This window comes from Gopherus evgoodei, chromosome 1 (assembly GCF_007399415.2).
Source record: "Gopherus evgoodei ecotype Sinaloan lineage chromosome 1, rGopEvg1_v1.p, whole genome shotgun sequence".
Taxonomy (NCBI): Eukaryota; Metazoa; Chordata; order Testudines; family Testudinidae; genus Gopherus; species Gopherus evgoodei.
Window position 1 is genome coordinate 216,290,300 of NC_044322.1, and position 109,492 is coordinate 216,399,791.

General features: G+C 49.0%; 3 protein-coding genes across 5 annotated transcripts; all 3 read left to right on the top strand.

Annotated features, from left to right (window-relative positions):
• The first annotated feature begins 325 nt into the window (after nucleotides 1-325).
• On the top strand, nucleotides 326-16,615 carry LRRC23 (leucine rich repeat containing 23). The gene is given in 9 exon segments (XM_030535981.1): nucleotides 326-469; nucleotides 694-807; nucleotides 997-1,113; nucleotides 3,651-3,821; nucleotides 3,824-3,908; nucleotides 4,025-4,155; nucleotides 14,906-15,042; nucleotides 15,704-15,926; nucleotides 16,251-16,615. Coding segments are annotated over 9 exon segments (1,089 nt in total). The 5' UTR covers nucleotides 326-397; the 3' UTR covers nucleotides 16,290-16,615.
• Nucleotides 16,616-16,824: 209 nt separating this feature from the next.
• On the top strand, nucleotides 16,825-29,126 carry ENO2 (enolase 2). The gene is made up of 13 exons (XM_030535973.1): nucleotides 16,825-16,931; nucleotides 18,106-18,211; nucleotides 21,835-21,936; nucleotides 23,307-23,402; nucleotides 23,681-23,739; nucleotides 24,567-24,636; nucleotides 25,086-25,219; nucleotides 25,408-25,630; nucleotides 26,330-26,527; nucleotides 26,644-26,845; nucleotides 27,364-27,472; nucleotides 27,668-27,726; nucleotides 28,109-29,126. The coding sequence occupies exons 3-13, from the start codon at nucleotides 21,852-21,854 to the stop codon at nucleotides 28,176-28,178; spliced, it is 1,305 nt and encodes a 434-aa protein (XP_030391833.1). The 5' UTR covers nucleotides 16,825-16,931; nucleotides 18,106-18,211; nucleotides 21,835-21,851; the 3' UTR covers nucleotides 28,179-29,126.
• Nucleotides 29,127-39,019: 9,893 nt separating this feature from the next.
• On the top strand, nucleotides 39,020-106,124 carry ATN1 (atrophin 1). Of its 3 annotated transcripts, XM_030536003.1 has the most exons (11): nucleotides 39,020-39,376; nucleotides 40,696-40,800; nucleotides 91,992-92,204; nucleotides 92,430-92,567; nucleotides 92,881-92,994; nucleotides 95,202-97,087; nucleotides 100,815-101,037; nucleotides 101,170-101,887; nucleotides 103,635-103,811; nucleotides 104,159-104,339; nucleotides 104,992-106,124. In XM_030536003.1, the coding sequence occupies exons 3-11, from the start codon at nucleotides 92,127-92,129 to the stop codon at nucleotides 105,023-105,025; spliced, it is 3,549 nt and encodes a 1,182-aa protein (XP_030391863.1). In that variant the 5' UTR covers nucleotides 39,020-39,376; nucleotides 40,696-40,800; nucleotides 91,992-92,126; the 3' UTR covers nucleotides 105,026-106,124. The 3 variants fall into 3 exon arrangements, with proteins under 3 accessions (XP_030391863.1, XP_030391853.1, XP_030391870.1); XM_030535993.1 differs by lacking the exons at nucleotides 39,020-39,376; nucleotides 40,696-40,800 and adding an exon at nucleotides 54,776-54,947; XM_030536010.1 differs by lacking the exons at nucleotides 39,020-39,376; nucleotides 40,696-40,800 and adding an exon at nucleotides 54,776-54,947 and having other exon boundaries at nucleotides 103,668-103,811.
• Nucleotides 106,125-109,492: the final 3,368 nt, after the last annotated feature.

The following is a 109,492-nucleotide window of genomic DNA, read 5'->3' on the forward strand; positions in this document are numbered from 1 at the left end:
ATCCCACCCCTTCATGCAAAATCACGCACCACCTCCTCCCAGCGAGCGGCAGCCAAACCCCTCCCCGCTCCTCCGAATTTCCCGGGAACTCTCGCCCACCGGGACTTGTCAATCACCCACTGTTGCCATGGCAGCAGATCCTGGCAAGAGTTCCCACCTACCGCCTGGGTTTCCATAGCAGCAGTAAACAAACCCTCCCTCTCCCTGCAGGTCCCAGGCTCCTGGAGCTGCTCACAGTGCGGGGGTCAGTTCCCCCCCCACCCCGAAGTGGGGGGCAGGTTTGGGTGCCCCGGTGCCAGTCTGGATGCAGGTCCAGGGCACCCATTGGTGCCAGCATTGGTGGATGGGATATGAGGCTTCTCCCATCTAGTCACCAGGCCCCCTCTGGCCCCAGCTGATGCCCCACCTGGTGGAGATTTCTCAGGACCCTTTGCATGCAGCGAGGTCATGGGTTCTCAGCAGGACTGAGGTCTGCACCAGTGTGACTAGGAGCCTCTGCACAGACTGAACTCCTTTCTCCCCTCAAAGGGGGCCCCTAGCGCAGGCCAAGGCACAGCAGCTGAGGGCATGGGTTTAGGTAGGGCAAAGCTCTCTTCACTGCTGGCAGGCCAGGGTTACACACAAACCCCCAAGGGCTGCTGGTCAGGGCTCTCTGGCTAGAATTAAATTCTCTTCTAATATGGCTTTTTCTAGTCTCTGAAGATGTCGGATGAGGAGTTTGAAGAGGAGTACAGTGCCAACGAACAAGAAAAGGAGGGAGAGGAGGGGGAGGAAGAGAAGGATCCAACAGAGGAGGAGGAGGAGGAGGTAAGGAAGCCTGACATGGAGAGAAGGACCCTGAGCGTGAGGGGAGGGAATCTGTAGGGGGACATGGCTGGGGTTAGGGGTGGGCTGAGAGACTGACCCTGCCATATTTTTGTGTGATGTTATCTCTAAGTCTCTCTTTCTCTGACTGTTTGTTTCTGTCTCTCTCCATTCCTTCTCTCCCTACTCCAGAGCTTGTCTCCCCACCTTCTTACAGAGGAGATCATGAAGGGAGGCCTCTCCCTCTTGTGTAAAACAGGCAATGGCTTGGCTCATGCCTATGTGAAACTAGAGGCAAAGGAAAAGTGAGTGTGGCAACATGCACAATCAAATCCTCCTCCTCCCTCCCACCCCCCAGTAGCAGGGCAGAAGCCAGCACCCTTTTCTGCAACACCCTTTCTAGGTGGATGGGAGAAGGTTGGGGAAAAAATTCTGGAATTATAATTAATGGGGAAATGGATTGCAGTGCCCAGTAGTGTGTCTTCTTTCTATCTGGGTTGCCATGGTTGGTGGGATATCCCACTCAATATTCTGGACAGATCATATTATGAGTTACCTCTGACTGTACCCTGGGATGATGGGAAGGGATATGGGCTTTGGGGCTGTCACTTGTTAGTGTCCCTCCTCCCTTCCTGTGTCTGCTTCTCCCCCAATATCTACATAGGCCTCTTCCTGCTCTCCCAAGTCAAAGCTGGCACCAGGAGATGACTGGCCAACTGGAGTTCAGCTTGTTCAGCCAGCAAAGCATTTCTACGGCCCTTTCTCTCTGGTTAGACTCACAGGTTGCAGTTGGCAGGACATCATGCCCTGGTGGAGACTTCACCACGGTTAGCCAGCCCTAAGTTACCTCTGAGATACCCCATTCCAGATCACTCTGATCGGTAGGGTCAGGTAGATGCCCAGATACACTGATGAGAACACCAATATCAACGTCCAGCTAGATACAATGACTGGGTAGATATGACAGATGGATAGTTAGATGGACACTCTAGGAAATGCTCTCAGCAGCTCTCCTCTTGTGAGCAGTAGGGAGGCTTAGATGACATCCCCCAGAGCTATGCTGTCATGGTATAATTCCCCACTCTGAACCTTGCGTCCAAAAGATTGGGTACCAGCATTAATTCCTCTAAGCTCAATTACCAGCTTAGTACTTGTAGCGCTGCCACCAACCAGGAATTCCAGTGCCTGGTACAACTCTGGTCCCCACAAAACCTATGCCGGGGACCCCCAAGACCCAGACCCTCTGGATCTTAACACAAGGAAAGTAAACCCTTTCCCTCACCGTTGCCTTTCCCAGGCTTCCCCTCCCTGGGTTACCCTGGAAGATCACTGTGATTCAAACTCCTTGAATCTTAAAACAGAGAGGAAATACACCTTCCCCCCTCCTTCTCTCTCCCCTCCCAGAGCTCTCCATGAGGAGACAGTAATCCTAACACAGAGAGAAATTAGCATCTCTCTCCCCATTCCCTCTTTTTCTCCGACACCAATTCCCTGGTGAATCCAGACCCAGTCCCCTGGGGTCTCACCGAATAAAAAAACAATACGGGTTCTTGAACAAGAAAAGCTTTTAATTAAAGAAAGAAAAAAACAGTAAAACTTATCTTTGTAAATTTAAGATGGAATATGTTACAGGGTCTTTCGCTATAGACACTGGGAACACCCTTCCAGCCTAAGTATACAAGTACAAATTAAAATCCTTTCAGCAAAATATAAAATTTGAACTCCCCCCAGCAAATACACATTTGCAAATAAAGAAAACAAAATAACCTAACTGCTTTATCTACCTAGTATTCACTAGTCTGAAACTTATAAGAGCCTGTATCGGAGGAGAACCTGGTTGCACGTCTGGTCCCTCTGACCCCCGACTGTGAACAACAACCCAAACACTAAACAGCACACACAAAAACTTCCCTCCCTCAAGATTTGAAAAGTATCCTGTCCCCTGATTGGTCCTCTGGTCAGGTGACAGCCAGGCTCACTGGACTTGTTAACCCTTTACAGGCAAAAGAGATATAAAGTTACTTCTGTTCTATTAACACTACTTATCGTTTATGACATATGCCCTTGCACTGATTCCTGCGGCTGTTCAAGTGACTTCACCACCCCCAAACTCAGCAGCCAACTGAATTATCTTCTTCCTCACCCCCTAGTTGCCAGTAATCCGTGGACCCTAAGTGTCATGGGGAGAACATTATTGGGAGACTTTGGAACTCACATCCCTGTGAACTAAGCCCCATGCTGGCCATATCCACCAGGTACTAGAGAGACCTTCCTGTCTTTCATTAATCAGGAGCAGCCCTTGCTGTTTTGCTGGCCAGGGTGGAAAATGTTTTCTGCCCCCTATGCCTGAGCAGCTCAGGAGAGGTTGGGGACCCTGGAAGTTGGTAGCCAGGTCAACTTCCCTGCTCGTCTGCCCCTAGAACGGCGCTGTCACTAATTATGCATTCCAGCCTCCTAGTCCTGCAGCCTTGTCCTTCCCCGTCTCCCTCTTTTCCCCACCCAGCCCTCAATGCTAAGACCACTATCTAATGGACTTATCTCTTCACAGCCTCTCTGGGTTTCTTCCCCTCAGTTCTGCCTGCTCCTGACAGCTCCTTCTCCATTCATGGGAGGGGTCTCCACCTAGGGGTCCCTCAAGACTCTGTTTCAACCCTCTGCTCACTCCACCATCTGCCTTCTCCCTCTTCTTAGTCCGAGAAGTTCTCCCGACCAGAATGTAGGTAGGCTGCAGAGGAGGGGATGGCTTCCCAACAGAGAGGACGGGCAGATATGGAGACCAGCTCTGGGAGGGGAGGGATGGGAAGAAGGAAAGCTGGATGTTTGTTCACATCCTCATCTTGTAGCAGGGACCGACAGATATCAGCCTTCTCCAGAACTACATTCACTTGCGTTATGTGGACTTGTCAGAGAACAAGCTGCGAGATCTGTCTCCTCTGGGCAGCCTCACTCACCTTCTGTGGCTGAAGGTGGATGGGAACTCGGCTGAATCAGCACCAGTTCCCTCCAGAGCTGCCTTACCTGCCACATTGCCAGCTTCGCCACAAACCGCATCAGGGCCACGGAGGGTATACCCATCCCACGCCTGGGCAGCCTCAATCTTAAAGGTGAGGTGGGTGTGTACCCAGGCTCTCACCACCAAAGAATGTGCTCCTTGCTGTGTGCTGGGAAGGGGAACGCTGGAGGGAATTAACCCTTTTGCTACTTCTTCTCTGTCACTCAGGGAATGAAATCCAGATGATATCGGGTCTGGATCCAGGGAAGCTGACAAACCTGCACACGGTGGAGCTGCGAGGAAACAAGCTAGAAACCACCACAGGGCTGCACCTGCCCAAGCTCAAGAACCTTTACCTGGTAAGAGCACCTCACCTCAGGGGCATTATGCCACAGAGAGTGGTGTAGAGACTCCACTGGGGCATCCATGCGCCAGTGTGGTGGTAGGCAGCGCTGTGCAGCCTTGTCAGCCTGTGAGACTAACATGTTTCAAAAAGGTCAGGGGATCACAATCAATTATTTGGGGCAGATTCTGTAATCTAGTGTGTTCCCAACATGCTCAGTCAGTGGCTCTCAGCTTCTCCTTTTAACCAATCCCCTTTGCTGCCATGGGGAGTGGTGTAAGGGAGAATAGCATCTTGTGCCAGGTGCTCTCCGAGGCTCAGGTGGGGCAGCAAACTCCTATCCTGCACTCTCTGGGGCTCCCACAGCAGGCAATGGAACAACCCGTACTCTCTCTCTCTCTGCCGAGCAGCAGGCAGCCTGCAGGGAAGCTGCTGAGCAACTGCAGCAGAGAAAGAACTGCAGGCACTCAGAGACCTCGCAGCTAGACCTGCTTCTGCAGCTGCAGGGGATGTGACTTCCTTTAGCTCCTCTGTGACCCTCACTCCTGTCCCTGTTTTTCATTAGTTGTACCCCCAGAACCACTTGAGTTCTGGGTCCGGCAGCTCCTTCCTTTAGGTTGGGGGAAGGGAGGGACCTTTAGATGTGGGGGCCTTGTGCCCATCCACTCTTAGATTTTCATAGACTTTAAGGTCAGAAGGGACCACTATGATCATTCTGTGGCACAATGCAGGCCACGGAATCTCACCCACCCACTCCTATAACAAACCCCTAACCTATGGTCTGAGTTACTGAAGTCCCCCAATTGTGGTTGAAGACCTCAAGCGCAGAGAATCCTACAGCAAGTGACCTGTGCCCCATGCTGCAGAGGAAGGCGAAAAACCACCAGGGCCTCTGCCAATCTGCCCTGGAGGAAAATTCCTTCCCGACCCCAACTATGGCGAACAGTTAAACCCTGAGCATGTGGGCAAGACTCACCAGCCAGCACTCAGGAAAGAATTCTCTGTAGTAACTCAGATCCCACCCCACCTAACATCCTCATCACAGACCACTGGGCTACTTACCTGTGATAATCAAAGATCAATTGCCAAATTCATTGCCGAAATTAGGCTATCCCATCATACCATCCCCCTCCATACACTTATCAAGCTTAGTCTTGAAGCCAGATATGTCTTTTACCCCCACTACTCCCATTGGAAGGCTGTAAGGTATGTTACCCACTCTGGATACCTGCACTCCCCATCCTTCCCCCCCCCCCCTTTGTTGTCTCTGGAATCATTTGAGCTTTGGGTCCAGTAGTTCCTCCCCTTAAGCTGAGGGAGGGCCTTTATATGTGGGCAGGTTTGCACCCACCCATCCCCCTGATCTTCAATAGGTGCAGGATATGAAGTGTGAGGCATTTAGGGAGATGATGCTGTCTTCCTTCTCCCTGACAGTGACAGGGCTGATTCCAACCCCCAGTTTTGAAAGTGTTGTGCAGGTTTTCTTTGAGACTGAGGACTGATAGGTCAGAGAAGGAACTTGTCAGCACTTGAAAGGATTGCATCATGGAACAGCTAGAGCTAGAGCAGCCAGGAGGAGAAACTATTCTTAACTTAGTTCTAAGTAATATTCAGTGACAGGAGCTAGCCACTAAGTAATAGTGACTACAGTATAATTAGGTTCAACATCCAAGGGGCAGGTAGGGCAACAAAAAGTGATACAGTGAGTGACCCTAAGCTTTGAAAAGGGAGATTTCAGTAAAATAAGATTAGTTAAAGACCCGCAGTTGAAAGTAAACAAAGTAAAGTCCTTAGATTTGACAAGGATACTACCTGAAAAAACAATGGATGGAGGAGGCGATGGCGTAGGACGGAGGGTTTTAAGTTTATTAGGAACTGGGAAGCTTTTAGGAAAGGAGGACCCCATATAGGAAGAATGGGCTCTATCTAAACCAAAAGGGAACCAGATTGCTGGCATGTAAAATTAAAAAGCTTGAGAGGATTTTGTAAACTAATGACTAGAGAAAGCCGATGGAAGCAGAGGAGCAAACAGTTTGGGCAGAGACCTCTCTTAGAGAGGAGTTTATTAAAGGTGACTCAATATCCTAGTAAAGAGGATAGGAAGAAGTTGGTGAAGTGCAGGTAGGAGCTAGTGAGGAACAAACACACACAAAAGAGTTCCATTTAAATAGAACACAACAGGCAAGCAGCTGAATACTGACAAAATGTACAAGTGCTTATTACCCTTTGAGGGGGCTAGAGTTCACTTCATTACCCTTCTCCAGTGCCTAAAAAAACCCCAACTCCCACAGAAGAGTAGCTAGAGACCCAGAGTTCAGTCTTTCAGGGTTTTCAGCAAGGATTGCACAGGGTCATCCTCCCCACATTCAAGTCCCAAAAGGAACTAAAGAAATGAATTTAATTAAATAACCTTTTTATCATAAGCTTTTATAATCTAATTTTTACAACATGACACAGCTATTTTATAATCCACAGACATTACTTTCACATTTACTAACACGCGACACGCCATAACTAAAGAAACAATATTAAAATCTGAACAGGTCACGTCCCAGCAAGAATACTCAGTGAGAAGAAACCGGAAAGTTCCAACGCTTAGGTGTTTGTTCACCTAAGTCTCAGTTAGATGTCTTTGGTCACCAACATCTAGACAGTCTGCTGAGTCTATAACAGGGGTGGGCAAGCTACATTTTAAGCAGGCCCTCGAGCCTCACCACCTGGCTTGGTCCCCGCTCTGGCCAGGGCACCTGGGTCAGGAGCACAAGCAGGTGGCTCCCAGAAGCATAGCATTGCCCTCATGGAGTCTGACTCCAGCAACAGGAACCTATTGAAGCAGACCCAAAACTACCACACCCAATTCCAGAAGCTTCTGGAGTGCTTAATCTGCATCGAGCAACTGATCCAGACACAGCTCACCTCCTACCTCCCCTCATTGGGTTCCTAAAGAGGCATCTCCCTATTAGACACATGGGTTAACACTTCTACACAGATGCTGGAAGTTTAATACCTAAAATAGGTGAACTAGAGTACCTGGCATTAAATGAGGACATTGATATAATAGGCATTACAGAAACATGGTGTGTCATAACAGATAAGTAAGAGTTAATAGAACAAAACTGCTTCATATCTCTTTTTGCGTGGAAAGAGTTAACAAGAACCAGTGAGGCCTGGCTGTCATCCTGACCCAAGGACCAATCAGAGGACAGGATACTTTCAAATCTTGAGGGAGGAAAGTTTTTGTGCCTGTGCTGTTAGTTTTGGTTATCTTCACTCTGGGGGCCTCCGAGGGACCCGACGTGCAACCAGGTTTCTCTCCAACTCTAGGCTCTTAAAGTTCAGACTGTGTAGGTACTAGGTAGATAAGCGAGTTTAGGCTTATGGTTGTTTTTCCCTTATTGCAACTGTGTATTTGGCTGGAAGAAGTTCAAATTGTATTGTTGCTGAACGGATTTTCATTTGTACTTGTATACTTAGGCTGGGGGGGTTGTTCTCAATGTCTATAGTGAAAGACCCCTGTTCCTATTCCATTTTTTAAAAATTTACAAAGCTACTTTTTACTGTTTTTTCTTTCTTTAATTAAAGCTTTTTCTTCTGTTTACGAAACTGATGTTTTTTTATTCTGGTGAGACCCCAGGGGACTGGGTTGGATTCACCAGGGACATTGGTGGGGAGGAAAGGAGGGCAAGGGGGAGAGAGAGGCTGATTTCTCTCTGTGCCAGGATTCCTTCTCTCAGGAAGAGTCTGGGAGGGGAAAAGAGAAGGAAGGAGGAAGGTGAATTGTCCTCTCGTTTTTGTGATTCAAGGAGTTTGAATCACCCAGTGATCTTCCAGGGTAACCAGGGAGGGGAAGCCTCGGCGAGGCCAACGGTGAGGGAAAGGGTTTACTTTCCTTGTGTTAAGATCCAGAGGGTCTGGGTCTTGGGGGTCCCCGGGCAAGGTTTTGTGGGGACCAGAGTGTACCAGGCACTGGAATTCCTGGTTGGCAGCAGCGCTACAGGTTCTAAGCTGGCAATTAAGCTTAGAGGAATTCATGCTGGTACCCCATCTCTTGGACGCTAAGGTTCAGAGTGGGGAATTATATCATGACATGGTGGAATGAAGATAATCAATGGGACACAGTAATATCAGGGTACAAAATACACAAGAACAACAGAATAGGTTATGCTGGTCGGGGAGTGGGGCTATATGTACAGTAAAAATCTTATATGAATCCAACTGTACTATAAAATCTCTGTGGATAGAAATTCCATGCTTGAACAAGAGTATAACAGTACAAATATACTACCGCCCACCTGACCAGGATGATGAAGGTGATTATGAAATGCTCAGAGACACTAGAGAAGCTACAAAGGCAGAAAACAATAATCATGGGGGTTTTCAACTATCTCCATATTGAGTAGGTGCATGTCACCTCAGGATGCAGAAACACCATTAATATCTGCTTCTTGGGAGCAGCTAGTCCTGGAACCTACAAAGGGAGAGGCAATTCTTGATTTAGTCCTAAGTGGAGCACAGGATCTGGTCCAAGAGGTGAATATAGCTGAATCACTTCATAATAGCGACCATAATGTAATTAAACTTCACATCGTTGTAGGGGGGAAATGCCAAAGAAAGCTAACACAGCAGCATTTAATTTCAGAAAGAGGGACTACACAAAAATGCAGAAGCTAGTTAAACAGATATTAAAAGGTACAGTCACAAGGATGAAATGTCTGCAAACTGCATGGAAATGATTTTAAAACACTATAATAGAAGCTCAAACTAAATGTATACCCCAAATAAAAACAAACAGAGAACAAAAAAAATTCCACCATGACCCAACAGCAGAGTCAAAGAGGTGGTTGGAGGCAAAAAGGCATTCTTTAAAAACTGGAAATAAAATCCTATTGAGGAAAATAGAAAAGAGCACAGCCCCTAGCAAATCAAGCATAAAAGTATAATAAAGCAGCCCAAGAAATAATTTGAAAAGCAACTAGTTAAAGAGACAAAAACTAACAGCAATTTTTTTTTAAGTACATCAGAAGCAGCAAGTTTGCCAAACAGTCAGCGGGGCCACTGGGTGATCAAGGTGCTAAAGGAGCACTCAGGGAAGACAAGGCTGTTACAAAGAATCTAAATTAATTCTTTGCATTGGATTTCACTGTTGAGGATGTGGGGGAGAGCCCCACACCCCAGCCATTCTTTTTAGGAGATAAATCTGAGGAATAGTCCCAGACTGAGGTGTCAGTAGAGGAGGTTTTGGAATAAATTGATAAATTAAACAGTAATATGTCCCCAGGCCCAGATGATTACACGCAAGAGTGCTGAAGGAGCTCAAGAATGAAGTGGCTGAGTTACTACCAATAATGTACTATTTCTAATTAAAATCAGACACTGCTCCAGAAGACTGGAAGGTAGCAAATGTTGTATCTAAAATATTCAAGGGGTGATCCAGGGAATTACATCCCAGTGAGCCTTATTTCTGTGCAGGGCCGCCCAGAGGATTCCGGGGGCCTGGGGCCGTCAGCGGCAGGCGGCTCCGGTGGACCTCCCGCAGGCGTGCCTGCGGAGGGTCCGCTGGTCCTGCAGCTCCAGTGGAGCATACGCAGGCGTGCCTGCGGGAGGTCTACCGGAGCCGCGGGACTGGCAAGCGGCAGGGCGCCTCCTGCGCTGCGAAATGTCTAGAGCTGGCCCTGTTTGGTGGCGGGGGGCCCTGTTTGGTGGCTCGGGGCACTTCAGCAGTGGGTCCCGGAACGGAAGGGCCCCCCGCCGCCGAATTACCGCCAAAGACGGGGTTGCACTTCAGCGGCAAGTCCCGCTTCGGTGGTAATTCACTGGTGGGGGGTGCTTCCGCCCTCGAGCGGAAGGACCCCCCGCCGGCAAAGACCGGGAGCGGAAGAAGCTCCAGGGCCCGGCCCCGCAAGAGTTTTCCGGGCCCCCTGGAGCAAGTGAAGGATCCCGCTCCAGGGGCCCCAAAAAACTCGTGGGGGCCCCTGCGGAGCCCGGGGCCGGGGGCAAATTGCGCCTATTGCCCCCCCCCCCGGACGGCCCTGTTTCTGTGCCTGGCAAATTGGTTGAAATTATAATTAAAAGGAGAATAATAGAACACCTGGAAGATCATGAGCTGATAGGGTCTAACCAGATGTATTCTGCAAATGAAAATCATGTCTCACTAATCTCGAAGCGGAACTCACATTGACTTCAGTTGCAGATATGAGCACTCAGCACTTCTGCTGATCAGCCCCCAGCTCTCAAATCAGACTCCTGAAAATGAGGAACATACAGTTAGTGACCACCTGTGAAAAGTCTGGTTGAAGTGATTTGCCCAGCATCACACAGGAACTGGGTGGCAGAGACAGGGCTAAAATCCAATTCTCCAGTGCAGCCTTAACCATAAGATTCTCCTTTCTCTTCCTGCAACCATGTGCTTCCTTCAGTACATGCCTTCCAATTTCTACAACAAACAAGGTAGGGGTCCTACAGAAAACAGCCTCCTTTCCTCTGATTTACTCCCTGAGCACCAGCCATCCTGTGCACTGAATGAAGCAGTGGTTCCGTGGAAAAAATAGTATGTGGTCATGTCATTGAAGATTGTAACATAATGCATATGGATAAGGGCAGCATTGGCTCCAGGCACCAGCGCAGCAAGTGCGTGTCTGGGGCAGCAAGCCATGGGGGGCGCCCTGCCGGTCGCTGTGAGGGTGGCAGTAAGGCTGCTTTTGGCAGCGTGCCTGTGGGAGGTCCGCTGATCCTGCGGGTTCGGTGGTGACTATGCCGAATCCGCGAGACCGGGGACCTCCCGCAGGCACGCCGCCGAAGGCAGCCTGCCTGCCGTGCTTGGGGCAGCAAAAAAGCTAGAGCCGCCCCTGTATAAGGGGAGCCGAATTCAGTTTGCACAGTTTTAATTATGGCATTTCTTAACTTTTGAGTTCAACCTTAATAATGTTCTTTTAATGTGGGGTGTCATCAGTAAAGTTGGAACCTTTGGATTCATTGCATAGACCTCTGCCACTTCCATTAACAGAGTAACCAATAGCAGTATAAGTTGCCATCCTCTATGTCAGGGGTGGGCAACCTCTTTGGTTCGAGGGCCACATCTGGGTATGGAAATTGTATGGTGGGCCATGAATGCTCATGGGGTACAGATGAGGGCTCTGACTGGGGGTACAGACTCTGGCGTGGGGCTGGGGATGAGGGGTTGGGAGTGCAGTACTGTGCTCTCGGCTGGGACTGAGGGATTCAGAGGGCAGGAGGGGGAATCAGGGCTGGGGGAGGGGGTCAGGGATGCAGGCTCTGGGCGTGCTTACCTCAAGCAGCTCCCAGAAGCAGCGGCATGTTCCCCCTCTGGCTCCTACGCAGAGGCGTGGCCAGGCAGCTCCGTGTGCTGCCCCGTCCGTAGGCACTGCCCCTGCAGTTTCCATTGGTCGCGGTTCCCATTATAGTCTTATTATTAGGGCATGGAATTACTTACTATCCGTAGAGATTCTATGGTACAATTTGTTTCATTTAAGATTTTTACTTCATTTGATTCTATGCTTTCTTTCACATACAGTGCCACTCCCCCACCAGCACGACCTGTTCTGTTCTTCCAATATATTTTGTACCCTGGTATTACTGTGTCCCATTGATTATCCTCACTCCCCCAAGTTTCTGTGATGCCTGTTATATCAATATCCTCATTTAAAATGAGGCACTCTAGTTCACCCATCTTATTACTTAGACTCCTAGCACTGGTATATAAGCACTTTAGAAACTTGTCACTTTTTAGCTGTCTGCCATTATATGGTGTAATTGAATGGGACTCTTTTTCATTTGACTGTTTCTCATCAGATCCTACCTGTGTTTTATCATTTCCCATCCTCTCCTCCTTATGAGGACATAAAGAATATCCATTAATAGATCCTCCTCTAAGGGATGTCTCTGTCCAAATCACATGCTCCACCAAACCTGTTGGCTTTCCGCCAGCCCTTAATCCTCCAGTTCAGACACTCTGGTATCCAAAGCCCATACCCAGTCTCTGAGGATGAGGAGCTCCTTGCACCGAAGGCACACATACACCACCTGCCTATAGGGCAGGTAATCATACATGCTGCATTGGGTGCAATAAACTGGGTAACTCCCAATCTGTTGCTGGACTTCTGCCTGCATTGTCTTTTTACTCCTGCAGCTCATTCCTTTGTTGTTTTGTTTTTATCGGGGGGGGGGGTGTTTAGCTTTAAGTTTAAAGAATGTTAAGTGTATCTAGCCCCCTGGCTCACACTCTCTTGCAAAACTCCCCTGTTAGCCGCTTCTGTTCACTAGCTCCTCTGGTCGCTTAGGAGCAGGCTTTTTAAAGCCCTAGTCTTCCTGAGCAGTCCCATTCCCTGGTTAAGGGTTGATGGGTACTAAAGGGTTTAGGGATCAAAGCCTCATTAAGAAGCTCTCAGCCTTGCCTAGCAGGCCGCTAGGCTCAGCAGACACATGGTCAACACACGGTCCCCCAAACAAACAGACCACACGATATATTTCAGGCAAGCAGCAAACACACCACAAACACACACACTACAGACAACAAACTTACCCCAAAGGTCATGTAATCGCTCCTCCTTCACCTGGAGAACCCTCTCGCAAAACTCCCCTGTTAGCTGCTCCTGCTCACTAGCTGAATAAGGAAGTATCATTTACTCATTAACGTAACATAAGAACCCGGGTCACACAATGAAATTAATAGGCTGTAGGTTTAAAACAAACAAAAGGAAGTACTTCTTCACACAATGGAGAGCTAATCTATGGAACTCATTGCCAAGGGATGTTGGGAAGGCCAAAACTATAATGGGGTTAAAAAAATAATTAGATAAGTTCATGGAGGATAGGTCCATCAATGGCTATTAGCCAAGATACTCAGGGATGCAGCCCCATGCTCTGGGTGTCCTTGGCCTCTGACTGCCAGAAGCTGGGCAAGATGGATCACTCAATGATTGCCTGTTCTGTTCATTTCCTCTGGAGCACCTGGCATTGGCCACTGTTGAAAGACAGGATACTGGGCTAGATGGACCATTGGTCTCACCCACTGTGGCCGTTCTTATGTTTTCACATTTCTCAGTGGGTTTCACAGATGTTTGTTGACAGCAGACAAATGGTGAGGAATCTTGGGTTCCATCCAGGCTCTGGAAGGGAGTGTGCTCTAGTGGGTACAGATTCTTCTGTCCGTTTCCCCACAAGCTTCACCCTATTTTTCCCCCTCTTCTCCAAACTGTCCCTATAACTGTAATAATGACTGGCCTAGACAAAATAAATCAGAAACTTCTGTTCTCCCTGTCACCTAACACAAGAACAATGAGACATTCAATGGCATTGAAAGGTGGCAAATTAAAAACCAATACAAGGAAATATTTTTTCACACGACATGTGATTAGACCATGGCATTTATTGACAGAGGTAGTTGTTGAAGCCAAGCACTTAGCAAGATTCAAAGAGGGACTGGACATTTATATGGATAACAAAAATATCCAGTTATAACAGTGAAGCCTACAAAAAATTGGAAGGAACATAACACTTCCCTGTTTCAGGGTTTAAACCATCCCTGGGGGCAGATTATCTCACATTTGGCTCTTGTCTGTTTCTGGCCACTGTCAAAGGCAAAGATGGCAGACTAGATGGCCCACTGGGCTGATCCAGCCTGGCAAGCTCTGTGACCCTGCAAACACATTTTCAATTCATAATCAAACACATAGAGTGATAATTCAGAACCCAAGGCCACAGATTGGGTACTGCTGTGATGGGGGCACTGTGCTGGTAGTGCTGTGGGTGAACCGTAGGGCTCACTCTGTTCTCTAATCAGTAATGATCTCAATGCCCCAGTGTAATTCTAGGGGCCACTGTGCTGCAGGGAGTGGTGTGGGTTACTCAGTAGGGGACATTCTTCCCTTGGAGTCAGTCCTGGCCCCATTGCCTCAGCATAATGCTGCTGGAGGTTAAGTCTTTCACAAAACATTTTGCTTGGGTCCTTGTAGGCATCAAAGATCCCTTATCCCTTTGCCCAAGTCAGGGTGTTAAGCCTCATACTCAAATCCCAACTCAGATTATTTTAGTCTCAATCATAGAATCATAGAATATCAGGGTTGGAAGGGACCTCAGGAGGTCATCTAGTCCAACCCCCTGTTCAAAGCAGGACCAACCCCAACTAAATCATCCCAGCCAGGGCTTTGTCAAGCTGGGCCTTAAAAACCTCCTAAGGAAGGAGATTCCACCACTTCCCTAGGTAACCCATTCCAGGGCTTCACCACCCTCCTAGTGAAATAGTGTTTCCTAATATCCAGCCTAGACCTCCCCCACTGCAACTTGAGACCATTGTTCCTTGTTCTGTCATCTGCCAACACTGAGAACAGCTGAGCTCCATCCTTTTTGGAACCCCCCTTCAGGTAGTTGAAGACTGTTATCAAATCCCCCCTCACTTTTCTCTTCTGCAGACTAAACAAGCCCTGTTCCCTCAGCCTCTTCTCTCAAGTCATGTGCCCCAGCCCCTGCGGGACTCATTATTCCTAAAAATTTTCCTGCAGCTTCTATTGGAAACAGTATTCCACTGGATCTCCTATCCTAAGTCATTGCACAGCACTGTTGGATTGTTAAACAGTTGTTGTGCCCCACCCCAGAGAAGGGTGCACTTTAGAAGAGTACACTGAGGGTGATGAGTATGTGGAAAGTGAAAGGGATTTTAGCACTATAACATTATTCTGATTCTCTCCTCCCTTTCTCCAACTTTCTTTCCTTCTCTCACCCCAATCTCTCCTCTCCCTTCCGGTGCTCAGGCCCAAAACTTCATTACCCACCTTGAGGGCCTGGAGGAACTGGTGCAGCTTACGACCCTGCATCTGCGTGACAACAGGCTTGTGACTCTGGATGGCTTCTCTAAGAGCATGAAGTGTCTGCAGTACCTCAATCTGCGGTGGGTCCTCCCCTGATCAGCTTTGGCTCTGGAGACCCCTCTGGAGAGTGCTGGGAACCCCCAGTGGGCAATGGGACTGCTCTCCTCAAAGCATGTCAACTTTGCTGCTTTGGAGACACCAGTCTTCACCAGCACGTGGAGCTGGGTTGGTCTTCCCTGCCCACTGATTTCTAAGGCCCAGGCTAAGCCACCTTGATGGGCCTCAGTGCTCTGATTCCTCAATCACTTTAGGATGCCTCTCTTTGCCACTGTGTTCCTTCAGAGAGATTGGCCCCTACACGTCCATCTCGGATCTGCCCTGTTGCACCTTGTACCATTTGCTAAAACCCTCTTTGGTCCCTCCGCCCTCCCACCTTCAGTACCCTGTTGATTGCAAATACCCTTTTCTCCTAGGTATTTGCTATACAGGGGAGGCGATGACACTGGCTAATCCAAAGGGCTGTCTGTACACAGAGGAGACACCTAAGGAAATTCAGAGAGGGAAAGGTCTTTCTTTCTTGTCTCTCTCAGTTTGGGGAGCTCCAGGTGCTCAGGGCTGTTTGCTGATGAGGCTCTTTAGTAGGTCATGTCTGTTCAGTCTCTTTATTGTTATTTTTACTAGATATTTTTAATAAATAGTTATTCTCTCTCCCTATTTTCCCACACACACCCCCCTCTGCAGGGGGAACGGGATTCTGAACCTTCAGGAGATGGCAAAGCTGCAGGTTCTGCCCATGCTGCGGGCACTGGTGCTGATGGACAATCCCTGTTCTGATGAAAGTGAATACCGGATGGAGGCTCTGGTGCTGCTTCCCCGTCTTGAGCGTCTCGACAAGGATTTCTTTGAGGAAGATGAGCGGGCAGAGGCCGAGGAGACGCGGCAGCGACGCCGAGATGAGGAGCAGGTTAGAGCAGGGAAAGCGAGGTGGGGGGCTGTGGTGGGAAGAGACTCGGAAAGGAGAAAGACTAGAGATTTTCAGTCTGAGTGTCTTTTCTTTAGATTAAGGGGAAAAAAGAAAGCCTAAAGTAGAGCCCCAGGAGAGAGTACAGTGTGTGAAACATCCTCTGAAGCATGCTGCATCACATCTGCCATACAAAATGGCCCAAGCCATTAGCCTTAGCTAATGAAAGGGTCAGCATTGAGAAAACAGTCAGAAGAATTACAGGGCCACCTACCCCACATCTGGAACCATCCTTGTTAACCTCTCCCTTTTCTCTTTTTCCCTCAGGAAACGGAGGAATCTGCCCAAGGGGAAGTGACTGAGTGACCCTCCAGTTGCCCCTAGAGTCCCTTAGAACTCTGTTGGGCAGGAGTAGGTTGGCCAGGGAGCAGGGACCAGTGTCTACGGCTCCATGTATTTGACCCTTAGAGACCTTTTCTTGGCCCACACTCCCTGTCTCTCCTGGGGAAGTTGGTGTCAGACACCCCTCTGTGCTGCCTAAGGGAATGCAGCTCTATTGCAGTCAGTACAGCACAGGCTCTGCTCCTCGCAGGCCCAAAGAGAAGGAGGGACAGTTAAGGTTTGTGCAGTTTGAATTATGGAGCCTGAAGCTCCTGCAATATTTTCTGCTTTGAATAAAAAGAATTAATGAATCTGGAGTGAGTGAAGTTGATTATCCTGGGCCCTTCTCCTCTCCTCTCCTTTTGTGTCTCTGGCTCACTCTCTCCATCCCCTACGTGCTGTTTGCAAAGCTTCTTCTAAATCCTGACTCATCGCAGCTCTGGGTCACATGCTGCTGTCTCGGCCCTATCAGGGGCGTCTCCATCCTGCTGCTGTTGCCGCGGTTGGCTTAGAGGACACATCATCTCCCCTTGAGGTCCTGCTCCTACATCCTTCCTCAGCTCCATCCTCCTCCTCCTCCTTCCAGCAGCACTTTCTCAGTCTCTTGCTCACACCTGCCTTAGGAAGGTAAGTGTCTCCCTCACATCCAAGATCCCCCTTGTGCATCTCTACACTCCCCATCCTGGGGGGCCCCCAGCACCCCCCGCATTTGGGTCCTTGGAGAAAGGGACCAGGCGGAGAGGCAAATAAACTAGCTAAACTCCCCTCACTTCCTCCTCCTGCTCTCCCCTCCCCCTGCATTCTCCCTTCTCTGCTTCTCTCCATTCCTTCTTATTTTAATGTCATGCAATCCCCCCTGTTGTGCCCTTATCTGTGCTACATCACAGAGCTGCAGGACAACACAGCTGTGCCTCTCTATGGGGTGTTTATTTGGGGAGGGCTCAACCACCAGAGGTAGGCTGTGTTCCCAAGGGCACCCAAGGGAGAAGCTGTCGCTTAGAAGCTTACTTGGGGGCAACTGATTCCTGATGTCTCTGAAAAAGCTTGATGCTAGGAGGGGGACTAATCTGAGGTGCTGGTGAGCATCATTCATGGGAGAGGAAACCAGGAGGGACCAGCTTTGCTGAACCTTGGGATCAGACTAATTTCCTAGTCTAGCAGGGCGTTGGCAGCATCACAGAGCTGCCTCCCAGGGGGAGGAAGGGGAATTGCCTTGTGCGACATCACATAGTTCACAGCCCCACACCCCGCTGGGGGGCAGTGATGGGAAGAGATGGCAGCCAAGCAAGCACTAACTGCAGCAGCCCCAGCACTGCAGCAGTGTGAGCATCCTGGGAGCAGTGCTGTGCCTGGGGGAATTGCAGCAGTGCCAGCTGCCTTACAGCAGTGCTCTACCAGTGCTTTATTGTGGAGGACTGCAGCAGGCTTGAGGACTGGGGAGGAGGATTGGGCAGTCCCTGCCACTGCCTGGCTTCGCAAGCGGGGGATGGAGGGATGCAGCAGTGTTAGCTTCTACAACACCATGCCCTGGCAGTGTGAACTTCCTTGGAGCAGTGCCAACCTGGGGGAACTACAGCAATGCAAGCATCCTGCCAACATTACCCATTCCACCAGCCACCAGTCCCTCTCCCAGGTCTGTGTGATGGCTCCTTGCAGAAGCTATCCAGCCTTCCTCTCCCAAGGGCCTGTGCACCCTTCAGCCTGACATCTGCCCTCTTCTTCTTGAGCTGCTTATGAGGTCCAGGCTGTGGCTCTGTTCCAATCCCTTATCCCAGCTTATCCGTCTCCAACCTCCTTTCAGGACAGCACTGCTGCAGCCTGTGAGTTCCAGTGCGGCTCTTCCTCCATCTGGAGCCTTGGAGGTGGAGAACTGCACAGTGAGAGACAGAAGAAGCAAGGAAGGAAAGGTACAGAGGGAAGAGGATAGAGGAACAGAGAGAGTGATGGGGCCAAGCAGCATGGCTGAGGTCTGGTTCCTTTGCTGTCCTTGAGCCAGCTGCTCTGTGGCCTTTGGCAGGATTGGGTAGAAGAGGAAAATGTACAGTCTGAAATGAAGCTGGCAATGTTGCTGCTGAGGGATTGGGAAATGTTTAGTCCAGTTCATGTGTCCTCATCAGGAAACTCACACGTGTGGGGTCTGCCCTTCCTTGCCCTCTCCCTCCTTTGTGCTGCCTGCTAGGGTACTGCCAGGGCACTGCCATGAGGGAGACGCACACCCGCAGGGCACTGCAGTGGGGGAAGCACCTGTGGGGTCTGACAGACTGCATGAGAAATTCGGCTTGCAGAGCAGCTGCCAGGGCAGCTGATGGGGATGCCAGCCCAGATGGTGGCTGTGAAAGGAGTTGCAAGGGGAAGAACAGCCCTGTGTGGGCTCTGGAGACTCTGTTTCACTGGCTGAGATTTCCCAGCATTGAAGACGTTTTCTGTCACAACATTGTGATTTCCAGACACCAGGAGAATGGGCTTGAGACCAGCTCCTGCCCCCAGTTTGGGCTGCTCCTGCATGCCCCGCTGCTCCCTCCACCACACGCACTGCACACAGTCCCTGATGAGGTTTAAATCTCTGCCCACCCCCATGCCACTGGGCCTTGTACCGGTCATTTGTCCGCTGTGCAAAGGCTTTGCAGGGCTCACCTACTGAGAATTGAGTTTTCCATGGTCTCAGCTTCGGATTCGGTTTAATATCCCCACTCAGAGCTGATTACCCCTGGGGGTGGGGAAGGGGGACTTAACCTGTGTGAGCAAGAGAGGAGGGGAAGGGTGATGAAGGAAACAGGGAGGAAGCAGTAAGGAGAGGCAGAGAAGGGAAGCAATAGGAACTGGGGGGATTCAAGGGGCAATGCTTGCAGAGGGGTGGGGGAGGAGATGGTGCGTTGAATTCTGCCATCCCCTGCCCTAGGGTACCACTCCCTAGAACAGAGGTGGGCAAACTACAGCCCAGGGACCACATCCGGCCCTTCAGACATTTTAATCCGGCCCTCAAGCTCCTGCTGGGGAGCAGGGTTGGGGGCTTGCCCTGCTCCGCGCATGCTGTGGCGTCAAGTGGCTCCCGGAAGCACCAGCATGTCCCCGCTCTGTCTCCTACACGTAGGGGCAGCAAGGGGGCTTCGTACGCTGCCTCTGCCCCAAGAGTCATGCCCGCAGCTCCCATTGGCCGGCAGCCACAACCAATGGGAGATGCAGGGGTGGCGTCTACAGACGGGGCAGCGCGCAGAGCTGCTTGGCTGCGCCTCCACATAGGAGCTGGAGAGGGGACATGCCGCTGCTTCCAGGAGCTGCTTGGGGTAAGTGCCGCCTGGAGCCTGAATCCCTGACCCCTTCCAGCACCCCAACCCCCTGCTCCAGCCCTGATCCCCCTCCTGCCCTCTGAACCCCTCGGTCCCACCCTCCTGCACCCCAGAGCCCGCACTGCCAGCTGCAGCCCTTACTCTCCCACCCGCACCCCTGCCCCAGCCCAGGGCCCCCTCCCACATGCTGAACTCCTCATTTCTGGCCCCACTCCAGAGCCTGCACCCCAACTCCCATTTTTGTGAGCATTCATGGCCCGCCATACAATTTCTACCCCCAGGTGTGGCCCTCAGGCCAAAACGTTTGCCCACCTCTAGAGTTATTGCTAGGCACCTTGTCTGGCAGCCAATAGGTGGGTGGCAGCTGGGTGAGAAGACACATGGGCCTCAGATTGTTGGGAAGGGGAGCTGGGATGGGGGAAGGGCTTCTCTGGACACCCAAAGCCTTCAAAGCTGCTTTGCTCCCAAATCTGGTTAGCTATGACTGAATCTTCAAACCTCCTCACCTCCCAACCCTCGCAATACAAGAGACCTCCATCCTCCCCCTCCCACCACACTCATTAGCATGACTAACATATAGAACTAAAGATTTAAAAGCTGGGACCAGCCCCATACCCCTCTTTCCTCCCCCCGGGCTACAAGACAAGAGCGTTCCTCTTAGTCCATTCCTGGGGCTCCTTAATGCCCACTTTCCCTAATGCTGGGGCTCCAGGCCTTTCCCGCGGGGAGATGGTCCCCTGGGCTCACAGACCCCTCCGTGCTAGGGCCCTGATTCCTGTGTTCCTTTGCCTTGTATCAGTCTCATCCTTTCCTCCCAGAGCAAAGGTGTGCAACCTGTGGACCTTAAGGCTTTGAAACGTGACCCTCAAGGGTGACCATAGGATAGAACAGTGTATAGGAATTTTAATGGCAAAGGTGCTCCCTAAGCTGTGCCCTGTGATTTAAAATTGCAGTGTTTGGCTCAGCCCCACCACTAGAAACCAGGATCCAGAAGGAAGAGAGAGCTGCCTCCCGCTGCTTCCCCTGCAGCCCCATTAGCAGCTCTACTCTGAGCTGGGAGCACACAGCAGCCGTTAGGCTTTCCCTGGCTGCTTGCCTAATGCATTGCAGTGGATGGAAGAGAGGAGCTCTGGTTGCTCCATTGCCTGTTTTCCCTGCCAGGCTATGGGTAACCCTGGGACAGCAGGATAGTGATGGGTGGCTCCCCCCCCCCCCCCCCCGATAGCCAGCCTAGGCAGCCCAGGAGTGGGGAAAAGGAGAAGCTGAGAACTACTGACCAACTACAGGGACTTGATTCTCTGTCCCAGTCTTGGTTAGAGCAGCCGGGGGCTAGCCAGTTCCCAAGAGACCATATACCAGCTGGAGATAGCTCCACATGATCCAGCCATGCCCCTCCCCTGAATCCTGTTGTGCCTCCCCCCCAGTGCCAGGGCCTCTGTGGAGGGAGATATAGGCACCAGCTATGCCAACGCTGCATCCACTGGGGTAGGGCAGTTCCCTTGTGCTGCCTGAGCATGAAAGGAGCAGAACATGGCAGAGATTGGCTGTGGCCGCCTGAACGTTTTGCAGTAATGTGTTCAGACTTCAGGCTGAAAAGGTTGGACAGTGTTGAACTAAACAACCCCCTCCCCTGAGGAATCATGCCTTCAGGCATTTGCCAGCAGTTCGTATGTCCTTCCCTTAGCCATGGCTTCCCGGAGCCAGGTGGGTTTAGCCTACCTGTGCCCAGAACCCAACCCCTGCAGCCCCAGAAGCGTTTCTCTGGCTTGTCTCCAATGTTGCATCTACACTTGGGACAGATTCCCAGCTCAAGTAGACACACATGTGCCAGCTCTGCTCGAGCTAGTGTGCTAAAAATAGCAGTGTGGCCATGGTAGCATGAGCAGTTGCGAGTGATGGCCCGGACTAGCCAGGCCAAGTACAAATGTGCCCAGACCCTGAGGGTATGTACTTAGGTTGGCTAGCCTGTGCTGCTGCTCACCACTGCCCTTGCTACACCACTATTTTTAGTGCATCAGCTTGAGCATGTCTTTATGAACTGGGAATCGCACCCCCAGCTCCAAGGGTACTCAGACATAGCCTGAGATCCCTCCTGCCTGTCACTGTCTTTCTGGGAATGAAGGGCCCAGAGCTGAACCCCATATCCCAGATAGGATGTGAGGCCTCTGCGATGGAGAAACCCAGAACTGAGCCTTTTTCCTTGCTTCTCCTCCCTCCGCTGCCCATCTCCAACTCTTCTGCAGGAAAGATCGGGATCACTATGTCCATTGAAAAGATCCATGCCCGGGAGATCCTGGATTCCCGTGGGAATCCCACCATTGAGGTGGATTTGTACACAGAAAAAGGTATGTGAGACAAGGTGGGAAGAGACTGCGCATGTCTGGACTGTCCAGCACTGGGAGGCAGTGGAATTAGTTCAGTCCTGTGGCAGCCAAATAGGAAATAGCACCCACAATCTGGATAAGCTTTGTTTCTTCAGCAGCCAAGCACCTTCTCCTTGCAACACCTAGGACCTTGACCACTTAATTCCTGCTGGTGAATTTACAACTAAGAGAAGTTGGGTCCCAAAGTTGTAACCTTATCAAATGAGTGAATGTGTGGATGAGTTTGTGCTGATAAGTGTGTAGTGAGTGTGCATGTGTGTCTGTCACTGAGCTCCCAGAGAGGAGAAGGCATCTCCTATACAATTCATGTCCTCTGAGAGAGCTTCTGTTAGCTGGGGCAAGAGAGGCCTGTGGTTTTGGAGCCGAAGGATCAGCGTTTGTGGCTGGATCTCTAGGTGTGATCAGCGTTTGTGGCTGGATCTCTAGGTGTGATTTCTCTAGTGAATGTGTGCATGCTCTGTAGCATGAATATTCATTAGCCTCCAGGAGGTTTACAGTCCAAACAGTGTTGTGCTAGTACATGAGCACCAGAGTAAGATACTCGCTGGAAACTGAAATGAAACCGCTGATTTCTGTGTATACGTGCTGGGTTGTGCATCTGTGTATACAGTAACAGCTATCTGTCCCTGAGTATGTTAGTGCACACATGTGTGCCTCCATGTCTGTACAATGTCACAGAATTGGGTTTCTCTGTCTAGTAGGTATTTATAGAGTCTAGCTGTATCTTCAGGCACGTGCATGATCATGGGCCTTGCATGTTTATAGATTTATAATGTAGATTTATGTGCATACCTGTGCAAATACTCCTGTGTGTTCATATCTGTGCACGTATCCATGTGTATCTGTGTTTGTGTCAGGTTTCTGTCTGCTTCTAGAGCTGAATGTTTCAGTCACTTCTTTATTCAATGAAATATCAAAAAAGGAGAAATTACCAGTCAGCCACCCTTCAAGCTTAGACTCTCCTAGAAGGGGTGGAGACTAAGCTGTTTGAGTATGAGACTGAGGAGCAGGCCCCCTGGGTTCTAGCTCTAGTTCTGAGATGGAGTAGGATATAGTGTGTGCACCACAGGGAGGAACTGGGAGTCAGGACACCTGGGTTGTCTACATGGCTTTGCAACTGTCTCACTGTGTGACCTTGGGTGAGTCCTTTTTCCTCCTTGTGACACAGTTTCCCCACCTAGATTGTGGGGTAATGCCACTATCCAAACAGATCATGGGCTGTAAGTTACATTCAGGAGGACAGGCAAACAAGAGGTGCCTAGGGGCTTAGAAGCTTCCCTTTTTCTTCCTTCTTTGCTCTCTTTTCACACCTATGTTTTGCCTTTTCTCAGGCATGTTCCGTGCTGCAGTTCCTAGCGGTGCTTCCACTGGCATCTACGAAGCTCTGGAGCTGCGAGACAATGACAAGTTCAGATTCCTCGGAAAAGGTGGGGACATTTCAGCTCCTGCTCACCCTCACTGAACGGTCTCAGGCAACTTCGTAGCCCCAGTACTGTGTGTGCGCATGTGTGTCCATCCCTCTGAGGGCCCGATTTTGCACTCAGCACTCCCGGTTTTGTGCTGGTATAATTCCACTGACCTCAGTGGAGTCACACAAATATAAAGCTGGTGTGACTGAGTGGAGAATTAGGCTTTGAATCTCTCTCTGTCTGTCTCTTTCTTTGTCTCACTTGCTGTCTCTGTCTCTGTCTCTTCCCTTCTCTAGGGGTCCTGCAGGCCGTGGATCATATCAACAGCACTATTGCCCCAGCTCTCCTGGGCTCTGTAAGGATTTTCCTTTAATCTCCTTTCTGGGAGGTTTACTTTGGTCTCTTGCTTTCTAATCTCTTCCTGCCTCTGTCTTCTCTCTTCATTTCACCAGCTGGGTTGGCACATTGCTGTTCCCTATGATTCCAGGCCCGTGTGTGTGTGTGTGTGTGTGTGTGTGCGTGCGTGCGTGCGTGCGCGCGCGCAATTGACAGGTCTCTGCTCCACTGGGTGGTTGGGGCTTTATTCCATATGGCCCTCCCCCATACTCCAGTTACAATATGATCTGGCACTTCTCTAGCTGCCCCTCATTGTAAGGCTCTCTCCCTCTTTCACACATACACTTCTTGGAGCACTGCTCATTCCTCATCCAGATCCTCCATTCCTATTCTTATTTGTCTCATCATCCCTTCCCCAGCCAGCCTGGCATTCACAATGCTGTGCCTTTGGATGTTGTTTGTGCAGAATCTTGAATTTCCCATGACATGTTCTGTGGCCTCATCAGGCAGGGGCAGTGCTTTATGGCCATAGGGCAGCCACTGTCCAGGTTTACTCAGGATCATCCCTTTTCTGAGGTAGCTGGCCTGGGAAATCTATAAGGAGGCTCAATACACACTGCCAGCTGGCCAGTTTTATGGGCTCAGGATCTCCCCGAATGTCCTATTTTTTTGTAACTTAGAGGTGGCAAACCTACATGGCCCAGCCACAGAGCCAGTTCCTCACAACCAGAGCAGAGGTATGATGTATACTGGATCCATGTGCTACAGAAGTGCTATATAGTTACACACACAGCCCTCCCTTAGCTTTCCACACCTTCCCTTCTTAGCAGATGTGTCTTCTTGCAGGGCCTCTCTGTTGTGGATCAAGAGAAGATAGATAACCTCATGCTAGAGATGGACGGGACAGAAAATAAATGTAATTCCAATCTCCTTTGGCATGGGAAATAGAAATGTAGAGGTGTGTTGGGTGATACTGCAGGACAGGACTGAGGGGCATTGGCAGAAATGTGAGGGGAGCCCAGGGCTGGAATGGCAGGGGGCTGCAGAGCAGGACTCAAGGGTATTGGCAGAGCTGTGTGGGGAGCCAAACACTGGAATAGCAGGGGGCTGCAGGGCAGGACTGAGGGGCATTGGCAGAGCTGTGACGGGAGTCCAGGGCTGGAATAGCAGGAGGCTGCAGGGCAGGACTGAGGGGCATGGGCAGGGCTGTGTGGGGAGCCCAGCACTGGAATAGCAGGGGTTGCAGGACAGAGGAGCATTGGCAGAGCTGTGTGGGGAGCCCAGGGCTGGAATAGCAGGGGGCTGCATGGCAGGCCTGAGGATGTTTGGAGAATTCATTCCTCCCTGATTTTGGAATGTCCACAGCTAAATTTGGAGCCAATGCAATCCTAGGGGTCTCTCTGGCTGTGTGCAAGGCAGGTGCTGCGGAGAAGGATGTGCCCCTGTATCGACACATCGCTGACCTGGCTGGGAACTCCGACCTCATCCTGCCAGTGCCCGTAAGAACCTTCTATCCTTGGCTTCAAAGTCCACTTGCAAACAGACTTAGAGAACTGGGGAGGCAGGGAGGGGAGACCAGGAACATGGAAACATGGGGACTTCAAGCACTCACTCAGCAGAGGCCCTCTCCAGTACTGGGCTGGGATATTGACATTTTCACCCTCTGCTTCTTTCTGGACTTTTCCAGGCCTTCAATGTGATCAACGGAGGCTCCCACGCAGGGAACAAGCTGGCCATGCAGGAGTTCATGATCCTGCCTGTGGGGGCTGAAAGCTTCCGGGATGCCATGCGCATTGGAGCCGAGGTCTACCACAACCTCAAGAGTGTCATCAAAGAAAAGTATGGGAAGGATGCCACCAATGTGGGTGATGAGGGTGGCTTTGCCCCCAACATCCTGGAGAACAGCGAAGGTGAGAGATATCAAGGGAGCAAAGCCTCCGTGCTGAGGTTCAAGGCAGGCTCGCAATCCCCCACTCCATCAATTCCCCAGGACACCTGATTCCTAGTTCCTCAGGTGCTGGGCCCCCAGCCTGTCCCTGGGTGCAGCACTCCCCAGGCTCACAGATCTCTCAGCCTCAGAAGATAGCTCCTAAGATCCTTTCCCTTGGTTTAATCTCTCTCCATTCTCAGTCCCCCTAAACAACACCTTCTTTCTGGGGCTTACACCCCTCACACGCTAGCAGACAATTCTCATGTCCTTCCTTCTCGGTTGTGGCATTGCTCAGCTGGGCTTTGCTCTTTGAATCAGTCCCCAGAACTTCACCCCTCCAGCTCCCACAGCTTGTCACTCTCTTCCTCGGATTGAGAGGCCCATAGCTGGGCTCAGCATGCCAGGTGGGGTCTCCCCAGAGCCACACAGAGAGGGACTATCTCCTTTCTGCTCTGGAACATGAGACCTTGGGATATTCAGCCCCATGCTCTGTCCCACTGCAAACTCCTGGATAGTCTGCTGTCCCCATCTCCCCAGGCAGGGTCTTACGAGAGAGAGACCATTCCTTCCAGACTGCCTTCAGTTGTCCTGCCCCTCAGGCAGTTGAATATCTGGGGTTTGGAAGGAGTTTTTACAAAACAGATGGCTGAATCTCATTCTGTCTCTCTCCCCATCCCAGCTCTGGAACTCCTCAAGGAAGCCATCGACAAAGCCGGCTACACTGAGAAGATTGTCATTGGCATGGATGTGGCAGCATCTGAGTTCTACCGCGATGGCAAATACGATTTGGACTTCAAATCTCCTGATGACCCCAGCCGCTACATCTCTGCCGATGAGCTGGGAGACCTCTACCAAAGCTTTGTTCGCGATTACCCAGGTGAGCTGCTGTGCTTTGTGAATCTTAGTGCTTATGTCCTGAGGTGTGGCCCCACCACGCTTGTGGATTGGGAAGTGGGGCAGCTTTAACTCACCCATCTTCTCCTGTCTCTGCAGTGGTCTCCATTGAGGATCCTTTTGATCAGGATGACTGGGAGGCCTGGTCCAAGTTCACAGCCAATGTGGGGATTCAGATTGTGGGGGATGACCTGACAGTGACCAACCCCAAGCGCATTGAGCGAGCTGTAGAGGAAAAAGCCTGCAACTGCCTCCTGCTCAAAGTCAACCAGATTGGATCAGTTACTGAAGCCATTCAAGCGTGAGTCCAACCAGCCACCTACTCCCAGCACCAATCTAACTACAGCACCTTTTACACTGATTAGTAAAATCGGGGCAGTTTTTGTGTAGGTAGACCAGGGGTAGGCAACCTATGGCACACGTGCCGAAGGCGGCACACGAGCTGATTTTCATTGGCACTCACACTGCCCGGGTCCTGGCAACTGGTCCAGGGGACTCTGCATTTTAATTTAATTTTAAATGAAGCTTCTTTAACATTTTAAAAATCTTATTTACTTTACATACAACAATAGTTTACTTATATATTATAGACTTAGAGAAAGAGACCTTCTAAAAATGTTAAAATGTATTACTGGCACCCAAAACCTCAAATTACAGTGAATAAATGAAGACTCGGCACACTGCTTCTGAAAGCCTTGGTCCCTATCACCATGGGAAAAGCCCCCAGGACTATCACTGGGCATTGGGAGTGTCAGGGTCCCATCCCCAGCAGGTGGAGGCCCAAGAAGGATGATCCATTTATTTAATTTCTCTCTGCAGCTGTAAGTTGGCCCAGGAGAATGGCTGGGGAGTGATGGTGAGTCACCGATCTGGGGAGACTGAAGACACCTTCATTGCTGACCTGGTTGTGGGCCTGTGTACTGGGCAGGTATGTGTCAGCTAAGCTGAAATCCAGGCCATGGAGAGCTTCAGGGAGGAAGAGGGGAGGTGAAGACTGGCACTGAATTAACATAGAGTATGAATCCTCCTCCTACCTCTCAGAGCACCCTCAGGGTCCCATGCTGGAAGGCTGGGGTGTGTGTGTGGGGGTCTCAAACTGTGCTTTGTGGTGAATATTTTACAGATAAAGACAGGAGCCCCCTGCAGGTCTGAGCGACTGGCCAAGTACAACCAGCTTATGAGGTGAGTGGCCTGGGGCTGAGAATGCAAAGGCGGGAATGTCTCTCTGGCTCCACTGGGGACGGAGGAACTGACAGTGCAGGGAGAGAGAGCGTCTCCAGGACTAAGGATGCCAGCATGGGCATGTCTCCCTGGTACCAAGAAGGATCCCAGACCTGAGTGCAGTACCTTAGGTGCGGTCATCCAAGAGCTGACTTGTCTCTCCCTGCTCCAAGACATGATGCCTCTGTCAATGCAGTCACCACACTTACAGTGGCCTGTTTTCCTGCTCTGCCCCATTCCAAGCTCCTGTATGACTTGCTGTGTAGCACTTGCTCCCCATGCTTAGGAGAGTCCCTCACGTTGAGGCTCTGAGTTGCACCACCTCTCTTTCTTTCTCTGGCAGGATTGAGGAAGAGCTTGGGGATGAAGCTCGCTTCGCTGGACACAACTTTCGTAACCCAAGTGTCCTTTGAACACTGCCCATGGCACACTGCAATTCCCCAGCCAATTCCCAATGCACAGACTCTGAAGCTACCTTTCCTCCACCATTCCTCCCCCCTCCCCCGCCTACACACACACACCTCTCTTGCTTTTTTCCTCTCCACCAGCTGGTCTCCTCTCTCCTCAAATCCCTGAGTGCAGGTCTCCCTAGCTGGAATTACCCAAAGGAAAGATAAGAATGAGGCTTCCCTTTGTCTCCTGCTGAGGGGCATTGTGAGCGTGTCTGATGGTGCACCGTTTGTATTTTCTCTCGGTGTGTGGATATGTTCCAGTCATTCTGTTTGGGTATTAGATTGCATGAGCATATTTGCTAGTGTTTTTTGTTGTGTGTGTGGTGAGCAGATGTATGTCTGAGTTTGTGTGGTATCAGGCTGTGTGCTTTCCCTTTGTGTACTGTGCTGGTTAGTGTGAATCTGTGTGTATAGTTGTGTTTGACTCTGTGTGTTGCCAGTGGCTGTTTGCTGGGTAGGTGTGTCTTTGTGTCAGTGTGTTGTGTGTGTCTCTGCTGATCTCCAAATGTCCTTTTGTCCCAGGTGTGTCTGTGTTGAAGTGTGCTGGAATCTGTGTGGTTGACTTTGAGTGTTGTATTGAGCTGTATTTGTCTGCACTTACCATTGAGTTTCACTGCTATGTGTCACTTGGTTTATGTGTGCATGTTATGACTCTCTGGGTCATTTGTTCCATGAAGTTTTATGGATCAGTGTGTTGTGGTGAGTGGGTGTGGAAAAGCGCACGCACGCACACACACACACACACGCACGCATCCTTGGCTGCTTCCCTGGATCTCATTCTTGCTGTCTCTCCTGCACCCCCTGTTCCTATCCATCACATCTGCTTTGTCCTCAGGACAATCCATCCTCAACTGAGCAAAAGAGACAAAACAAAACTCTAAACTCAATTAAAATCTATTTCACACCTGAGTCCCCTGGCTGAGCCTGAAATTTCTCTCTGTGTGTTACTTCCTGGGAGACCAGGAACATACAGGGGCCATGATAACAGTCTTCAAGTATGTGAAAGGTTGTTCTAAAGAGCAGAGTGATAAACGATTCTTTTCCACTGGAGACAGGACAAGAAACAATGAACTTAAATTGCAGCAAGCAAGATTTAGGTTAGACATTAGGAAAAACTTCCCAACTGTAAGGGTAGTTAAGCACTGGAACAAATTACCTTGAGAGGTTGTGTAATCTCTGTCATTAGAGGTTTTTAACAACAGGTTAAATAAACACCTGTCAGGGATGGTCTAGATAATATTTGGTCCTACTTCAGTGAAGTGGACTGGATTAGATGACCTATCAAGGTCTCTTCCAGTCCTACACTTCTATGATTCTATACTACATGGGGTTCAAGAAAGAGGAGGAAAGAACACCAAAACGAGCAACAAGCAAAGGTTAAGAAGGAAATGGTGAGGTTGAGAGAAGTGGTTCACCCCCCAACACACACACAGATACACACACTACTCCCGTCCAATAGACCCTCCTCATGACACTGTCAGAGGAAATTCACTGCAGGCAGTAGCTCACTGGCTATGCGTTTATATACCAAGAATGCTCTCCAAGCCACCGAATTCTAGAGAGGGAGTCTGAAGAATATCAGAGATAAAAGTCTGTGCTGGGGTGTCAAGTCCCACCCCATACCCTGTGCCATCCAAAATAACTCCCAGGAGGAGAAGTTGTGCAAGAAATTTCAATCACTCTCCTCTGACAAGTTAACATGGGTGGGAGCTATGAGCAGGCCCCAAACTGGTTAGCCGGGTGACACCTACTGGTGATAGGTGGAACTGCAGCTGTTTGGGACATGAAAAGTCAAGGACTGAAAACAGGCGGCCAAGGCCTCTGTGGGGGGAGATGTTTCATCTGTGTCCTAGTTCAAAGTCTGCCCATCTTAGGGTGACCAGATGTCCCGATTTTCCAGGGACAGTCCTGATATTTGGGGCTTTTTCTGAAATAGGCTCCTATTACCCCCCAACCCCTGTCCCGATTTTTCACAGATCACCCTAGCCCATCTTGAGGTGTCTGGCTGATAGCCATACCTTCTGTCCTACTGCACCTGAAGGGCTGGTCAGCATGATGTTTGTATGCTGCCTTGGCTATCTCTAGGGTTTGTTCCAACTCTTCCTGTGTTCCTCGGATTTGATTAATCAGATCTGAGGCTGCAGGAACTGAGTGGGCTGTGGGCAGTGCAAGGTGGAAACAGGAGTGGAAACTATAATTGAAAAAAAACAGACTCATCTTGGTAGAGACTTGGTTTGCATTGTGGTATGCAAATTCCACATGAGGAATCAATGAGGCCCAGTCATTTTGGTGGTAGTTTATGAAGCATCGCACATGTTGTTCTACTGGCGGTTCAATCTTTCTGATTGGCCATCAGCTTGGGGATACACTGCTAGTAGGCAGAACACCTCCCGCCAAAACCGAGATACAAACTGGGATCCCCAAACTAAGGCGAGGTGGTCTGGGAGACGGAACACATGGGTAATGAGGGGACGAACAGCGTCTTCAGTGGTGGGAAGGTGTAATCAGGGAACAAAGTGTATCATCTTCATCAAAAGCAGCAAAGAATCCTGTGGCACCTTATAGACTAACAGACGTTTTGGAGCATGAGCTTTCGTGGGTGAATACCCACTTCCTCAGATGCATGTAATGGAAATATCCAGGGGCAGGTATATATATGTGTGCTAGCAAGCAAGCTAGAGATAACGAGGTCAGTTCAATCAGGGAGGATGAGGCCCTGTTCTAGCAGTTGAGGTGTGAAAACCAAGAGAGGAGAAACTGGTTCTGTAATTGGCAAGCCATTCACAGTCTTTGTTCAATCCTGAGCTGATGGTGTCAAATTTGCAGATGAACTGAAGCTCAGCAGTTTCTCTTTGAAGTCTGGTCCTGAAGTTTTTTTGCTGCAGGATGGCCACCTTAAGGTCTGCTATAGTGTGGCCAGGGAGGTTGAAGTGCTCTCCTACAGGTTTTTGTATATTGCCATTCCTAATGTCTGATTTGTGTCCATTTATCCTTTTCCGTAGAGACTGTCCAGTTTGGCCGATGTACATAGCAGAGGGGCATTGCTGGCATATGATGGCGTATATTACATTGGTGGATGTGCAGGTGAATGACCAGTGATGGTGTGGCTGATCTGGTTAGGTCCTGTGATGGTGTCGCTGGTGTAGATATGTGGGCAGAGTTGGCATCGAGGTTTGTTGCATGGATTGGTTCCTGAGCTAGAGTTATTATGGTGTGGTGTGCAGTTACTGGTGAGAATATGTTTCAGGTTGGCAGGTTGTCTGTGGGCAAGGATTGGCCTGCCACCCAAGGCCTGTGAAAGTGTGGGATCATTGTCCAGGATGGGTTGTAGATCCTTGATGATGCGTTGGAGGGGTTTTAGCTGGGGGCTGTATGTGATGGCCAGTGGAGTCCTGTTGGTTTCTCTCTTGGGTTTGTCTTGCAGTAGGAGGCTTCTGGGTACACGTCTGGCTCTGTTGATCTGTTTCCTTATTTCCTCATGCGGGTATTGTAGTTTTGAGAATGCTTGGTGGAGATTTTGTAGGTGTTGGTCTCTGTCTGAGGGGTTAGAGCAGATGCGGTTGTACCTCAGTGCTTGGCTGTAGACAATGGATCGTGTGATGTGCCCGGGATGGAAGCTGGAGGCATGAAGGTAGGCATAGCGGTCGGTGGGTTTGCGATATAGGGTGGTGTTAATGTGACCATCACTTATTTGCACCGTGGTGTCAAGAAAGTGGACCTCCCGTGTAGATTGGTCCAGGCTGAGGTTGATGGTGGGGTGGAAGCTGTTGAAATCATGGTGGAATTTTTCCAGAGTCTCCTTCCCATGGGTCCAGATGATGAAGATGTCATCAATGTAGCATAGATAGAGAAGGGGTGTGAGTGGACGAGAGCTGAGGAAGCGTTGTTCCAGGTCGGCCATGAAGATATTGGCATATTGTGGGGCCATGCGGGTGCCCATAGCAGTGCCACTGATCTGGAGATATATATTGTCATCAAATTTGAAATAGTTGTGTGTAAGTATAAAGGCACAGAGCTCATTTACTCAGACCCTATGCCACCAGCACTCCCAGCTATCTCTGCGACACCACTGATTTCCTGAGGAAACTACAATGCATTGGTGACCTCCCAGAAAACACCATCCTAGCCACCATGGATGTAGAGGCTCTCTACACAAACATCCCACACACAGATGGAATACAAGCTGTCAGGAACACTATCCCTGATGATGCCACAGCACAACTGGCTGCTGAGCTCTGTGCCTTTATACTTACACACAACTATTTCAAATTTGATGACAATATATATCTCCAGATCAGTGGCACTGCTATGGGCACCCGCATGGCCCCACAATATGCCAATATCTTCATGGCCGACCTGGAACAACGCTTCCTCAGCTCTCGTCCACTCACACCCCTTCTCTATCTATGCTACATTGATGACATCTTCATCATCTGGACCCATGGGAAGGAGACTCTGGAAAAATTCCACCATGATTTCAGCAGCTTCCACCCCACCATCAACCTCAGCCTGGACCAATCTACACGGGAGGTCCACTTTCTTGACACCACGGTGCAAATAAGTGATGGTCACATTAACACCACCCTAATCGCAAACCCACCGACCGCTATGCCTACCTTCATGCCTCCAGCTTCCATCCCGGGCACATCACACGATCCATTGTCTACAGCCAAGCACTGAGGTACAACCGCATCTGCTCTAACCCCTCAGACAGAGACCAACACCTACAAAATCTCCACCAAGCATTCTCAAAACTACAATACCCGCATGAGGAAATAAGGAAACAGATCAACAGAGCCAGACGTGTACCCAGAAGCCTCCTACTGCAAGACAAACCCAAGAGAGAAACCAACAGGACTCCACTGGCCATCACATACAGCCCCCAGCTAAAACCCCTCCAACGCATCATCAAGGATCTACAACCCATCCTGGACAATGATCCCACACTTTCACAGGCCTTGGGTGGCAGGCCAATCCTTGCCCACAGACAACCTGCCAACCTGAAACATATTCTCACCAGTAACTGCACACCACACCATAATAACTCTAGCTCAGGAACCAATCCATGCAACAAACCTCGATGCCAACTCTGCCCACATATCTACACCAGCGACACCATCACAGGACCTAACCAGATCAGCCACACCATCACTGGTTCATTCACCTGCACATCCACCAATGTAATATACGCCATCATATGCCAGCAATGCCCCTCTGCTATGTACATCGGCCAAACTGGACAGTCTCTACGGAAAAGGATAAATGGACACAAATCAGACATTAGGAATGGCAATATACAAAAACCTGTAGGAGAGCACTTCAACCTCCCTGGCCACACTATAGCAGACCTTAAGGTGGCCATCCTGCAGCAAAAAAACTTCAGGACCAGACTTCAAAGAGAAACTGCTGAGCTTCAGTTCATCTGCAAATTTGACACCATCAGCTCAGGATTGAACAAAGACTGTGAATGGCTTGCCAATTACAGAACCAGTTTCTCCTCTCTTGGTTTTCACACCTCAACTGCTAGAACAGGGCCTCATCCTCCCTGATTGAACTGACCTCGTTATCTCTAGCTTGCTTGCTAGCACACATATATATACCTGCCCCTGGATATTTCCATTACATGCATCTGAGGAAGTGGGTATTCACCCACGAAAGCTCATGCTCCAAAACGTCTGTTAGTCTATAAGGTGCCACAGGATTCTTTGCTGCTTTTACAGATCCAGACTAACACGGCTACCCTCTGATACTTGACATCTTCATCAATCAACCCTTTATTGTCAGTATGGTAAGGCAACCCTCAGATTTTGGTATCTTGACAATGAAGTCCATTGTAATATTGGACCAAGGACATAAGGGGTTCTTGGTGAGCATTAACATCCCTAAGGGTTTGGTTCAGGGAACTTTGTTACAGCCACAGGTATCACAAGACCTGGCATATTGGATCACAGTATTGGCAACCAGAACAATCAACTTGCCAGAGAGTGGTCTTTGCCTGGCTGAAGTGTCTGGCAAAGGGGACATCATGACAAATATGTAGGGGGTCCAAATGGGGGCATCCCTCAGGGACTAGATATACCTATAAACAGGGCCGGCGCTACCATTTAGGCGACCTAGGCAATGGCCTAAAGCGCCAGAATTTGGGGGGGGGCGCTATTTTGCCGGGGGGGGCCACACGTGAGTCCGGTGGACCTACCGCAGTCATGCCGGCGGACAGTCCGCTACCGGAAAGGCTCCAGTGGAGCTGCCGCAGTCATTTCGGCAGACGGTGCGCTGGTCTAAAGGCTCCGGCAGACCGACCTCAGTCATGCCTGTGGCAGGTCCACTGGAGCCTTTAGACCAGCGGACCGCCCACTGGCATCACTGCAGCAGCTCCACCGGAGCCTTTCCAGCAGCGGACCATCCGCCGTCATGACTGCAGTAGGTCCACCGAACCTGCGGGGGGGGCGGCGAAATGGCCGTCTGCCTAGGGCGTCAGAAACCCTGGAGCCACTCCTGCCTATAAATAAGGAGGAGTCCATCCCTGTGTATGAAGTTACCCTGAGGTTCAGCACTGGAAGTTAGGAGTGTCTGGGCAAAGGGGTCATCTGGCAGGGAAGAATGTATGGTCACAAATATTTCAGATAGTAGTGATCCCCTGAGGAAGTGATGTAGTTTCCAGATGCGGGGAGACTCTTCACCTTAGGATCAGTGGCATATTCCCCTTTGTGGAACAGAACATCTGCCTTCCTGTTATAGGATTCAGGGCAGTAGGTGATAGTAAAATCAAACCTTGAAAAGAAGAGAGCCAAGCATAGCTGTCATTGGGTTGGGGCTTTAGCAGAGCACGGGTATTCTAAATTATTGTGGTCAGTGAATACCCGAACAGGGTGTCTGGCTCTTTCTAGTTAATGCCTCCAGGTCTCCAAAGCCACTTTGATGGCAAGTAGCTCTTTGAAATGTCATAATTGCGCTTAGCAAAGGAGAGATTGTGGGAATAATACTCATGGGGATGAAATTCTTGACTGAGGCCCTGTGTCTGGGACAGCCCCCGCTCCAGGTGAAGGTGTCGGTTTTCAGAACGAATGGCTGATTTGGTCAGGATGTGCAAGGATGGGCATAGAAGTGAATGTCATCTTCAGATATTTGAAGACTTCTTGGGCTTCTGGTGTCCAAGCGAACTTGGTGGTTTTCACAGCAGAGAGGTTACAGGGGTCAGATTTGGAAGTAGTCACATATAAATCTTCTATATAAAGTTGCAAACCCAATGAAGCACTGAATTTCTTGAATACTTTGCAGCATTGCCCAATCATGAACTGTTTCCACCTTCCAGGGACCCATGTACATTCCTTCAGTGGCCAGAATGCAACCTAAGAATTCCATGGTGGGCTGATCAAAGATGCTTTTCTCCAGTCAAGCATAGAATCCATGTTGGCAGAGTCTTTCTAGGATGTTGTGCACATGCTCATCTTTGGAGTAAATGAGAATGTCGTCTAAGTAGGCAATCACATTGATGGTACAGCATACCCTGTAAGGCATAAAATATCAGGGTCTGAAGGGACCTCAGGAGGTCATCTAGTCCAACCTACTGCTCAAAGCAGGACCAATCCCCAGATAGATTTTTACTCCAGTTCTGTAAATGGCCCCCTCAAGGATTGAGCTCACAACTATGGGTTTAGCAGGCCAGTGCTCAAACCACTGAGCTATTCCTCTCCCCTGGAGGAATTAGATGCTGAAAGGTCATGGGTGCATTAGTAAGTCCTACAAGCATCCCTAAATATTCAATGTGGCCATATCAAGTTAAAAACATAGTTTTCCATTCATTGAATTTTGATTAAGTTGTATGCCACTCTGAGATCTAACTTAGTGAATATCTGGGCTATTCTTACCTGATCCAAGAGGTTTGGAATTAGCAGTACTGGGTATCAATTCTGCACAGTGATTTTATTTAGGACTTGGTAATCTACACACATCAGTAGTTTCTTGACTGCTGGGGCAAGAGTAGAGCAGTGATCCTTCAACTGTCTCAACTAAATCAAGGATAGCCTTAGGTTGTATGGATAGGCCAAGTATTTGAGCCACAGTAGAGTCCATGAAGTTATTTCCTGTCCCAGAGTCAATCAGGGCTTTCTTGGAGATGGGTGGTTGTCCAGAATACCAAAGCTGGAGTTGCAGCTGGAGTTCTAGATGCAGGGACGTTTTCAAAGTGTCAGGCCAGGCACTCAGAATGGTTGCTGGAGGGGGCTGCACGGAGTTTTCCTGGTATTGTCCAGGCTCAACCTGCCTTATCAAGGTTGGGCAGTCATTTCTTGGAGCCGCATAATGCAGGGGCTTGCCAGGACAGACACCATGTGGCTGGTGCCACTGTGGTAGAAGCACAAGTTCTCTCACCATCAGTTTTCTCATTCAAAAAAGTCCAGTTGGGTCCATGCTGAGTCCACCTGCATGGGCTTGGATGAGGGGGCCTTCACAGGGATTGTGGATGATGCCTGGACACAGAGTGAAATTGCTTTCCTCGGCCAAACTGGACAGCCTCTAAGGAAAAGGATAAATGGACACAAATCAGATATTAGGAATGGCAATATACAAAAACCTGTAGGAGAACACTTCAAACTCCCTGGCCACACTATAGCAGACCTTAAGGTGGCCATCCTGCAGCAAAAAAACTTCAGGACCAGACTTCAAAGAGAAACTGCTGAGCTTCAGTTCATCTGCAAATTTGACACCATCAGCTCAGGATTAAACAAAGACTGTGAATGACTTACCAACTACAAAACCAGTTTCTCCTCCCTTGGTTTTCACACCTCAACTGCTAGAACAGGGCCTCATCCTCCCTGATTGAACTAACCTCGTTATCTCTAGCTTGCTTGCAAATATATCTCTACCTGGAAATTTCCACTACATGCATCTGACGGAGTGAGTATTCACCTACGAAAGCTCATGCTCCAAAACATCTGTTAGTCTATAAGGTGCCACAAGACTCTTTGCTGCTTTTACAGATCCAGACTAACACGGCTACCCCTCTGATACTTTCCTCTCAAGTTGCCTTTTGCAATGTCAGGTGGTGATTTGGATGCAAAGCTCAATAAACATGCCTAGATCTGTGAGAGGTTCCAGAGAAGCAAGTTCATCTTTTATTTCCTTGCCGAGACCAAGATAGAATCAGCTCATTCCAAACTGTATCTGCTGCTAGGCTTTGGAAGTGGGCCGCATATGTTGTAGTGGGCCCCAAGACCTAGTGAAGTTTCCATAGAGCCATCTTCATGGTATGAGCCCAGTGAAGATCATGGAAAATTGTCACAAAGGCTCTCAGCAAGATGTCCCAGCTGGCCAGTATGGGATGATCCTCCTCTAGCAGAGGGGACAGCCAGACCAGGGCTTTGCCTATCAAAGCTTGGGTAAAGTTATTGTGGTTTTGGGTCCAGAAGGCTGCATGAGATGTGGGGCTAGGGAAGATGTACCCACTTGCAGTGATTTGTTCCTAGTTTTCTGCCCAAAGTTGGTCCATTGTGGCCTGTAAGATTTAGTTTTCCATCTGCAGGTAGGCAATCTGCTCCTAGTGTCTCAGCACACCCTGGGGCACCTACAATGCTGAGTTGGTGGGTTCCATATCCTTTTGGGGTAGGATAAGCCTAGGAGAAGGCTGAAGTGGTATGAGCAAACTGTGAGGCCTGATGGCCAAGGAAGGCTAGGGGCAGTCCGGAGCAGTGGTCAAGTGCACACAGGTGGTCAGGTAGCCAGATCAATTGATATTAAAGGCAGTCCAAGGCAGTGGTTGTTGTTCACACAGGGGTCACCAGCTGGAAGATCCAATTCAAGGGGAAAGGTCAGTGAGATAGGGAGGTGAGGTGCGTAAGCCTGCAAGGCAAGGTCAGGAGAAGCAACAAGATATAGGCCAGGAATTCCCAAACTTTTTGCTGGCATGATTCCATTTTAATTAACTATTTCCTCCCAGGACCCCTGATAGCATGGAGGATGCTATTCTGAAGAGCAAAACAGCATCCTCTGTAAAGCATGACTTCTCACACCCCATACATGTGAAGTCACAATGCATGAAGGATGCCATATTGCTCTACAAAATGTCATCCTCCACACAGTGTCACCTCGTACATATGATGCATGCAAGGTCACAATGTGAAAAGGATGGTAGAGCAAAATGGTGTCCTCCATGCATCATGACCTCAATGCACGGTACATGCGAGGTCATGCTGTATGGAGCAAAATAGCATCCTCTGCACACTGGGAATCACTGCGACCCCATCAGCTGATGGTACAGCCCCCTTTGGGGCACAAACCCGCAGCTTGAGACCCGCTGGTCTAGGCAGCAACCATCAGGCAACGGCCTGTTGCTCGGACAGTCACAGATTCCTGTTCTTGTTAGGTTCTTTATGTAGGCCAGCTACCTAATAAGAATGTTGTCTGTCCAGCCACTCAGGACCCTGGGGCACGGTTGCTGTGGGGATATAGGCCTTTAACACTAAGGCTGTTGGTCAGAAGCCATAGTTAAGCATGATGCTATGGCAGGAAGGCTAGGGATGCTATATAGGTATCTCATGGTCTGGGTTAAATAGCAGGCTCCTGACATCAGTGTTGCAGCTTTGTCATTGTAATGCTTGCAGTGTAGCCCTAGTATGAGCCAGCTACAGTACAGTACCCTCATTGCCTCAGAAGGTTGAGCACCACCTACTGATATGGGAATGTGCAATCTGACACCATTTGTGAGGCCACATTTGGGGCTAACAAGAAGCATTCTGGGAACTGTAGTTCAGAAATCACCTTGGTTAAAGCTCCATTTTCCTGTCTCCCTCTCCTCTCCTTTTCTCAAAATGTGTATCTCTTCAGCAGGTAGGGGAGAGGAGGTTGAAGAGGAGGATGTTTGACTGCGGATCTCCCATGAGAGGGCAGTAATGTCCAAGGACAGAGCTCAAACAGGAGAATGGCAGAATTGCTAAATTGCCTTATTTAGTCATCTGTCAGTGAGTTTGGCAGGGTGAGCAAGGTACTGAAGTGTGCTAAAGGGCAGTCTTACTGTACAGAAATGAGGGGTATCAACTGAGTGGAGTGTGTGTGTTGAGGGGCTGAAATTGAAGGGGCTGCAGGTCGGACTGAGGTGCATCTGCAAATGAGTTGGGAAGGACTGGAATATCAGAAGACTGCTAGACTGGAGTATATTGGCACAGGTATGTGTGCGTGTCTTTGATAATGATGTTTTATGTGTAGTTTAATATGGCAAACATAGCATTTTGATATATAGTCAAATTATGTTTGCATGAAAACTTGGTGAGGCAGATCAGTATATCAGTAATGCATATGCATATAATTTGTGTCTTTTTCAGGAGAGTTTTGTATTGTGTTTATACTTTTAGATAACTGATGAAAATGGTAATTATTTAGAATCATAGTTAATGTTGTTTATGATTAAATATGGATTTCTTGCATCAGATATGAGTAATATGTTAATTTATTATGGGGGCACTCCACTGTTCATTTCCTTGCTTTAAGTGCCTAGCTTTGTAAATAATGTGATGTTGCTTAGCACCTGAGCTGTTTTTTTCCACAGTTTCTTAGTTTGGGAATTTCCTAGGTTTTGTTTTGTTTTCTTTTCCTGTCATTCGTTTTCATTTTTTTCTTTTGTGTAGGTAAATGAAGATATGTTTGGGAAAAAAACTAAATCCATGCGATGGGATATATCACCAAATTATTGAATTAGTGGACTGGGCCATGTTGGTCCAAGGTAATAACAGCAGGCACTGAATTGTTTGTGGAAAGAATTGTTAGCGAAGATCATGTTCACAAGCAATACATCACCCCAGTATGCCAATGAAGGTTCTGAAAAACACTTGTCAATGGGAACACACTACACACAAGCAATATATCACCTCAGCATCTCTGATTTTTAAATGAAAGGATTTGTCAGTGAGCGCACAGTATGTACAAGAATACATTGCCTCAATATTTTTGCTTTAGTCATTGCTGAAATAATTCCTCATTGGGAGGGGTATCCTAGACTATATACTTCCTCTGTTTTTTTTCTTTTTGCTATCAGCCTCAATGATACAGATTCATTTCTAGTTTACATTTAATAGTAATATCATAAATAATTTATTATTTCTGCCCTTGAAAATTGCCTGTTGCACAAGCCAATATCAATGTTTCTCAGAATATTGTGGTGTACTGTTATTTCAGTCCAGGACTGAGGCATACAAGAGATGGCAGACTTTTCATAACATTTTTAAAAAGGAAGCATTGTAAATTGCTTAATCTCAAAATATATTTGCTCTGTTTAGCAGACATTTTCAGAACAAAATTTAATCTGAAAACTGGAAGCATGAAAAATGGTTTTCTCACTCATAAGTGTGTGTATCTGCTTGTGTGAGAGTGTGGATGGAGGGAGTTGTCTCAAAATCAACCTTATCATAGGGCATAGCTACTGCCTCCCTATAATATCATACTTCTTACTGTTTTTATTATTTTTTTTATTTTTTTCTCACACTTTAAGGGTTGGGCAGCAGTGGAACTGATCTCCTGTAGAACAACATGACCAAAGAAGAGGAGGAGCTCTTATCTTAACCCCCCTACAGCCCTTGGGATATACACAGGAGAGGTACTGACAAGGCCCCAACTATTATGGGCTGGGCAACTTCTATGAGATACTGGATACCATCAGGTATAGGAGTTTGTGGTTTGGTGCTGAAGGCCAAAGACTATAAAAAATAAACTATATGATATTGTAATGGGCCACCATTAAGAGTTGTCAAGGTATTGAAAGGGTGGATAGAGGAGATAACGCGTTAAAGGGGTTTTAAATTTATGAGCCAAATGGCCCAAGCCCCCTGGTCAAAGCATGTAGGCTCTATGGTTGTGTGGAGCTACAGGGTTACCCTAGATATTACTAATATAGCGGCTAAGGGTTGGTTGTAGACAGAGTTCGAGTAAAACAGGAGAAGTGGGTTTGTGTGAACCTGAGGAAGCAGAGACAGAGAGGCAGCCTTTCCTGTTGGGCACCTAGCTGGCTGGTAGGGGGGCTCACTGGGGGATTTTCCAGCAAGGAAACTCCCTGTGTGCTTTATGTTGCTACTGCTCCTCAGGCAAACAAGACTTTGTGTATGTTTCTGTAAATAAACAGATTCGCCAAGGATTACCATCTCCTTGATTTCTCATCCAAATGCCGCCACACCCCCACAAGGCCTTCATTTCAGCCTTCCACTCAGCCAAGAGCAACACTATTATTTCAGAAGTTGTCTATGATCTGATCATATGATCATATAATTAAAGACAGCAATGTAAATGGACATATATGAGGGGGTGCACAGGAACTCTCACATTTCCTGATTTTTCAGTGCTTCTCTGGGCAAGTTTAGCACCCTCTTAGCATAGGTTATTTTTATGTTTATTTTTTCTAGGTTTTCTAGGAAAAAGGAGATAAACTAAATATTCTCAAATCTGGAACATATTGACTAAGCTGCTACCCTGGAAGTATTTTCACATGCATCAAGTGAAGTGTGATCCCTGCTTTATTCAATCCATACCTGACAAAAAGGCACACACTCAATCTATGTGTACAACACAGGATACCTTCCTTTGGAATGCTAGAAAATCATGTGCAGAAAAGTGCTAGAAAATGATAGCATGTTAAATATCATACCCTGTCATAACCTTAGTCCCAGATTTGGACCTTAGCGTCCAAAATATCGGGGTTTAGCATGAAAACCTCCAAGGCTTAGTTACCAGCTTGGACCTGGTACTTGCTGCCCACCACCCAAAAAATTAGAGTGTTTTGGGGCACTCTGGTCCCCCTGAAAAACCTTCCCTGGGGACCCCCAAGACCCAAATCCCTTGAGTCTCAAACCAAAGGGAAATAATCCTTTTTCCCTTCCCCCCTCCAGGTGCTCCTGGAGAGATACACAGACACAAGCTCTGTGAATCCAAACAGAGTGACTCCCCCTCTCTGTTCCCAGTCCTGGAAACAAAAGGAACTTTCCTATTCCCCCAGAGGGAATGCAAAATCAGGCTAGCAAATTTAACACACAACAGATCTCCCCCATGATTCTTTCTCCCACCAATTCCCTGGTGAGTACAGACTCAATTTTCCTGAAATTTCCCAGGTAAAGAAAACTTCAACAGGTCTTAAAAAGAAAGCTTTATATAAAGAGAAAGAAAAATACATACAAATGGTCTCTCTGTATTAAGGTGACACAATACAGGGTTAATTGCTTAAAAGAATATTGAATAAACAGCCTTATTCAAAAAGAATACAATCAAAGCACTCCAGCACTTCTATTCATGCAAATACCAAAGAAAGAAACCATATAACTTACTACTGATCTCTTTGTCCTTACACTTAGAAACAGAAGATTAGAAAACAGAACTACTTCTCCAAAGCTCAGAGAAAGCAGGCAGACAGAAAACAAAGACCTCAGACACAAAATTCCCTCCACCCAAAGTTGAAAAAAATCCGGTTTCCTGATTGGTCCTCTGGTTAGTGCTTCAGGTGAAAGAGACATTAACCCTTACCTATCTGTTATGACATACCCATGACTAGAACACAGAGCTTTTGTTCTATAACAGGGCCTACTCCTCAATACACCTCTGGAGGCATCATTCAGCATCTCTGTGTGTTATTACCCATCTTGAAAAAAATGTAGCTAATAATGCTTTTTCACATACCAGTAGATTTCAAAGCTCTTCACAATGATGAGTTAGTGTCATTACTCCCACTTTACAGTAAGTCCAGCTGAGGGCCTTGTCTGCACTAGAGCATTCAGCATTTGTGCTTCAGTTGGTTGTTTGACACCCACACAAGCCACTTGTGTTACATTGCATCCACAGTAGGACTTTCTAACATCAATTAAAAGAGGCCCCGGTGGGCCAGCTTGTACTCTGCCCTGGTCCCAAGGCCTGCCGGGGATATCAGTTGGTGGCTCCTTCACGGGGCCGTGAGCACGGGCGTGTACTTGGCGCGGTTCACGTCTGTCCCTAGCACCTGCCCTTTCTGTGGTGAGAAGGAGACCTTGGCGCACATTTATTTGGAGTGCGCCAGGTTGCAGCCCCTGTTCCGGCTCCTCCTGAATATTTTCTTGCGTTTTTGGTTGCACTTTTCCTCTCACCTTTTTATCTACACGCTCCCCATCCGTGGCCCCACAAAGTCACGGGATCTCCTTCTCAGCCTCGTCTTGGCCCTGGCCAAACTGGCCATCTACAACACCAGGGAGAGGAGGTTGGCCGACGGGATTTCCTGTGACTGTAGGGCCTATTTCCATTCCTCCGTCTGTTCACGCATCCAGGCAGAGTTCCTCTGGGCGGAGTCCACTGCTCCCTTGACGCCTTTGAGGAGCAGTGGGCGTTGTCCGGGGTTCTCTGCTCGGTGTCCCCATCAGGTTCCCTTCATTTAGCCCTATAACCTCACTCCCGAACCTGTTTTTTCATTAGTTGCCCCCTGTAATTAATTGGTGTCCCAGACCTGTGGATCCTCCCCTTAGGCTGAGGGGAGGCCCTTTAGAAGTGGGCGGGCGATGCCAATAGGACCAATTCAAGGAGGCTGGCTGCAGCCTTAGCCAGCATCCTTAGTCAGCGAACCTCCTTAGTTTGTGAGCTGAGAGTTCCCTCTTTGTTCCCCATCATGTCTCCTCCAGTCATGCTGCCAATGGGTTCCTCCTTCCAAAACTAGACCCCTGGAAAGTCCCTCTCTAGCTCCACAACCCTTCAGCTCCTTGCCATGCCTCCACATAGCAGTCTCCTCTCCTCTGGCCAAAAAATCAGCCTTACTTGGAGAAACTACCACTTCTCCATGATAAGCCACACAAAACTGCAAAGCCAGGGCTAATCACTTATGCAAATGCATCTTTATAGTTATCTGTCGCCAGTGAATCCCACCCCAATTTGTGTGCTTAACCACATATTGTGTCTTGTCATAAACACAGATTGTGAGCTTTCTGGGGCATAGACGTTGTTTTATTTGTTTGTGAAATGGGACTTTGATCCATGATTGCGACCTCTAGGTGGTACCACAATATAAATAATATTATATTAATAATACATTACTTTTTTAAAATACTATGTTAACAGAAAATTAGGATTTCAAAGTCAAGCACTCAGAAGTTAGGATATGCCAGTATTAAGGTTGCATTAAATCCCCTTGTGTGTATACGCTATAATACAGTCTTTAATTACAAAATCATATGCTGTTTTCTGCAGGACTCCTGTCTCATTCAGTGCATGAAATGGATGGTGTTCAGGGAATTAATCAGGGGTTTATAGCGAATGAGGCAGTTGTCTATAGGCTTCCTGCCTCATTTGTGGCAGAAGTTGGAAGTAAATGCAACTGAGATCAATGGGAGCTGTGCTCTGTACATAGGAAGCGGTATACAATGCTAAGTATGCTGAAAAATCAGGACCTATGTGTTCTTCTTCGAGTGATTGCTCATATCCATTCCAGTTAGGTGTGTGCGCCGCGCGTGCACATTCGTCGGAAAACTTTTACCCTAGCAACTCAGTGGGCCGGCAGGTCGCCTCCTAGAGTGGCGCCACCATGGCGCTCGATATATACTCCTGCCGGCCCACCTGCTCCTCAGTTCCTTCTTACCGCCCGTGTCGGTCGTTGGAACAGTGGAGCGCGGCTTAGCTGACCTCCACTTCCCTAGCTACTCGTAGTTCTCGTATATGCAGTTATAACCCTTTTATATATATATATTGTATAGTTATACGTGTTTTCTTTGCTAATATGGTTAGTTTAGTTAGCGGGGTTCAGGAAGTAGCCCCTTCCATGATCCGGTGCCGGAGCCCATGCATGGCTCTCCGGGTTTTAAATGGGCCCGGCCTGCCAGAAGCCGCCGGCCGAAGGGAGATCTACACGACTCCTGTTTGAAGTGCCTCAGGGAATCACACTTGACAGCTAAGTGCCCCATTTGCAAGGCTTTTAAGCCGAGAACAAAAAGGTGCGGGACTTTCACTTATCCCTCCACCTTGGGCGCCGAGCGATGTTCAAGCGGTGGGCAGAAGCGCCTCCTCGGCACCGGACCCCGCTGGTACTACCAAGGCCTTTCGGCACCGATGTCGACTCGGCACCGCCCTTCTTCCGAGGTCGAGAAAGCCTATGATTCCTGCTGGTGCCTAACGGCTCCCCGGCATGCGCCGTAGTTGAGCCCCCTGCTCCTGCTGCTTCCGTGCCACCTGCATCGCAGCCAGAGAGCTCGTCTAAGTTGGATTACCCGGCACCGACACCTGCAGAGGCACCGATGACATCGGCACCGTCGATTCCAGTCCCCCAGGACCACTGAATCCGGTGCCTGGCAGCTCCCCGGCACGCGCCGTGGTAGAGCTTACTGCTCCTGCTGCTTCCGTGCCAACTGCACCGCAGCCAGAGAGCTCGTCTAAGACGGATCGCCCGGCACCGACGACATCGGCAACCGTCGATCCCGGTCCCACGAGGGCCGTAGAATCCGGTGCCTGACGGCTCCCCGGCACGCGCCGTGGTTGAGCTACTGCTCCTGCTGCTTCCGTGCCAGCGGCACCGCAGCCAGAGAGCTCGTCTAAGTCGGATCACCCGGCACCGACACCTGCTACGGCACCGATGACATCGGCACCGTCGATCCCGGTCCCACAAGGGCCGTAGATTCCGGTGCCTGACGGCTCCCCGGCACGCGCCGTGGTTGAGCTACTGCTCCTGCTGCTTCCGTGCCAGCGACACCGCAGCCAGAGGGCTCGTCTAAGTCGGATCGCCCGGCACCGACACCTGCTGCGGCACGACGACTTCTGGCACCGTCGATCCCGGTCCCACAAGGGCCGTAGAATCCGGTGCCTGACGGCTCCCGGCATGCGCCGTGGTTGAGCTACTGCTCCTGCTGCTTCCGTGCCAACGGCACCGCAGCCAGAGAGCTCGTCTAAGTTGGATCGCCCGGCACCGACACCTGCTATGGCACCGACGACGTCGGCAACGTCGATCCCGGTCCCACAAGGGCCGTAGAATCCGGTGCCTGACGGCTCCCCGGCACGCGCCGTGGTTGAGTGACTGCTCCTGCTGCTTCCGTGCCAACGGCACCGCAGCCAGAGGGCTAGTCTAAGTCGGATTGCCCGGCACCGACGCCTCTGAGGCACCGACAACGTCGGCACCGTCGATTCCAGTCCCACAAGGGCTATCGAATCCGGTGCCCGACGGCTCCCCGGCACGCGCCGTGGTTAAGCTTATTGCTCCTGCTGCTTCCGTGCTGACGGCACCGCAGCCAGACAGCTTATCTAACTCGGATCGCCCGGCACCGACGCCTACCGAAGCTCTGACGACCTCGGTACCGTTGATCCCGGTCCCACGAGGGCCGTCGAATCCGGTGCCTGACAGCTCCCCAGTATGCACTGTGGTTGAGCCTGCTGTTCCCTCCACGCCGGAGACGTTACCAACGGCGAGGGCTCTCAGTGCCATGACAGAGTCGATGCTGCCTGACCCCGACACCGCCGGTGCGGGTAATACAGTCTCTTCAGGTGACCATCCTCTGTCAGCACAGCAGAGCGGCACCGTTCATGATCACGGTCCCGCAGACACTCCAAGTCCTGTCGGCACGCCGGACACCACTGGCAGTCCCGGTGCTGTTTTCCTCATCGGTACTGGTCGCACTCGCTGCACCGGTCGGTATCCCGTTCGCCGACCCGCTATCGGCACCGTTCCGACTCCCGGCACCGCGGCAGGTGCCTTGACTCCTGTAGTCTCTCCCCGAGCCTCGAGATCTCGGTCGACCTCCCGGCACCGTTCTGGTTGCGGGTCTGGATCTCGTTCCAGGTACCGATACGCCTCCCGGTGCCGGTCCCCGGTGCCGAGTTGGGCAAGGTCCGAATGAGTCAGAGACTCTGCCTGTGCCTTCTTTTAGTACCTCCATGGCCGTCCGGACACGCATCCGTGTCATCCCATATGCGCAGATTTTATGCTCAGGACCACGATTCTGATATGATGGCCAGCGGGCGCCAGCCCCGAAGCCGAAAGAGGCTTGGCGAATGAACCTGCTTGGCCGCCAGGTGTACTCTGCAGAGGCCCTGCAGCTCTGGGTAGCAAAGCAACAAGCCTTGCTTAGCTGCGATAATTATAGCACCTGGGTGAAGGAGTTTCTCCCTCAAAACTCCCACGAGGAGTTCGCTGCCGTCTTGGAGGACGGGGGAAAAGAAGGTTCCCAGAGCATCCCTCCAGGCCTCGTTGGACGCAGCAGACTCTGCGGCCAGGACTCTGGCCTTGGGTGTCGCCATGAGGTGCATTTCATGGCTTCAGATTTCATACCTCCGGCCGGAGCTGCAATATGCCATTCAGGATTTACCCTTTGCTGGTAAAGGCCTCTTCGCGGCAGAGACAGCCCCAGGCTGCGAAGCCTGATGGACAATAGGGTCCTAATGCGCTCTCTCAGCATGCATACGCCAGCGACCAAACGCAGGCCTTTCTGGCCCCAGCCGCCATACTCTGTACCTAGCCAGAGGCAGAACTCTGGCAAACGGCAAGGCCAAGGTGGTCGCAGACGAACGTCAGGACCCCTAAAGAGCCAAAGTCAAGGTCCCTCGCAATTACCACTGGGACCAAAGACGAACCTTCCAAGGTTCGCCTGAGGGCGGTGTACCAGTCACAGGCCGGGATCCCGCTTTCTCCTGGCGTGGCCTCGGTTACTTTCAGATCGCTGGGTCCTGCGCACGATGGAGCATAGGTACCACCTTTAATTTGCTCCAGCCCTGTCCCCCTTCAGCGGACGAAAGGGGCAAGGGGTTTTACTCCCGTTATGCCCTAGTCCCCCACTCGAACGCAGGTCCCAGACCTTCCTGGTCCTGCACGGACTCAACCGGTATAGGATAAGGTTGAAGTTCTGCATGGTATCCCTGGGAACCATTATTCCATCCTTGCCTCCTGGGGGCTACTATGCCGCCCTGGATATGAAGGACGCGTACTTTCGCAATGCCATCTTCCCTCCGCACAGGAGATGCCTCCGCTTTATATCCAACTGTCAATACTCCTGGTTTACGGCCATAGTCGCCGCCTACCGTCGCTGATGTCGGATATGCGTTTTTCCGTATCTGGACGATTCGCTTATCCGAGGAGACTCTGAGACACAGACCACTCAGCGCGTGGGCATCGTCACGGTCTTATTCACAGGTCAAGGCCTGATGATTACTATAGAGCAATCCACTCTGGTTCCCACACAGAGGTTGGGCTTCCTAGGGGCTATCCTGGTCTCCTACCTAGCCGGAGCCTGCTTATCACAACTGCGGTTTTAGGCGATGGCAACAATCATCTGAGGTCTGAAGGCTTTCCCAACGACCTCAGCTCGTTCTTGTCTCAGTCTCTTGGGTCCATGGTTGCCCGCAAGTTTGTAACCAAACACGCCAAGCTCCGCCTCCGTCCTCTCCAAGTCCGGCCCACCTCGGCGTACCGCCCGGACAGGGAGCCAATGGTCATGGTAGTCACCGTTCCCTCGAACACCTTAGGCTCCCTAGAGTGGTGGCTAACTCCCTCCTTGGTGTGAACAGGGATGCGGTTTCATCCGCCCCAGCCCTCACTGCCCCTGACGACGGACGCATCATCTCTCTGCTCGAGTGCTCATGGTCACCTCTGAGCTTAAGGCCTTTGGTCTTCTAGGGAGCTGGCATTCCTCATCAATGCCCCAAAAATGAGAGTAGTCCGCCTGGCATGCCAGGGGTTCCAGCGGCAGCTGCGAGGCCGTTGTATCTCGGTGTTTACAGCCAACACAACGGCCATGTGCTTCATAAGTATCCAGGGAGGGACATAGTCCTCCCCCCTTTTTTGTCAGGAGGCCATCCATTTCCGGGTCTTTTGCATGGCACACTCGATTGAGCTGGCGACGTCCTTTCTCCCAGGCGTTCGGAACGTCTTAACTCTTTGACTCAGCAGGTCTTTCCTGTCTTACGAGTAATCACTCTGCCCCATGTGAGGCGTCCTGCTTTCCGGAAGTGGAGATGTTTCCTCACACAGACCTGTTCGCTCACCGCGAGAGCAGGAAATGCCAGGTGTTCTGCTCCTTCCAGGGTCTCTCCTCGGAATCGATCTTGGACGCGTTCCTGATGCCGTGGAAAGGCCAACTGCATTATGCCTTCCCACTGTTCCCACTGGTTCATTAGGTCCTGCTCAAACTCCGCAGGGGCAGAGCGCGCATCATCATGATCACTACAGAGTGGTCCAGGCAGCACTGATATACCACGTTGCTCGGCCTGTTAGTAACAGACCCAATTACCCTTCCACCCCACCCAGACCTCATCATTCAGGGCAACGACAGGCTTCGTCACTCGGACCTGCAGCCTCTTCGCCTCACGGTGGCTGCTGCGTACCTGAGTCGGGGGTGACAGGCAGCCTTCCACCTGCTCAACGTACCGGGCCAGGGAGAAGCGTTTCTTCTACAGCTGCAATACGCTCAATCTTGCTCCTGCTGAGGTCTCGATCTCCCTCTATTTGGCCTGCCTCTGGCCTTCAGCGGCAGGACCTGGCGGTATCATCGCTGAGGATACGCTCAGCAGCCATCTCTACCTTCCAGCAGGCTAAGGTGGACGTTCCGTGTACTCACGCTCTATGGGTTCGAGGCCCCTCAAGGGCTTGGAGCGCTTGCACCCTCGGGTGCGCCGCCCAGCCCCAACCTGGGACCTCAACCTAGTCTTGGCCAGACGGGTCTCCGAGCTCAGAGCTCTTACGGTGGTTCCGCCGTACATTAGGTTTCACAAAGACAAGGTGCAGTTATGACCGCACCCGGCTTTCCTCCCTAAGGTGGTTTCGGCCTTTCATGTTACCCACAGCTCAACGCAATGGGCACAACCATTGCACTCCTTGGACATCTGTGGAGTGCTCGCATTATATTGTGCTGACAGAACCATTTCCTAAGGTGCCCCAGCTCTGTCCCGGTAGCGGGCCACAGGGAGGGCTTGCTTGTTTTCCTCTCAGAGGATCTCATCTTGGGTGATGGCGGACATCCCCACTTGTTATGATTTGGCTCATATTTCCCCAAGCCACATCACCGTGCATTCTACCAGGGCTCAGGCTTCATCTGCCGCCTTGCTGGCTCGTGTTTCTACCCACGAGATCTGTCGCGAAGCTCCATTGGTCCTCGGTCCATACCTTTGCTTCGCAGTATGCCCTGGTTCAACAGTCAAGAGAGGCTGTAGCCTCTGGCTCAGCAGTTTTCATTCTGCCACATTTCACTCCGACCCCACCGCCTTTGTAAGGCTTGGGATTCACCTAACTGGAATGGATATGAGCAATCACTCGAAGAAGAAAAGACGGTTACTCACCTTTGTAACTGTTGTTCTTCGAGATGTGTTGCTCATATCCATTCCACACCCGCCCTCCTTCCCCACTGTCAGAGTAGCCGGCAAGAAGGAACTGAGGAGCGGGTGGGCCGGCAGGAGTATATATCGAGCGCCATGGTGGCGCCACTCTAGGGGGCGACCTGCCGGCCCACTGAGTTGCTAGGGTAAAAGTTTTCCGACGAATGTGCACGCGCGGCGCACACACCTAACTGGAATGGATATGAGCAACACATCTTGAGGAACAACAGTTACAAAGGTGAGTAACCGTCTTTTTCAAGTTGGTCACCTAAAATTAGAGTTCAAGCATGAAAATACATCAGTGTACGTTTGGCCTTATTCTTTCTGATCCTGAGTTCTCCTTGTGTAAAATGGGGGAATAGCTCCCTACCTTACAGAGGTGTTGTGAGGAGGAGTTCGTTATTGTTTGTGAAGCACTCAGGTATTCTGGTGACCAGCACCATAGAAATGCCAATGACAAAATTAATAATTCTGTATTTAGTGCAGGATTTGGGTGCTGGGCAGTAAATGAGGCCTGGGGCCACACTTTGAATGATGCAGATAAAAAGAAATATTGACTAGTTACCCATTCAGTGTGCACCATGGATCCTGTGGAAAAAATAGTTTGTGATCATTAATTAAGATCATATCATAATGTATACACACAAGGGTGCTGAATTAAGGTTACAGGCAAACTTAATTCTAGCATTTCTTAACTGTTGAGGTCTTGGCTTTGCAACCTTAATGTTCTTTTAACATATTTTTTTAAATGTAATAAAATACTAGTAACAGGACTGGAATTCTTATGAAGCAGTTCCAGAAATAAAGGCTCCTACATGTGTGCTAAAGCAGCTGTTAGGTGCTGAATATAGGAGCACCCTTAACTTCAAAACTTAAACCAACCAATTAAGGGCATTATGTTTTCTTGATCATGTGCACACTTTCTCTTACACATACATGCACACACACACAATACCTTGTCCTGCTTCCAGCATAGATAAGGACTGAAATCACCAAGTGGCACCAGTGTGAGCAGAATTAAACCTCTACACGTCAAACCAAAATTAATTAGCTACTTAATTAATCACAACTTTTGATCTCTAAATGTAGCTGGTGCATGTATTTTCAATGGCACTGAACTCTGTGGATAGTTTGAAGGGGCAGTAAGCTGCCATTTTTGAGCTAGAGGGACACGAAACATTAGATAAAATTCCAATTTTTTAAAATTCAGGGTAATTTTTTAATTGTAATTTAAAAATCTTTTGTTCAGACTTTACAGAACTTCTTTTTCTTTGCAATCAGAATAAATTTGGCATTGTTTGAGGCCTATGGAATGCTCCAAGCCAAAATGATAGATTATAAAGAGGCTTAAATAAGGCCTATAATAGGTTTATTATGGATGTCACAAATGTGTTTTCACACCTGTTCACTTTGTGGGTTTATAATTTTGGGTTAGCATCTCACATTTTCTAGGGCATTCAGCTATTTGGCCCTGTTGCTGTTCGGCATTTTCATTGCATTCTATGTGTGTCTATCTGTCTCTCTTGCTGTTCATCTCTCTTGCTCCCCCTCATTCTCAGGTGGAAAGACTGCGATTGGGTTACACTCTCATCCATTCTTGCAGGGCTCAGGGCCCTCTCTTGGCCTCCACGCTAGACTCTCCCTTTGTGCCGTTGCTTGGTAACTGGGAAAGGGGGATGGGGCAGGCTACAGGAGGGAAAGATGGGTTGTAGGGGGGAGGGAGTTGTGTGAGCAATTGAAGTGTGTGCAGCTTGTGTAATCCTTCAGGCGGACTCTGCATGCTGATTAGATCCAGACTGGCAAAAGCAAAGGCCAGGCATGGAGCCTTGGCCAGCTCGCACAGACACAGGACTAAGGTATTTGGAAAGAATCCCTACCCAAGGCACACTATGGATGCTTCAAGGAGTGGTATGAGACGCTCAATAGGGGACAAATCCTGCTTCCCCCCTTCCCCACCAGTCAGTACTGATCCCAATACATAGGGCTCTATCAAATTTACAGCCATGAAAAATGTGTCATGGACTGTGAAATCTGGTCTTCCCCTGTGAAATCTGATCTTTTGTGTACTTTTACCATACAGATTTCACAGGAGGAGACCAGTGTTTCTCAAATTAGGACTCCTGACCCAAGAGAGAGTTGCAGGGGGGTCACCAGGTTATTTTAGGGGGCTTGCAGTATTGCCACCCTTACTTCTGCACTGACTTCAGAACTGGGAGGCCAGAGAGTGGCAGCTGTTTGCTGGGCACCCAGCTCTGAAGGCAGTATCCCACCAACACCAGCAGCACAGAAGTAAGGGTGGCAATACCATACCATGCCACCCTTGCTTCTGTGCAGCTGCTGAAGGTGGCTCTGCCATCAGAGCTGGGCTCCTGGTCAGCAGCCACTGCTCTCCAGCTGCCCAGCTCTGAAGGTGGGGTGACCAGATGTTCCAATTTTATAGGGACAGTCCTGATATTTAGGGCTTTTTCTTATATAGGCTCTTATTACCCCCCAGCCCTGTCCCAGTTTTTCACACTTGCTATCTGGTCACCCTATCTGAAGGTAGCACTGCTGCCAGCAGCAGTGAAGAAGGGTAGGAGTACTGCAACCCCCACCCCTCCTACAATAACCTTGCGGACACCCCCCTTCCACACAACTCCTTTTTGGGTCAGGACACCTACAATTACAACACTGAAATTTCAGATTTAAATAGCTGAAATCATGAAATTTATGATTTTTAAAATCCTATGAGCATGAAATTGACCAAAATGGACTGTGAATTCGGTAGGGCCCTACCAATACTTAGTATGCTGCTGGATGATGCTATGCTGCAAAGTGGTGTCCATGAATCAGTAAGGGGTGCTTTCCTTTGCCTCAGTAAGGACAGAAATGGCTCTCCAGTTTACAGGGGGTGGTACGCTACAAGGAGCAATGTGGGTGATTTGGCATGGGGCATTCTGCCCTCAGTAATGACTCCTGGGCCATGGCCTTGTGCTAGGATGTATGCTGGAATGCAGAGAGTGGTGGTGTTTAAAAAAACATGAAGCCCTAATCTTGGCTCTTGGGGTCCTAAGGATCCCGTCACTTTTCTCAGTCATCGGCTTGTTATCCCCATGGTCCTGGCCAAATCTCAATGTAGGTTGTTTCTGCCTCTTTACATTCACTGTACAGTGTCCATCATATATAAGATTCTCCTTATTTTTTAGCGTTAAATAGCTGCAACCTACTGCCCCAGAAGTGGCTGCATTTCCGTCGCAGCTGAATTCTTAGGATTTCTTTGGTGCTTAAGGAATGGGAGATACATTATTAGTAAGTTTTGAGTAAAACTCTTAGGAACTGCAGTCCCATCTATACCTCTCTGGCTTGCTTTACTCCCTTCTAGGCCAGCCCCCTCTCAGAGATACATGGGGGTCTTTGCTCTCAAGCCCCACCCCTTGTCCTGGAGCTACATGGAGGCCTACTCTCTCTCCTGCTTCAGGAACACGGGATTGTTCAGCACTCCAGTTCCTGAGAGATCCAATCCATTTCTTCCCTCACTTTTCTCTCAGATTCGGTTGCTCCTGGGTCTGTCTTGCCAAAAAAAACTCCAGGCTTCTCCCATTCCTTTGTATTGGGGAGTGGGAAGGGAGGAGAAATCGCAGGAAACTGGGGAAAGAAAGGGGAGTGGAGCGAGACAGATTTGGGGAGAGGAGGGAGCCAGGAAAGGAGTGGGACACCATCCATGTCACCTGATTTCAGATGCAGGCTCTCAGGGGAGGGGGTCTGTGGCTCAGAGAGACAAAGATGTTCAGATGATTCCTGATATTATCTTTGCCCCCCCCCAACTTTCTGTGGAGCCTCTGACTGAGTCCCCCTCTCCCTCTAGTACACTGACTGACTGCAGGGGCCACTCTTGGGTCGCTCCCCTCTGCCTCTCCTGGGGGTCTGTTTTGGGGGGAGTTTGGAGAGGGACTCGGGGCGCTCGCAGCCCACAACTAACCTGCGGGACGAGCCCGCGTGGCCAGGGCCTACTGCCGCCCCCTGAGCACGCGCCCCCCGCTGAGGCTCGCCCCCGCTCCAGCTCCCCCCGCGCTCCCTCTTTCCAGCCGTCTCCCTCGCCCCTCTTTCTCCTCCTCCCCCCACCCCCTCCCCGGCGCTGCTCTCACGCGCTCCCCCCGCCCGCTCGCGCCGGGCTCGGAAGAGAAACATTTTGTCTAGCTGGAGGTGACGGCGGGGGCGGCAGCCGGCGGGGGGCGCTTCGGAAATGGGAGGCGGCTAAGGGCGGCCGCCGCCGGAGCGATGGGCGAGCGGCGGGGCGGGCTGGGCGGCGTTTGAACGCGGGGGGCTGCGCTGCTCCAAGGCCCCGCGGCCATCGCTGCTCCAGCGGCCGCCGCCTCAGCAGCCCGGGGCCACGGAGCCAGGAGGCGGACGGAGGAAAGGGGCGTATTTAGGGCCCTTCCCCCCACCCCGCGGCCCCAGTCGACCTGCTCCCGGGAGCTTGCGGTGAGTCCCGCGCCTGCTCGGGCTGCGCCTGCCCCCGCCTGTCATTGTCTCTCTCTCGCGTCCCCCCCTCCCCACGCGTGTCGGCCCCTGGCTTGGGGGGGGCGAGGGGCAAGGCTGGGGGGGCGGCGGGGGGAGGCAGGACCGCTGCTTAACCCCGCCGGTGCCAGCCCAGGCCGTGCCCGTGCGGCGCTGCCTGCTCCGGCGGGGGGCAGGGTCCTGCAGCCCCGGGGGGCTGTGGCAGAGCGCGGCGGTCCCTGCTGGCAGGATCCCCGCTGTCTTGCCCGGCGCGGTTGCGCTCCCTGCGCGCCCCCCCCAGTAGGGGGAGGGGGCGGGGGGGCTGCTTCGGGTCTGGGGGTCTGCCCAGTCTCCTCCCACGCCGCGGGGGGCCAGAGCTCTCACGACGTGACGTCACCCTCCGGGTCCCTTGCTGGAGCCAGCCCCGTCCTCGCCGCCGCCAGGGGAAAGTTGGGCTTGGGGGAGCCGGGATGCGGGGCAGCTGGGTACGGGCTACAGCGGGGTGGGGAGGGTTCTGAACGTGCAACCCGACGCCGTGCAAGAGCAACGCTGGAAAAGCCCCAGGCAAACGTGTTGTATTACTGGGGTGTCTCCACCTTCTCCTGCCCCCCTCAGATCATCCCCGGCTCATCTTGGCAAATTCCTTTCCCAGAATTGGCTCTGAGCTGTTGGTTCCTTTCCAGGTGCAGTTTGGGGAGAGACAGAAATAATTTTTGGTTCTCTTCGGAGTCCTGGTGATTCCCATATGATCTGTTCAGGGGAATAGGCTCAGGAAGAAGGTTTACTCAATCCCCATCTTCCCACTCCACCATGGTGGGGACCCACCACCAGCCCACTACTCTAAAATTCTTCCAAGAAAAACCAGTAGGTTGCTGCCAGGGCACCAGAGTGCAGACAACTGGCCTGCAAGTGGGTTGTCATCAGTCTGGCCTTTGTGGTCCATTCCACTTGGCCATGGTCATCTTGCTTGTTACGTTGGTTATTCAGTTGCTGTTGGTCCTGGAATTGATCACTATGTTTCCCATGGTGTCCTCACTGTTTTATCTGCAGGTGGGCCACCATGTTTGTTTTGTTCTGTGTTCCATTAGTTTGTGGTTGTGTTGGTCGGTGTTGCCCAGTGGGTTTCTGTAGTTTTGAGCATTTGGTCACCATTGCAAAACTATGCATTATCGCTGCATACTGTTGAGTCACATATGGATTGTCTTTTATGATGGCCATTGAGTTGCTGTTGTGTTGGCCAGTTTCTTAATGTTATTTATCATGTTTCTCTTTGTGTTGTGAATGGTTTGGTCTCTGCTGACTGTTGAGCTGCCCATACTATTACTATGAGGTTGTTCATTGCTTTATGACTAATAAAAGCTCTTCTGTCCTGCTCTGGTTATGCAACCTTTTACCCTTATCCAGATATTTCTTCATTATCCCTGGAAGACATATCTGTAATTTAAGCAAGTGGGTGAAGCCATGCTGCAACCCATTATCACAGTTGGGTTGTGGATGGAGATGGTCAAATTATTAACTGAGATTAATTTATTTAAGGAATTTCACTTTCTTCTTGTGAATATTCCTTGCTCAAGTAATTATTTTCATGTTTCTTGTGATTGTATAATGACTCATTTGTGTGAATAAATGTCAACCGTTGGTTATTAGTGACTTGCTTGCTCTGTTCCCTGACTGGATGATCTGGTCTTTCTCAGTAGAAGAACCCCTTTTCCATTTGTGATCTCTGGGAAATTGTTTGTTTGAATTCTTGACTGAGCTTTTCAATAGGGCTGTGAAGGAACATTCAATGCTAAGGCTGTCACCCAAAGCAATAAAACTCACTCAGACATTTGCAAATTAAATATCATGCATCCTAATGATAAAACGTGCTGATCCTCTTCTACTGTAGTAATTCCCCTCCCCTCAGATACTGATAGATGATTCTTATGTCCTTAACTTAGGGATTGTCTACATGGAATTACATTGGAAATTTAGTGGCATAGTTATACTGGAATAACTCCCCATATAGACACTTTTATTCTGGAATATGAGTGTCCACATGTGGGGTTATACCAGCATAACTATATCAGTATAATATGCAGTCCTCAGTATTGCACTGATCACTTTTTCCAGCTCTGTCCCATTGCAAATTTCTGTGTGATTCGTCTTTTTCTCTGGTGTCTTTTTGTTGCTTCTGCTCTCCAGGCATCTACTTTCCATTGAGAATCTGGGTTTCAGATTATTTCCCCTCAATATGTTAGCTGGATTTGTCCAGGTTTTGTTATTTCCTGCCCATGTCTCTAATCTCTCTTTGTCATATGAACTACTCTGTTGTCCTCTGCGGGTTTTGCAACCCCTTTCGGTTTAGTATCATCAGATCCTCAGCTACAAGGTACCCTAGAAATGCAAAATATTTTTCATGTATTTATCACTTCATCTTTGCTGCATTTTCTTAAGGTGGAATTTTACCAGTGAAACAGTAACTTAGTTTTTACCTTTTCAACAGCCAAAAAATAAGTACAAAATATCAACCCTTTATAAAATTCTTAAAGGCTAATAGCCTGAGGGGAAAGTCAAATACTCTGATTATGATTAAAATAGAAAGTGCCTATGAGAAAGTGTTCTTAAACAGCTCCTGGGCCACTTTCCGGTTATCTTCACTGCAGAGTTAACCCACGTGATCTCCTCCCAGTCGGCCTAGCCTGGGTGTGAGCAGATACGTTGCCAAGCTGTATCTTTGTTACTGTGTGCTCAATGGAACTGCATGCATCCATATGTGTTGCTAGGACTTCTGGGGGCACATCCTAGGATTTTTTTGTGCTGCAGTAAGTTGAACTGCTCTATGATTCTTTCCCAGTGAATTGTGGGAGAACTCATCTTCTCTTCTGCGTACAGGAGGAATTATGGGAAGGCACTGGAGGACTGTAGGCTCTCAAGTGATTTAGCCTGCATCCTGAGTCATGGCAAAGTGGATGGATTACCAGCTCAGGTGAAAGTCTCACTTGGGTATTAGCTGTACCCCCAGCTGGGCCAAATAGCTCAGGTTAAAAGCACCACTAATCTTGGGTGAGGAGGGGTTTGTTTGTGGGTAGGAGTGGGCTTAGAGGTAACACCTGAATAAGAGCCTAGGTTAACTCCACAATGAAGACATGTCATTTGAAAGGGGTTTCTTCTGACTACAATAATTTGTTATTGTAGGGTCTTGTGGGTGCAGCTGTTTGTTACTGTCTCTGATGAGAGAATGTTTTTGTGTTTTTTTGTTTTTTGGATGGATTGGAATGGGACCATATTTTCTCCCGGTAAACACAAGGGTAACTACTTTGTCGTCTTTGGGCAGTTTTAGCTAATAATATCCCAGTTGGGTTTTGCTGAGGGAGGGCAGGCAAGTGTTGCCACTCTTCCCCCACGTTCATTGCCCAGGTGATGTCATTTGTCAGAGATCAGTCTAGCTGGGAGATTTCAGGCTACAATGATTCTTTGCCTTACAAGCTGCCTTTGAGAACTGAGATTTCTTCAAGGATACCTCCTGATTTTTTTGTTAGATGGATTTTAAAGCTTGAGTGGAACATTATGACCATATAATATGACCCCTCAGTTGCCGAGCAAAGAGCATAGAACTCACCCAGTGATTCCTTCATGAAGACCATAACTTCTGGTGGAACTAGAGTGTATCTTTTAGATAAATATTCTGTCTTCATTTAAAGATTTCAAGTGATGAAGAATCCACCACACTCCTTAGTAAACTGTTTCAGCGGTTAATTACCCTGACTGTTAAAAATGTGCATCTTATTTCCTATTTGAAGCTTCAGCTTCCAGCAGTTGGATCTAGTCTGCTACGTAAAAGGGCCCTTTGCTTTCAAAAATCTTCTTGCCGTGTAGGTACTTACAGACTGTGATCAAGTCGCTTTTTAACCTTTTTGATAAACTAAATAGATTGAGCTTCTTAAGTCTCTCTCTTTATAAGGCAGGTTTTCCCGACCTAAAATCTTTTTTATAATTATTTTTCTGAATCCTTTCCAGTGTCTCAACATCCCTTTTGAAGTGTGGGCATGAGAACTGAACAAGGATTCCACTAGTGATCTCACCAGTGCTGTAAACAGAATTAATAGCATCTCCCTACTGCTACTCAATATTCTTCTGTTCATACATCCATGGATTTCACTAGCTGTCTTAGCCATAGCATTGCACTGGGAGCTCATGTTCAGTTTGTTATCCACCATGACCCACAAGACCTTTTCAGAGTCAATGCTTCCCAGGATACAGTCTCCCTTCCTGTGAGTGTAACCTGCATTCTTTGTTCCTTGATGTATGACCTTCCATTTGGCTGTATTAAAATTCACGAACCCATTTTACCAAGTAATCCAGATTGCTCTGTATCTGATCTATCTGTCCTTACCATTATTTATTACTCCACCAATCTTTGTATCATCTGCAAATTTATCCAGGATTTTCCATCAGACAGTTCCTCCTTCAGTAATAGTTTTATCCTGAGATAGACCACAGTTGTGCCTTTATATAAGCTTTCAATAAACTGATTCCACACGTACTCACTAGGGAAACATCCTAGTTATTCTTATGACACTGGGTTCATGTGTTAGTGTTTTCACTAGTTAAGGGGCAGGCCATGTTTGTGCCTTGAGCACTTTTGTTACGTGCAGTGGTTTTGCCCACAGGTTGTCAAACAGTGCTTCATGTGGATGATGGTTATTCAAGGTTATATCACAATTTCTAGTCTAGAAGTGCTTCTGTAGGCTACTGTTTCACTTGCCTAGGCTACTGCTGTCCCAAGTGCCTTGAGGGATTATGGTATCCAGAGATTAAATCATAGTTTTTCATTAGGCAACCTGTCTAAAGGTGACAGTTATTCCCAGGTTTAGAACATGATTGTATCCCATGTGGTCTCTTTATGGCTGATGGTTTCATTTAGGGTTAGGACATGGTTATTCAAAAAAACATTGCCCAATAATTTGTGCCCTTTGCACACTATCTTCCACAGAGCTTCCTTTTGCCTGGTGGGCAGCTGTGACCTAATGCTGAGTGAAACCCATTACATAGTGGGTAACTGCATGATGGACAACTGTGACCTGACCAGGTTAACTCATTACCAGGGGATATTTCCTGATGGGCAATCAAGATTTAGGCCAGGATTGCTCTGTTACGTAGTGACGGTGCTTTCTGATGGTGGATGATCATGACTGTGTTCTCCAGAGAAGATATCTGTTGACAAACATCTGTGGCATAGCTGTAACTGGAACCATCACCTTTACAGGCCCTTCCTGAGAGGCTACTATGGCCTAACCTTGATTGCCGAACGAGGGACGTTCATACATTGAGTCTCCAGCTTTTCCTCTGGTGGCCCTTAATGAGTGGGATTTGGGCTCTCAGGAGCTCAGAGGGAAAAGTGTTTTTTTTTTTTGTTTGTTTGTTTTTTTTTTTTCTGTTTAATCTCCTAGTGTTGACAACCAAGTAACAGGCAGGTACAGCTTTGGATGTGCCATACAAGTGAGAGGTACCTGCACCTTCTTCATAAAATCACTAGTGAGATCATTCCAGTTAATGTACGGTATCGTGGAGGGCATCTGTCCCTCTCCAGCTTTAGGTGCTGGTTGGGTGATGACAGGTCTCTGGTTAACAAGGGCTGACAGGCTTCATGTTTCTGGTCATTGAGTCCTGGCTGATTGCCAACTCAGAACTGTCAGCAGAGATTTTGGGGATATCCAACAACCCAAAGTTGATCTTTGCTTTGATACTCGTCTCCCGGGGCTCAGGTACCCATTTAAGCAGGATGAGGCCAACTTCAAACATTGACTGTGCTGTGACTAGGGAGACCATGAAAACTTAGAATCACAGAACTTAGTATAGGAACACTCCATCAGATTTCCCCCAACCCAAAGTCTAGGGACTAGGGCAGGACTGTTCTTCATGTTCCATTTTGTAGGGTTCCTGCTTCTCAATATCCAAGCAATAGGGCTATAGTCTATTCTGGTATGGAGATGGCTCTCACAGCCTTCAGATGCCTCAGTGCTATAGGACAGTTTCTGTGTAGATTTTTCTGTGTAGATTTTCCTTGGCTCATCTCACCCCTTTCCTTCTAGTTCTCTCCACTTATCCCCCCCCCCCACAAATTTCTCTCCCATTGGGGTTTTTGCATCTCAGACACTTGCAGAGAGTTTTTAGGTCCTCCCTCAGTCATGGCTTCAGTGAGGCCAGTGGATTTTACTGTTTGAATCAATCCCCAGTACTTAACCCCTCCAGCCAACTGAGCTTCTCTGTACCTCTTCTCTGAGCTCCCTCTAATTTGTCACTATCTTTCTGGGATGGAGGAGACCAGAACTGAGTACAGTATCCCAAGTGGGGTCTCCCTATAGTACCCTCAGAATTAAGTATATGCAGAAAAAGCAGAAGTGTTCAGTACATATTTCTGTTCTGTATTTGGGAGAAAAAGATGATGTAGTCATATGGTAAGACTCTTTCAATTCCAGGTGTGTCTCTGGAGGATATGAAACAGAAGCTATTAAAGTCAGACATTTTTAAATTTGCAGATCTGGATAACTTGCATCCAAGAGTTTTAAAAGACTTGGCTGAGGGGCTTGCTGCAACATAGATGTTGATTTTTAGTAAGACTTGGAATACTCGGGAAGTTAGAAGACTGGAAGACAGCTAATGTTGTGCCAATATTTAAAAAGGTTAACCAGGATGACCCAGGTAATTTGTAGGCTTGTCAGTCTGACATCAATCCAAGGCAAGATAATGGAGTGGCTGACACAGGACTCAGTTAATAAAGAATTAAAGGATGGCATTAATTATAATACCTGTCAACATGGATTTGTGGAAAATAGATCTGTCAAATTAACTTGGTATCTTTTTTTGATGAGCTTACAAGTTTGATACATGTAATAGTGTTGATGTAATATACTTAGACTTCTGTGAGGAATTGATGTGGTACCATATGACATTTTGATTTAAAAAAACTCAAATTATATAAAATTAACATGACACGCATTAAATGGATTAAAAGCTGGCTAACTGATAGGTCTCAAAATGTAATTGTAAATGTGGAAGCATCATTGAAGAGGTGCATTTCTGGTGGGGCCACACAAGGTCCAGTTCTTGGTCCTATATACTATTGACCTGGAAGAAAACATAAAATTATCACTGGTAAAGTTTGCAGATGACACCACAAAATGGGGGAATGGTAAATATTAAAGAGTACAGGTCACTGATACAGAGTGATTTGGATAGCTTGGTAAGGTTGGCTCAAGCAAACAATATGCATTTTAATATGGCTAGATATATACATCTGGGAACAAAGAATGCAAGCTGTACTTATATGCAGGAGCAGCTCCAGAGCAGTGGAGCTGCAGATTTTGCCTGGAGCCGGAGCACAGCTCCAAAGCCCTGATTATATGATACGGGACTCTGTTCTGGGAAGCAATGGCTTAGTGGTTTGCGGGGAGGGATAGCTCAGTGGTTTGAGCATTGGCCTGCTAAATCCACAGTTGTGAGATCAATACTTGAGGGGGCCATTTAGGGATCTGGGGCAAAAATCTGTCTGGGGATTGGTCCTGCTTTGAGCAGCGGGTTGGACTAGATGACCTCTGAGGTCCCTTCCAACCCTGAGATTCTATGAGAACAAGATTTGGGAGTCATGATTGATAATCAGCTGAATATGAGCTCCCAGTGTGATGCTGTGGCCAAAAGGACTAATGCAATACTTGGATGCATAAATGGGAATCTTGACTAGATGCAGAGAAGTAATTTTACCTTTGTATTTGTCACTGGTGCAATCACTGCTGGAATGCTATGTCCAGGTCTGGTGGCCACAATTCAAAAAGGTGTTGATAAATTGGAGAGGGTTCAGAGAAGAGCTTCAAGAATGAACAAAAGATTAGAAAACATGTGTTAGATTCAAGGAGCTCGAACTGTTTAGCTTGGCAAAGAAATGATTGTGGGGTGACTTGATTACAGTCGGAGTCCCTACACGAGGAACAAATACTTAATCCATCTAACAAAGAAAGTTATTACACGATCTAGTGGCTGGAATTCAGAATGCAAATAAGATGTCCATTTTTAACAGTGAGAATAATTAACCATTGGAACAATTTTCCAAGGGTCATGGTGGATTCTTGATCATTGGGAATTTTTAAATCAAGATTGGATGTTCTTCTAAAAGGTATGTTCTAGGAGTTATTTTGGGGAAAGTTTGAAGGCCTATGTTATACAGGGGACAGACTAAGTGATCACCATGGTCCTTTCTGGCCTTGGAATCTATTAATCCATAAGTAGCCTTCAGTGGTGTTGTGTTTTGTTTTTTGTTGTTTTTTTTTTTTTTTTGAAGGTCAAAAGGGAATGGCCATACTGAATGCTGATATGTTAATGTGGAGGGGAAGGATGTAGCATTGTGGCTTCTCTGCATGTGGACTCGCTTTGACCCATGATTGTTACCAGATCTGCCGGTTACTTAGGGGAATGCTCATTTATTCAGGTTACTCTTGGGAGAGGGTCGGGGTGGGCTGGTCCTGTAATTCTATCTATGTACTGCTTGTGTCACATGCAGGACCGGCGCTAGGGTTTCTCGCGCCCTAGGCGCACAGCCATTTTGCTGCCCCCCGCGCTGATCCCGGGGCTCCGGTGGAGCTACCGCAGTCATGCCTGCGGGAGGTCCACCGGAGCCGCGGGAGCAGCCGACCGTCCGCAGGCATGACTGCGGCAGCTCCACCAAAGGACCTTCCGCAGGCATGCCTGCCTGCCGCTCCCCCGGCAAAATGCTGCCCCCTGATTAATCCTGGCGCCCTAGGCGATTGCCTAGGCTGCCTAAATGGTAGCACCGGCCCTGGCCACATGTGTTTTCATACGGAGCTTTACTTCTCTCTTATGTAAGTCCCCTCCCAATGGAGTTATCCTGCAATACCTAGGTTCCCTATGGCAGGGTTTCTCCAGCCCCGGAACCAGATGAACACACACACATACATTAACAGAGCAAGTCTGAGTGGACCGGGTCAGTCAGCACTTTCAAGCTGACCCCCACTTATATGTCCCTGGACTCAATGGGCTGGATCAAGCAGCACTTTCAATTGCCACCCTTGTGTGTCCCAGATTCGGCACGTCCCTTTCCCCACTCACACATCACAATTATACTGGTAGTAATCTACTTGATGAGCAAACTTTCACCTGAGCTGCAGGGATCTTTAGCTCAGGTGAAAGAAGCGTTGCTGTTGAGTAAATGGGGGAAGCTAGAAACACAAAAGAGTAAGGTTCAGCAAGAGCGAGAGAAGCAACCAGCTTAACCATAAAAGTTATTTGTTGAATAATAGTGATAACCACACCAGGAGAGCCTAAACCAACATAACATACATTATTGAAGGTTAATACCTAAGGTAGAGAGGAAAACAGAGAGAGAGAAAGAGGGGGATCTCACCGCTCCCTGAAGCTTGAACTGGTCGGGGTTCCCAGGTGATGGTGGTGGCTCAGGGTCCTGAGGGCAGGAGACAGGCAGAGCCCCCAGCATGATTAGTCAGGAGGTGGAGTCCCAGTGGAACTGATGGATAGTTTGGATCAAAGGGCTTGGCTACAGCTGTGAGTTACTGCACAATAAAGGAGCCCTGGGCACACTAGCTCACTCCCCGTCCATGCTGGCACGGCACGTAGAGCACTCTGTCTCTGCGGCTACAGAGCTGCTGGTAGTCCGACTCAGCGAGAGGAATATCGTTTGCTGCACCTTGGCTACAATGCACTGGCGTCAGTGCAAATGAGGTGTTGCGTTGGGCCTTGGCTACACTGGAGAGTTGCAGCTCTGGTGGTGGGTTTACAGCGCTGCAACTTACTCACCGTCCACACTTGCAAGGCACATACAGCATTGCATCTCCCTAGCTGCAGCGCTGGCTGTACTCCTGCTCTGCCTGCGGTATAGCAATTGCAGTGCTGGTGATGCAGCGCTGCTCCGCCAGTGTGGCCACCAAAAGCGCTGTAATTGGCCTCCAGAGGTATTCGGAGGTTTCCCAGAATGCCTATTCACCACTCACAACAGCGCTGCAAATGCTGCAAATATGGCCACATTGCAGCGCTGGTAGCTGTCAGTGTGGCCGCACTGCAGCGCTTTCCCTACACAGCTGTACGAAGACAGCTGTAACTCCCAGCGCTGTACAGCTGCAAGTGTAGCCATACCCTTACTTACTGCGCTCTGATTGACCTCCGGATATGTCCCATACTCCCTTAAGTCGAGTGGCCACTCTTGTCATTGTTTTGAACTCCTGTAGGAATGCGGAAATGCCCTTTCAAAGCTCTATTTCTGACAGCTGGCATGCAAGCCATTACTGTGGAATGCTGTGTGTGAGAGAGAGGCGAGGGCGGGAGGGTGGGTCTGCTGCTGTCTGAACTTACAAGACAGCATGCTGACATGCTCTCAGCCCCCCAAAACCCACTCTCTCTCCTCCCACATACACACAACACACTCCCTGTCACACTCCACCCCTCCTCAAATTGAAAAGCATGTTGCAGTCATTTGCATGCTGGGATAGCTGCCCATAATGCACCGCTCCCAATGCCACTGCAAGTGCCGCAGATGTGGCCATGCCAGTGCACAAGCAGCTGTCAGTGTGGACAGACTGCAGCACTTTCCCTACTGTGCTCTCCGAAGGTGGGTTTAATTCATAGAGCTCTACATCTGCAAGTGTAGCCATGCCCTAAGCAACAGAAGACTTGCTTGAACATAGCTGGGGGTTTTTGTAGAGAAACAATAATGGTTCAAGGGAGAACACTAGATTTGTTTATTGGTAAACTGATGACTCCAGGATTTTCTTTAGGCTAGACAATAGGAGCTGATCACTCTTGGTCATGAGTGGTGATTTTTTCCAGGGAGCTCACAAGGCAACTAGGCTGCTTCAGTATTTTGGATATCTATCAAGGATTCATTACTAGAATTGGTTTGATAACTGCTGAGCTGGGTCTGGGCAGGTGTAGGTTCATTAACATCTGGAGCAAAGATTCCCATGATGCAGTGCTTCCCCTCTTTTCTGGTCCCAGAGTTCAGTGCGTTTCTCTGTTCTCCCTTCTGTGTGCTAATCCCTGTCCCATCTTTCATGTAGATGAGGCTAGGGGAGTTGTCTCTGCTCTCCATTCTGTATGCAAATAGAGATGTCTTAATTTTGTCACCCTTTTTAGAAAGGGTCTGGGTGTGTCTCCCAGCACCCTTCACTGCTTTCTGAAAGTCTTTTCTTTGATCGGTCTTGGTTTGAGCAGAGACCAGCAGGGGTTGGGGGGAGTGTCCCTCATGAGTCAGACAGGCCAGACACTGCACCCTGGTTCCCCAAAAACGCAGAGCTGACTGGTATCGGTTTTGGGTTCCTGTATTCCACATATAACACATAGCTGTGGATTTACCAGTAACAAACCATGAAAACAACATCCACATGGTCAACACCAATAAGAGATGCATCACAAATCCATAATCAGGATGGAAGAACAGCCAAGGGTGGGTCGGCATCGAGATCACTCCCACAGAGCCATGCATATGCATCTGATGCCTGGTTGGAACTGGTCCATGACTTCTACAAGACACTCACTCACCTTCCTGAATAAGTGAATTTTAAACAGTGGTCTATAATTGGAAAAAAAAAAGTGGATAAAAGGGGCTACAAAAGAGCACAGCGTTATTAATTGTAATAATATGGCATCACTGCAGCTCTATAAGTAAGGTTTGGTTGAGTGTTGCAATTACAGTATCCTCAGCGGAGCATTTAGGCCCTGAGTCTGTACTGAGAACAGGATTGGTGGAATGCTGCATCCATATGGGGACTTCCATTGTGGTCTGTCCACCACCGGAGGAGGCCTTGCTCTGCGAGCACAAAATGATTCTTCTGATATTTTCAAGTAAATCCGTTAGTTAGTTATAACCATTATAAGATGTGCCCTTAGGAATTATTTTATGGTGAATCCAACCTTCTTCTCGTTCCCTATAGCAAATAGATTTAGTTACAATGTGGAAGTAGAAATTAAAGGCATAGGTTACTGTTAATGTTTATTAATAAGAAGAGATTTGTATTTATCAACACACTTAGTCCTATTTTTTCTACTTCACAGTAATCCATTAGCAAATATTTTGTTCTCAGATATGATTCTCATTGAATTATAGCTGTCATTTAAAAAATTAAGTTTCTGGTCCCGAGTGTGAAGAAAATCTTAAAAAAACAAAAACCATAACCTGAGTGTAATTGATGTGCTATTATCTGCCTGAGTCTGCAAGCAGCCTGAAACATGGGCTCTTAGTTGTCAGATTACCTCTATTCGTCTCAGAGAGGTTGTTAACTTAGAAACCTGATGATGACCTTTAAATAGAAATACTGTTAATTATTTTACAGATGATCATTTAAATAGAAACATCCAGATAACGTGATGAGTGGATTTGATCATTTTGAAAGTTGTATAACATGTGAAGCAGGGCTTGTCTACAGTTAAAATGCTACAGCAGCAGTGCTTCATTATATACACTACCTACCTCAATGGCCTGGATAATACACGTCCATGAGAGGTGGTAGGTAAGTGGCTGGAAGAATTCTTTGGTTGACCTAACGCTGTCTACATAGGGACTTAGGTTGGTTTAACTACATTGCTCAGGGGGTGTGGATTTTTCATCCTGAGCAGCATAGTTATGCCAACCTAATTTTCTAGTGTAGACCAGGCCTTAGTTTTTTTGATGTTTTTTGGATTCTTCTAACAAAGATGTTCCTGTAGACTGACAGTAGATCATTTATTTATAGAGTATTCCAGAATCTAAAATATGGGTTATTTTGTAACTTGTCGGATCTTGCAAAGGCCTTGGGCTTGGTCTACACCAAAAAGTTATATCAGCATAACTACATCTGTCAGGGGTATGAAAAAAACAGCTCAACCAGTGTAGCTGTGCTGACACAGCTTCATCTACATTGGGAGTTATGTCAACGGAAGAGAGCTGTCTTCGTCTGGGAAGGTGGTGTTCCTACATAGATAGGAAAACCCCTTCTGCTGGCATAGGCTGTGTCTACAAGATGAGATTATGCCATCAGATCTGTGACAGTATAGTCTCTGTAGTGTAAACATACCTGTACACACACATTGATGGCATTTCTGTATTTCATCTGGTCTACACTGGGAATTTAAATTAGCATAGCTACGTCTCTCAGGGGTGTAAAAAAGCCACACCACTGAGGGTATGTCTACACTAAGAAATTAGGTTGAATTTACAGAAGTCAATTTTTAGGAAGTGATTTTATACAGTTGATTGTGTGTGTCCCCAGTAAGCTCATTAAGTCGGCAGAGTACGTCCACAGTACCGTGGCAAGTGTCGACTTTTGGAGCATTGCACTGTGGGTAGCTATCCCACTGTTCCCACAGTCTCCGCTGCCCATTAGAATATTTGGTTGAGCTCCTAATGCCTGATGGGGCAAAAACATTGTCGTAGGTGGTTTTGGGTACATGTCTTCAGTCGCCCCTTCCCTCCGTGAAAGCAAAGGCAGACAATCGTTTCGCGCCTTTTTTCCATGCAGAGGGCGCAGTAGGACTGCTAACCGTTGTCATCCAACCACCACTTCCGCTACAACTCTGCTCTCCTGGTGTCATGAATCGACCTTACAGGTCCTCTCGTCGTTCTTTATAAATATCTATTTTCATGGCATCTCGTTGTCATCCACCGCTTCTGCTGCAACTCTGCTCTCCTGCAGATGCCATACTTCGGCCAGCATGGAGCCCGCTCAGCTCACCGCTGCTGTTGTGAGCATTGTAAACATCTCGTGCATTATCCTGCAGTATGTGCAGAACCAGAACCTGCAAAAGCAGGCGAGGAGACTACGACAGTGCAATCACGATAGTGATGAGGACATGGACACAGACTTCTCTCAAAGCACAGGCCCTGGCAATTTGGACATCATGGTGGTAATGAGGCAGGTTCATACCATGGAACGCTGATTCTGGACCCGGGAAACAAGCACAGACTGGTGGGACTACACAGTGTTGCAGGTTTGGGAGGATTCCCAGTGGCTGTGAAACTTTTGCATGCATAAGGGCGCTTTCATGGAATTTTGTGACTTACTTTCTCCTGCCCTGAAGTGCAGGAATACCAAGACGAGAGCAACTTGCAATGCCAGACAGCTACCGGTCAGTCGGGAATCAATTTAGAGTGACTAAATCTACTGTGGGGGCTGCTGTGATCCAAGTAGCCAATGCAATCACTGAGCTGAGATTCTGGGAAATGTGCAGGTTATAGTGGATGGCTTTGCTGCAATGGGATTCCCTAACTGCGGTGGGGCAATAGACGGAACGCATATCTGTCTTGGGACTGGACCACCTTGGCAGCCAGTACATAAACCACAAGGGGTGCTTTTCAATGATGCTGCAAGCACTGGTGGATCACAAGGGACGTTTCACCGGCATCAACGTGGAATGGCTGGGAAAGGTACATGATGCTCATATCTTCAGGAACTCTGGTCTGTTTGAACAGCTGCAGGAAGGGACTTACTTCCCAGACCAGAAAATAACTGTTGGGGATGTTGAAATGCCTATAGTTATCCTTGGGGACCCAGCTTACCCCTTAATGCCATGGCTCATGAAGCCATACACAGGCACCCTGGACAGTAGTAAGGAGTTGTTCAACTATAGGCTGAGCAAGTGCAGAATGGTGGTAGAATGTGCATTTGGATGTTTAAAAGCACGCCGGTGCAGTTTACTGACTCAGTTAGACCTCAGTGAAACCATTATTCCAATTGTTATTGCCGCTTGCTGTGTGCTCCACTATGTCTGTGAGAGTAAGGGGAAGATGTTTATGGCAGGGTGAGGGGTTGCGGCAAATCGCCTGGCCACTGATTATGCGCAGCCAGACACCAGGGTGGTTAGAAGAGTACAGCAGAGTGCGCTGCACATAAGAGAAGCTTTGAAAACCAGTTTCATGACTGGCCAGGCCATGGTATGACTGTTCTGTTTGTTTCTCCTTGATGAAAACCCTCTCCCTTGGTTCATGCTACTTCCTTGTAAGCCAACCGCCCTCCTCCCTTCAATTACCGCTTGCAGAGGCAATAAACTGGAGGGGGCGGAGAAAGGGGACTACGAACTATTCAAGCAGGCCCTGCTGCGTGAGTTTGGGCTGACTCCTGAAATGTACCGGGAGAGGTTCCAGAGTCAATATAAAACCCCTGAGGTCTCATATCTGCAACTAGCCATCCACATGGAGGGATACGCCAGCAAGTGGGCAGACAAGGTCCAGACAAAGGGGTACCTGGTTAAACTGCTGGAACTGGAGCAACTGTATGAGTGGTGCCCATCCAACCTGAGGCTGTGGTTGAGGGACCAAAAGCCAGAGAACCCGTGACATGCAGGGTGGCTGGCTGATGAGTTTGTGAAGAGCCGGCTGGGGGGTGGCAGGGAGAAGTCCCAAAGAAACAGGCCCATCGTGATGCAGAGAGAGTCTCATTCTGGGACCTCCCAAAGGGGGAATAGGGAGAACCCCCTCCCAAGGGAAATGCCCAGTGTCAGGGACAACCGACGGGTTCGAGGGGACCAACGGGACATGAGCTGCGATCACTATGGCCAGAGGGGCCACATACGTTCCCAGTGCCCCAGGCTCAAGGGCAGACTGAGCAGACCGACCCCACACCGGGTTAACTTAGTAGAGGCCTAGCTGGACAAGGGGCAGGCTTCCCAGGCAAGGTGGGCTGGCAGCTTATCAACTGCTCAGAAGTGAGGAGGTCCCCAGGCCAGCTCCTCTGGGGGGCTGGATACCCTGGACTCAAGGTTCTCAGTATACAGGGTGGGTGCGAAGCGAGTGCCTTGTTCCCCTGGAAGTGGATGGGAGGAAAGTCTATGGATATTGGGACATGGGCGCTGAGGTGACGCTGGCCCGGCCGAAGGTGGTGGCCCCAGATCAGGGGATGCCCAACACCTTCCCCAGGACGATCCCCTGCTGGCCAACGAGCTTCGCCGGGAGGATCCCCTGCTGGCCGGGCGTGTCACAGTGCCCTCGGCATTCGCTGGGCTTCTTCCTGCCCTTCCCCTAGGCATAGGGAGAAGGGGTCTCGGGAAGCCCTCACCAGCCGGCTGACCACTCCTAGCTGAGGCAGACACTGATGCCTGTGCTGCATTTGCCAGGCTGCTTCCCTCAGAGACAGGGATCAGTTCATTCAAGTGATCTCCTTCTTCCAGCTGGGAAATGAGCTGGTCTTTGGTGAGCCTCCCACTGCGCAGCCCCCTCTGCTTGCATAGCTCCACCAGGTCACACTTAAGGCACTTGGCATACGTCTTGCTGCTGGCTGCTCACAGGCCTGAGTTCTCACCACTCCCCACGGTTTCCAGGGAGACCTCTAGTTTGCCAGCTGTTATTTAGGTTACCACCTCTCTGCCAGGGTTGAGCCACAGACTCCGCCGCCGCTGGGACCTCTCGCTGCAGTCCCCCGGGGGATCCTGTTACTGCAAAAGTCCTTCTCACTGGTCACACACTCCCAGGGGTTAATCACCCCTGAAATTGCCCCTTCGTTTTACTGCTCCCCAATCACTTTCTGCAGGAAGCACTGTCCACGGAGTGCAGTAGATCCCACCTCTGCCACCAGTTGTCACGGAATATGAGGGAGTCAGGCCCTGCACCTCTCTTCCTGGGACTCACAGTGACTCTCAGCCAGCCAGTAAAACAGAAGGTTTATTGGACAACAAGAATGCAGTCTACAGCAGAGCTTGTAGACACAACCAGGACTCCTCAATCAGGTCCTTCTGGGGGTTCAAAGAGCTTAGTTCCCAGCTTCGGATTCCCTGCTTTTCACCATCCAGCCCAAAACTGAAACTGGCCCAACCCTCTCCCACTGGCCGTCTTCCTTTGTCCAGCTTCCTGGGGAAAGGTGTTGACTCTCCCTCCCCCCTGCCTAGCTCATGTTACAGGCTCGGGTACTGTCCATCATCTAAAGTCATCCCCTGCCCTCCCATTCACTGTGCAGACAGTCCCTACTGCATCACAAATGGGTAGACTCTTACACGGTGAACCAAGCTGTTAACATTACATAGCACATGTGCTTTCGGTACAAGTTTGCATTTTGCCTCTTATATTGAGGGCCTGCCGGTTTGGTATGACAGGTCACACATGGAGGGCCGGGCAACAGAATTCGCCTTGCAGGCAGCCATGGTAAGCCACAGTCTTTCAGCTTCTTCAGCCTTCAAAACGTGGGAATGGTTTCAAACAGCAGCACCCTCCTTTCCCTTACCAAGCACCCATTGGGTTGGCCATTTAAAAGGAGAGGCTGTACTGGCCGCGAATGCATCCCAAGTCTTCAGGGCAAATTAAACATTATACGCTCGCTTTTAAATCATGCATTATATTTACACAGATACACTCACCAGAGGTGCCTTCTCCGCCTTCAAGGTCCGGGAGCCCACCTTTGGAGGGTTGGGAGGGTATTAGCTCCAGGGTGATAAACAGTTCCTGGCTGTCAGGAAGAATAGTTTCTCCGCTTGTGTGCTGTGCGCTATCCTCCTCCTCATCTTCTTCATCCCAAAAATCATCATGTTGCATGAGATTCCCCCTTTGCAGGTGTCCATGGACAGGGTTGGATAGTGGTGCCGCCCCCGCCCCCGAATTGCATGCAGCTCATCATAGAAGCGGCATGTCTGGGACTCTGACCCAGAACAGCCATTTGCCTCTTTGGTTTTTTGGTAGGCTTGCCTGAGCTCCTTAATTTTCTCGCAGCACTGCTCCAGGTCCCTGTTGTAACCTCTGTCCTTCATGCCTGGGAGATTTTTTTTCAAATATTTTAGCATTTCATCTTTTCGAACAGAGTTCTAATAGCATGGATTTGTCTCCCCAAACAGTGATCAGATCCAGTACATCGCGTTCGGTCCATGCTGGTGCTCTTTTGCAATTCTGGGACTGCATGGTCACCTGTGCTGATGAGTGCACCACGCTGGCCAAACAGGAAATGAAATTCAGAAGTTCCCGGGGCTTTTGCTGTGTACCTGGCTAGTGCATCTGAGTTGAAAGTGCTGTCCAGAGCGGTCACAATGGAGCACTCTGGGATAGCTCCCAGAGGCCAATACCGTTGCATTGCGTCCACACGACCCCAAATTCGACCCGGTGATGTCAATTTCAGTGCTAATCCCCCTGTCATGGAGGAGTACAGAAATCGATCTTAAGAGCCTTTGAAGTCAACAAAAATGGCTTTGTCATGTGGACGGGTGCAGGGTTAAATCGATCTAACGCTGCTAAATTCGACCTAAACTCATAGTGTAGACCAGGGCTGAGAGATGTAGCTATGCTGACCTAACCCAGGTGTAGACAGTGTTAGGTCGACAGAAGAATTCTTCCTGTATCCTAACTATTGCCTCTCTTATGGAGATGGATTACCAGTGCCAAATGGGAGAACTCCTCCTGCCAGAATAGATAGTATCTATGCTGAAGTGTTACAGCAGTGCAGCTATGCCGCTGTAGCTGTTTAAGTATAGACATAACCTTTGTCTTTATCTCTTTCAGAATTTTTGTAACGCAATAACTTTTGAACACCACATCCAGTCACTTCCAAAATTTTTGGGTCTGTTCAAGGCATCAGTGGCCAGAACCCTGTTGATTTTAGGGAAAATCTGAAAACCCAAAGGGGAAAAAAGGAGAGGGGCACATGGAGCTCCACCATCTGCTTAGCATAGCTTCTAGCATCTCTGCAATTGTCTACAGATCAAATAGCTGGTTGATAGGGATATTACTGGAGGGGGTTAATCACTGTCTCATTTCTTACCTTCTTCCCAGTAGAATTTAATATATTGAAACCCTGAATGATTTATCTCCCAGACAAACAACAATGGAGGGGTGTGGGGGACATGCTTACAGGCCCTGGCAATGGGAGGAGAATGGGGGACTATTATAGCAGGGAGGGATAAATGGGGCACACAGAACCCCAGGCATGTGGGGTGGATGGGAGGCACTCAGAGCCCCTGATGTGGGGAGATTGGGGGAAAGAGAGAAATGGGGGCATCCACTGAACGCCTGCCAGGGGGAGAACAGAGAACCCTGATGACTCCTGGGGGAATTCTGCAGCACTGCGTGTGCACAGAATTCATGTCCCCCATAGATTTCTTTTCTCCCCTGCAGAAAAATGATTTTCTGAGAGGGAAGCCAAGGTAAGCTGCAAGAGCAGTCATGCACCACTTCCTAGCTGCATAGGTACATTGTTTCAGACAGCTGATGGAGAAGTAAATCACCGCAGGGCTGGGGACACACCAGCCAGTGGCTTCTACCCTGAGCCAGGATCAGCTGCTAGTCCCAGCTGGGCTGGAGGCAGAAGAAGATGGGACTTCCTCTTCCCCTGCAAGGAGTGGCTGGAGCTGTGTCAGACCCACCACCAGAAACCTCCTCCAGCTGCAAGAAGCTCAGTATCCTCCCCTGTTTCCTGCTCCCATTACTCCTCAGCTGTGGGGTGAGAGGTCACTGTACCAGGAACTGCTCCCCCATCCACCCAACCCCCGTGCAGCTGGACCTCCCATACCCAGACACCCCTGCTAAGCCTCACCCCATATGTCCAGAACCTCCCCCAGTCCTCCATACCCAAACTACACCCCACTGAACCTCAACACCTGCATCTGGAACCCCCCTGCACTCAACCACCCCCCACTGAGCTCCCTGCACTCAAACCCCCACCCTGATGAGCACCACACCTCTGCATCACGCTGAGCCCCTACATCCAGACCTCAATGCCACTGACCCCCAATTAGCTGCACCAAGACCCCCCCCTTCACCCAGACCCCCTGCTGAGACCTCCCACACTCAGACCTCTCTGCTGAGCCCCAACCACTTTCACCTGGAAGCCTCTGCAGAGTCTCGTTGCCCCGCACTTAGAACCCCCCCAACGAGCCTCTGTGCATCCAGATCCTGCCCGCACCTAGACCCCCCAACACACACTGAGTTGCCCGTACCAGATTTCCCACACAGAATCCTCTCACTCCACCCTGGATCTTCCTCCCCACCCCCATGAGCCCCTCCACACTTGGATCCTGGTTGCTTGAGCCTGCCTGCCCCATACTTGATACACCTGGTACAGAGGGCCAGGGCCCCAAGATTTTTCTGGGGCAGGCCCAGGCCTTGTGATATGGCAGGGTGGGTGCAGCCTCACCACTGAGTCCGTGTCTCCCTGGTGAGTGGTGGGAAGGCTGCAGGGTGATCTCCCACTTTTATGCAACTAGTGACCTGTGCTCCACACTGCCATGCTGGAGTCTCTGCATTTATTTATTAACAAATAAAACTTAATGTTTTGGCGCATAATTTTTTGTCAGAGAATGCCCACAGGAGTACTTGATATAGGGAAAGGAAGATGTGGGGTGTCCGCAGTACCCTTGGTGTGGAGAGAGATTGGTGGTATCTAGTATGGAGAAATGGAGGACACAGAGAGCCCTTGCCATGGGGAGGAAATAGAGAGCACTGGGGAAGTGAAAAGGGGGTGTATGCAGAGCCACTGGCATCAGGGGGAGTGTGCAGGACCCTGAGAGGAACAGGTGAAGACTTGCAGAGCCGTTGGCTGGATGGGGAGCTGCAGGGAGTCCTTGAAATCGAGGGGTGCAGGAGGGAGGCACTCATGGAGCTGGGAGTGCAGAATGGAGGCATGCAAAGAGCCCCTGGTGTGTGCATTGTAGTTGGCCTACATAAACTACAAAGTTTAACAACATATTACTTTTGGATTTATGAATAGTTGTAACTGTTTCTGTTTATGCTGCAGTGGTGATCCTGTAATATTTCTTTGTCGACTTGTATCTTATAATTAATATTGTATTTGATTATTGATTTTTTTTTGTATCAGTGATTTTCTATTGACAGTGGCTGATAGTGTATTACTGCAGGTTAAGTGATCTGTGAAAAGCCAACAGCAAACACATTCTTCATCCATAGCTCAGCTAGTTGGGCAATTCAGCACTTCAGTAGCTGAGCTGCAAAAAAAATACTTATGCTCTGAGCTTGTCTCCTGGACCTTGAGAAGTCTATAAGAGGGAGGAGAGCGTTTCTGTGCTTTGAAGATCTGCAGGAGAAGAGCTACTAACCTGGCCATTCTGCAGAACCTGGGAAAGCCCCTTGCCAACTGGCTTGAGCTTTGGCCTGCTAAACCCAGGGCTGTGAGTTCAATGCTTGAGGGGGCCATTTAGGGATCGGGGGCAAAAATCTGTCTGGGGATTGGTCTTGTTTTGAGCAGGAGAGTTGGACTAGATGACCTCCTGAGGTCCCTTCCAACCCTGATATCCTATGAAACTGCCCCCCCAACCAGTGCTTCCGCAAGCCCATTATGCTTCCCCCACTGTTGTTCTCCTCTCCCCCCGGCTTCCCATATACCTTCTGCTTTTCCCCCTGCCATTTTCTAATGGTAAATATAAGCACATAACACATCAAATGTATATATACGTTTGATGTGTTATTTTCAAGGGCAAAAATTCTCCTTGATGCATATATCAAAGAACTGACAATCACTCTGCAACACACAACCTGAGCTCTGACCCATTAGTTTGGTATATAACATTGTGTGTATTTGGGTGCATGTGCACACACCTCCCACCCTGTCTTAATAATAAGGTTGCAAAATCAAGCTCTCATAAGTTAGGAAATGCCAGAATTAAGTTTGCTCTTACATAGCACTTTGTACGTTCAAAGCACTGTATACATATTAACACTATTAACATCTTTTGATATTGTTATCCCCATTTTGTGACTTGCAGAAAGAAAAGCAAAGTGACTTGCTCAGAGCCAGACACAGGATTAGAATTTAGGGATCTGGAGAAAAAATCTGTCTGGGGATTGGTCCTGCTTTGAGCAGGGGGTTGGACTAGATGACCTCCTGAGGTCCCTTCCAACCCTGATATTCTGTGAATTGCTTATTGCCTGATTCCCAGCCCTGTGCTCATACCTTCAGACCACGCTGTACTCCTGCTCAAGAGCATGCACAGCTCTCATTGACTTCAGTTGCAGTATGAGCACTCAGCACTTCTGCAAATTAGTCAGATGCCCCAGGTACTACATTTGGGTGGCATTCACCTGCCTTCACCAAAAGACCATCCTTTCTCTTCCTGCAGTTCCCACACCTTGCAACTTCTGTAACAAGTGAGACAAGAATCCTACACATCATTCCCTATACAGCTCTGATTGATTCCCAGATCAGGGAGGGGTTCTGTGGAGGGGGGAAATGTGATTGTATAATTTAAAGACCATATTGTTGCCGCTTTTCAACCTGAGTGACTAGTCAAAGTTTGGGGCCCGATGAGTGTTGGGAGTAGAAGTAGGTGATAGCTGAGTATTTCTTTGTTGTAGTTTTGCTTATTTACCAAGAATGTAGAAAGTGATGTGTCTTTCAGTGCAGAAGGATTCAAGGAGCAGGAAATGGCTTCTTTTGCTCACAGCGCCAAGAACATTCTTGTTAGTTTGCACCCCTGACCCACAAACCTCCTCCCAGGTTTCTTCCAGAGTCAGCCACCATGTTTCAGCTGGTCTTTCAGGCTCTGTGCCTCTCAGGGTATGTATACACTTGAAATGCTGTGCTGCTGTAGTGCTTCAATGTGGACACCACCTATGCTGATGAGGGAGGTTTTCCTGACACTGTAGGTACTCCACCATACTGAAGTAAATTCCTACTGTAGACAAGGCCTCAGTCTTTTCCAGTTTAATGTGTGTTCTCCCCCTCTGTACCCTCACTCATAATACCTGGTTAAACCCTCTAGCCACTGGGTGCTAGTTTCTGGATGGCCTTATTAGACTTTGTTTTAGGTGTGGCCCCCTGTCTCTTATAACTCTCTTAAATGGGGGACTCATTCACGCATCAATTCAACGGAGGTTTTAACTCAACCCATAGTTTCCCAACTTTTGAGCACTTGATCTTTGCAACTCATGTAGCTTTGTTAGCATAGTTTTTTTCTGTTAGTGGTTTCTCACATTTTTAATAACGAAAAAAGGCAAAATCTGTTTCTGTTGCATGCACCTGTTACAGCCCCTGCCTGCCTTGGCAGCAGGGTTTGAATGCTGAACCTTCAATACTGCAGCAGAGACCTCTACCACTTGAGCTAAAAGACTAACTTCGCTACCTCTTCAGAAGAAAAGGCTGTTTTCCTCAATGGACCAGCCCTTATAGGCTGGTCCAGAGAGCCTCTTGTTCCTCCCTCTTCTGGGGCTATGTGACCCACCTAAGGACTAGTTGGCTCTGGGTTCTTTGCACCTGCTACCTCCATCTAGGTGCATAACTTAATAGACAGTCCCCGAGACTTCTAGGACATTACAGATTTATAGTTACAAAGAATCAAGGACAGATTATAAGGCAAACATTGTATTCCTTAGAAAGATAGGGGTATGTGACATTCCCTTGGTGTTATCTGGACCAGTGATCTGCTAGGTCACTCCAATCCTTGAATCTAGGAGCCAGCCTTACCCTGCTCTGCTGTGAGAACCCCCACTCGTGTGCTGTTCATGCACAGCCTCTGGCATGTAAACTGCTCCTTGGATTGTGCAACTGAATGACACTAGCCAATATCTCCAGTCCCAGACACAACCTTAGGAACTTCCATCTTGTAGTGTCCAGTTATGCCTGCTGGAGGCTGCAAGCTTACGTGAGTTTGTCAGTTTAACAAAGAAATTGATGTGCACCAGTCTTGTTATCCCAAGAGAAGTCTGTGACACGCGTCAAACCAAACGCACTGCTTCAGGTAGAATAAACAAACAAATTTATTAACTACAAAGATAGATTTTAAATGATTATAAGTCAAAGCGCAAGAAGTCGGATTTGGTCAGATGAGATAAAAGCAAAACACATTCTAAGCTGATCTTAACACTTTCAGTGCCCTTACAAACATAGATGCTTCTCACCACAGGCTGGCTGGTTGCCCTTCAGCCAGGCTCTCCACTTTGGTCAGCATTTCAGTTGTTTGGTGGTGATGTCTGTAGATCAGGGGTGAGCAAACTTTTTAGACCTCGGGCTACATGTGGGTATGGAAATTGTAGGCTGGGCCATGAATGCTTATGAAATGGAGAGTTGGTGAGTGGGAGGGAGTGAGGGCTCTGGCTAGGGGTGCCAGCTTGGGTGGGGCTGAGGATGAGGGTTAGGGGTGCAGGAGGGTGCTCCAGGCTGGTACCAAGGGGTTCGGAGGGCAGGAGGGGCATCAGGGCTAGGGCAGGGGGTTTGGGCACAGGAGGGGGTTGGGCGCAGACTCCAGACGGCACTTACCTCAAGCAGCTCCCAGAAGCAGTGGCCTGTCCCCCCTCAGGCTCCTACGCAGAGGCACGGCCAGGCAGCTCTGCACACTACCCTGTCTGCAGGTGCCACCCCCGCAGCTCCCATTGGCCGGAAACCACGGCCAGTGGGAGCTACGGGGGCGGCACTTGGGATAGAGACAGTGTGTGGAGCCCCTTGGCTGCCCCTACATGTAGGAGGTGGAGGGGGGACATGCCACTGCTTTCAGGAGCTGTGCGGAGCAGGACAAGCCCCCAACCTCGTTCCCCAGCTGGAGCACCAGAGCGGGACAAGACCTGGACCCAGATCCCTAGCAGGAGCTTGAGGGCCAGATGTGGCCCCTGGGCCGTAGTTTGCCCACCACTGCTGTAGATGGAGGCAGAAGTGAGAGGGAGAGCATGGCAAATATCTCTCCCTTTTATCATGTTCTTTCTTTCCTTTTGGCTTTGCCCCTCCCACTCCTTCAGGGTCAGGTGAGCATTAACTCATCATAGTTCCTGACTGTCCAAGGGAAGGCGGATGACTCACTCGAGTGTCCAACAGATCTTTTGTTGCTGCCTAGGCCAGTGTCTCTGTTCCTGTGAGGCTGGGCTGGGTTTGTCCCCTACATGCCCTGATGACGTGTGAACTGCCCCTCTGCTCCTGGAGAGTTTTGCCTGGGCTTGTTTTAAGCCGTGAGGACACATTTTCAGCCTCATAACTATATACATGAAATTGCAACCTATAACTTTACTATAACAGTGCTCAGTGCATCATGAGCCTTCCGAAGACACCTGACATGACAAACTTGGCATTGGATGCCACACAGTCATATTAAAAGGATGAACATGTGGGTGTAGGGTGTTCCCCCAAGGTACAGAATGTCAGAGGGTAAAATAAAAGAAAGGGGAAAGATAGGGAATTGGGGATACTAACTGAATAACTAACCAATCACATAGCAATAAGTGAGACTCTCATTAACTTCCGTGGAAATTGGATCAGGCCCTAAATGCTCACATACTAAGAAAATATAACAAAAATGCCCACTAGTCTCCCCTCAGCTTTAGGTGGCTGGTTGAGTTGGAGCTGAATGAGAAGCAAGTGGTATACCCAGCTGGGAAACCAACAGATGTCCTGGTTGTGTGGAGTGGGTCTCGGGTGTATGCCTCAGGTCCTGCCCGGCTCCAGTGCTGGGGATAGGATGACCAGATTGCAAGAGTAAAATATCAGGACACATGAGGGAGGAGGGCACACAGCCTTAGGAAGCTGTGTGTGTTTTGGGGGATGTACTGTCTCTGCTGCAGCCTTGGCTGCAAGCCACGGGGCCAGCGGCGGCTCCAGGTACCAGCACTCCAAGCGCGTGCCTGGGGCGGCAAGCCGGGGGGGGCGCCCTGCCAGTCCCTGCGAGGGCGGCAGTCAGGCAGCCTTCCGCAGTGCGCCTGCGGGAGGTCCGGCGGTCCTGCAGATATGGCGGCAATATGGCGGCGGGTACTCCGAAGCCGCGGGACCGGTGGACCTCCCGCAGGCCGAAGGCTGCCTGAGTGCCGTGCTTGGGGCGGCAAAAAGCTAACCATCTCACCTCCTAGCAGGGCTGGTGAGTGCGGCCAGGGGAGGGGACACGGCATGAGGGAGTGAGAGTCTGGGAAGTCTGTGGTGGGGATGCTGGGCAGTGAGGGGTCTAGGGGGCACTGGGCAGTGGGGGAGATCTGTGTGTGTTGGGGCACTAGTCAGTGGAGGGTCTGTGTGGGGCATTGTATAGTTGTGGTGGGGCTATGGGGAAGGGCACTGGGTAATGGGGGAAGGGGAAATCTGTGTGTGTTGGGGAACTAAAGAGTGGGGAGTTGTGTGTGGAGTGCTGGGCAGTTGTGGTGGGGCTGTGAGCAGAGAGGCGCTAGGCCGGGGTCATGGTGTGCAGGGCACCATGCATTTGTGGTGGGAAGGTTGTGCATGTGTATGGGGAGGGCATAGCAGGCCTGTCGGGCACTGGGCACAGCTGTGTGGCATGGCATGGGCCTGCCCTCAAGAAGAAGAGGCATGCTGGCAGCACAGGGCAGATGTAGCTAAGTAAGAGAGACTTGAGTCTGCTGTATTAGGGGACAAAGTCTATCCCCAGCTTGTGTAACCTGTGAGGCCTTTCTCAGTGATAAGAGTAAAGGGTACACAATTATTAATATTAGCAGAAGTGAGACTATAACTCATGGCCTCCTGGTTCCCAGTGGAATGGATCTGCCCCTAAGCAACAGGCTATGTAGATTTGGGAAAGGAGCAGGATTTATTTTGTCTTCATCCTGCCTGGAGGGTCACTGTGTGTGGACTGCTGAAGTGAGACACTGGGCTGGTGTAAATGGAATCTTGAATGGTTTTGTCAGCGAGCCAGAAACCAGCTGTGCAGTGTGAAATACAGACATACAATGGCAATTTTCAGTGTCTTACAACTCAACCAAATTTGGAAAGATTTTCATGAGGCCAGCAAAAGTCAGCTCCCAGGTCCTGCTGCAAAACCATGTAGGGGAGGATAGACAGTCACCAAGAATTTTTGATAATGGGAAGTGTAAGGTACCCGTATGAACATAAGAATGGCCATACTGAGTCAGAATAGAGATCCATCTAGCCCAGTGGCCAATGCCCGGTGCTCCAGAGGGAATGAACAGAAAATCATCTGGTGATCTATCCCTTGTCACCCATTCCCAGCTTCTGGCAAACAGAGGCTACCTATCCTGCCTAAAAGCCATTGATGGACCTATCTTCATCTAGTTCTTTTTTGAACCCTGTTATAGTCTTGGCCTTCACAACATCCTCTGGCAAAGCGTTCCACAGACTGACTGTGCATTGTGTGAAAAAATACTTCCTTTTGTCTGTTTTAAACCTGCTGCCTATTAATTTCATTTGGTGACGCCCTAGTTTCTAAGTCTTATGAGGACTAAATAACACTTCCTTATTTACTTTCTCCACACCAGTCATGATTTTATAGACTTCAATCATATCCCCCCCCTTAGTTGTCTCTCTTCCAAGCTGAAAAGTCTGTCTTATTAATTGCTGCTCGTACGGACGCCATTCTATATCCCTAATAATTTTTGTTGCCCTTTTCTGAACATATTCCAGTTCCAATATATCTTTTTTGAGATGAGGCGACCACATCTGCATGCACTATTCAAGATGTGGGCATGCCATGGATTTATATAGAGTCAATATGTTATTTTCTTTTCTCCATTGGAGGCAGGTGCAGGTATACCCCTACCTCAACGACTGGCTGCTCAGGGGCCACACCGGGGAGCAGATGATGTCTGAAATCTGATTGGTCAGATCCACATTCGAGAGACTGGAGCTCCTCCTCAGCTTGAGCAAGTCAACCTTGGCAACGACCCAAAGAATAGAATTCATTGGGGCGGTGCTGGAATCAGTTCAGGCAAGGGCACTTTTGCCAGAGTCCCAATTCCAAGTCATGATGGAGATCATTCAAGGGCTCAGGCAGTACCCGACCACTACAGTAAGGGAATCTCTGAGTCTCGTCAGCCACATGGCAGCTTGCACTTACATGATCTGGTATGCCAGACTGAAGCTCAGGCCTCTACAGGCATGGCTCACTTTGGCCTATCATCCGGGACGTGACAGACTGAATTCAGTGGTCACGGTGCCAGGGCAGCTGCTTGAGTCCCTTCAGTGGTGGCTCGAACCTGGGACAGTGTGCAAAGGAGTCCCCTTCAACCAGGGCTGGATTAACCTTTTGTGGACCCAGGCGCCAAACATCTTTGTGGGCCCCTATGTAGTCATTGTGGACTGCGAGTGTGGGCCTGGTGTAGTGGTGCCATAGTATACCCGGTACTGAATCTCAGAGACATTTTTTATTTTGATCACACACATCTCCGTGACTATATGCATTGCCATAAACAGCTCCCTCAGCCCCCTGTTTTTCTTATTGAACTGTACTCCCATGAGGATTTACCAGTGTCCACAGTGAGTAGAACTTTCATAGTGATCAAGGAAACTCCCCACAGTTTTATCTCCTTCCTCATTCAGACCTTCTCTAGCCATGTCTCCAGTACCCACCTATGTCACCAGTCACTGCATGTGGTCCTAGTCTGAGCTCAGAGTTCCACAGCCAGCAGATTCCTGATCAGTTCTGACGAATCCCTCCCTCAGCCCCCATCCTGCCATGTGAGCAAGCCACCTGCAAACACCGTTTCCCCAAAGTGAGGACTTAGGCTGATGTCTTCAGATTCCCAAGGGCGTTCTCCCTCTGCTCGCATGCTACATCTACTACCTGATCACTACCACCTCTCCCCATGCTTGTTTCTTTTCTACTTTGGGCATGCTCCCCAACAAGCTGGGGCTATTCTCCCGCTGCAAGCCTGACCTGCTTCCTCTTTCCCTGCTTCCCTTGACATTCCTTTCCTACTGGTGACCTCTGTTCCTTGAAGGTTAATTCCAGTTTCTTTATCAGCTCTAGCGTAATGGCCTCAGTAGTCACAGAGCCACTTGCAGCTTCTCTGGCTGTAGACATGGGGCCAATTGCCAGAGGCCAGCCTTAGACAGCTGCAGCTACTAGCCGCAGGAGGGGTGGCAATGCCAGGGCTGAGCATGCTTGAACCTTGCAACAGCAGCACTAGGGACTCTAAATCCTCAGCCCTAGCCCATGGCAGCTGCAGACTCTGCAGTTAAGCGCTTCCCTCCTCTAGGTCATGGCTTTAAGTACCTGAGATGCCCATCACCTGCAGCAGAGGCCACCAATTCCCACGCACCCCTCAGCTAGCACACAGTCATGCAGAAAGTGCAGCCTGAATGATTTTGGAGGCTGGGGTGCCAGGAGGTTCCCATCCCTGAGCAGCAGCTCTGCAACAAGCTCACATGGCCCCCCTCTCCTATGGGACCAGGACCCTATGAAGAAAGTGGAGTTACCCCATGTATAACCAGTTCTGTCCAAAGCCTGTTGAAGTGAGTGGAAGTCTTTTCATTGTCTTTAATGGGCTGTTCATAGAAGCAAAGGACCCATTCTAGACTCTAGGAGCAAAGTACATTCTATGCTGCACTGGTTTACTATTGTAACAGGAAGGTCTCACATTACCTAGTGAATAAGCAACACCTCCTACAGCACCTAACTTTTTCTGAGAGCTTCCCACCCAATTACTAAATGTAAACCTGCTTCACTTACAAAAGCTGAAAATATCAGGCAGTATGGTCACAAAAGCAAGGCACTTCTGAATTCAGTAGGAATTTTGGATGTGCACAGAACACAGATAGGACTGGTTCCCACATGGTTACAGAACTGCTATAACATGGAACAATTTTCAGCTTGTGTGATTGGAGGATATCTGGATCCATATTATAAGACTGTCCTACATAAATGAGGAAAAGTTGAGGCACCTTTGTGATTCTTTTGTGCCACTCTTTGTTTCTATGGGGAATTTGCCAATGGAATATCACTGTCTTCCTTTTAAACAAACAAAACTTTAAAAAAATGGTAATGGCTGCTGAAAATAGCAGTTCCAGTCCTAGTTAGCGCTGGGGAAATGCTAGCATTTGTTGCTCAATTTTGTCCTACTTTTTCTACAGCAAGTTACAGTGGATCAGTATATTTGATTTGGGAGAAATGATGATTTAGTTGGTGTTGGTCCTGCTTTGCGCAGGGGATTGGACTAGATGATCTCCTGAAGTCTCTTCCAACCCTAATATTCTACAATTCTGTGAGTCTGTAACTCTAAGTAACAGCAGCCTAAATTGAGCTTGAACATGCCTGAATTTTGACAGGTTTCAGAGTAGCAGCCGTGTTAGTCTGTATCTGCAAAAAAACAGGAGTACTTGTGGCACCTTAGAGACTAACAAATTTATTTGAGCATAAGCTTTCGTGGGCTACAGCCCACTTCATCGGATGCATGCAGTGGAAAATACAGTAGGAAGATAGATATATACACAGAAAACATGAAACAATGGGTGTTACCATACACACTCTAACGAGAGTGATCAGTTAAGGTGAGGTATTACCAGCAGGAGAGAGAGAAACTTTTTGTAGTAGTAATCAACATGGTCCATTTGCAGCAGTTGACAAGAAGTTGTGAGGAACAGTAAAGGGACGGGGGGGTGGGGGAGGGAAAATAAACATGGGGAAATAGTTTTACTTGGTGTAATGACCCATCCACTCCCAGTCTTTATTTAAGCCTAATTTAATGGTGTCCATTCTGCAAATTAATTTCAATTCAGCAGTCTCTCGCTGAAGTCTGGTTTTGAAGTTTTTTTGTTGTAATATTGCGACTTTTAGGTCTGTAATCGAGTGACCAGGGAGACTGAAGTGTTCTGCAACTGGTTTTTGAATGTTATAATTCTTGATGTCTGATTTGTGTCCATTTATTCTTTTACATAGAGACTGTCCGGTTTGGCCAATGTACATGGCAGAGGGGCATTGCTGGCACATATCACATTGGTAGATGTGCAGGTGAACGAGCCTCTGATAGTGTGGCTGATGTGATTAGGTCCTATGATGGGGTCCCCTGAATAGATACGTAGACAGAGTTGGATTTTGAGAGTGTTCAGATCTGGAAGGCAGGTGCTAAATTCCCTTTCTGAATATTAGATAAATCTGGAAAGAAAAGCCAATTTCTGCTTCCATAGCTCAGAGGTGGAAATCCTCCCATGTGCCAGGTACTGTATCTAAAGCTGTCCAGGTCCTCTATTAGAGCCTTCCCTCCCTTACTTATTATTTTAACTTCTGGTGGGATCCATGTACCTCCCTCATTAGGCTTCAGATAGAGAGGGGCACTGTCTATTTAGTCCACCCAATTCCTTCTTTGGGGGCTGCCAGGTGAGGTCACACCAGCATCCCTAATCCAGTCTGGGGAAGTCTTCTGAGGGTGCTGTCTGGGCCAAAGCCTTCTACTCCTTGGGCACACTTGTTCTCCATTTACTGCGCCCCCCTTCTAACAGCCAGCTCTCCATTCTCAGCAAGCTGCAGTGCATGGAGTCTTAGCTTCCTCACTCGTTCGCACTTCCTTTCCTGTTGATAGCTGCCAAGAGAATGCTGGGAAATGTAGTTCCTTCCCTGCTCCAGAGCTGGCTCTATAGGCTCAGAGCTGGCTAAGGAACTACAGCTCCCAGGGCCCCTTGGGTTCTCAGCTCCCATGTTGGATCCGTGCTGCTCCGAGGCTCCTTGCTCTCAGGGCTTCCGCTTCTGCAGTGCTGCTAGAGGAGAGGAAGTAAGTGTTATGGGACCCTTCTGAGCTTGGGTCTGGCGCTATGGAGCCATTGGTACTATGGTAAATCTGGTACTGCCTTCAACAGCCCTCAGCCCTCCTTGTCCCTAGTAATGGACGCATCAGCTCTGGGATGGGGAGCGCACTTGGGAGACCTCCAAATACAGGACCTTTGGTCACAGGATGAGCTCTCCCTCCATATCAACATCAAGGAGCTGAGGGCAGTGCGACTAGCATGCCAGACATTACAAGGTCAGTGTGCAGCAGTTCTGACGGACAACGCCACTGCCATGTTTTACATCAACAAGCAGGATGGAGCTCAGTCCTCTCCCCTATGTCGGGAAGCTCTCTGGCTGTGGGAGTTCTGCATAGCCACTCCATTCACCAGGAAGAATCCTATCTACCAGGAGTTGAGAACACACTGGCGGACCACCTCAGAAGGTCCTTCCACAATCACAAGTGGTTTCCCAGGGTTGATCTGTTCGCCTCCTGGTGCAGCAGAAAGTTCCCAATATGCTGCTCCTTCCAGAAACACAGCCCAGGCTCAATCATAGATGCATTCCTGTTACTCTTGGGAGGCCGCCTGCTCTACGGCTTTCCCCCATTCCCTCTTGTGCACAAGGTCCCACTCCAGGTCCACAAGAACAAGGCAGAGATAATTCTGGTAGCACCAGCGTGACCTCGACATCGCTGGTACACCATACTCCTGGAACTGTCAGTGGACAGACCGGTCACATTGCCTCTCCTCCCTGACCTGATCACTCAAGACCACAGTCGCCTTCATCATCCCGACCTGCAGTCCTTCCACCTCACGACTTGGAAGCTTCATGGCTGAACCCCATGGAGCTTCTAAGGGAGGTCCTACTCAGCAGCAGAAAGCCCTCCACTAGAGTCACATATCTGGCAAAGTGGAAAAGATGTACTTGTTGGTATGACCAGCGTAATACACCCTGTCTCTAGGCACCTGTACCTCTCATCTTAGCGTACCTTCTGTGCCTGAAACAGCAAGGCCTGAAAGTGTCCTCCATAAAGGTACACCTCATTGCTATCTCGGCCTTCCACCTGGGAGCATCTGGACTCTCCATCTTCGTCAACCCTACGGTTGGTTGGTTCCTCAAGGGTCTGGAATGGCTGCATTCTCAGATCAGACAGCCTGTCCCTGCATGGGACCTTAGCTTGGTCCTCTCCAGGCTAGTGGGGCCCCCATTTGAACCACTGGTGACTTGCTCCCTTCTCTATCTGTCATGGAAGGTAGCTTTTCTCATTGCCGTTACTTTAGCAAGGAGAGTGTCAGAGTTAAAGGCCCTTACCTCAGACCCACCTCATATGGTTTTCCACAGGGATAAGGTGCAACTCAGACCTCACCCAGCCTTTCTTCCTAAGGTTCTGTCACACTTCCACACTAATCAGGACATTTTCCTGCCTGGTTTTTATCCTAAGCCTCATGCCAGTAGCTGTAAGCAAAGGCTGCACTCCCTGGATGTTCAGCGTGCACTAACTTTTTACATCAAGCTCACTAAGTCATTCAGGAAGTTGAGCCAGTTGTTCATAGTGGTGGCAGATCAGATGAAAGGGCTCCCAGTCTCAGTTCAAAGAATATCTTCCTGGATCACGTCGTGCATCCACACATGCTACAGGCTGGCCAGAATACCAGCCCCGGCTCTTATGACACACTGCATGGGGGTTCAGGTCTCCTCAGCAGCATTCCTGGCCCAGGTCCCAGTATAAGAAATCTGCAGGGCAGCAACTTGGTCCTTAGTACATACATTCACCTCTCATTACGCCATTGTCCAGCATGCCAGAGATAATGCGGCTTTTGGCAGAACGGTGCTCCAATCAGTGATTCCATAACTAGGCTTGGAATTGGAATCGATATGAGCAATCACTCAAAGAAGAAAAAATGGTTACCTTCTCGTAACTATTGTTCTTTGAAATGTGTTGCTCATATCCATTCCAAACCCATCTGCCTTCTCCTCTGTCGGAGTAACCGGCAAAAAGGAACTGAGGAGGCGCCAGGTTGGGAGGGTCATATATTGAGTGCCATGCAGGCACAACTCCAGGGGGCTCCACAGCCGGCCCGCGGGTGCTGCTAGGGAAAAATCTTTCTGATGACTGTGCACGCAGCACGCACATACCTAATTGGAATGGATATGAGCAACGCATCTCAAAGATAAACAGTTACAAGAAGGTAACTATTTTTTCTGTTATCTTTTTTGACTGTTGCTGCACACTGAGTGGATGTTTTCAAAGAGCGATCCACAATAACTCCAAGATCTCTTTCTTGAGTGGTAACAGCTAATTTAGATCCCATCCTTTTGTATGTATAATTGGAATTGTTTTCTAATGTACATTACTTGCATTTATGAAAACTAAATTTCATCTGCCATTTTGTTGTCCAGTCACTCAGTTTTGAGAGATCCTTTTGTCTTCCTGGGACTTAACTATCTTGAGTAGGGGTCCCTGCCATTCTCCCTGTCATTATGAATGTAGATATGAAAGGCTGATCATGTTTCTATTTCATAAAAAGGTCAGAAAGCACCACTGTGATCATCCAGTCTGACCCCTTATATAGCAGGCCATAGAATTTCACACAGTAATTCCTGTATTGAGCCCAATAATTTGTTATTAAATTACATTATATATTTTAGAAAGATGTAGTGATTCCAGGTGATGGAGATTTTATGACAGCTTTCAGTAATCTGTTCCAGTGGCTAATTACTCTCACTTAAAAATGTGCATAATATTTGTGTCTGTTTGAAATTGTGTGTTGTACATTTGATCTATATTTTGTAGCTATTCTAGGAAACATTTTTGATAAGAAAGAAATTTGGAGTGTATTCAGCTTTGTATTCTTTCTCTGACATGAGTGTGGTATGTGGAGATAAGACTCGTTGTCATTATTAAGCTATTAAATAACGTAGTGTTGGAAGGTTGGAGTTAAAATTGTGCATTATAGTTTGATGTGTGACCTGAGGATGATCGTATTGTTGAATTTAAAGTGTGTGTGTTAGAGAGTTTATTGGCATGTTGGTGTCATTTATGTCTTATGATGGCACTGGGCTAATGCTTGGAAACTGCATGTGAATGTTGTCTTTAGCTTAGAATTTCCTTGCTTTTTAGTATGTGCATTATGAGGAAATTCACTTGAGAAATGGCTGGATAACCCTACTCAGAGAGTAGTTATTAATGGTTTCCAACTCTGCTGGAAAGGTATAACAAGTGGGGTTCCACAGGGGTCTATTTTGGGACTGGCTCCGTTCAATATCTTCATCAAAGACTTAGATATTGGCACAGAAAGTATGCTTATTAAGTTTGCAGATGATACCAAACTGGGAGGGATTGCAACTGCTTTGGAGAATAGGGTCATAATTCAAAATGATCTAGACAAATTGGAGAAATGGTCTGAGGTAAACAGGATGAAGTTTAATAAAGACAAATGCAAAGTGTTCCACTTAGGAAGGAACAATCAGTTTCACACATACAGAATGGAAAGAGACTGTCTAGGAAGGAGTATGGCAGAAAGGGAACTAAGGTTATAGTAGACCACAAGCTAAATGTGAGTCAACAATATGATGCTATTGCAAAAAAAGCAAACATGATTCTGGGATGCATTAACAGGTGTGTTGTGAGCAAGACACGAGATGTCATTCTTCTGCTCTACTCTGCGCTGGTTAGGCCTCAACTGGAGTATTGTGTCCAGTTCTTGGCACTGCATTTAAAGAAAGATGTGGAGAAACTGGAGAGAGTCCAGAGAAGAGCAAAAAGAATGATTAAAGGTCTAAAGAACATGACCTATGAAGAAAGGCTGAAAGAATTGGGTTTGTTTAGTTTGGAAAAGAGAAGACTGAAAGGGGACATGATAGCAGTTTTCAGGTACCTAAAAGGGTGTCATCAGGAGGAGGGAGAAAACTTGTTCACCTTAGCCTCTAACGGATAGAACAAGAAGCAATGGGCTTAAACTGCAGCAAGGGAGATTTAGGCTGGACATTAGGAAAAAGTTCCTAACTGTCAGGGTAGATAAACACTGGAATAAAATTGTCTAGGTAGGTTGTGGAATCTCCATCTCTGGAGATATTTAAGAGTAGGTTAGATAAATGTCTATCAGGGATGGTCTAGGCAGTATTTGGTCCTGCCATGAGGGCAGGGGACTGGACTCGATGACCTCTCAAGATCCCTTCCAGTCCTAGAGTCTATGAATCTATGAATAAATTAATTCATATGGAAATTATTGTTATATGGGCCCCAGATGACCTGCAGCATGAGGAGCAGATAAAATATGAATGAAGTTAAAGTCGCAAGTGCCTTTCATCTGAGGGATCTCCAAGCAATCTGAAAGAATCAATTAAATAGATCTCACACTCCCCCCACTCCTCCAAGAAGTAGGTCAGTATCATTGTCCCCATTTTATAGATGGGGAAACTGAGATACAGGAAAGAGAATTTCCCAAGGTAAAAGAGCAAGTCAAAGGCGGGGCTGCGAATGGGATCCAGGAATCCTCACTCCCAGTTCCTTTGCTTTAACCCACTAGACTCAAACTCCCTTGCTAGAGCAAGGAATAGAATAGCGAATCCTGATTTCCCTTGCTACAGCACTCTAGGACCCACTCCCCGCCCAGAGCTGGAATTGACTGTAGGAATCCTGATTCCCAATCTCCCTGTGCTAACCCATTAAACTCCAGCCCATTCCCAAAGCTCTCAGATGACTCCTTGCCCTTAATGCCTTATGCACTAGATCTACTTTTCTCTCTGGGAACTATCCACCCTAGGGATAGAGTCTGTGAGGGGGCGCATGTCCCAGAGCAGAGATGGGATAGTCTTTTTGTGGCTCAGGGGAAACCGCACCTGGAATTATGCACTCAGCCATTGACCCCTCAGTCCCAGAAAGACAGTGACAAGCTGGGAGAGCTCAGAAGAGGCACAGAAAACACTTCAGGGATCAGAATTCTGAGGAAAAAAATCAAAGTTAAATGGGCCAGATTTTGTCTGTGGCTTGCAAAGTCAAGTTAAAGTGCATATGCTTGTGTATATTGGGCACCCCTTCAGATGTACAGCGTGAACAGGACTTGTCAGCATCTCTGTATAATAAGCTTGTTGCAAATGTGGTGCATTCATGGATGTGTGTATTGTTGGGGCTGAGTTTGCATAACATAACCCCCTGCAAAAGCCACTCGGAGACCATTTCTCTGGGTGAGCTATGACTGTTACATAACTGGGCAAGAGTATTAAGGTCAGGACTGCACTGAGACCTGCTGCAAAGAGCTTTTTATAGAGTCAGAAGAATCATAATTGTGAACTTAAATGCTAATGTTTTTAAGCAGTTTCTTTCTTTCTTTTTTTTTAATCGCTCCTTTAAATAAAAAAGTAACCAGGGAAATGAAATATAAAAACAATTTGAGATAATGTAAAAATTCAACACCCCAAATACTGAGGGAACCGATTTCTTCCATCAGATGGGTACCACTCCACTACAATGGGAGTAAGAGATAATAATCTTAAATAATTTTCTGTGGACTTCCAGTGAGCAAGCATTAAAATTATTATCTCTTATTAGTGAAGATCCCCAGGTTTATAAATAAAAGATATGGCAACAGTAGTAATTTTTTGACATTTATATCAGGAGCTGAAATTTTGGTGTGAAGTGGTCTCATACAAACAACTCACTCTCTCTTTTTTCATTTTTCTGTCTTTGTCTCTCTCTCTGTCTTTCAGGGTCCACTAAGAACCCTGTAGTAGCTCTGGAGTGAGCCTGCATCTTCTGGAGGAGCTGATCCTGCCCAAATCCCTGAGGCCATCATCTCAGTCTCCCGGGGAACAGTGGAAGAGGGGGGAAAGGGAAACAAATTTATGTTTTCATTCAACTGGGCCAAGGAGAATGGGGGTCCCACACCCAAAAGAATGAAGACTCGACAGAACAAAGACTCGGTATGTGAAAGGGGAGGAGGTGGTGGGGAACCAAGGACTGGAAAAGAAAGAGAGCTGTGGGTCAGGACTGAGGTGCATCAGCAAAGCTATGTGGTGCACGTAGGACTGGAGCAGTGGAATGATGTGGGTTAGCACTGAGGGCCTCAGCAGAGCTGGAAGTTGGGGCGGGGGTTGCATAGAAGGGGGAGCTGCAGGGCGCTCTCAGTGTGTTTTATCTCGTCTTAGATGTCAATGCGGAGTGGACGGAAGAAGGAGACTCCGGGACCCCGAGAGGAGCTCAGGTCACGGGGCCGAGCCTCCCCAGGTGGCATCAGCACTTCTAGCAGTGATGGCAAAACTGAGAAATCCCGGCAAACCAATAAGGTAGGAAACATTAGTGTGATATTGAGTGGTATCATGAGGTCCACCAAGAACCTGGCAGAGATTGAGTCTTCGACCCTGCCCTCTGCTTATCCCCCAACCTTTTTACCAAGAGTTTATACCCCACCAGCCCTTTTCAGTGTTTGTTTTTGCGAGGTTGTGACCTGGTAGAGAAACCATGACTCCTAAATCCCCAGGGTCCTGTGTCAATCTGTCCATTTTGTGTACAAATCACTTGTATGTCAGCATCTCTCACCCACTATGGGAGCTTCGGGAAGGAGTTCCATGTGTGACCCTTCCCTCCTCTCCCTTGCAGAAAGGACGGGTGGAGGAGTCCTGTACCCCCAAAGGTAACAAGCAGGGCCGGATGGAGGAGATTTCAGAGAGTGAAGGGGAGGACAGCAATGCCCCCAAGAAAACCAAAACTGAGGTGAGTTTCCCTTTGCACTCCACAAACACCTCCATGGTCTGGTGCAGGAAAAAAGCCTCTGGGAGTTCTCCCTCCCTCCCTCCCTCCCTCTTGCGCTGGATCACGATCTAGCCCGCTGCACTGGATCACACCAGTGTGGTGGTTGTGGGCTGACAGGCTTTATCAAGCAAGAAGAGACAATCCTCCCCCATAAATAGGCCTCCTCCCACATTTCAGGGACTTGGCCCAGTCCCAGCACTTCCCTTTTCGGGGGCAGGAGGTGGTTCCCCAGAATCCAGGAGCATGTAGTTCCCCAGGATATCCCTGTCAGGTCTAGCATATCTTCCATCCAACTTGTCCTCTGGGCTTGAGATCGTGCTGGCCACAAATCATCACTCGCTGGATTTAGGTCTGGCTCAGCCTTCTAGTCTGGGACCTCCAAGCAGCCCTGGATGTGATCAGCTCGCTTGCTGCTTTGTCAATTCAGGGACACGGATTGTGTGTCTGGGCTGTCTGGAACTGCCCTACAGTGATTCTAGTGAAGTTCTTATATGAGGGGACTGGTATTAACACACATGAATTCTCTTCCTGTCTCTGGGAGGGCTATAGGGCCTAACAGTTTAGAGCAGAGGACACTGGGAATCAGGACTCCTGGTTTCTATTCTCAGCTCTTCCCCTCACTTAGTGTATGATCTTTGCCAAGTCCTTTCCCTCTCCTTATTACTGTTGGCATTTCAGTGGTCTCCAGAAGCCCCACCCAAGATTGGACCCATTGCTGTAGGCACTGTAGAAACACACAGTAAGAAAAAGCTGTGCTCCAAAGAGCTTACCGCTAACTAGATAAGGCAGATGCAGGATTTTTAAGCTCTTTGGAGCAGGGCCTTCTCGTTACATGTGAGTACAGCACCCAGCACATTGGGGTCCTGATCCATAATGGGCTCCCTACACGTGACTGCAATCCACAGAATACTAATACCATTTTACAGATTGGAAACTGAGGCACAGAGAGGTGAAGTGACTGGACCAGTGTGTCACAGGGAGTCTGTGGCATAGCAAGGGATTGATTCCAGATCTCCCAAGTCCCAGTCTAATACCTTAACTACAAGACCATGCTTTCTGTGTAATAGGGGTATCAGACATCTGGCCTGCATGATGTATTCCTGTGGCCTGCAGGACATGTTCACGTTCTCCAGAATCTCTGCTTTCATTTTTTGGAGAAGTGAGTTTCTTGCCCTTCTGCTTGCAGAAATGACATTTTAAACATGACCCGAGTGTAACTGATTCAGTGTCATCTGCTTGGGTCTGCAGATAGCCTGAAATGAGGACTAAGAGGAGGGAACTCCTCAGTCCCCAGTGGTTCTCTTGCTCTTTACACAACAAACATAATATGAAGGAACCACATAGGCACAGTGGGGTCCAAGGAAATTCAGAGGAGATTCACAGAGACAGGGACAGGTTAGGTGGGGAGAAATAGAGAAAGGGGGATGGGAAGGAAGAGACGTGAGGGGCAGAGATAGCAGTGGCCCAACAGGCTGGGGGTTTCCTTCCTCAGTGCTGAATGTGACGGTAAGGCATTGAACAAATAATAATTAATCACTGAATATTTAATTAGTTCATAAAGGCCATGTTCTCCCCTTGATCTCTGTACAAATCTCCCACTGCTGTGGAGGGGGATAGTCCTGAATTATAGCCCGGACCACAGACCAGAAATTGGCTCTTTCTTCCAAATATGTTTGACACTCCTGCTTTATAACTGTTCTCTATTTGTCAATTACCCTCTCTGTCAAATGGAGCTAATGATACTTACCTACCTCCCCAGGGGTCATGAGACTTAATTCATGAATGTCTGTCAAATAGGTGGAGCTTGGCAAATGGAAAGCGCCAGGATTGTTATAAATACACTGACAAAGGACATCTGCTGTGAATCTGTTCCCTTTTCCTTTTCTGGGAGATGAATAAAGTGGGGCCAGGGGAGGAGATGAATAAAGTGGGGCCAGGGGAGGAGGAGCATCCCACAATCTTCTTTGGTGCCCCTAGAGAGCTCCAGAGAGGAGAGTCACTGGGGACTACATGTAATGGGTGTCAGAAAAGGGTGACCTTCCTTCTCAGCTCCTATAACGAGGGGTTGAGAACTTCAGAAAGGAGAATCTCTGAGGCTCAGAAAGGGTTAACTTTTTTGCTTATGCTCTGAGGGACTGTCTGATATCTCCCTCCTCTCTGCACCTCAGGAGCTACCATGTCCCCAGTCTCCCTCGGATGTTGACAGCCTTGATGGTCACAGCTTCAATGATGAGATGAGCAGTGACCCACGGGACATTGACCAGGATAACCGGAGCACCTCGCCCAGTGTCTACAGCCCAGGCAGCGTGGAGAATGACTCAGACTCGTCCTCTGTGCTGTCCCAAGGGCCATCTAACTCCTACCGTCATCCCTCACTGTTCCCCCAGAGTCCGCCACCTGCCCCTCCAATTGACAGCCTAGCCCGTCCACTCGAGCCAGGTTTCAGCCTAGCAGGCGAGGTTCACCCTCAGGCCCCTGCAGGTGGCTACCACTCTCAACTTGAGACTCAGGCATCGAGGATTTTCCAGGCCCAGGCACCACCAGTGCCTGCCTCCTCTTCCTCTTCCTCTGCTGCACATGCTCCTCTTTATCCCACTGCCAGTGTGGTCCAGGGAGGCCCCAAGGCCACTACTGGAGGGGGGGGCCTCTCAGTGCCGGGAGGGCGTGAACAGAGCCTTGGTGCCAAGCACAACCCACCACCCACTACTCCCATCTCCCTGGCCTCTGTGACAGGGGGACTACCCCCTCAGAAGACTCCCCCAGGCAACCCCCTGGCAGCACCCCCAGCTTCTGCCCCCTCCTTCCCCCATGTCACAGCCAACCTGCCTCCTCCACCAGCCCTGCGCCCACTGAATAATGCATCCACCAACTCCAACTCGCCTGGGATGGTGGGGCAGGCATTGAGTGGGCACCTCCCATCGCCCCACAGCATGGGGCAGGACAAGGCACCTGCCCCACCCCCCTCACGTTACCCCTATGCCCCCCCTCCACCCAGTTCTTCTGCTCAGTACCCTCCACCTCCCCCTGCTCAGGCCCTGCCCAGCTACAGTGCCTCCTATGCCCACTCTTTCCCCCCACCTAGTGGCCTCTCCATCTCCAGCCAGCCCCCCAAGTACACCCAGCCCTCTCTGCCCTCCCAGCCCGTGTGGAGCCAGGGTCCACCACCCTATGGCCGCCCTCTGGGCAACACTAGCTCCCACCCCACTGCCTCCTTCCCTGGCCAGCCCTCCCAGCAGCCACCACAGCAGCACCACCACCATGGCCATGGTGCTGGAGGGGGGGTCTCCCCAGCCACAGCAGCTCCTCCCCAGCCACCTGGAGGTTACCCCCACCCCTTGGAGTCAGGCACTCATCACCCTTCGCATGTTGCCTATGGACTACGTCTCTACCCACCCCACAGCCAGGCCACATACAGCCAGGCTCCTTCAGCCTCCTCTTCCTCCTCCTCCTCTTCCTCCTCCTCATCCTCTTCCCAGGGGACATACCCAGGTGTCTGCGCTCACCCCCAAGGGCAGAGTCCTGCTGCCTACACCTTCCCTCCACCACCTCCACCCTCACCTGCACATGGAGCTGGCCCACCAGTCACTTCTGCCTCTGTCACCCTCTCCACTGTCATCGCCACCATGGCTTCCCCCTCAGCCCCCTACAAGACGGTGTCACCCCCTGCTCCTCCCTCCACGGTGGCCCCCTATGGGAAGCGGGCAGGCTCACCTGCCCCCACATTCCAGCCCCCAGCTCCCTACAAGCCAGGTTCACCCCCTTCTTCCTCCGCTTCATCGTTCCGTGCAGCCACGCCCCCCGGGTACAGAATGACCTCTTCTCCGGCAGCTGGCAGCTACAAGGCCCCTTCACCTGCTCCTACTGCCCCCTCATTGCCTGGCAGCATGGGAGCCCCTGCTCCCCACCTGCCACCACTACCGCTGAGCGCTGCACAGATCAAGCAAGAGCCGTCAGAGGAGTATGAGCCCCCGGAAAGCCCAATGCCTCCAGCTCGGAGTCCTTCACCAGCCCCCAAAGTGGTGGACGTACCAAGTCATGCCAGCCAGTCAGCCAGGTGAGCAGGGGCGAGCGAGACAGAGAGAGAAAAATGAGACAGAGGGAGAAAGAAGGGGAGAGAGGAGGGTGAGGGAAGAGAGGGCGGCTTTCCAGGGCCTGCAGCAATAAGTAACCCCCACTGGAGTTCAAAAGAGTGGCCTATCCAGAGGGTGGGCCTTTGTGCAGGGCATCCAGGAAGGGCTGGGTCACTGTAGCCCCTGGCATAAATTAGAGCAAACCAGTTTGCACACTTGGCATCGTTGCAGCCCGACACCGTGGCTATACCAGGGAATTTTCCCCCAGACTTTTGGTTTATGGTACCTGTAAGCTGCCACAGTGGCATACAGTAGTGGGAGAGGGGATGAGAATCTCGCCCTGTGTGTTTGGGGAGGAGATTGGGCCACAGAGGTAGGGTGCTGGATGCAAGTAAAGGAAAGCTATATGAAAAATAAGGGACAACACTTTATTTTAAGGGACGTTTTAGGAAACACAATTTCCCTTAGCAGCTCAAGTGTACGTTTTTACTGTCCTCATTTATACAATACAAATATCATAAGCTTCAATGAACTGTTTTAAATGGTACTTCTTATCCGTTTTCATACATTTCAATACGTCTTTGTTCTGAAATCAATTCATACAACTCTTTACATGTACAATTGAAATAAAATTTAATTTGAAGCTCAGCCTTAAAATCAATATTTAGCAAGTCTTTTTACACAAGGAAAATATTCTTTCCGCTGCTGCATTTGAGATAGAAATGAACATCACAAATTCCATCAGTTTTAAGAAACTGGGAGAAGGAGCTGGCTACCATGTTTCAAAGTCCCATCCTTTCCCCTGCACACAGTATTCACTTAACCTTCTTTGCTGTAACATACTAGTGCCCATATGTGGCAAGCATTTGCTATTTACTTAGTCATTAATGAACCTTTCCCTTTCCAAAAGTTTTCTAAATTCTTCATCTCATTTTCTTACCTGTGTTATAAGTACAAAAACAGGCCTGGGGTCGAGAAATTTCTGAATATTTAGTATGTTTTAACAACAAAGTCTCAAACATGAAACCACATCCAAGATTTTTTATTTCAGGTGCACAGTTCAATGCAGTCTTAAGGCAATACCAAAAGAGAATTTTTTTTTTGAGCTTTGTGGTTAGTTTTTCTTAAAAGTAGGGCTGTCAAGGAATTAAAGAAATTAATCACAATTAAGCACACGATTAATCGCACTGTTAAACAATAATAGAGTACCATTTATTTAAATATTTTTGGATGTTTTCTACATTTTAAATATATTGATTTCAATTAGAACACAATACAAAGTGTACAGTACTCACTTTATATTATTATATTATTGCAAATATTTGCACAGTAAAAAACAAAGGAAATAGGTGAATTAAAAAATACTAATACAAGCACTGTAGTGCAATCTCTTTATAATGAAAATTGAACTTACAAATGTAGAATTATGTACAAAAAAACCTGCATTCAAAAATAAAACAATGTAAAATTTTAGAGTCTGCAAGTCCACTCAGTCCTACTTCTAGTTCAGCCAGTTGCTGACAAACAAGTTTGTTTACATTTGCAGGTGATAATGCTGCCCACTTCTTGTTTACAATGTCAACTGAAAGTGAGAACAGGTGTTCTCATGGCCCTGTTGTAGCCAGTGGTGCAAGATATTTATGTGCCAGATGCGCTAAAGATTCATATGTCCCTTCATGCTTCAATAACCATTCCAGAGGAAATGCTTCCATGCTGATGATGGGTTCTACTTGATAACAATCCAGAGCACTATTGACTGACGCATGTTCATTTTCATTATCTGAGTCAGATGCCACCAGCAGAAGGCTGATTTTCTTTTTTGGTGGTTTGGGTTCTGTAGTTTCCGCATCAGAGTATTGCTCTTTTAAAACTTCTGAAAGCATGCTCCACACCTCATCCCTCTCAGATTTTGGAAGGCACTTCAGATTCTTAAACCTTGGGTTGAGTGCTGTAGCTGTCTTTAGAAATCTCACATTGGTACCTTCTTTGCGTTTTGTGAAATCTGCAGTGAAAGTGTTCTTAAAATGAACATGCTGAGTCATCATCTGAGACTGTTCTAACATGAAATATATGGCAGAATGTGGGTAAAACAGAGCCGGGGGACATACAGTTCTCCCCCAAGGAGTTCAGTCACAAAAATAATGCTTTAATTAAATTTTTAATAAGAGTCATCAGCATGAAAGCATGTACACAGGAATGGTGGCTGAAGCATGAAGGGGCATACGGATGTTTAGCATAGCTAGCACATAAATACCTTGCAATGCCAACTACAAAAGTGCCATGCAAATGCCTGTTCTCACTTTCTGGTGACATTGTAAATAAGAAGAGGGCACCATTATCTCCTGTAAATGTAAACAAACTTGTTTGTCTTAGCGGTTGGCTGAACAAGAAGTAGAACTGAGTGGACTTGTAGGCTCTGAAGTTTTACATTGTTTTGTTTTTGAGTGCAGTGATGTAACAAACAAAAATCTACATTTGTAAGTTGCACTTTCACAATAAAGAGATTGTATTACAGTACACCTCTACCCCGATATAACGCGACCCGATATAATATGAATTCAGATCAGGGCTGGCTCCAGACCACAGCGCGCCAAGCGCATGCTTGGGGCAGCATGCCGCAGGTGGCGCTCTGCCGGTTGCCGGGACGGCGGCAGGCGGCTCTGGTGGAGCTCCCGCAGGTGTGCCTGCGGAGGGTCCGCTGGTCCTGCGGCTCCGGTGGAGCATCGGCAGGCACGCCTGCGGGAGGTCCACCAGAGCCGCGGGACCACCGGACCCCCCGCAGGGAAGCCTGCGGGAGATCCACCAGAGCCGCGGGAGCAGCGAGCTGCAGAGCGCCCCCCGCGGCGTGCCGTCGTGCTTGGGGCGGCGAAATTGCTAGAGCCGGCCCTGATTCAGATATAACGCGGTAAAGCAGCGCTCTGGGAGGGCAGGGCTGCGCACTCTGGTGGATCAAAGCAAGTTCAATATAACGCGGTTTCACCTATAACACGGTAAGATTTTTTGGCTCCCGAGGACAGCATTACATCGGGGTAGAGGTTTACTTGTATGAGGTGAATTGAAAAATACTGTTTATTTTGTTTATCATATTTACAGTGCAAATATTTGTATTAAAATATTATACACTTTGATTTCAGTTACAACACAGAATACAATATATATGAAAATGTAGAAAAACATCCAAAATATTTAATAAATTTCAATTGATAGTCTATTGTTTAACAGCGCAATTAAAACTGTGATTAATCACATTAATTTTTTAATTGCAATTAATTTGTTTGCAATAATAGCATGAGTTAACTGCGCTTAATCGACGGCCCTACTTAAAAGATTATGTTTCTTCAGGCTGAATTCTACATTGAAAACAGGGTCTAATCAAGACTTACTTTGAAGCTGCTCTGCTAAGGTTGATTCAGCCTGTCTTTACTGATACGACAAATTAATGAAATAAGGAAGTCTAGGGATGGTCCCTTAAAATAAGGGATGAGTAGTCATCCTGCACAGAGGGGACTGCTGGGGCGGGACACAGCAAGGGAAGGGGTATATCAGGTGTGTGGGGCACAGCTGCTTTTCACAGCCCTTACTGGCTCCAAGATCCCTGCACACCCTCCACCTTCCTTGATACATTTCCAGGCTTGTGCCAGTCCTCACTATTCCCCCCAGTCCTCCATCTCTCTCATACTCTGACACTTGTGCCTCTGTTCTTCTCCACAGGTTCAACAAACACCTAGATCGTGGCTTCAACTCCTGCTCCCGTACAGACCTTTACTTCGTGCCCCTGGATGGCTCCAAACTCGCCAAGAAACGGGCAGATCTAGTAGAGAAGGTCCGCAGGGAGGCTGAACAGAAGGCCCGGGAGGAGAAGGAGCGGGAGAGGGAGAAGGAGAGGGAGAAGGAGAGAGAGAGAGAAAAGGAGAGAGAATTGGAGAGAAGTGTGGTAGGTGTTGCAGTGACCCCATTGGGAAGAATGGGGCTGAGCAAGGGGCGATGTTTAGGGATCACAGTGCCCCCTGCTGGGGGAGGCTCTTGTTAGCCTCTGACACTGAAAAGCTTCTCTGCTCTCTTGCAGAAGATGGCTCAGGAGGGCCGGCCAGTAGAGTGCTCGTCTCTCGGCCCTGTCGCTCACCGTCCATCCTTTGAGCAAGGCAGTGCCGTGGCTACCGTCCCACCGTACCTGGGTCCCGACACTCCAGCTTTGCGCACGCTCAGCGAATACGCCCGGCCCCATGTCATGTCCCCCAACAACCGCAATCACCCCTTTTATGTGCCACTGGGTGCTGTTGACCCTGGTCTGCTGGGCTATAATGTGCCAGCCATCTACAGCAGTGATCCAGCCACACGGGAACGGGAGCTGAGGGAACGGGAGGCCCGGGAACGAGACCTGAGGGACCGGGACCTGCGGGAGCGTCTCAAGCCTGGTTTTGAAGTCAAGCCGGCTGAGTTGGAGCAGCTCCATGCCGTGCCTGCTGCTGCCATGGATCCTTTCCCGCGCCACGGAGGGCTGGCTCTGCAAGCAGCCCCTGGCCTGCACCCTGCTTTCCCCTTCCACCCAGGGCTGGGCCACCTGGAGCGGGAGCGGCTGGCACTCGCCACTGGCCCAGCCCTGCGTCCCGATATGTCATATGCTGAGCGACTGGCGGCTGAGCGGCAACATGCAGAGCGGGTAGCTGCCCTGAGCAATGACCCCCTGGCCCGACTGCAGATGCTCAATGTGACGCCCCATCATCACCAGCACTCACACATCCACTCCCATCTCCATCTGCACCAACAGGATGCCATTCATGCAGGTGAGGGGAGTGCGAGGGCTCAGGGTGGGATCCCCAGCCTCCAATGCTCTTTCCCTTTGTAGGTTGTCTCATTTTCATACTGTATCTCTTGTCTACATGAGAAAATGTAGGTGCTTCCAGCTCTGGTTCTAGCTTCTGAGCAAGTCTTAGAATCGCCTCAGCCTGCACATGTTCAGTGCTAGTGTAGAAGGAAGGCACAGCTAGCGACACTGCACGGGCTGTCTTGGCCCTTTAGCGCAGTCCGTCAGTGCTTATGCCCAGCTCAATTACAGCCCCAAGCACTGGTGGGACCAGATGGGAAGCTCTCCATCCACTAGATTCATGTAGTGCTGTACTCAAGTAGTCTCAGCTCCTCCACCTCATTCAGGATAGGCCTAAGAAGCCTTGGCTTGTCTTGGCTCAGCCTAGCCCCCCTAACTCCGTCTTATTAGAGGCACAGAGACCTATTCCAAATGCAGTTTTATTTCATTTGTTTAAGGATTGCTGTTTAATAGCGTAGAACACTCTACACAATTTTTTTTAAGTTTTAAGTTTTTATCCTTTTGGACCAATGTGTTTCAGCTCCTGAAAATGAAAGCACACCAGAGAGAGGCTAGCGGGCACAGACAGCATCACATGGCTGCTCTTATCTTACTGAGTGCTGATGTGGGCAGTGTCTTGGCTGCAGCTCCCAGACTCCTTGATCTGAAAAAGTGAAACCAGGGGCACTAGTAACTATAGATACAGACACACCCCTGTGCCCAAAGAATTCCGAGCTCTCTGCTCACCTCCTGATGTCTCCTACTGCCTAAGTTGGGAGATGAGGTGCTGGGGGTGGGAGTAGGGGAAGTTTGATGGCTGGGCTACACAGAGAGACCTGGAGGGATGTCCTCCCATCATAGTTGAGTCCTGGTCATTTATATCTCAGCATCCTAAAGAGAAACAAGGAAAAGGAATAGTTCAGCAGTAACAGACTCAAGAAAACAAACCTCAGCTACCCAATAGTAGAAAATAATTGTACCAAAGAGAGGAAGCATCCAAATCCCCTTGAGTACTCAAAAGCAGCAGTGCCAGGCATACCAATCTGTTGGGAACCTGGTGACTGTGTAGGCACCTGGATGGTTTGTGTAGATCTGTGCCCCAGCACCGATCCACAGATGGCCCCTTCAAAGCCGTTAGAACCAATCAAAATGATAGCAGGAGCAAACCAGTATCCATTATTCCCCTTTTACTGATGCACCTCCTACCAGCATTCCAGCATTTAACACCACAGAATGATATGTCCATCCAGAAGAAGCAGCTGCCATACTAAATAGTAATATGCTGCTGCAGTACAAAGTACTTGCAAACTGGAGCGCCTGCATGTTGGGCATCCAAAAATAGAGGCACCCAAAATGAATGGACACGTTTTTGAAATGTAGCCCCTGCAGCATATGGGCTTTATGTTGTGCATGCAATATGTGGCCTCACGCCTCTGCTGCACATCTGCCCCAGAGGGCTGTGCCTGGAGCTGGAGGGTACTGGAAGGGCCCAAATGCCACGCTGTGGTGATGGTTGCAGAGGGGGGCATTGCGTGTGGTCTTGCAGAACAATGTTCCATGAGCTAGCGTGGATACAAGGAACAAATACAGAAACAAATGGGACTAAAAGTGATTAGCTGCATCAGCTGACCTTGCAATGGTTCTGCCCCTAGTACAGAACAGTCTGGCTGTGTGTGTCACTCTCTCCCTCCCCCTTTGTTCCTCACTTTCTTCCCCTACTTCCATAGCACAGAGTACCTATGGATATCTTCTCTCCCCAGCCTCAGCCTCTGTTCACCCCCTTATTGACCCATTGGCCTCGGGGTCGCATCTCACTCGGATCCCATACCCAGCTGGTACTATCCCCAACCCACTCCTTCCTCACCCACTACATGAGAATGAGGTGCTGCGCCACCAACTTTTCGGTAAGAACACTGGTGGGAGCTGTGGGGCAGGATTGAAGGGCATCAACACAGCTAGAAGGAGCAGAACTGAGATAACAGTGAGAGACTGAAGTGCATTAATAGCTGTGGGGTGGTGTAGCACCAGGACTGGAAAATCAGGGTACTATTAGGTCAGGACTGAAAGGCAGTGGCAGCACTGTGAGAGGAGAACCCAGGGTTGGAATACTGGACTGGGAGGTGCAATAGGTCTGGACTGAGCAGCATCAATGGAGCTCTACTAGTGAGGCATGAATGAGTCAGGGAGGAGTGGATGATGACAGGGCTGATAAAATGACATGACGTGTTCTTTTTCTTTTCTTTGGTTGAAGCTGCCCCCTACAGGGACTTGCCGGGATCTCTCTCTGCTCCCATGTCCGCAGCTCATCAGCTCCAGGCCATGCATGCACAGTCAGCAGAGCTGCAGCGTCTGGCTCTGGAGCAGCAGCAATGGCTTCACGCCCATCACCCTCTGCATGGAGTGCCACTCCCTACACAGGAGGATTATTACAGGTGTGTAGAAACCACTGCTCGGGGGAGTGGGATATAAAGCCTTTTGCCTGTAGGGCAGTAGTTCAAATCTGGCCCCAGGATGGGGGAACTAATGGGATGAGGGAATGGGATAGGAGGTACTTTGCCTCAAGGTACCAAGTCCAATCAGATTCCAGGTTTGTGGGGACTGGAATATGGAGTCTTTTGCTTCTAGGGTGCACCAGTTCCACTATGGCCCCAGGTTGGTAGCAATTGAAAGTCATTCACATCTGGTGGCTGTTCCATGGCCCTCATGCTAAATGAGTGTGTGAGGTCTCAGCCCTGTTCTTAGGAGGGGCAAATGCCTGCTTCACAAAAGCTGGCAGCACAATTGGCTCTGCTAACTGATCTCCTTGTTGTCAGAGGACTGAAAGGGTCACAGAGCTGGATTCCCCCTCCCCTCTGTGAGGGCTGTCTCCAGGAGGGGGAGACCACATTGGCAGGAGAGCAGTATGGTGTGTTTGGAAGTGACTGGGTTGTACTGCTCTGGGGATTTACCAAGGATTCAGTTACTGAGCCAGCAATTTTATCAGGGACTAAATTGACTTGAATAAATGAATAAATACAATTCACAATATTAAATCCTCTCTCTCTCCATCTTTTCCCTTCATTCTGCTATTGCCTTGTCTCCTAGTCACCTGAAGAAAGAAAGTGACAAACCCCTTTAAATGGACCCCAACCCTCGGAATGACATCATCATGTCTCCCTCTCCAGAGGAGCAACCAACCAACCAACCAACCAAATCCTGGGGGAGGGGAAGCTGTAGAGTGATATATCCTGATCCTACTCAGCACCGTGCAAGACAAGAAGGGGTGGAGAAAACAAGATGGCCACCCTGGGAGCAAAGGCAGGGAGGGGAGAGAAGAGGGGAAGGGAGTAAAACCAACAAAAAGCTTGGAGCACTGGCTGGACTTTGAAAGGGGCACTGAAAGAGACAAAGTTGGTGTTGCAAAGAGCTGGTGGTACAAAGAATCATGGGGATTCAAAATGGCTGCTGCTCCAGCTTCTCTTTTAAAAGTTATTTTGTACAATTTTAAAAAAAAATGGTGGAAAGCATCTTGAGTCTTTTCTCCATAGGGCAGCAGCCCCTTCTGCTTCTTTGAGTGAGCAGACATGGCCAAGAGGCAGACACTCAAACCCTGGTGGAATTGCTTTTCCTTCTGCCCTGCCTCCCCACCCCAGTTTAATGTAAGATATGGCTTAGAAGTGGAAGGCATCATGGGACTTTCCAAAAATGGGCAATGCTGCTTCCCACACTCCAAACCCTTTCAGGAGTGAAGGTGGCAAAGAGATGCAAGTACCACTTGAATTCTTCAGAATGGACACTGTGACTTTCCCACACTACTCTTGAGGGACTGGGCCTGGCCATGAGGTGCAAAGCACTATGGGACTGTTTTCAAGAAGGTGGCTGTATTTTCTCCCACTTTAAGGGAACAGACATTGCCGGAAGGTGCAAAGCACCATGGGATTGTTTTTGAGATGGTAATTGCCCCTCTCCCTCCCAGCCCACTTGGGAGGGTTGATGTGGTCAAGAGACACAGGATATCCTGGGACTGTTTTCAAGATGGTGGCTGCCCCTTTCCCTTCACCCATTCCAATTGATGTACTTTTAACTCATGCACATCCCATTAGACGTGGCGGTTTTGTGTAGCAATTTGTGACTCTCCAATCTGTGTGTGTGCGTGTGTCTGATCTCACGGTTGTATATCTCGATCTGTCCCCATATATATATTTACTTCAAACATTAAAAAAAGCTATGGAAAAATACCCAAAGTCCCCCACGTTCCCAGCCCTCAACATGCATTCTAATAATTTATATATATAAATATATATATGAAGCTCTTAAAAAAGAAAAGCAACCAAACAAAAAACCCTTCCAGAAACTGACTTTCTTGTGTTCATTTCAAAGGAGTTGGGAGTAAGGGGATGTGACAAACAGCACGCTGCATTGCAGTGTATGAAAATGGAGCATGGTCCCCAGATGCAGTGTCCCTAGCTCCAGGATGGGGTGTAGGGAGATGGGGTGTGGCCAAGTCATGAAGGGTGATACCTCTGAGATAGAGCCCCCAATGGGGGGGCAAGTTGGGGGTATAGAAAGATTTGACGTGCAAAATATGAAGGGCAGCTTCTCTGAGAACACAGCACCTCTGACTGCCAGCTGAGGTGTTGAGATAAGGGTCCTGTGCATGATATGAAAAAAAGGTGACACTTTTAGCAGCACCTAGTGCTAGGTTGTGTGGAGGAGATGGAGATGGCGAGTGAACAAAGGCCAACACTCCATCAGTCAAGTACCCCTAGTATTAGAGAACTGTAGAAATCTGAGGCATAGCCAGAATATGCAGGACAATACCTCCAGTAGCACTGCACCTCCCAGTGGCAAAACAGAGTGTGAGGGACAAGAGGCAAGGCCAGGGCATGGTGAACAACGCTGCCCCTAATAGCAGAAGGCCCCCTTTATGCCAATCTGCTAGGAGATGGAGCAATATATGAAGAGTGGCACCTCCTGGAGCATAGTAGCCCGTAACACCAAGTTGGGGGAGGGGAGAAAGTGCATGTCCAGGGTATGAAGGGTAGAATAGTGCCCCCTAACATGAGGTTGGGGTACTGGCAGATGCAGTGTGTCGGGGGTATAAGCAGTACAGTAGAACCTCAGACTTGCGAAAACCTTAAGAGTGGAGTTTGTTCGTAACTGAAATGTTCATAACTCTGAACAAAACATGATTCTTTCAAAAATTTACAACTGAGCATTAACTAATTACAGCTTTGAAACTTTACTATGCAGAAGAAAAATGCTGCTTTTAACAATCTAACTATAAATGAAAAGCACAGAAACAGTTTCCTTCTTTGTCAAAGTTTTTTTTTTAACTTTCCCTTTATTTTTAGTAGCGTATTTTTAACACAGTACTGTACTTGCTTTTTGGGGGAGGGGCTGACTGCTAGTGCGTGATTGCATATTTCTGATTCCAAATAAGGTGTGTGATTGACTGGTCAGTTTGTAATTCTGAGGTTCTACTGTACTTCCTGTAGTCCAGTACCCCCTAATGCCAACCTGGGTTATGGGGGAGATGGGCATGTCCAGGAGCTGAGGGGCATCACCACCACACCTCATTGCTGTGAGTGTGCAGAGCAGTGGTGCAAATAGAAATCATTTCTTGCCAGTACTGCACTCATAGCAGGGACACAAGAGAGGGCACATGACCCTTCATGTGATTCCTCCCCAGCCCGGGGCCCTCATGCTCTCCCCATCCTCTCTGACACCCCCCTTACCCATCTAAAATGATGCTTTGGGCCCCTGGTGCCACCTGTACTTCCAGGTGTCATTGAGGATCCAGCAGCACTCCAAATTGAAAACTTCTTAAAACTTCTTCAATGAAAGAAGGATAGGAAGGACAATCACCCCACTTTCCCTTAACACACTAACAGTGCCTCCCTTATGTCCAAAGTAAGCTTCCCCCAAACTAAGCTTCTGCCAGCTTTCAGAATTGTATCTAAGTATTGCTCTCCCCCAGGCACTAGGAAAGCATCTGGGTTTGATGGAAAAGAGGCATAGAACTGTGTGCGCCATGTACATCTTGATAGAACTATAGCCCAAATTGTTTTATTATTTTTCTCAGCATGGCGTACAGGAGGGGCAATCAAAATCAGCCTGGCAGACAGGGCCGTCCCTAGCCATTTTGGTGCCCTACGCAGGCCTCCATGGGGGTGGGGGGGTAGGAGCAGCCTTGGCGGGCAGGGGGGAACCACTCCCCAGCATGAGCCGGCGGAGGGGAGCGGGTTGGGGCTGGGTCACTCCACTTCCCGCCGCCCCGTGTGTGCAGGGCAGGCCCAACCCTGCACTCACAAGGCGGTGGGAAGTGGAGAAACCTGGCCCCAGCCTGCTCCACTCTGCTCCCCTGGCTCCCAGCCTTGGGGCTTGGGGGGTAGGGGGGAACCACCCCCCAGCACTTACCGGCAGCATGGCTGGAAGCCAGTGGTGTGGAGTGGGCTGGGGCCAGGTCGCTCCACTTACTGCTGCCCAGTGAGTGCAGGGCAGGCCTGACCCCTGCTGCAGTCCTGAGAGAAAGGGGTGGAGTGGGGGCGGAGCAGGAGCTTTGGGGAAGGGGTGGAGTGGGGCAGGGCTGGAGCGGAGCAGGAGTGTGGGCCATGAGGAAGAGGCAGAGCAGGGGTGGGGACAGCTTTCTTGGGCGGCTCAGCCAGCCGGGGGATCAGGGTGGCCACTGGAGCAGCACACAGCTGCGTAGGGCACCAGGTAAGGATGGCCCTGCTGGCAGAACATGCATCCAAACTCTCTCTGGACAAATAAGCAATTGATCAAAATCACATTCTCTGATCTCTTGGGGCCAAATCCTGTTCCCATTGAAATCAAAAGGAGTTTGACTTATGGAGAGGAAAGAACAAAACCACTCAAGCAAGGGCTATGTTGCTTATACCACAGGTATCAAAGGCTGCTGGCTCGTGAGAAAGTCAGCAGACATCTGATCTTTGTCCACTGCAAGAGAGAAATCAGCAATCAATGAGGCTAGAACAGTCTCTGTACCATATCCAACTCATAAATCCATCTGCAAAGGATCAAGGAAATATGAAGGCTCCAGATTACCTTCAAGACCTCAGTCCCTTGGTTAGAATGTTCCCATTAGTGTATGTTCATAGTCCAGAGACTGGAGCAGGAAAGAGGCAAAATGAATATGTTTCCAGGCCAGGGCCTTTTAGCTTCTGCCAAGTGCCAAATAAAGGGAAATCTGTTCTTACTGTGAAAGATGGTGTTTGGAGTCACATAGGCAAGTTACATGTCCATCACCCCCACCCATATTCTAGTTAGAACAGGGGTCAGCAACCTTTCAGAAGTGGTGTCCCAAGTCTTCATTTATTCACTCTAATTTAAGGTTTTGCATGCCAGTAATATATTTTAACGTTTTTAGAAGGTCTCTTTCTATGTCTATAATATATAACTAAACTATTGTTGTATGTAAAGTAAATGAGATTTTTAAAATGTTTAAGAAGCTTTATTTAAAATTAAATTAAAATGCAGAGTCCCCCGGACTGGTGGCTAGGACCCAGGCAGTGTGAGTGCCACTGAAAATCAGCTTGCATACCTCCTTTGGCACGCGTGCCATAGGTTGCCTACCCCTGAGTTA

Bases quoted from the DNA above. Each gene is read 5' to 3' on its own strand.
- ENO2 (XM_030535973.1), top strand. From the start codon at position 21,852: ATGTCCATTGAAAAGATCCATGCCCGGGAGATCCTGGATTCCCGTGGG. The intron at 25,220-25,407 runs GTAAGAACCTTC...GGACTTTTCCAG, and splicing joins ACCTCATCCTGCCAGTGCCC to GCCTTCAATGTGATCAACGG. The intron at 27,473-27,667 runs GTATGTGTCAGC...AATATTTTACAG, and splicing joins TGGGCCTGTGTACTGGGCAG to ATAAAGACAGGAGCCCCCTG.
- ATN1 (XM_030536003.1), top strand. From the start codon at position 92,127: ATGTTTTCATTCAACTGGGCCAAGGAGAATGGGGGTCCCACACCCAAA. The intron at 97,088-100,814 runs GTGAGCAGGGGC...TCTTCTCCACAG, and splicing joins CATGCCAGCCAGTCAGCCAG to GTTCAACAAACACCTAGATC. The intron at 101,888-103,634 runs GTGAGGGGAGTG...CTACTTCCATAG, and splicing joins ACAGGATGCCATTCATGCAG to CACAGAGTACCTATGGATAT.